The sequence below is a fragment of the Oncorhynchus mykiss genome, chromosome 8 (genome assembly GCF_057628025.1).
Source record: "Oncorhynchus mykiss isolate SJ-2025 chromosome 8, ASM5762802v1, whole genome shotgun sequence".
NCBI classification, from domain to species: domain Eukaryota; kingdom Metazoa; phylum Chordata; class Actinopteri; order Salmoniformes; family Salmonidae; genus Oncorhynchus; species Oncorhynchus mykiss.
The window spans coordinates 65142512-65261161 of record NC_143029.1 but is presented as its reverse complement, the minus strand read 5'-3'; the positions used below and the strand labels follow the sequence as shown (position 1 = coordinate 65261161).

The 118650-nt window shown below is 43.5% G+C and overlaps 1 protein-coding gene and 1 pseudogene across 2 annotated transcripts; both read right to left on the bottom strand.

Moving 5' to 3' along the window:
- Positions 1-6877: 6877 nt before the first annotated feature.
- Positions 6878-36333, bottom strand: ptch2 (patched 2). The gene is made up of 20 exons (XM_021613249.3): positions 35633-36333; positions 33571-33763; positions 24340-24529; positions 24170-24239; positions 23942-24033; positions 20735-20930; positions 20491-20612; positions 19125-19272; positions 17987-18118; positions 17606-17854; positions 17215-17340; positions 15593-16475; positions 14523-14665; positions 14140-14320; positions 13747-14027; positions 12408-12545; positions 11995-12137; positions 8430-8799; positions 7771-8296; positions 6878-7566 (listed from the first exon to the last, which is right to left on the bottom strand). The coding sequence occupies exons 1-20, from the start codon at positions 35777-35779 to the stop codon at positions 7532-7534; spliced, it is 4365 nt and encodes a 1454-aa protein (XP_021468924.1). The 5' UTR covers positions 35780-36333; the 3' UTR covers positions 6878-7531.
- Positions 36334-43807: 7474 nt separating this feature from the next.
- Positions 43808-95464, bottom strand: LOC110530316 (translation initiation factor eIF2B subunit gamma-like; annotated as a pseudogene). The gene is made up of 11 exons (XR_016482558.1): positions 95315-95464; positions 87245-87402; positions 82399-82558; positions 82151-82262; positions 68779-68868; positions 66560-66693; positions 66229-66443; positions 65924-65986; positions 64295-64443; positions 61110-61213; positions 43808-43952 (listed from the first exon to the last, which is right to left on the bottom strand). The product of XR_016482558.1 is annotated as a translation initiation factor eIF2B subunit gamma-like (transcript).
- Between the last annotated feature and the right edge of the window lie 23186 nt (positions 95465-118650).

Here is a 118650-nt window from a genome sequence, read left to right as displayed (position 1 = left end):
AACTCTGGGACAGGCAGCATGCAATCTGGGCTGGAGCTGGGTGAACTGGGGTTGGGGCTAGGTAGGCTGGGCTCCTAGAAGAGCTCAACCTACTCCCCACCACTGATGGATTTAGGTGATGAAAGCCATTTGGTTAAGGATTTGTAGCCTCCTCTAGCATGGCGTACTCATCAACCTCCAAGTCAAACCATTACACTGTAGCTGAAAACAGTTAATTGTGCTTAGCACCTTAAGACCTAAAACAGTGTCAGCCTTTAGAAATTATGTTTACAGCTTCCAACATGATTTCCTATGCACTATAGTGCAGAGTTAAGTATAACAGTCATATAACGTGAACTAATCTAATAACTACAGTTGTAAGACTTGTAGCTTTGATGACCTTCAGTGCTCTACTCAGTATTAGAGTTAGAAGTGTAGGTCCCCACTTGAACAGTCTTTTTCCAGAGGCCTTTCCTGGAGCTGCTGTTATGCTTGAGCTGAGTTTCCCTCCTTTCTACATGTGGTAAGTAGTCCGTAGGGCCACTCTGTCTTTCTCAATTTCCCTATTGGTCCTCAGTCTCATTGAAGAGGGTGGTACGGTCAGCCCAATACATCATCAGGCACACTGCCTGCCCTCCAGGACATCTACAGCACCTGGTATCGCAGGAAGGCCAAGACGATCATCAAGGACCTCAGCCACCTGAGCCACTGTCTGTTCACCCCGCTGCCATCTAGAAGTAGGAGACTGTACAGGTGCATCAAAGATGGGACCGAGAGACCTGATAAACAGATTCTGTCTCCAGGCCATCAGACAGTTAAATAGTCACCACTAGCCGCCCAGTACCCTGCCCTGAACCTTAATCACTGTTCTAGCCAGCTACCACCCAGTACCCTGCCCTGAACCTTAATCACTGTTCTAGCCAGCTACCACCCAGTACCCTGCCCTGAACCTTAATCACTGTTCTAGCCAGCTACCACCCAGTACCCTGCCCTGAACCTTAATCACTGTTCTAGCCAGCTACCACCCAGTACTCTGCCCTGAACCTTAATCACTGTTCTAGCCAGCTACCACCCAGTACTCTGCCCTGAACCTTAATCACTGTTCTAGCCAGCTACCACCCAGTACTCTGCCCTGAACCTTAATCACTGTTCTAGCCAGCTACCACCCAGTACTCTGCCCTGAACCTTAATCACTGTTCTAGCCAGCTACCACCCAGTACTCTGCCCTGAACCTTAATCACTGTTCTAGCCAGCTACCACCCAGTACTCTGCCCTGAACCTTAATCACTGTTCTAGCCAACTACCACCCAGTACTCTGCCCTGAACCTTAATCACTGTTCTAGCCAGCTACCACCCAGTACTCTGCCCTGCACATTGGAGACTGCTTTGCTCTATATACATAGTCATTGAACACTTCATTTTAATAATGTTTACATACTGTTTTCTAGTCAAAGCACATCCTATATATGGTAACTACTGCTGTACACACCTTTTCTATTCATATACTGACCATACTATCTATACACACCATTTTATGCATTATACAGTACATATATACTCCAGACGCTGACATTGCTCGTTCTGATGTTTATTAATTTCTTTCTTTTCGCTTTTTGGATTGTGTGCTATTGTTTTGTATTGCTGGGTATTATTACTGCACTATTGCAGCTAGAAACACAAGCATTTCACTCCACGTGCGATAACATCTGCAAATCTGTGTATGCAACCAATAAACTTTGATTTGATACTCCACCCTGTGTCGGTCTTCAGTGTAGAGCTGAGAGCAGACAGACTTCTGGTTTGGAATAGAACAGAACAGGCCAAAGCTCTGGCCTGAAACCAAAATGGCACCCGATTCCCTATTTAGTGCACTACTTTCGACCAGTGCCCATAGGAGTCTGGTCAAAAGTGGTGCACTATACAGGGAATAGGGTGGCATTTGGGATGCATTCCTCAAAATGATTAGTCAAGGTAGTTTTTAGACTATAGAAATCATCGTTAGGATAAAGATATAACATATGCTGTTTTGGCTAATAACACATCCTATTCTATTCGCTTGGGATTCAGAACAGAGAAAGAGAGGTATGTTAGCCTAGGGAGAACATAAAAAGGAACATAAATAGCTAGTGCAGAAACATATCAGTGTGCTGTTAGCATTGGTTTCAAGCATCTTTTTTTATGGACAGAACTGAGATGTTTGCGCAGAGCGAGGGACATATGGTGCAGCTCCCACAGCTATACGCCATGTTGAGCCGGCCACGTTAAATGCCTGCCAGTCTGCACTATTCATTAGCTTTTACTGCCACTTGCATGTGTTTAATTATAATCTTCTGCTTCTCTCCCTCTCCAGATCACTGTACAATGCTATGCCACCTTATGATTATTCATTCCAATTTAGAATTTAGAACCCAGTCTTATGTTATTTCACAGTCACACTGAGATGTGGTGTGTAATTTGTAAAAGAGTAGCCAGCAGGGATTCGCTAGTCTGTCATCCCAAAACGCAGCCCCAGCCATGGAAACACAATGCAATCAACCCCGATGTGGCTGGCATTCAAATTGTTATTGTTTTAACCAAACAAACCACTTCTAAACACTAGGTTTGCATTACGAGCTCATATTTAGGCCCTTCTGTAAACATGGCGGGCCAGAATGAATCAATTAAAAGGGCATTACGTTGGTTCCTGTTTATTTAAAACATGTTTACACTGCAGGGGCCGGCCTGGAAATTCATATTGTTCCTCCAGTCAGAGAGAATGTATAAATTGCAAACACATTTGTTAGCTTGACGTACATTTTGTAAATATTGATCTCTGCGTGATGGAGTGTAGTCAGATGACTGATTAGAAGAAACAAAATGGAGGAACATTCTATAGGAGCAACATTCCATAGGTGCCTGCCTGCACAAACACAATGCAAATTGCATCAAGTTTTATATTGTGCTAATTTGCCACTACTATTAAGTTAGTAATAAAATGTGTGGCATACTCTATTGAAGATAGTGATTGCCAGTGAATACTATAGCATTAGTAATTTGAGTTGTACCTCTTTAAAGCAATGTTATTCACTCTGTTAAAAATGTTTCACAATGCTTTAGGGGTATTAATCCAATTGAAGACTTCCCAGAAGGAATGAGATTTGGGAGATGTGTTTCAACTAGTACATTTTTTCCTTTTTTCATTGGTCATTCTATTCATCCTAACTTTTTCCACTGTTGCTGCAAATTTGCAAACACAGAACCCCCTCACACACTCAAGCAAGTATTCCAGTGCATATAGACACACACACACACACACACACACACACTTCTTACTAATCAGCCCTATTGAATTCTAACAACAATGGCCGCTCATCCTCAGGCCACCCAAGATGCACAAGCAGATCATGTTAGCTCTTTTGTTCCCCGTATGTTTTTTCTCCTCAGCCAATTCTGTACAGAGACTGGTTGGTCCTGATTTTTGCCTTCAAGATCTAGTTATCTGTTGTTAAAGATGTCAGCTGTTATCTCACCCACATATTGCTGGCTATTTAAGGGGGATAAGGTCTTTCAGCTAGTGCCAGCTGCTGTCCCCTGCCTCCACACTTCCCCACCTAATGGACACACATACGCACAGCTTCACTCCCCCTCTCCCCCCACACACACACACACACACATGCTTCTCCCCCACGCTATCCTTCCCTTCCACCCCCTTTTCAAACTTCAACACTAATCTGTCTTGATAAAGTTCATAGAAGCGGGAGGGATAAAGAGAGAGAACTGTTCACAGAATAGAGCTCCCCCATGATTTTGCTGCTGCCCAAAGTGCCACTCAGTCTGATTCTTGGCTTCAGTGCCTATGCAGTCAGAGCTGTGCCAGGCAGGGAGCAGGCATGAATGAGCAGTGCCATATCATCTCCCACCATCAGCCTGATGCTTACTGTTGAAACCATACATTACGTCACGGAGGTCCACAGGAAGAAGCAGTTAAAACTATGTCAGGACCAAACTCTGTGGGCTGTGAAACGTGTCCCTTAGACCTCCAGTGCCATCACCCCCCCCCCCAAAAAACGTGGCTTTCTAGTTGTTTGGAAAAACATATCTAAATTAACTTGACTGAACCAATGCCATCGAAAACTGGACGTTTTGCTTTTATCCCCTAGTATGGAGTGTTACAGCTTCCTTCTAAATGCATCCAGCCATGCATATTGTAAGCATTGTCTCAATTAAACTACATTTGTGAGGGTGAGAGAGAGTGAATCTTGGGTTGGCGACAGAAGAGCCCTGTAGGTTTCAGACTGTCTGGACACTGTTTGGAGGAGAATTGTAAACCACAATTTGAGGTTAACCAGATGGTGCGGTGCAGTCGCACAGTCCTAAGCACTCCACGGAGTTCAGCAAACACTACGCTGACCAATAGAGGTCAGAAAGCAACATCTTCTCCCACTTCATGGTCGCCAGCACCTCTGTGCAGCTGTAAATAGTGACGGCTACTTTTTCAACTACTTTTTTACATAGAAATTATTATGGGAAATAGAAAGTAGACAATAAACTCTCTTTGAATAACCACTTTCACATTGATTCCTCTATCTGAAATGATGACTGTAACGTATTGGTAATACATGTGCTTTTACGTAGACGTTGTAAGAATTTTGGACTTTTCTCTGGAGTAAAATAGTGCTTATTGTATGCTTCATTTTGACTAAATCCTAGCATTTTGAAGCTCCTTTCACAGTATAATATGTTGAGGAAGGTAATGCACGGTGTACTTAATACTGAAGGAGCCTTCCTCTCACCCACCTTCCCTCTCCCAAGGCTCTAGGGGCACGACAGTAACTTCAGAAGTCCCAGACATATCAGATTCAGACAAGCCCAAGGTAGCTGACAACTGAGATGTTGTGGGAAGTACAGGAATTTACAGCATAGAGCTTTCATCTACACAGGTGGGCCTGTGGGAGACAGTGGTGTTGAAGTCGTAACAATGAAGCAGGAAGTCTAAGAATTGTAAGATGACCTAGGGAGGCATTAAGTTGTTGACTTTGCTAATAGAAGCTAACAGAAAAACCATAACAGACTAAGTTGACTGAGAAAAGACACATTGAAACAGACATGATTTTTTTTCATTTGAATTTATTTTGTTAGTTAAATTCGTATAGAAGGTGAGGGAAAATAATGGTCACACAAGGGTTTTCTTGAGCATAGTTTTCGGAAGTCACAGTGTTTTAGACATCGACAAAAAGAGTACAACTTCAAATCATTAAATGAAGAAGGAAAGGTAAGGAAACGTAACATGGTGGACAGTGTCTGCCACACCTCTCCTTCATTTTCCAAGTGTACCCTTCTCTCCAAAAAACAAAAACAAAACAGGGTCTGTCTGAAACCCCCCCTACTCATTGTGTACAACTCCCTCCCACTCCCCCCACCCCCCCTCCCCCGCTCTCCCACCCCTCACAAAAATAATAGCAACCAAACAAACAAAAACAACAAAAAACAAATCTGTAACAATAGATATAATTATATATAATATATATTTACTCTTTAAAAATAGAACTTCAGTCTAGTGACTAACATCTGTACAAACTACAAAAATAAAATTTTATATAAATAATTTATATGGCATGACACACATTTGAACGAACCCCCACCCTCCCACTCATATAACTTACACACTCAGGTATTTCTGTATTGAAGCAGTGAATGAATGTAGGTTGTTCTCTTATTATTTTGTTGTTTACTTCCAGAATGCACAGTAGCTACTTTATTTTTCTTTCATAACTCTATGTACCAAAGAAACCCAAGCTGCCACCTAAATCTATTACATTTCCCTGCATTTAAATTGGCAGTGATGTGACCAATACTGAACGACTGAACTTTGTCCATAATACAAACGTACAAATTAAACAAAAACTAAATCACAGAAATGCTGGCTTGCATGTGAGCTACAACGACGTGAGAGAGCGAGAGAGAGAGAGAGAGAGAGAGAGAGAGAGAGAGAGAGAGAGAGAGAGAGAGAGAGAGAGAGAGAGAGAGACAGTAAGTGGTTCTTGGAGTAGTTCTCTGCACAAAATGCACTACCTAGTCAACAATTGCACAGGGTTGAAATAATGTCTACCACAAACCTAAAGCAGCCAAAACATTTAAGAGAAAACAAAAACCTCCCTTTGCATTTGATATAAATTCCCTTTCAGAATAAAATTGGGTAAACAACCAGCATTAGTCAAATATTACCCCTTAGACCCCAGTTGAGTTGGAGGACGAGGGGGGGGATGACAAAGTTAGCCTTACCCAATGTACAGCTTAGATAACCCCAGGAAAGAAAAAAAACTCTTCTCATAGCTCCTTCAAGTAATAAAACATGTAGACTGCAAAATAACAACGAGACAACGATCATAATGCAACATGCCAGTGAGCTGGGACACAATGAACGACGCTCAAGAAACTTCAACCCAAAGTGACACCAAGTCAAGTTGCTGACTGCATACAGACATACAGAGCTACAGGTGATTGAAATGGACCAATACATGGTAATATATTAATTTACTGTCTGAACACGGGCTTTATTCTGGATGAGCAGCCTGTGTATTATGGAAGAAACCAAAGGAGAATATGCTATTGTTTTGCTAATAGTATTTGCATCATATCACACCAGTAAATGAAAACACGTCTTGTACATATCAGGGGATTCTTAACATGAAAAAAAAGGTATGAAATTATGCTCTCAAACAAACAGGACAAATATCATATTTACATCCAACTTTGAATATATATACTGTGCTTATGAATTCCAAGAGGGTAGGTGTTGTGAAGGCACAATGGTTGTTATTGGTAGAAGAGGAAGAAAAGATTTACTGAGCTTGTTTGTATTTGTACAGTGCAATCAATGACCAACAATGGATCATCTGAATAGATCATAGCTAGTGTGTGTGTGTGTGTGTGTGTGTGTGTGTGTGTGTGTGTGTGTGTGTGTGTGTGTGTGTGTGTGTGTGTGTGTGTGTGTGTGTGTGTGTGTGTGTGTGTGTGTGTGTGTGTGTGTGTGTGTGTGTGTGTGTGTGTGTGTGTTACGGAGCTTAATCAATAAGGCACCCTCCACTCTCAGTGTAAGAACATCTAGAATATCTCAAGTTAATTCTCAACTTAGATCGGGGGGAGGGGGGTACTGCAAATTATTTCAATTTTTTTTAAGTGTAGCAGCAAAAAAACAAACACTGGCCTTGTATTTTCAACAACCTAATATCTTAATAACCCCTGACTCTGAACTGTTTTACATATAGCATCTTCTAAATCTATACAAAGGGAGGACCCCCCCCCCCCCCAATCATCTTATATATCTGACTCTACACAAGAGAATAGCCAAGTTATACAGTACTCTTTTAAATAGTTGTTTCCCTCTTTTTAGTATTAAAATATATACTCATATATTTATATATTCTTAAAACAAGACCTTTTTTTAATATCTTTACAAATAAATCCTCTTGTCTGTGTGAGGTCTATGTACAGATCAAAGAGAACGGGCTGGGTATCGGAGGCAGCCAGAGAAGGATTCCAGACATAGGGGCAGGGTGGGGTAGCAGGGTGTCTAGCAATCTTTGGCTGCCTGGATCCATGGGCCACCTGGAACACAAGAGCAAGGAAGAAAGAAAACTGTGAGAACCATTGTTGAACACCAGTCATAGCTGCACACACAGACATATTCACAGACAGCCTATGTACAGAATGTTAATGTGAAAATATTCTAATATAGTCTAATGTTGATCTACCATAAAATGAAAAGTCAAAGTCTGTAAAAGTGTGTTTAAGTTTCAGTGTTAGACTCACCTTGTGCCTGGTTTGCCTGATAGTGGTTCTGTACAGATTCCAGGTCTTGAAGCTCCAAGGATTCACGCTTGGAAGATTGGGGAGCTTTCCCACAAGATTGTGAAGTCCTCTTAGTGTCCTCAAAACAGTCTGATTCACTGTCCTCGTAGCCCTCATGCATGTAACCCTGGTAGGCCCCCGGTACGCTGGGGTGCACCGCCACAGTCACCGAGGCCGTGGCCGTAACCATGGTAGTAACAGAACTACTGGGCACGGTACCGCCATTATAGGCCGGCATCTTAGTCCTGTTCTGATGAGGCCCTTTATGTGTCTGAGACCTGGGACCACAGTGATTAGTCCTCCCAGGACCTTGGGTCCTGTCACTGGGTAAATGTTGCCTCCTGGGTCCCTGGTCAGAATTGTAATCATATTTGTTATCCCACTGCTTGAGTTGAGAGCTGACCGAGTTAACCGCATTCGGAGAAGATTCATTTAAGAGTTCTTTCTGAGCAGTTACAGATTGGTTCCCTTGGAACGGTTTCACCACCTGGAAGAGCAGAACAATAACAGACATGATTACAATCATGATATTCATTGTTAATAATAATGTACTGCACATCATACTGTATTTGGGCTGTATTATGTATGAAGTAGCAACTAATACTGGGGTGCTTTCATACCGTGAGCTTGGGGAAGCTGGGGTTCTTGCTGGCCTCCAGCAGTATGTGGGAGGTAGGAGGGGTGATGTAAGGACTGCGGTCACCGTACTTGTACTCCTCCCCTATCCCTGACGTGGTAGTCGTCTCAGAGTAGCACTCTGACTCGGAGGACTCTGAGAAGGCCTGTTGTCGCGGGCTGAGTGGGCCGTGTCCCGCGTAGTAGCCGTGGTGGGTCATGGGAGGGGAGAGGGGCTCCGGCGACAGGCAGCTGCCGTTGTCGGACGGGGTGACCTCCGGGGGTGGGCCCATGAGGGAGAGCAGCACGGGTAGCAGCACCAGTCCATTCAGGATCCCCAGCACGGTCAGGATAGCCAGCACCGCAAAGAAGTACCTGGAACACAACCAACACAGAGAGAACATTTAGTCACCAAGGCTCCTTCTGAATGGGAATAAGCGGAGCCACCAGCACTCAGCCACATTAGTAAACAGGCGACACAAGGACACAGTGGAAGGGAGGACACTGCAGAGCTGGGGGGGTAGAATCAGACCACCCTCTCTCAAGCCCTATGTTTGGCCCCATTTCCTTCTCTTTCCCTCCCTTCCCCTGCATTTCCTCTCTCCCTCTGTCCGTCCCTCTCTACTACTGGCAACTTGACAAGTTGGAAGAAAATTCCTGGGCTCCATCTTCTCCGCCTGGGAGCCCTCATCTATCACCACAGCACTGCCACTTCCTGAAAATATGTGTTTACATTAGCCAGCAGATCCTACACGTCAGAAACGCCAGGGCCCTCCCTCCCCTCCCTGTCTCACTGCTGGCTGGGGAGAAGAAGTGTCCCTCTTCTGGCCTCCGAGCCGCTGCTGCCGCTAATGTAATTTTCCCTTCAACAACTTAATATCTGAAGTCAATGAGCTCCAATTTCACCGTGGCGAGGGCAAGGCACCTCTGTGTTTATACTGGGCTGGCCAGTGGAGCCTGCCTGCTCTTCCTGCCTGCTCTTCCTGCCTGCCTATGTCAGCCACATCACCTCACACCTCACAGACACTACATGAGAGAGATAAACAAAGGCCTGTTGGGTGGATGAGTCTCACTCAGCGCTACTACTACTACTACTATCGTGTTTTATATTGAACACTACTACTGTTGGTCAGTGTGTGGAGTGGGCCACAATTGGTAGTAGAGATACATGTAGTGTATATACAGTCAGTGTCCCTTCGTGGTGAGAACAGAGAGGGAACTGTATGCTCTGTCTAGTATCTGAAGGGAACCGGAGTGGATGGGAAGCTGCTCTGGAAGAAAATGTGTGTTTGTGTGTTAAGGGCAGGGGGTAAATCAGACTCTCAACATGCTCCAACAAAAACATCCTTTGATGCTCGTAGTACTGTTAAGAGCCTTCTCTTTGTCTCTCTTGGAGTTGTATGGAGTTGTTGTGGTTCCTAGCTCTGCCCTAAATGATTGCGTGGTGAAGGGTGCTCTGTAATGGGCCACAGAGCTGTGAGGTTGCCTGGCTCTCTGTGAGCCTCTCTGTGCTCTGAGGAAGGGTTGCGGTTGCCACAAGAAAGAGTGTATGAGAAAATTAGAGAGGACTCCACTTAAACGCTAACAGAAAACAGAGGGCTCGGCTCTTTTAACTGCGGTCCAGACTTAAGTAAGAAAAATAGAGTGGATCATGAAAAACAAGAACAAGGATAATAGCATTCTGGAACTTTCATTCATCCCCACCTGAATCTACCCCTCCGGCTTTGTTGGTGTCACACCTCAGAAGGGAAGGTCACTTTTAAGTTCTCAGCAACCTCATGTGCACCTTCCCTTGTGCCTTCCCATTTACTCTTCCACTCTCCCTGTGTCTGTCTCTGCAACAAGGCCAATGGAGTCCGCTCCGTTTTACTCTGGGAAGTCAACTTAACTTGCTATGACAAAATACTTCACCAAACATTTCAGTTCAGTCTTCTCAGCCATGACCGTGCCTCACTTCAAAAAGAGGCCCAAATGTGACTGGTCACTTCTTATGCCCTTGAAAGTAGTTTGAAATGAAGACACACATGCCATAAGGAAGAGCAGAAAAGCAGATGAAACAGGAACCACCATCAGTGTTCACCTCTAGTTACCGTTCAACTCGTTAGATACAGCCACTCACTATGACTATCCTGCGTCCGTGAAAAGTCAAGGGAAAAAGGCACGTGTTTATTTTACAATGTCAACATTCCGAAAGTGGAGCTTGATTTATTTAAGGGTTAAAAAAGAGACCCTTAACTATCCACGTTCCCTCCAAAGAAGACAGTGTTAGGAATTCTGTTGTTTATAGAAACTGTAATCTTTTCCATTTGGAGTCAGGGGTTGGAAGGGGTGGCTTCTTTGGATAGGGGCAGCTGAGCTTGCTGGCCTATTTATTCAGCGTACCACCGCCAGGAGATGTTTACAACAACGTATTTATGCTACTCCCCAGTGAGAGGGACGGCTCTGCTCTGCTACATCTAAACAGGACCTCCTAGTGTGAATGCCCTCCTCTTGCTGCCTGCTAGCCCACCGCCACAATGCACACAGTTAGCTCTCCAACCAACCTCCCAAGCTCCACCACTCTCCTAGAACCACTTACCCTCCTCCTCCTAACAACTCTCTATTCCCACCCTGTTGTTCTTGTCCTTCCTCCTCTCCTCTTTTTTTTCCTTCTCTCCCTTCTTGGTGGAAAAATGATCCTTTCCAGTTCCTCCATGTCGCTTGACAAAAACAGAATGGGAATGCTTGGAGCGTTTCTGCCAAAAAGCCACCCTGAACGTATTTATATTTTCAATGTGCTGCCCTGCTTTCTCAGTAAGCAATTTTTATGTCATGGGCCTGTTTGAGGCTGCTCTCAAGGCTGTGGTTTGGTTCCAGCTGAGGCCAGATTCAGCTGAAAAACATTGCTATTTGCTTTTTTCCACTGAAGCATTTTAGCAGTGAAAAAGAACCCTCCAACAGAAGCCAGAAGCCTTGGTTGGGGGTGAGGGTGGTGGTGGGGGGGTGGTTGGAGGTGGTGGTGGTGACTACTGGTAGGGGTACCACTGACCAGCTCAAACCCAGACTTTTTTTATTGTGGTGCCCTATTTGGGCAGAAATGTTTTCAGCCGGATGATTGGAAAGTTTACAGATTCCTTATGAGAATGGTATGTGTGTGTGTTTGCGCTCATGTTTGTGTGTGTGTGTGTGTCTGTGCTCATATGTGTGGTGTGTGCGAGTCACCACCCCTCAGTGGGTAGTAGAACATGTCCATGTTTATGAGCAGCTGTTCCACACCCTTGATGTTTTCTCCATTTGTTGTTCCTGTGAGGGTGGGGCCACTAGGCCGCTGGGCGGTGAGCGAGGCCTGCAGGCAGCAGCACGAAGGACTGACAGACAGTGCCAGGTGGGGGGGAGCGCATTCCCACCTGCATGCACTGCTGTGGCCCACCACCCACCCTGGCTCCCTCCCCCAGAGGGAAACAGACAACTGTCTCCATGCATCCGCCCCCTTCAGTAGCATAAACACAACACTAGCACTTCCTCCGTAAGGCGACATATGGAGTACTGGAGGGAATCTGCCCAGGAGGAATTGGAGCCTTTCACACTCACCTCAGGATGAAGTCAAACTCGGAGCCAGCCAGCATTAGGACCCCCAGCAAAGTAGAGATGGCCCCGTCAATCACAGGGGCAAACATGTGCTCCAGGGCCACCGCAGAACGCCTGTTCCTATTCCCTACGGCCGTCAGAAAGGCCTGGGGACAAGAGAGAGGACAGAGGCAGAGGGTTAGGGTCAGGCTGTCCAGAACAGACTCATGGGGAAAAAGTAGTGGCTCGTGGCGACATCATCATTCCATCCATGGTAGTAGTGTATCTCTATTTCTTATCTTCATTGACTTTCTCCTAGTTTGTCCATAGAGTGAGGGAGGAAAAGTCCGTACCAAAATCAAATCAAATCAAATCAATGTTTATTGGTCACATACACACATTTGCAGATGTTATCACAGGTGCAGCGAAATGCTTACCAGTGCGATATGGACGGTGAATTCGACGCCGATGCCTACAGAGGCGATAAGGATGACCACTGGGATGGCACTGAGTTTGATGCCGATCAGGCCCATGATACCGAAGAGCTCCACCGTCATCATGGCCAGGATGAAGACCTGAGGAGAGGAACACGGGTTGGTTAGACACTGCCTCAAACTCTGGAGTCACAATGAAACACATCCATTAAAGAGTAGGTATAATTGTTAGAGATCATTTTCACAGCATGTCTTGCACCCACAACCTGATTCACAACCTGATTCTATTAGGTAAGAGTTAAGTCTTACACAACAGAATATTTGACCCGACATTTGGGAGGATCTCACTGTCATCTGCATGACATCGAATTACACTCAGGCCCTAGTCCCACTCTCCCTAGCCCTCTTCCTCACCCTCCCGGGCTGCTCCCTCTCGGGGTTATATTCCCCTATTTTTTAACAAGATAGAGAGAAAGGACTTTGAATTCTTAGCCTCGTGAACCTTTGATGTTGGTAGGGGTCCCAATTTGGTCACGGTTAAATTGGAAATGATAAAACTCTGTTTTATTGCACGGCCACATATAAGCAGTGAAACTATAGAGGCTCCAGCTTAAAGAGAGACAATGTGACTGTGCACATGTAGGCCTGAAAGGACCTTTCCCCCCTCCTTCCCTCCCTCCCTCCCCCTCTCTCTCTCTCTCTCTCTCTCTCTCTCTCTCTCTCTCTCTCTCTCTCTCCTCTCTCAATCTCTCTGAAGATTGTGCAGTCTGTCTTCCAGTAGGACTGACTACTTAAATAGAGAAGTTAAATTCATTCCAATTCCAACTGAAACTTGTGCCACACTGACTGAATTGTGCCACTACAGCCCCAATGGTCGGTCACGAGAGTCACCCTTCAGTGCGGTCTGACCAGGCGGGCGGCCCAGGGACCCTCCCCTCACCACCAGGCTTTGTGAAATGTTTCCCAGCCGCTGAGTTGACAGGCCGTCTCCCTCCCAGGCCTGATGGATGGGTTTAGCAGGCCAAGGTCGCGACTGGGCAGATCCGTCCTGTCCCCAATTTTTGACAAAGGGAGCTGGAGGTAAAGTCTTCAGGAGAGCTCCTTTGCATTTCCTTTTCTAAACCCAGCCAGAACAGATTAGAATGACAAAGGCCTGGGGGGTGTGAGCAGCACCCTCTGGCCAACACGCCAAGGGCCCTCCCCAGAGATGGGGCCTCAGCTCCCTCTGTGGCAGGGTTATTGAGCTGTGCTGAGGGAGGGAGGCCTGGGAGGAGGAGGAGTAGGAGGAGAAAGAGGAGAAGGAGAAAGAGAAGGAGAGGGGGGCTGAGCTGAGGGGACTTACAATGATGCCAGCGGTCCAGGGGTTGAGCAGGAGGATGGCACAGACCAGGAAGGTGCAGGCTAGCACCACGCTGACCGCCAGAAGGAACCAGTGTCGCAGGCCGATGTACTGCTCCCAGAACAGGAAGGGGTACCCGTTGGGGTAGTTGAGCACGCCTTTACGGGTGAACTCCTCGCAGATGGTGCGCACACTCTCAATACCCTCAATGAAGTCGGATGCCTGCCTCAGGCCGTTCAGGTAGAAGGGGAACTGGGCAAACTCCAGGGGCTCTGCGGCAGGGACTGCAATACACCACGAGAGGTTAGACCATATGACCTTGGCTCATGGTAGAAACTTCATTAAAAATGGTGCATTTCCATGTGAATTTAAAGAGAGGCCAAGTGGGAGACTTACTGCGCAGGTTCTCTCCGGTGGTATCGTACTTGTCGTGGATCCACTCACGGGGGTGAGGGTAGAAGTTACCCTGAGAGGCAGCATAGCCCAGGGGGTCGTTGCTCACCCACACAGTCAGGTAGATATAGAAGACGTCTGGGTGAATTAGACCGTCCTCATCCACCAGACGACGCGAAGTCAGCTTTTAGACATTTAGAGAGGGACTGGGGTTAGCATTCTCAGTAGCCTGACTGGGACTATACCATCAAATATATTCAAGCTACATTTAAACTTTACTTAACCAGGAAGTCCCATTGAGGTCAGAAGACCTTTTTCCTAAGGGAGACCTGGGGAACAGAGTTCTATCGAAGGCAGTAGGAGCATGGTACTGTGACAATACACACCTGGTTGTAGTTGAAGGGGTCCTTCTTGGAGCCGGTCTGGATGAGCAGCTTGTAGGCCAGAACACCGTCCTCAGTGCCATTACGGTAGTTATCCCAGGTGATCCTGCCTGCCTCCCAGTCTGCATCGAAGGCAGCCTGCAGTCCTAGAGGGGAGAGAACACAGGAGAGCACAGAGTTAGACCGATCTGATCCACCACCACATTCTCATGTTTATTATATTATACAGCTGACAGGGCCACAACATAGGCTGAGATGTTTGGAGCACTATGCCAGGAGTTATACTTTAGAGTAGTGAAAACACGATGGTACGTTTAGAATGAGTCATCTAAGTAAAATAAGACGTTTTACAGAGTGTTCTGAACATTAACCTCCTACAAAACCACACACAAACACATCCAAAAACACGCATCTCTGTTCCTAATATGTCTGTGGGCTGAATAAACTAACCAGCAAAGCCTTTCGTGTTTTCTAAATGACAAAGTCTGGCGGCAGTTAAAAAACAGTTTCGACAGCCTTTCTCTAATTACAGGGAGAACCTGACTAGAAAGGAAATAGCATGGAGGGAGGAGTGGAGAGAGAGAGAGAGGCTTTTATGTCACTCCAGTTCTCAATCGATTGAAGAGTTCTGTTTCTCATGTTTTGGATAGCCGAGCCTGGTTACCCGCGGCCCAGCCTCGATTCGCCTCATAGCTTAATACTTCCTCATGACTAGTCTAGGACCTCCAATATATTTTAGCCAGAGGGAAGAGGCCAAAAGGTGAGGGACATAACCTCTGGCCTTTCTTCTACATCATCTAGCCTCCAGCCCTGCTGGATGGGGGTGAACTTTCACCGCCGCAGGCTTTCTCTCACCTCCTATTCACCCCCCAACCTCCACCCTCGTCCTTACACTGAAGGTAAACATCAAAAACCAACCTCTCCCTCTAAAGACCCTGACATCACTAAAACGCTATACCGCCAGGGGAAGAATCCACAAACAGAGCTCCTTTTCAAACACACTGACTGACTAGGCCTAATAACAGAATCACTATGAAATAAAACAAGATCTCCTTTAGGCAACCTGTATTTACCTCTTAGCCAGTCCTGAAAATAGTGCAGCCACATCCGGGGTAGCTGCTGGTCGCTGTCCCTCACCACGTACTTGACCGAGGTGAAAGAGTTGTGCAGCTGGATGAGGAGACGCTGGGAGCGGGCGTAGTCAAAGCCGTCCATGGTCACCAGGTACATGTTGTAGAAAGAGAAGTACTTGAACTGGGCGTTGATGAAGTCGTACTCCTTGGTGTCGCGGGGCACAATGTCGGTCAGGTAGAGTCCGTCATGAACCATGGTGGTTCCGTACAAGCTGAGCCCCAGCAGAGTCACGAAGAGGACCACGACCACCACCTTGCTCTCTGGCTTTAGGAGGAGAGGAGCGTACTTGTCCCGGGCAAAGCTTGACAGGTTCCAGCGAAAGAAGGGGAGAGGAACACACTCCCTGGCCTCCTTGGACTCGTCCATCTGGGCCAGGAGGTCCCGGGTGGAGCTGGAGGGGGTGAAGAGCTGGGAGCCGTAGGGGTCGGTGGGGGAAGGGGGAGCGGGGGAGGTGGCCACCACCACAGATGGAGGGCTGGTGGAGATCTGGGAGGTGGGGGGCAGGATGGTGACTATGTGCTGGCCCGCAGCATCACACTGGGTGAAGGCCTGGACGGTGGTGGTGATCTGGGTGCTAGTGGTGATGGTGGAGCCTGTGTAGGTCGTTGTAGTCTGGGCGCCAGGCGCGTGGCTATGGGTGGTGTTGTCGTTGGCATCGGAGAACTCCTGGGGTTGGATCTGGATGACCCGGGAGGAGCAGGGGCTGTAGAAACAACACAGGATGTCCAGACGTTTGACCTCCCGACGGTGCAGGTCCAAACTCAGGATGGCCGGGAAGATAAGAAGCACCATGGCGAAGTTGAACACCACAATAATGGCCGCCTAGGGAGAGAGATAGAAAGAGAGGGGGAAGGAGGGGGAGAAATAAAGGAGAGAGAGAAATACTGTTTAGGAGAGGGGCCAACCCTGTTCATGACATCGCTCCACGCCGCCACCCGACTCCACAGCTGCCGCTTGAGCTCCACAAAAAAAGGGCTTTACATTCAAGCTCCCTTGCTGTTTTAGTGCCTCGGATTCAGTCCCAGAAAGAAAAAAAAGTGCTCCCTAAATCACCAGCGAAAATAGTCAACAAGCCAGGGAACTGAGGTAAAGGAAAAGGCTGCTGCTGCTCTCTCTGCGAGTCTGTGCAGGACCCCTCCTACCTCCCTACTCTACCGCCCTGGGGGTGACATTATAGTCGGTATGGTTTCAAGGAACCAAGGACCACCCAGGGGGAGGCGGGAAGATCACAGAGCTAGAGGCTGACGGCCCAGTGATATACTGATCCACTCCTCCTCTGATTATTTCCCTACCCTCCCCACATGAGAGAGGGGGGGGGGGGGGGGGCTGTCCTGGCACTGTAGGTGCAGTGAGCAATAAAAAGAGGAAGAGAAAAGAACAAAGATCCCCCTCTGAATAAATGTCACTTCTGAAAAGTTTTTCTTTCTCTTTGTGGCAGAGGCCTGCGGCCCACTTTTCTTGGTGTGTGTGTGTTTCCCTTGGTGTGTGTGCCTGGCACTACTGGTTCCATGGCAGAGCTAGGCAGTGTAAACACAGTGGGGCATACAGCACAGTCTAGTACCTGCAGAGAGAAGGCGCGCAGTGCTGGGATGGGGACCAGGGCTGCCATGAAGAAGGCGATCATGTTGTTGATGGAGGTGAGCGCCACGCTGGTGCCAGTCCTCCTCAGGCAGTCCCCTGTTCTCTCCTGCAGGGACAAAACACAGCCAACAGTTCATACCAGACAAGCCAGAGAATATAAGTAACTGTTGTTGTTCTAACTAACATAACTAAGCATGCATCACAGAATGCACCCTATTCCCTATATACCGCACTACATTTGACCAGAGCCCTGGCTGGTCAAAAGTAGTACACTATATAGTGAATAGGGTGTCTCTCTTTTGGGACAAGATTACAGTGGGTCAACAGGTGATTGAACTAGGGGGCATGGGGAGGGGAGGTATCTAGCTTACCTTAAAGGGGATGTTGATGCCAGTCTCAGTGAAGGAGTGGGCCAGAAGGAACATGTCATCCACACCGATCCCCAGAGCCAGGAAGGGAAGAACCTGTGTGGTGGCAGCGTTAAAGGACAGGCCCAGCAGAGAGCACAGCCCCAGGCCAGCTGCCACAGACAGAGCCACCAGGAGCACACCAGCCAGCCCCACGGCCCCCTGGGACTTGGCACAGTCCCAACGGAGCATGGTCACACAGGCATAGGCCAGCTAGATTAAGACGAGAGAGAAGAGAGAGGTTGAGAGTTTGAACTTTGAACTCAGCACAGGCAAACAGGAATCAGTATAGAACTATTGACATCTATGATGAACCTACAGTAGCGAGAGTAGGTTACTACTTACCATGAGCAGGTAGCCTCCAGCCACCCGAATGACACTGACATCAGAGAAGGACTTCATGATGTCGTTGAGGGTGGTGGTGGAGAAGGCGTGGATCTCTGAAGTGGAGTTTTGGGGGATACTGCCATGAGCCACCTGGAGGGAAAATAAAATAACTTTCTTTAAATACAGGTTAGGGGTCAAAAAGAGAATGTACAGTTTATTTTTTATTTTAATTACGTACACCAGTAGTAGTGACCTAGTTTGGGTTGTGGCTCGTGAGGTCATGTCAGTTAACACTTAAATTCCTCTTGATATTCTTCTCCCATACAAACAATGTATTCTTCAAAGATGACTTCATATTTTAAATCAACAACACGCAAACAAGATATGGCTGAGCCCCTATGAAGCTTGACAACAGGAATAATGACCACAGATGCCAGAGAGCAAAGGTCAGGGGGATCAAATGAGATCACATGGTCTCTCAAGCTACTCCATCAGCAACATGAATGGCCGACAACCTTAGGGGAACCCAACACCCTGCACTTTGTTTTTACAGTGACCATCCCCCTCTCCTCATCTCCCAATCTCTCTCTCTCCTTTCCTTCTCTCTCTCCTCTCCCTCTTTCTCTCTTCCTCTCTCCCCTCTCCTTTCCCTCTCTCACCCTCCTCTCCCTCTCTCCTCTCCCTCTTTCTTCCTCTTCTGCGAGCTGGTATTGCTGGAGGCATGACCCCCCAGCCATTCAGTCAGCATGCTGGGTGTCAGCTATCACAAAAACAGCTTGTTCCTATAACTGGGAGTCTGTCAGTGGCCTCCTCGGAGGACTCCGTTTACTAGGCAGCTGAGGATTGATGGAATTCAGGCAGACGTTGCAGTCCCTGGGCCAAAGCCCCTCCTCTATGCATGTGGCAGGTAAACTGGATGACTCATACTTAAAAGGGTAGGGGAAAAACAAGCCAACCCGAGGCCAACTTTAAGGACGCACTATGATTTGCTCTCTGATTTCTTATTTGCCGGTATATTACTCAAATGGGTCGAGACAGGTTGGTGAAAGGTGCAGGTGGCAGAGGCGGGGGAGCTAGGGGCCAGAAACATAGGCTATGTCCCAAATTGAACAGGTATAGTGCGCTACTTAGTGCACTACTTTTGACCCACACATACCTCCACGAACTTCCTCTGCCAGGACTCCAGGATGGCGGTGGCCTTGTCCTCGTTCCAGTTGATGTCATGGATCTCATAGTCGTCCTTAAAGTGTTCGTAGAGCTGCTTGGGGCTCATCAGGAGAAACATGGTCTGGAGTGCCTCCGCACTGCAGGAGACAGAGAGAGAGACACAGTCAGACGCCTGCGGCCAAGTGAGCTCAAGCCACACACAGGAGTCATGTTCCCCCCATTCAAGACCCCCCCAAATACTACAGAGGAACCTTAGGAGTCCTCTTGTCAAGAGACTCCTGTCTTGGCTGTCATAGATATTACATACTCTGATCTGTGGCATATCAACCAAAAGGTGGTTGTATACAGTGTAAGTGGGTGGAGAAGTCAGCTGTTGGCTAGTGTTCTCAGGCTCTAACTCCTGAACGGGGGAAAGCAGGTGTCCTGCTGCCTTTCCACAGCGAGCACAGATGGCCCTGAAGGCGACTTGGCACCGATGTGGGAGTTCTGGGGTAAAAATGTGATTGAGATTACCGTAAATCAAATCATGGAATAAAGTCTGTGGCTTTAAAGGACTGTATCACTTCCCTCCAGATTTGCCAGGGTCGTGATCCGGGCAGTGGCCCAACACTGTCACTCCATTCATACTTGTGCTGTGGTTTTAAATTCAATTGAAATGAAAGAAAGTATTCAGAATACTCAAAAGAGCCCAGGAATCATGTCTCACACATATGGCAGTATCTCAAGATGTTTTACAAATCCTTGTAATGTGTACACCCCTGTATTGTAAATTATTGTTGGTGTCCCCTTTTCCTTTCTCTGACTTAAAAGGACAGGCTACCTTTCTCCCACTCTCCTCCACAACAAATCTGTCCTTAGTTTATGTGGCTGTCCATCATGTTTAATTGGTCTGTCCTACGCAGGGGTCAGAGGAGGAAACTGATCCTGCTTCATGTGAGGCATTCCTCGGATGTGTGAGGTTATTAGGAGTCAGAGGCATTCCTCAGATGTGTGAGGTTATTAGGAGTCAGAGGCATTCCTCAGATGTGTGAGGTTATTAGGAGTCAGAGGCATTCCTCAGATGTGTGAGGTTATTAGGAGTCAGAATCATTCCTCAGATGTGTGAGGTTATTAGGAGTCAGAGGCATTCCTCAGATGTGTGAGGTTATTAGGAGTCAGAAGCATTCCTCAGATGTGTGAGGTTATTAGGAGTCAGAGGCATTCCTCAGATGTGTGAGGTTATTATGAGTCAGAGGCATTCCTCAGATGTGTGAGGTTATTAGGAGTCAGAAGCATTCCTCAGTGCTAGCTAGGCCCTCACTACCCTCGCCCTCAATCTCCCCCTGTCCCCGGTGTACACCCCCTCCCGCTCTCACCTTTGCAAAGCATTCTGGGTGTCCTTGACCCGACCGCCCAGGATCAGCTCCTCCTGCCAGTGCATGAACTTTTTGGAGAAGCCGTGGCAACCGCCTTGGAGCTGCCCAGAAATGTCAGGACTCTGTGGAGGGAGGGAGACAGACAGGCAGAGCTAACAGTTAGCTTATTTAACAACCAGGCACATCGGACTCACAAGAATACCCTCCTCTTTAAAAGGAGGGGGGTGGGGTGGAACCAGCCTACCTCTCTCAGGTCCTTGTTGGGTGCGCTGAGGGGGCAGTCGGAGTCATTGGGGTCCAGGCAGGGGCGGTTCATGTAGGCGTGGCCCACCTGGGCCTTGTCCAGCATCTCCCTGAAGCCCTCCAGACTGGTGAACTGGCTGAGCTCCTCCATCAGCTTCAGAGGGTCCAGGTTCATCCACTGGATGTCCGGCATCCCCCTGTAGAGGAACACAACAACATACAGGCTCAGTGGGAGTCGCAGGGCACAGTAGAGCGATGCCATGGCTATAGCAATCACTTTATATACAGTCCTGTTAAGTCCAGTTCAGCTGTGCTCTTTCTGCAGCACGTTCTGCCCCTCCCTTTTTCTTTCCTTTCCTCCTCCAGCTGCACCCATGCCACCGTACGTACCTACACCTCCCCATCTCCCTTCCTGTATGCTACTGGCTGGTTCTGATCTTGCCCCGCCTCTGCTGGGCTCTCCCTGGTGACGAGGAGCTGCAGATACTGCGTTTATAAAGTAGCGTTTATTATCCTGTTACACGGGGGCCACAATGCGGAGGGAAAAACACGGCGGCAGGCTGCTCGCGCCTATTTCTTAACTTTGTGCATCGAGTCATAACAATTACCTCTGCCTCTAAACATCTTGATAAGGCTGCAGTGGAGCAGTGAGAGGGCTGGCTGGTGGGTAGCTGAGCAGGGAGTCTGTCTGTGTGCTCTCTCTGTTGGGTTGATTGCCTGCCTGCATCTCACGCTGGTTAGTGGTGTGATGTTCACAGAGCCTTTCAAAATGCCTAATCCTAAGGCTTTTCGCTGCTGCTGCCTCTGGGTCCTCCTCCATGCTACATTTATAATTTTCTCCAAAGAGCAGGCAATTATGTGGCCTGAGGGATAACTCTTTGGTGTCAGTTGACAGCTTTTGCTGTACCAAGTAAACTTAGTACAGTGCGCTAACTCAGTGGCTCCCACCAGTACAAAGAGAGTACTTGCCAAGAGGAAGCATCCTCTGCTTTACAGGATTGCCCTTGCAACATCTGTATTCTACCACATTACCCATAATACACCACACAACCAGAAATGGCCTCGGCTCCATAAGGTCGTAATGTCTCCCGGCTCGTAATGTTTTTTACTTTTCCCTCCTTCCTGTGTTAAAATTGTACCATTTATATATATATATATAACCCCCTTGGTCAATTGAATTATTTTATTTTTAATTTACATTCTCACACCTCCAAAAAAAATCCAATAATCAAACTATCAACAACAAAAAATATACAAGAAACAAGAACTCAGACCATTACAAGTCATAAAATAATGCTGTACCAATCATATAAAAAGGCCATTTACATTTGAGGCCATTTACTTTAGTTGGTAGAGAGAGAAAGGAATCCCCAAAGTGTCCTAACTCTGGGCCCAACCTCACTCCAATGATTCATGAAGAGAGTGGCTTCAAATAAAGCTGCTACTCTCCCATTCCCACATACCAAGCGCCTTTGCTCCTGCTTGCAAAGAGAGGCTCCTTTATCTGCTATTTTTTGCTCGAGTGAACCGGCCTAGGCCCTTTTGTTTTTCCATAGATTGCTGCTCTTTGTTCTCTCAAGTTTTTTTCTCTCTCCCTCTCCCTCTCTCCCTCTTTTTGCATTAAAAAACTCGGCTGAACTGAAGCGGAAGCTAGAGGGGACATTAGCCTCAGTGGCCAGGCCACCCCCAGCTCTCTTCAGCGCAGCAAAAATAAATGGCAAATAAATAACAACACAGACATTTTTTAAGAAAATATTTCAACACTGTGATTTAGGGGAATACTTGTGGATCTGTGATCATCAAAGGCCCTTCCCCTCTCTCTCCTCTCACACTACATGAGCAAAAGTAAATACAACCCATATTTATGTTTATTTAATTTCCCTTTTGTACTTCAACTATGTGCACATTTTTACAATACCGTACATTGCCATAATGTACTGTATGTCTCTATTCTTGTGAGTGTAATGTTCACTGTTCATTTCTATTTAACATCTATTTCACTTGCTTGGCAATGCCAATAAAGCCCTTAGAATTGAATTGAGAGAGAGAGAGAGACAGAGAGAGAGAGCTCCCTGCCAGGTGAATGGAGAAAACACTGTTTGTTGTTCAATGTGCACGCCTGTGGCTGCAAAAAACTATTTTCAAAACCCTTAAACTGAACTATTGGTTTTACCTGAATTTATAATCAATATATTTGATATGCGGAAAGTGAAAACAATTGGAGTTATTGAAATATCAATTTAGAGTGTGATACTTATCTTTTAGGATTTTTTCCCCCGCAAGGAATATGATAAAAAGCATCTTAAAATAACCAAACTCCACTGTTCATTTCTTGTACGCTCTTTGGGGACCAAGCATAATGCCCATTTTATTTGTTGGACAACTTACAGCTCAGAGCCCGGGCGATTACCATGAGAATGCACAGTGTTACCCATTGCTGACAAAGCTGAGCCCCCCTCCAGGGCCCCCTCACTGATGGACACTCACTCGTAAACTGAAAGAATGCTTACCATTGTCTGACCCAAAGGTTCCCCTCCCCCCCTTTACCAACCCACCCAGTAGCAGCCATCTCCTCCCTCCATCTCTCCCTCCCTCCCTCTCCCTGTCCCCTTTCCATGAGGGCCTTCCCCTGCTCGGCTGGGGGACTGTGTGTGTGTGTGTGTGTGTGTGTGTGTGTGTGTGTGTGTGTGTGTGTGTGTGTGTGTGTGTGTGTGTGTGTGTGTGTGTGTGTGTGTGTGCGTGTGCGTGCGTGTGTGTGAGCGTGTGTGTGTGTGTGTGTGTTAGACCACTCAGAGCTACGACGACAGGAGAAGCATAGGTGACAACTGAAGTAGGCCTCTTCCTAACAACAGGGCTAACCGGCTCTTTAGTCACAGCTTGATGTTAGGTTATTACTGCCACCATTGTAGGTTATTACTGCTGCCACTGTATTGGATCCAAACTAAAGCCTCTTGTTAAGAAGAGTGTGTGAGAACCAGGAGGTCAATTGAGATTTTGTAGCCAAGCCACATTCCCTGGCCCCTGCCAAACCCAACGTATAAATAAGGTGAAAGGGGCCAAGCTAGCTGGACAGGGGCCCTAACGTAACTCTAATACTGGGATTCAAGATAGCTGATTTTTGAAAACACTAAAAAAACATTCTGTATTTCCAAGTAATATGGAAGAAAATAATTTGCACCATTTGAAGGACAAATATTCTGGAACTTACGGTAAGTATGCTGACCCCCCCTGGAGCTTTGCACCTTCCCAGAAACAGTCCAGTGGGGTAACAATCATACAGGGGAACAGCTTGTCAATCATCTGCAAAACATGGATACAGTCATCAGTTATTATCCCCTATCAAAAGTACATAAAACAGATCCATAACCAAAACCATGCATGGTGATTGCAATGGACAGAAAATAACAGGGAGGGATATTTCATTTTTTCAACTTACCCTTTCAATCATGACATTTTCTATGATAGGGACTCCAGATTTGTAGCATATTTTATTAAGATCCCATGATCTGAGGAGAGAAGACATGCAGAACATCAGATATGTGACCACAGACAACCCCCTTTTATTTAGTTGTAGGGTAATCCCCAGTGACCCATGGGTCTACTTACTTTCCAAACAGAGACACTTGGACCTTGCTGGCCGAGAGCGCTGCCTCCAGGTGAAGCAGCAAAGCATCCTGGGTTAGAATGTTAGTTCCTTCCTGTTTGGGGGTTTGTATGAGCATCTGCGACGTGAACACAGACTCCTCTCCTTGCTTCTCCTTGGTGTAGCGCAGCTCCCGACTCACTCGGCTACCGGCTAGAAGGGAGAAGAAGAAGAGAAATGGAGAGGGGGGGGATTGGGTTAAAGACTCATCTCATCTCCCACATATATAAGAGCTATTGGGTTATTTCTCTTCGTTGCGCTGCGATTTGACAAGACAACTGACCCTCATTACCACTGCAGAGGAAGCATGATGCAAGCTAAAACGTCAATCAACAGAGCGAATGAAGCACAGAAAGGTCCACAGAGTGTACAGTTCTGGGGGCTTTGGGGATAGATATGAAGCTTTTTAAGATTCACAGTTTAATTTAATTGCAGCCTCGGTAGTGGGAAAAAAAGCCACTAATTAGGCTGCTTTTCTAAGTTTCATATTTCTGTCCAACCCTCCTCCGACTCCCCAAGACTTGGATTCTAAATAGCTGTGTAGTTCAAACCAGAGTCCTTGGCACAGGTCCAAAGGATACAGAGACCCACAGCAGAGAGGGGGGGGGGGGGGGGGGGGGCGAGATATACAGGGAGAGAAATCTGCTGGATATGACTATGCACAGCTCATATTATAATCACACTAGTGCAACAAGCATTGCAGACACGCGAACACACACACATGTTCCGAGTTGGATCCCTGTATTGAAACAACTGTGGCGTGAGTATAGTGAGTGTGGTACACATATGCACTGCACATACACATGAACACAGATCGGCCAACGCCCTTGCCCGTGTTGGTTTTGAAGGCACTTCAGACACAAGACGTCTAGCCAAGAGAAATTGGTCAAAGCTTCTCATTGGCTCCCTCTGTGAAACAGATGTGTCCTGTTAGGGAATTCCTCCTCACTGTGCCCTGGTGCCCAAACACCAAACCCCATCACTAACAACACGGCACGGAATGGCAGCACCACCATCCCTAGTTTCACAGTCTATTTCACCTGGGACCTGATCATGTAAGAAACTGACAACGGTCAAAAACACAGCCTCTAGCCTACTCAGACTGTTTCAGTACAAAACGAAGGCACAACATACCATCAATTTTTTTACAGCAGACTTTCCCCATACCAGAACTAACCCATCAGAGAAGGAGAGGGAGATTCTAGTAGAGAGAGAGAGAGATAAGGGTGGTAGCAGGGTTGGATGGGAGAGAACAACGAGGCAGAAATGCTGTTGATCTGGTATGCAGAGCCGGGATGAAAGCATCAAAGCCCTGAGAGGAAACTCTGGAGTCCAGCCCCGTAATTACCAGAGGCTGCCCTGAAAAGAGTGAGCAGGGTATCTGCGGCAATGCCAAGGGCACATGAAACGCACCGCTCTGGATCAGAGTGGGCCCGTCTGCCCCTCCGTGTTCCACTACATGACAATCCTGCAGAGGCTGGCTCTCACTGTAGCCACCTCGCCTCTCAGCTTCTCTCCCTGGCTTTCTCTCTTCCACTCTTTCCCTCTGTCTCCCCTCTCCCTCTCTTCCTGGCACCACCTTACCCAATCCAGACGCAGCTCCTCTAATTGAGGGAGAAGAAAAAAACGATCCTCTCCCCGGCTCTCGAAGTGTAAGATTAGATTATAACTGGGTTGGAAAATCTTTCTGGGCTTTCTTCTAGCCTTCATAGTTGGCTTTGTGAATTCACAGAATCAAACCACGCTTAAAAACAGACACTTTTGTTTCACTTGAGACATTCTGCCCATATTTAATACATTGGGGGAATCTACAGGAACTGATTTTCAATCTTTGGGCCTGTAATTACAGGGCTCCTGAAGTAAATTATAGCTATTTGTGTCTTGTTCCGCCCATCTGGACCACCCAACTAGAGCCCCGGCCTCGCCACTCAGTCACTGTTCTGCTCCGAGAGAGAGAGAGCTCAGCCACTCACCAGATGGAGGCTGCTCCGCTCTGCTCCTATCCGCTCGGCCTGCAACCAACAGCCCTTAAAGAGACAGTCGCCCAAATACTTCTCACCAAGCAGCCAGAAAAGTTTGAGGAAAGTGTATGGAATTTGGGGCCTGTGATTCTCTGAATATTTGACATTAAAAGTGGAGCGAAATCACATGTGAAGCATTAGGCCCAAATCATTTTTCATGAGGAGACTGTCAAAACGTAACACGTAGTTATCCTTCAACAATCCCATATTGGACGGGGAAATCAGATAACTGTAAATAATATCATAACATGGTAGAAGAGATCAGGGAGCTCATACTTCTTCACAAAGCCACTCAGGGTGCTGCGCTCCAAACAAAGCACCTCCATTTGTTCTCCCTCTCTTCCATTTTTCACATCAACCCCCGGAGGTGACATCCCCATACAGCCCAATTATCCACAATTATGGTCCATCTCATCTTCTAAGCATATGCAGGGACACGATCCATCAATCAACCCTTTTTATAGCGTAGGCATTTTGGAGTGAGGACTAGCCATTCCTATGCTAAAGCTAATCTCCATCCAGATGGGGTTCTCACTGCTTCTCAGTGGGACTAGGCTGGGGCTGGCCAGAGAGACAGACAGGCAAGGGTAGCAGGTATGAGGGAGAAGGCCTCCCGTCCAAAGCCCGGACACAGGGCCAGGCAGGCCTATCAGGCTTGTGTGGATGTGTGTGTATGTGCGAGTGCTAGTTCCCCTCTCAGTGGGCAGTATAGAAAGTGGCATGTAATTAACCAAGGAGAAGGAGCCCCCTGCTCCTTGGTGTCAGACCACTGTTGGACCCTGTCAGCTCTAATCTCCCTCATGTCCAGCCCACCACCACCCAACCTAGCCCAGCCCCACAGACCTCAGGAGACCACAGGAGACACCAGTACGTTGGGCCAGTAACCGAAAGGTTGCTGGATCGAATCCCCAAGCTGACGAGGTAAAAATCTGTCGTTCTGCCCCTGAGCAAGGCATTTAACCCACTGTTCCCCGGGCGCCAAAGACGTGGATGAAGGCAGCCCCCCGCACCTCTCTGATTCAGAGGGGTTGGGTTAAATGCGGAAGACACATTTCAGTTGAATGCATTCAGTTGTACAACTGACTAGGTATCCCCCTTTCCTTCCCTTACCATACTGCAGTGGTTTCCAACCTGTCATCCAAAATGAATAACAGGTGGAGGTATTAATGGTATTATAAGCAATTTAACATTACTTTTCATAACACTGAATGTTTAGAATAATAATAGGCCTTTAATTTGTTACATTCACTGCTAAAATGGACTAAATTTTACCATCAAGATATTTTATGTTAAAATAAAACCTCAGACTCCGTGATTGGTGGTCGTCAAGAGCTTCTGTCTGTGTATGGGATCCGTTGCCATACTGTACTGTATCAATGTATTTCCTCTCCATGTCTGCCTGTATGCTATGTTGTCTGCCTACACTGGTGCACAGGTTTAGTGATTGTAAACGTTTGCCATCAAACTCAAACAGTATCTTCCAAAAGTGTTGGTCACAGGCAGCACAATGTATCCAATCAAATGTGGAAGAAGTCCCACACAAGTAGCCGAGCTATTTCTCCAGCTTGGCTCAGAGGATGTTAGGCGCCGTCACTAAAACACAACTGTTTGAAACAATTAACAAATAGGATTGAACCAGCAGCAACACCATTCACATGTTAGCTCTAGGTCCAAATCCACTCTCCATTAGCAGAGACCACCTTCAAAGTGTTGTGGGCCAGATTAGCTGGATTATGTAGCCACTGAAAGGATCCATGCTGCTTTGGAGGAAGTCCCACAAGGAAGAGACATGCTTTACCATGCTTTACCTGTAACGTAGCACAGATTATAGTACACAAAATGTACAAACTCAAATGCACACATAGCCTCGCCACTCACCCACTCCCTCACTTATACATTCACACAGAAAGTAGACTTTGCTGGACCGGTTCTGCTTAGGAACTGTCAGTCCCTCATCTTGCCCATTCCCTGCACTTCGTTATCCATTTAACATGGTTTTAAAAAGCATGCAGTATAAAACCAGAGGGATAGATTTGGCCCTGACTGGCACAGCGAAACAAGTCTTCATTGAAATCGAGCTTCAGTTCTACTGCCATTTTTTCAATAGGCCATCCTTTACCAAGTGCTGCAGCACCTCCCCATCCCAGTCCAATGTGTTACTTAGCAGATGGAGAAGCTCCTTATACAGAGAAAATCCAGGCAGGGCAGAAGAGATTGAATACAGGCTTTTGTCACTCCTCTCCTGAATTTCTTTCAGATGTTTCCCAACAAACAGGAAAAAATAAAGAGGGAACTTTCACAACAAAAGCAAATGGACCAAGACTTTTTCCCAGCAAATAAAACAATGCAGGCGTGGGGGGCTTGGCTTTCTACCTTACCTATAGAAATACAGTGTGTCTGTGCGTCCGTGTTTGAGGGGGAGAGTGTGTGAATTGGACAGGGTGGGAAAAGGACAATTTGAGGTATTCCTACAAAAAAAAGTGAGAGGATGACAAATGAAGTTCAATTTGAGAGGGAAAACTGTAAAAATGCCATCAAAAGTAAAAGGCAAAAATAATCTGCTTCAGTTACAATCTATTCAGATCTTGATACTTCTGTCAGGATTGACATACATTTCCACTGGTGTTGGCAGTTAGGCACTTGCTATTTCCATATGTATAGCCTTGCCTGTACTAATTATGCTAATCATCCCTAGTGTTGGCTGCTGTGAAAAATAGTCACATTAGGCACTCCACTGGCTGCTAATGCAGCTTAATGTGTGGTTGAAACATACATTCATCCAATGGTGAAAGGCAAAAATTTTCCACATTGCTGGTCTCATTCAGCCTAGAAATGAATTTATTGAGCCCAAGCACCATTTATTTCCCCCCAAATACCAAGAAAATGTTTTTCTCCCTTCGTCTTTTTCCAGAGGGGGCCAATGGTGTAAGAGGAAAACAGACAAACTCTACCCCAAAACGGTGACTGGTGTAACTTCATTTACAGTGGGACCAAGGATAACAATCTCTTTTGGCATGATATAAAAAGTGTCAAAGTGCAATAAACACACAGAGTGTAAAGGAGATGTGTGAGACAGTGCTTTCTATAACAGAGATAGTCCTTCAGCACTCCCCAAAAATGGGCCCAGTGTCTACAGTGACGTTCAAGCAACATCAAATACAGGACACTAAACAGGTATATGGTTACATACACTGCTGTAAATGTGATGCACTGCTGTAAATGTAAAAAAGACAAGTACCATAAAATCTCATCTCTATTATATACCTTGGAATACTAAACACCACACAACATGGGAAAGCCTACACCGCTATACGAGTCACTGCTTTAACACTGTAAATATCCAAAAAGGATATTAGCACGGTGTATTAATGCAGTACACAGTGGGCGGTTAAGGGCGACTTCAGTAATGGAGGGATCTGGTGAAGTTTAGTATTCAGCTCATGTGTTTGCTCCTTGAGGAGAGGACTGAGGCTGGAGGACTGCAGATTGGTGGGAGGTGGTGGGGGGGATGAATGGAAGGAGGGAGAGGGTGGGGGGTGAAATAAACATTTTCAACTGACCCAGGTTGACTCTGGCCTTGTTTGTTCTTTCTACTGGTGAGGTCTGAGGCTCAGCAGTTGGAGTTTATTTATCTAGCTGGGGCACTGTGGCGTTCCATTCACCTACAATAATGCCTCATAGAGCTTTCTTTCTCTTTTAGCAGGCCCTGAACTGGAAGACTGTATTTTCTGATGAATTATAGCATTTACCTTGCATTTTTGTTTAGATAACTGTTCCAAACATTGAAACGTCCACATGTTCCCCTCCGAAAGGCCTGGCTTGTGCTGCTAGGGCTCTGGAAGGTACCTACTGCTCGCCATGTGGAGTAGCTCATTCATGCTGTGTATATGTTCTTTTCCCCCATTCTACACAGTCTCTTTCTAAAACATATGGCGGCCTGGCACGTTGCAATATTTGCACAGCTTGTCTGTGTGTACATGTCTGTCAAGATCACCAAAACTGTGTCGAGAAAGATGGGTTTAGTTAATGTGGGCTAGCCTACAAGTGCATACTTGTAAACCTTTATTTCCCCATCTAAATGCACTATTCAAAACTGCGTGGTGCTCTTTGGTGGTATTAATTCTACCCACTACCAAATATCAAACCTTTTGGGAAATCTACATGACTGTTGCAATAGTAATAACGCTAGCTAAGCTTATATTACTTCCAGAAAAAACAACTCCCTACCCAGCAAATATACATTTTCTTCTTCGTCCTGCTTGAATTGGTGAAAGAAATGTGTCCTGAGAAAGAGGCCACACTGTTGTTTTTAGGGAATGGGGAAATGTTAAAGTGTATACCCCTAAAACCTTCGCCCCTAATGCTCCCCCACCCCCATCCTCATCTGCCTGCACTTCACCTCTTTATTACCCCCCTTTCTTCCTCGAGACAATGCACTCTAGGTCACATTCTCCCCCTGGTCCCACCCATGACTGCCAGGCCATTTTCCTGTGTTATTTCTTGCTCTGCATTGCTTCTGCAGTAGAAAACTTCATCAAATAAACGTCCAAAAGAAAACAACATGACTGACAAAAAAATGTCCTTAGCTGAATTTAGTGTGTTTTATCATTCTGCACTCTGCCTGTATTAGCCAACCAGTCTAATGAGTCTACCCACCTAGAGACGGAACAGTTGAACTAGTATCGGTTATAACTACATACAGTATGAACACCTTTCACAACAGGTACCTTGTTTTTAACTACTACACCTTCTCCCATATGTTTCTGACTGGCACCAACTACTGGTTTAACTACCACCAATATCCTATCAACATTCAGAACAGACAAAGCTACAGAGTACAGGAGGGTTTGCATCAGGTTGAGAAAACAAATATTCTCCAAAACATTATTTTCCACAGTCCTATGGCCCAAGTGTTAGCACAATATCCTTGGCTAGGGTAGGGCAAACTAGGCTAGGGTGGGATGGGGTAAGCTAGGTAGAGCAGGGTATAGGGTAGTCTAGGGTAAGGTAGGGTAACGCTAGGGTAGGCGAGAGGAAACAATTAAAAAGAGCCTGGTGGTCTGACATCACACACAGCAGGTCATCTACCCTAGCTAGGTGGCAAACATGACATTTGGGTGGGGGTGGGAGACAGATATGGCCTGGGGATATATGATGGGAAGCATATGCTCCCAGGCACTCCCAGCTGGCCGAGTGTGAGCCCAGGAGGCCTCATATCAGCACCCTCATCCTTCATATGTGGTCAGAATACACCTCCGCATGTGTTGACAAGAAGACCACATAGACTTACGTTCTCTGTTGAGAAAATACTAAGCCTGCAACACCTGTTATTTTGAAAGTTTGAGGCCCAACTGTAAGCTGTTGATTTATAAAGTAGCTTTAAACATGCCTGTCTTCAAAATAAAAATATACTGCTCTGACTGCTACTAATAAAAAATGATGCTGCCTGGACACTCATCTCATCTTTTCTTAGAGAGCAATACAATTCTCTGTCCTATTAAGAAATATATCTCTTTGTGAAAGAGTTTGTGTGCATGTGTATGTGTTTGAGAGTGAGTGAGAGGGAGAGAGAGCGATGTGTGCATGTGTTTCTCTGTGTGTGTGTGTTTGTGTGTGTGCGTGTGTGAGAACCAACCTCTCCTTGTTACCAAACCACTTACTCTCCATTGAGCTCTGAGCAGCTTTGTCAATGGGCTATTGGGGAAACAACGCAGGCAGAAACTTTAGAAACATGGCCACTGCCTCTTAAAGGAACAGCATTCCTTTTCAGCATTTGGGTATTTCACTCTCAGAATGACTCCATGATTAGGCACAACAAACCCTATCTAACAACTTCCTTTCAGAAGACCAACAGTTAGCTTCTTTAATGTGTATGAAATACACACCAGTACATGAACAAAATACTATGATTGTGACAAATTACACTGCAATAATTTCATATCTTGTTTGTGAGTCAGACTCCACTTAACTACAATCTGACAAGTGAATGAGTCAAATCTGAAAATCTTTGGCTTCACCAATTTTACCAAAACTCAAACACAGTGTCAGACCACAAGCATTTAATTGACAACATCTAAGCCCTTACCAGCCAACGTTTTGGGAATGAATAAAGGGAGTGTTTATACGCTCTTAGAAAAAAGGGTGCTATCTAGAACCCAAAAGGGTTCCTCTGCTGTCTCCATAAGAGAACCCTTTGAAGAACCCCTTTTGGTTCCAGGTTGAACCCATTAGGTTCTAGGTAGAAACCTTTTGAGTTCCATGTAGAACCCTATCCACAAAGAGTTCTACCTGGAACCAAAAAGGGTTATCCTATGGGGTCAGCCGCAGAACCTTTTTTTTCTAAGAGTATCCTACAACTGTTGTGACTCTTTTTAGAGTGTGCAAAACAGGTGGGTAAACTTCAGCTGTATTCACTTATTTTTTGTAGGAAAGGGGGTGCCTTTATTGTTGAATGGAATCCAAGAATAGTTAAGGACCACACAGAGAGCTAGGGGGGAGGGTCAGCACCTCAAAGATGGCTAACGATTCACACAGCCCATCTGCTCTTGGGATCAGGAGTGCGGCAAAAGCCTAGAGGGCTTAAAAGGAATTTGGCAGTGTGAAAACCAAATAAAGCTGCCCGAATATGCACCGATAACCCAGCCTGCACACAGAAAGGACGGCAAATAAAACATGGAACATGGAACCACCATGGCAAACAATACAAGGCTGATGAGAAGAACAAGAGAAGGCTTGCGTGTGCAAGGAACAACACGAGCTCCTTGTATGCAATAAAGTTGGAATTTCTTGAACTACTCTCCATTCCCATTGTAAAGCAGCTTTGCCATCAGCAAACAACACACACAAAGGTGCAGAGGTTAGAATACATTAAAATAACTTTCAATACAAAAATGACTAAGTTATGGTCAAATTCAAGAAAAAACTACAAATTCATAGTATCCACCACCCAATCACGAATAACAACTAAAGAGCAGCACCCCCAAAAAAACTAGAGCAAAAATACTGACGCAACAAGTCAGTCAGACAGCACCCACACAGTTTATTGTGCCCCCCTCCAGTAGCCTGGATGGAAAAATGTCTACAACAAGTTAATTTGGGCAAAAGAATACCCCTCTCTCTCCCCTTTCCAGACAACACCTCAAACCATACCCCGAAACTGAACGCCTGACTCACCTTCCACCCATAGTTGCTCAATGTCCGTCTCAATGGCAGCAACCCGCAAACCCACAGACAAGGCACCGAACACAAGCAGTCCAATGAAAAGGACTTTTCCACAATGTCGCTGGATGTGACAGCCCAAAGAAAAGAGAAGAGCCTGGAACCTCGCCCGAATCCACAACGGGGCTTTCTGACCCACAGCCGTCCCCTAAAGAGACAGGAGGAGAGAGAAAACATTTTCATTACACATTAATAACAACATATTGCTATACATGGACTGCATGGATATGGCATAGACAAGTACAACCATTCACTAACTGCTCCCGAGTGACGCAGTGGTCTAAGGCACTGCATCTCAGTGCTTGAGGCTTCACTACAGACACCCTGGTTCGAATCCAGGTTGTATCACAACCGGACGTGATTGGGAGTCCCATAGGGCGGAGCACAATTGGCCCAGCGTCGTCCGGGTTTGGCCGGTGTAGGCCGTTATTGTAAATAAGAATTTGTTCTCAACTGACTTGCCTTGTTAAATAAAGGTTACATAAAAATTCTATAAAAGTAAGATAAACTATCAATACAGTGGTATTTCAAGTATTACTAAGAATGACCTACTAGGGCAGAGAATACTAATAAAATAGATAACCTGAGTATGATTGTGATAGCGTGGCATACTTAAGGGCATGTTCAACATTACCGTATCTCCTGTACTAGATAGATACGTGAGTGATATGTCTTCATGTCAGGTGTCCTGTAAGCAAATCATATATATGTGAATTGGATCACCTGAAGTGATGTCATATATAGATACCACGAGAATATCCGAATATAACCAGTCAGAAGATACCCTAATTTGATGGTAGGTAATTGAGGGCCCAACACCAAAGAGGGTAAAGCAATGACCAACCAGTCTTTGGTTTAGGCCCTCACAGTTGGCACAAGCCAGGTGAGTCTAACCACTCATCACCAGAGGCACGGGGGTTTGCTATGGAGTCAAAACACAAGACTTCACAGTTATGGTTACATGGGTTCAGATTTAACAACAACAAAACGGCATACTTGTCAAATGAGATATAAAGTCACCTATGCTGTTCTGGTGTAGCCTATTACACACACATATATAATACACTAATAACAACTAGGATGAAATAAGTATCTATGGTCTACTGGGGGCTATATATTTGACAACACTTTTGTGCATTTGGACTAGGACTAACATTTTTCCTATATTTAATGTTTAAATGCTCAGCCAGCTACCCTAACAACCTCCTGGGAAAAACTATGAAACCTAATGCTGTTGGGCACTAATGCCTAGTTTTAAGTGGAAGTTGAAAGATACAAGATTGCACATATTTGAGTCAGGAGTTATGTAGCCTACTATACTTTCTTTAATAAGCTACACAGCTTCTAAAAGGCTATGCAGGGATTTGACAATAAGCCGTTCCTATATCAAAAAGCCCTACTCCTATCATTTAAGATTCAAACACTGGCTGAAGACCGTCTACTATACCCATTCAAACTTTACAAACAACGTCACCGGTCTAGTACAGACACACTGGACAGATGTTTTGGTTTCACTTGGGAGTTTTGACACATATCCAACCGTTCATGCGGTCCAGTGATGCTTTGTCAGATAAAACTTAATCAGTGAACTCCTCTAAAATCCACCGCATTTTCAAACCAACTAGCCTTAAACAAACTAGCCTACAACGGGGACCCCGAGTCTAACTTCTTACTAATAGAGTTGAACAGATCCCACACACGTAGAAATAACTATTATGGGTTGTATTGCTTCTAAAAATTAACGGAGAAAGTTATTTTCATTCAGAGTGGGATCTGGATCGAAGGTTAAAATATGTGCGTGCCAGTGATTCGTAAATGTTACAATGTAACATCGAAATATTATGTGAAAACGGCAGCATATCACTTTGTACCACATTTGGACATAAAACTCCCTAAAATATTCCTCGTTTCGAGTGGTAGTAACACTCGTTTCTTCAGAAGTACCAAAACATAGCACGTATTCACAGAGATGATGAATGAAACAGCAAAGTATATTCCATTGAAAGCATTTTGTCACCTTAGAAATCTGTTTTAATGCGAAAGCAGCGTGGCAGTAACTGGGTCTCCGGAGAAGATCTGAGTTTACTCGCGGCGGAGAACGTGTATAACTTGGGGGTAAATCTCCAAAAACACCGGCCCCTGGGACTCTGGGATCCGAGGCCATAGTCCAAACAAGAAAAACAAAGCACAGAGCGAAGCGAGAGAGAAACAGTGCGAGTTCAGCAAAAGCGACAATAATCCAAGATAGAATACTAGCGCATCCACCCGGTAGAAATTAGGAGAATATATACTAGTCTTTCCTTGAGCCAAAGTCTTGCAACTCCATCCCAACATTATGTGCCCAAATCCGTATAGATCCTTGAGTCTTCATCCGTCCTGATAGCTTATAAAACAACTTTTCGAAGTAAAGTCTGGAGCAGATATTTAAGTCTGCCTCTGTTCCCGTAGCAGTGACATTTGGAGAAGCTAGCCCCTCTGCAAATCGTGAAAAGGGTGGTTTGGTGGAAAAGTGATCTGGTTCTCATTGGCCAAGGAAGAGGCAAATTACTTAGCAAACATCTCCTATTATTAGCTGCTAAGCAACAGCTCACCAAAGTGGAGAGAGAGGGAGACCACCCAAGCAGCCCTTCAAATCGAGGGGAGGGGGGAGAACGAAGGGGCGTCAGAGAGAGGAACTCTTTCAATAAACTCAGCACACTGTTGCCGGCTCTGCTCTGCACATTCCCAATTGCCTTAGCTCTGTTATACGAAGCAATCACACATGCCATATATTGATACAACAGACACAGTTTTATATTTAATCCAGTCTGACATAAACAAAATTCTAAATTAATCCAGAGTGGTTTCTCACACAAATAAAAGGGGAAAAAAAAGACTGAATAGGCGAAATTGTGTACTAAACTAGCTTTATTCATTGGCAAGAATTTCAGAAACAAACTCAGTATTATAAACTGTACTACAATCAAGGTTACGTTAAGTAGCTAAACATTCACACTTTCAAAGTTAATTCATTTGCTTGACTTTGCTCATTGATTGGACTAATGTATACCAATCTCACTATTTCACAAAACAACGTAATCCCTTCATTGCTGTATCATCTGTGTAGTTGTCTTGTATATTTATACTTAATTGCTAAGGACTTACTGACACATGTTTAATTCCACTGTGCTGTGCAGTTTGCCAAACAGCTGTGATGAGTGTGTGTGGTGTGGGTCTTTAACATTGACAGCTGTAGACCTACCAACCCTGGATTAATTAAGGCATTAAACCAGGTAGTTATTTGTTTCCTTTCTGTCACAGTCCATTGTCAAGTACTTTATTCTAACATTGTTTACCCGAGTCTCAAGGCAATATCGTTTATTATAGAGTGAACAATGGACATGTATACACCAGCTTGGTGCAGGCCTACACAAAAACAATAAACAGTATAGCTTAGTGAATCAAATACATATTGGTGCTCTACTGTATTGGTTTAATACAAGTCAGTAGGGAGTGGAAAAAAATCCATTCCCTTGTTTTCATAACCACTTTATTACATTTTTTTTTAAATAACGACAAATGAATATGGTATCAAGCTTGGACAACAAACTGCTAAATGAAAGAAACTTGCTACTTGCATTCTGGATGTGCAACAGCAATAGTTGCCACTTTATGAAACCATTAAAGAGACTACAGCTCTATAACACTTTCATTTGGAACATTGTCCAGACTGAGAAGACAATGGCTTCACATTAAAATAGATTAGCACACACCTACATGACTGAGATATACGCTGACTTTTAGTCCACTCATCATTTGCCCGACTTACACAAACATTTCAGTTTGTGGATAACATGTAGCTAGAACACTTTCAACCCAGCCCTTCAAGATGACAATTGGGACTGCGAATTTGATTTAGATTCACTTTTTTCAAATGTTTGATATTTGAGAAGCATATATGTACAATAGCAACAATATAATTTACCTACGTGCCTAGTCTAGAATACTCTGTGAGAGTGGACAGAGATGTGTGGGAAAGGACACACTAAGCCCAATATTAATTTCATATCATGGTGGCAGGCAGGGGTGGTACTAATGATCAGCTAGTTTCTCAATTTGTTGAATTGGATGAGGGGAAAAGGCAGCTGGAAATTGGAGCTAATGTGGAATGTGAGGAATTGCCCTGTGTGGCCCCTTGAAGCCTAACAAACTGAGGGAGGTCTGGTCCAAGGTCTAAAGGCCTTGGATAAATAAACCCCAGAGATGACCATGCGCTGTCCAGATATCTGCCATCACAAGGCCTCCCAACATAAACCGCTCTCTCTGGCCCATGGCCATGCCTGCATAGCCCTGGTTCTGTATGTGCAATTGCAAAGTACAGAACCACTGTCACACTCACGCATCACATGACAGCTGAGCTGTGCTGCAGTCGACCATGTGTTTATTTATCGTAAACCTAGGCGTGCTTGCATTTCTTTTTCATATGGCCCAGTGGAGACAGGCACACATTTTACTAGGTTAGAGTTCACATGAACTAACAGGGTTAAATCATTTGCAGTTGAAGTTAGCACATACAAGGTGGGAAACAATTTTGAGAAATAGTATATGCAGAGAAGTTCAAGTTTAAAAACCTAAGAAGAGCTGATTTTCTGGACACAGATTAAGCCTAGTCCTGGACTAAAAAGCAAGCTCAATGGAAATTCTCCCTGAAAATAGGTTTTTATTCCAGGATTAGGATTAAAGACATGCTCCGGAATTTTGGCGACTACATTTAAAAAAAAAAAAAAAAAAAACTACCACTTTGGGCTGGATATGTTAATGTGTAGTTCATACATGCATAATCTATGAGCAGAGTTACTATTTTACCTTAATTTGACATGATCCCTAGTTTGAAAATGACGTTTTTTCTGGAAGCTGTGCTGTGCCATTTTTCCTACATTTCCCCCCAAGTGGGCCAGCCCCCAATATGAGTTCTAGACAATGAGTTTCAGCCCCTCGCCATTTGAGTGACAGCTAGCAAGATGCACCAACAACAGTGAGAGAGAGAGAGAGAGAGAGAGAGAGAGAGAGAGAGAGAGAGAGAGAGAGAGAGAGAGAGAGAGAGAGAACAATGACGTGGTGCACATATCTGCACATATGTGACGTACTATGCAATTTTCGGGGACCACTTTTGGCTCATGAGCACTACTTATAGAACTGCTGGCTAAAAAGTATACGGAGAAGTACCGGAGAATGTCTTTAATCTGTGTATGGGAAATTGGCCCCCAATGAAGATTCTCCATTGAGTTATCTTTTTAGTCCAGGACTAGGCTTAATCTGTGTCCGTGAAACCACCCCATAAGAGTATAAATTGACACGTTGTGCCTTTTTGGTACATAATTTGAAAGTCAACAAAATAAGTAACTTTAAAGCTCTATAGATACATTATTTTACATTTTCTTAACACTAGTGCAACTAATTGTAACTTCCGTTGGCTGATGGGCTATGTGTAAATCTATTGCTGCTACTGTATGTGTGAGTACAGGACTTTGGTAGCCAAAGTAATTACAATGTTGCCCGTGGTATAAGGATAACTTATTTTCCTTCACGCATTAGATAGATTACACAAATTGTCCACGTTAAAACAATATTTATCTAAACAGAACCCATAATCTATTACAATCACTATTAACTAAATGGATTTCTGGCTTGATTAAATCAAAAAACATATGACAATCATGTATTTGAATCAACAAGTTATAAGAGTATAACAGTAATAACAGTAGTATATACAGTAGTATATTTACACACAGTAATAAGCACACAACACAAATATACATGTGTTCAATCCATTGAGGGACCTATTTACTCTTAAATCACCTTATTTTAAGTGATGTTTACTTCTACCATTGGCCTACTGTTTGGAGCAACAAAAAGACAAACTAAACCAATATTCCGTGAGTGCAGGTTTAATGAATGTTTACAAAAGGCTTTCTTAAATATTCGTAAGCCAAAAAGTGCATTGTAACAGAATGACGTGTACAGATCAGTATTGTAAGGGTTCTGTCAGTCTATAAAAGAAGAGACCTGCCACACAGCCAGAGATAAGATTCATTATGATAATGTATTTCTTTCCCCCTTTGTCATTGTAGTGAATGGTTTCTTTAAAGAAAAAAAACAACACTTTTCTGTCCATCTTTGTTTGTGTTTCTCTAACAAAGGTATTGTCAGACTTTAGCATGTGGCAACTAAGGCAGAATCAGACTATGATTGTTTATGGGGCTCTCATCAACTTATCACTTATGAATCTGAGGACCATTATGTGACTATATTGTGAGATGGGTTGAACTGCAAGGAAAAAGCAAGGAGAACAGACTATAGATCAAATGCTTTGACATGTGTTGTCAGTGCACTGTGACATATCTTTGTATCATGATCCATTGAAACATAAATCAAAGAAAGTTTTATTGGCCGCGTACATATTTTGCAGATGTTATCGCAGACAAAATGCTTGTGTTTCTAGCTCCAACAGTGCAGTAATACCTAACAATACACACAAATCCCCAACATTTTAAGAAAATAATGAAGAAATATCAAGACAACCAATGTCAAGAGTCTGGAATATAAATATATATGTATACGAGGGTGTGTATAGACATTATGAACAGCATAGGAATAAAAAAGGTATGTACAGCAGTAGTTATATAGTATGAGCCTTGGTATTTGGTATTTGATTAGGATCCCCATTAGCTGTTGCAAAAGCAGCTACTCTTTCTGGGGTCCACGCAAAAGATGAAACATAATACAGAATGACATTATACGGAATATCAATAGACAAGAACAGCTCAAGGACTACATACATTTAGTACAATAGAAAATAGTATACAGTGAGTGTATAAAATATTAAGAACAGCTGATATTTTCCATGACAGACTGACTAGGTGAATCCAGGTGAAAGCTATGATCCCTTATTGATGTCACTTGTTAAATCCACTTCAATCATTGTGGCTGAAGGTGAGGAGACAGGTTAAAGAAGGATTTTTAAGCCTTGAGACATGGATTGTGTATGTGTGCCATTCAGAGGGTGAATGGGCAAGAAAAAAGATTTGAGTACCTTTGAACGGGGTATGGTAGTAGGTGCCAGGCGCACCGGTTTGTGACAAGAACTGCAACACTGCTGGGTTTTTCATGCTCAAAAGTGTCCTGTGTGTATCAAGAATGGTCCACCACCCAAAGGACATCCAACGAACTTGACACAACTGTGGGAAGCATTGGAGTCAACATGGGCAACTAATGGACTAATTGAGGCTGTTTTGAGGGCAACTCAATATTAGGAAAGTGTTCTTAATGTTTTGTACACTCAGTGTATGAAGTGGGTAAAACAGTATGTTAACATTAAAGTGACCAGTGTTGAATGACTGTACATAGGGCAGCAGTCTCTAAGGTACAGGTTTGAGTACTGGGTGGTAGCTGGCTCCTAACACTGACAAAAGTTCAGGGCTGGTACATTCAAGCAAAGAACATATATCATATATCACCAGACAGTAACAGTTAAGTAACTCAGAAGACCTTTGCATCCATAAAAGAAAACAACATATCACACCGGGGAATGCATTTGATCTGGTAGCATTAAATTAAAATAGTCATTTACAAAAACAGAGAATGATCCAGACTAGCTGTCTGTCTGACTCAATTGAAGACATTAGCTGGTGACAAAAGCTGTGCACTGTGGTGTTGATAATGATCAAACCTACTGCCTTGTTTAGTAGCTCGTTGAAAGCCACGGTGGTGTACTACTGAGATATCTGAGTAGGTGTGCCTCACATGTTCCAATAGTTTATTATCCCCTAGATGAATCTCTTACTTCCTCCACACAAAGCCTTTGTAAAAGTAGCATATGCAAGTGTTCTTTCTGATGAGTTGCTTAAAGATACTGTGTGTGTGTGTGTGTGTCTGTGCGTTGGCGGTGGGCGTGGGGCTGGAGGGAGGCGTGGGGGACGCAGCAGTGTCTTAAATGATAGTGCAGCAAAAAGGGAGGAAATTGGTTTGTGCCTCAAGAACACAGAAGACAAACAGAGGAAGTGTTCTGTTGATGTGTAGGGGTCAGCCACAAACACGCAGGTTTTTGCCACTTGGGTGGCCTAACCAGTCTCTCACCCTCCAACACGCTCAGCCCTCCAGCCCCAAAACCACCCACCTACCTTGCACCCACCCTCAAAGTCCCAAACTCCACCCCACCACACACTCCTCCCTTTGAGCAGAGCGGGTGACGGCCTCTTTTGCTCAAGGCTCTGAAACTTCTCTCCCCTAGCTGCCATTTGGTTTAATTGTATTTTATTAGGATCCTCATTAGCCAATGCCAATGGCGACAGTTACTCATATCAAAAAATACGCAGTATGCAGCTTTCAGTTACACGTCAATATATACACACAAAAAGTAGGTCACATGGGGGAGAGGCATTGGGCCATGAGGTGTTGCCTCACGTTGTTTTTTTAACCAGGTTTGCTGTTCATTTGCGCTTTATGAGTTGGAAGGCAGTTCCATGCAATCAGTGGTCAGTGTGACCACCACCCAGTAGGCCAGGGCAGGGTACTGCTCCACCAGAGCAGGCGGTAGGTGCGTCTCCAATGTACTACTAAATAGGGAATAGGGTTCCATGTGGGATACATCCTCTTGGACCAGCTCCTGGGCAGTATTTATATCACTGTCTATATCATGTATTCATGATTTATGCCACCATGGGCTTCGCAAGTACCACTGCACTTACACTACTTACAGTAACTGCCAAAGGCACATTGAACCACTGCCTGCCTGTTAACATTAGCATCTTCATTTGGATGAGAGAGCCTGCCAACATTCACACTATGCAGCTGAGCTGACACAGAGGTATGAAGAGGTGTGGAGAGAGGGAATCAACAAAAAACAATTACAGCTGTAGATCTAGTAAACATATAACATGGACATTTGATTATCACTTCAAAAAAGTCCCCCAATTCTGTTGAACGACCACTCTGATCAATTTCAACCTTTATAGTCTGTCCATGGTGGTAGGGCCTGTTATATCATAGTAACAAATAGCCCTATGGAGACTAACTCAGCCTGGGCCTGCAGACTAACCCAGATCTACCTAGAGACAGCTGATATATGATATGTTGGATGACATCTGATCCCGAACCCTGGAAAACACAAGCATCTGTCACATTTAGCCCAGAGGGGTGGGGACTGACGCTGAACACAGCGCTGGATAGCCCCTAACCAAACCAGCACAGCCACAGGGACTCAGAGTAGGCTGCTGTATAAATATACAAACCTGGCTTTCCAAAACAACCCATGCCAGATCTCATAAACTTGACTTGATGCTCAGGTCAGAGGCTGCTCAAAGGGTTAAAGTTTAAAGCAGGAAGAAAAATAATCCAAATCAAAATGTTTTGTGATAATTATATTGTTTGCATGGCACTTTTGATCTTTATCTTATGAATAACCATTTATTTATTTATGCCTTTAAATGGCCACAAAACAGGGGTCTTTAAGATTGTGGTTGGCAGTTTCGATTAGAACAGAAATAAAGTTTACAATAACTTTTATTTCGGGACTTGAATCCATTTTCTGGATGTCAAAATGAAAAAGCAACAGTGAGTTAAAAGTTAAGTAATTATTCTAGCGTCACCAACGACTAAATCAAAAGAGGAAAGATGAGAAAAGACAAGAGACATAACTACTCTCCCAATGACACTAAATGACTTCTATTGGTCACAGACACACTATAAAGCAGGCCACTAAATCACACGATGTAGACAGAGCCTCTTCCTGGAGATCTGTCGTTCGTCAATAAGGAACTTCAGACCTGTAATTTAAGAAATGAGCTGGCAAAGGAATGCAATAAATCTTTGACAGCAAAGAGTAAGAAGAAAAATTAAAAACAAAGAGAGCAACTCTTATGTTTCTATCAGTTTGTGAAAGTGGGAGGGATTGTGTGTTACTTGATGAGATCTCATTGGGTGGTCCGGCCCACCATTTTTGTGTACAAATAAACTTAACCCCCATTGTGCTTCTCTGGTCCTCTGCTGCACCACACAGCACGAACACAAAGACTCCTAGGCTGAATAGTTGTGTGGAGGAATGTATGTATAGATGAGAACACACTGACTGAACAAACACCCAACAAAACTTTATAGAATCACCCAGAAACAACAGACAAGATTCACACAAAGAACGCCACTGAAACTGAGCCTAGGGATAAACAAAGTTGCTTTTATTTAGACAATGGGCCATCACTGTGGACCAGCAATGTGTAGGACTGGTCGTTCGGTCAGTCTCCCCCTGGTCTAGATCTCCATCAGCTGGTCAGTTCCAACAATCACCTCGTTAGTCCTTTCCGCTACAGAGTGAGAAGAAAGCACTCACAATTAGACATTTGAGATAGAAGATTATGACCCCTTGTCCTTCTGTAGAACCTGGTATTTAGCAGGTGTAGCATTAGACTAGTTAATTGGTTGGCTGATCGTGCTCTAGAGACTCCTTGTGGCAGGCTGGGCGCCTGCAGGCTGACTTCGGTCATTAGTTGAACAGTGTTCCTCCACATTGGTGCAGTTGGCTTCCGGGTTAAGCGGGTGGGTGTTAAGGAGCGCGGTTTGGCGGTTTATGTTTCGGGGAACGCATGACTCGACCTTCGCCTCTCCCGAAGCCCGTTGAGGAGTTGCAGCGAGGAGACAAGAAGTTGGGTGACAAGAAGTTGGAAGAAAAAGGCGGTACCAGAAAAAAAAGAATAATAGAAATATAAGAATAGCCTTCCTGCTTAAATGAAATATCATTTAACTGATGGCACCCAAATTGGCAATTTTAATTTATAGGATTTACAGTGGGGCAAAAAAGTATTTAGTCAGCCACCAATTGTGCAAGTTCTCCTACTTAAAAAGATGAGAGAGGCCTGTAATTTTCATCATAGGTACACTTCAACTATGACAGACAAAATGAAACAAATAAATCCAGAAAATCACATTGTAGGATTTTTAATGAATTTATTTGCAAATTATGGTGGAAAATAAGTATTTGGTCAATAACAAAAGTTTATCTCAATACTTTGTTATATACCCTTTGTTGGCAATGACAGAGGTCAAACGTTTTTTGTAAGTCTTCATAAGGTTTTCACACACTGTTGCTGGTATTTTGGCCCATTCCTCCATGCAGATCTCCTCCAGAGCAGTGATGTTTTGGGGCTGTTGCTGGGCAACACGGACTTTCAACTCCCTCCAAAGATTTTCTATGGGGTTGAGATCTGGAGACTGGCTAGGCCACTTCAGGACCTTAAAATGCTTCTTACCAAGCCACTCCTTCGTTACCCGGGCGGTGTGTTTCGGATCATTGTCATGCTGAAAGACCCAGCCACAGTCCGGGCTCGGGCTGGGCCACTCAAGGACATTCAGTGACTTGTCCCGAAGCCACTTCTGCGTTGTCTTGGCTGCGTGCTTAGGGTCTTTGTTCTGATGGAAGGTGAACCCACATCCCAGTCTGAGGTCCTGAGTGCTCTGGAGCAGGTTTTCATAAACAATTTCTTTGTACTCTGTTTATTTCCCTTGATCCTGACTAGTCTCTCAGTCCCTGCCGCTGAAAAACATCCCCACAGCATAATGCTGCCACCACCATGCTTCACCGTAGGGATGGTGTCAGATTTCCGCCAGATGTGACACTTGGCATTCAGGCAAAATATTTCAATCTTGGTTTCATCAGACCAGAGAACCCTATATCTCATGGTCTGAGAGTCTTTATGTCCCTTTTTGCAAACTCCAAGCAGGCTGTCATGTGCCTTTTACTGAGGAATGGCTTCCGACTGGCCACTCTACCATAAAGGCCTGATTAGTGGAGTGCTGCAGAGATGGATTCTCCCAGAGGAACCATGGAGCTTTGTCAGAGTGACCATCTGGTTCTTGGTCACCCCCCTGATCAAGGCCCTTCTCCCCTGATTGCTCAGTGTGGCCAGCTCTAGTAAGAGTCTTGGTGGTTCCAAATTTCTTCTATTTAAGAACGATGGAGGCCACTGTGTTCTTGGGGACCATCAATGCTGCAGACATTTTTTGGTACCCTTCCCCAGATCTGTGCCTCAATACAATCCTGTCTCGGAGCTCTATGGACAATTCCTTCGAGCTCACGGCTTGGGGTTTGCTCTGATGTGCACTGTCAACTGTGGGACCTTATATAGACAGGTTTGTGCCTTACCAAATCATGTCCAATCAATTGAATTTACCACAGGTGGACTCCAATCAAGATATAAAAACATATCAAGGATGATCAATGGAAACAGGATGCACCTGAGCTCAATCTTGAGTCTCATTGCAAAGGCTCTGAATACTTATGTGAAAAAGGTATCGGTTTTACATTTTTTATGCATTTGCAAAAATTTCAAAAAACGTTTTGCTTTGTCATTATGGGGTATTTTGTGTAGATTAATGAGGAAAAAAATATTGAATATATTTTAGAATAAGGCTGTAATGTAACAAAATGTGGAAAAAGTCAAGGGGTCTGAATACATTCCAAATGCACTGTATTTTAGAATTTTTACACTTCATATCCAGGTTATCCTAAAGTATCTAAAAATGGATTGTGTAACTCATTGTTACACAGTGCCTTCAGAAAGTATTCATAACCCTTGACTTAATCCACATGTTTTTTACATTACAGCTTGAATTCAAGATGGATTAATTAGATTTTATTTCTCACCCATCTACACACAATATTCCATAATGACAAAGTGAAAGTGTTTTTAGAAATGTTCGCAAATGTATTGAAAATGAAATACAGAAATACACTGCTCCAAAAAATAAAGGGAACACTTAAACAACACAACGTAACTCCAAGTCAATCACACTTCTGTGAAATCAAACTGTCCACTTAGGAAGCAACACTGATTGACAAAACATTTCACATGCTGTTGTGCAAATGAAATAGACAACAGGTGGAAATTATAGGCATTTAGCAAGACACCCCCAATAAAGGAGTGGTTCTGCAGGTGGGGATCACAGACCACTTCTCAGTTCCTATGCTTCCTGGCTGATGTTTTGGTCACTTTTGAATGCTGGCGGTGCTTTCGCTCTAGTGGTAGCATGAGCCGGAGTCTACAACCCACACAAGTGGCTCAGGTAGTGCAGCTCATCCAGGATGGCACATCAATGCGAGATGTGGCAAGAAGGTTTGCTGTGTCTGTCAGCGTAGTGTCCAGAGCATGGAGGCGCTACCAGGAGACAGGCCAGTACATCAGGAGACGTGGAGGAGGCCGTAGGAGGGCAACAACCCAGCAGCAGGACCGCTACCTCCGCCTTTGTGCAAGGAGGAGCAGGAGGAGCACTGCCAGAGCCCTGCAAAATGACCTCCAGCAGCCCACAAATGTGCATGTGTCTGCTCAAAAGATCAGAAACAGACTCCATGAGGGTGGTATGAGGGGCGGAGTCCACAGGCGGGGGTTGTGCTTACAGCGCAACACCGTGCAGGACGTTTGGCATTTGCCAGAGAACACCAAGATTGGCAAATTCGCCCCTGGCGCCCTGTGCTCCTCACAGATGAAAGCAGGTTCACACTGAGCACATGTGACAGACGTGACAGTCTGGAGACACCGTGGAGAACGTTCTGCTGCCTGCAACATCCTCCAGCATGACCGGTTTGGCGGTGGGTCAGTCATGGTGTGGGGTGGCATTTCTTTGGGGGGCCGCACAGCCCTCCATGTGCTCGCCAGAGGTAGCCTGACTGCCATTAGGTACTGAGATGAGATCCTCAGACCCCTTGTGAGACCATATGCTGGTGTGGTTGGCTCTGGGTTCCTCCTAATGCAAGACAATGCTAGACTTCATGTGGCTGGAGTGTGTCAGCAGTTCCTGCAAGAGGAAGGCATTGATGCTATGGACTGGCCTGCCCGTTCCCCAGACTTGAATCCAATTGAGCACATCTGGGTCCTCATGTCTCGCTCCATCCACCAACACCACGTTGCACCACAGACTGTCCAGGACTTGGCGGATGCTTTAGTCCAGGTCTGGCAGGACATCCCTCAGGAGACCATCTGCCACCTCATCAGGAGCATGCCCAGGCGTTGTAGGGAGGTCATACAGGCACGTGGAGACCACACACACTTCTGAGCCTCATTTTGACTTGTTTTAAGGACATTACATCAAAGTTGGATCAGCCTGTAGTGTGGTTTTCCACTTTAATTTTGAGTGTGACTCCAAATCCAGACCTCCATGGGTTGATAAATTTGATTTCCATTGATCATTTCTGTGTGATTTTGTTGTCAGCACATTCAACTATGTAAAGAAAAAAAGTATTTAATAAGAATATTTCATTCATTCAGTTCTAGGATGTGTTATTTTAGTGTTCCCTTTATTTTTTTGAGCAGTGTATATACATTACCAGTCAAAAGGTTGGATACACCTACTCATTCCAGGGTTTTTCTAAATTTGTACTATTTTCTACATTGTAGAATAGTAGTGAAGACATCAACACAATAAAATAGCACATATATATGGGATCATGTAGTAACCAAAAAAGTGTTAAACAAATCAAAATATATTTTATACTTGAGATTCTTCAAAGTAACCACCCTTTGCCTTGACAGCTTTGCACACTCTTGGCATTCTCTCAACCAGCTTTATATAGTGGTCAGAGCCTGGTAATGTCAAAATCAAATGAAATGAAATCACATTTTATTGGTCACACACATTTAAAATGATATGATTTCATTTGATTTGATTTTGACATTACCAGACTCTGACCACTATATAAAGCTAGTTGAGAGAATGCCAAGAGTGTTATTGCTGGTGCAGCGAAATGCTTGTTTTTCTAACTCCAACAATGCAGTAGTATGTAACAATTCACAACAATACACACAAACCTAAAAGTAAAAGAATGAAGTAAAGAAATATATAAATATTAGGACAAGCAATGTCTGAGTGGCATTCAGTAAATTACAGTAGAGTACAGTATATACATATGAAATGAGTAAAACACTATGTAAACATGATTAAAGTAACTAGTGTTCCATTTAAAGTGGCCAGTCATTCCATGTCTATGTACATAGTCAGCAGCCTCTAAGGTGCAGTGTTGAGTAATCGAGTTGTAGCTGGCTAGTGATGGCCATTTAACAGTTGGATGGCCTTGAGATAGAAGCTGTTTTTCAGTCTCTCGGTCCCAGCTTTGATGCACCTGTACTGACCTCGCCTTCTGGATGATAGCGGGGTGAACAGGCCGTGGATCGGGTGGTTGATGTCCTTGATGATCTTTTTGGCCTTCCTGTGACATCAGGTGCTGTAGGTGTCCTGGAGGGCAGGCAGTGTGCTCCCGGTGATGCGTTGGGCACACCACACCACCCTCTGGGAGAGCCTTGCGGTTGCGGGCGGTGCAGTTGCCGTACCAGGCGGTGATACAGCCCGACAGGATGCTCTCAATTGTACATCTGTAAAAGTTCATGAGGGTCTTAGCGGCCAAGCCAATTTTTTTCAGCTTCCTAAGGTTGAAGAGGCGCTGTCGCACCTTCCTCAATACACTGTGTGGGTGGACCATTTCAGATTGTCAGTGATGTGTACGCCGAGGAACGAGAGCCCACAGTCCTTGGGAGCAGACCGTGTCGGTGGCACTGTGTTATCCTCAAAGCGGGCGAATAACGTGTTTAGCTTGTCCGGGTGCAAGACGTTCATGTCCGCGACGTGGCTGGGTTTCCCTTTGTAATAGATGATTGTCTGTAGACGCTGCCACATACGTCTCGTGTCTGAGTTGGTGAACTGCGACTCCACTTTGTCTCTGTACTGACGTTTTGCCTGTTTGATTGCCTTACGGAGGGAATAATTACACTGTTTGTATTCAACCATATTTATCAGTCACCTTGCCATGGTTAAATGCTGTGCATTGCGCTTTCAGTTTTGCACGAATGCTGCCATCTAATAGTCACATTGGGAACAACATCCCCTATACACTTCCTGATGAACTCAGTCACCGTGTCCGTGTACACATCAATGTTATTCTCAAAGGCTACCTGGAACATATCCCAATCCGCATGATCAAAATAATCTTGAAGCATGGATTCTGATTGGTCAGACCAGCGTTGAATAGACCTTAGCACAGGTACTTCCTGTTTCAGTTTCTGCCTATAGGAAGGGAGGAGCAGAATGGAGTCATTATCTGATTTGCCAAAGGGAGGGCGGGGAGGGCCTTGTAGCCATCTAAGAAGGGAGAGTAACAATGGTCAAGAGCTTTTGTAGCACGCGTACTACAAGCAATGTGTCGATAAAATTTCGGTAGCTACAATTCTCTTTGGAGGTTGACATTTGATTGTGAGATATTCTATGTCGGGTGAACAAAAGGACTTAATTTCCTCTATGTTATTACAATCACACCATGAGTAGTTAATCATGAAACATACACCACCGCATTTCTTCTTCCTGGAAAGTTTTTTATTCCTGTCTGTGCAATGTACTGAGAACCTAGCTGGCTGTATGGACGAGAACAGTATATCCAGAAAGAGCTACGATTCAGTGAAAAAGACTATGTTACAGTCCCTGATGTCTCTCTGAAAGGAGATCCTCACAATGAGCTCGTCTGGGTGGTGTACACGCCCCCTGAGTACGACTACAATATCTCTTCTCTGCCGGTGGAGTCTTGGAGCAGCCTCTGGGATAAGTTCAATTGCACTGGAGGGTACGAACAAAGAATACAATTCGGGAAAGTCTTATTTCTGGTCAGAAATGCTGGTGAGTTACTGCCGCTCTGATATCCAAAAGTTATTTCCGTCTGTATGTAATAACACAAAAAACGTTCTGGGCTAACAATGTAAGAAATAACACACAAATAAACGAAATACTGCAAAGTTGCTTAGGAGCTAGAAGCAGAGCTGCCATATCTGTCGGCGCCATCTTCGAGGAAATAGGATGGGACATGAACCTAACAATTACTAATTCAATAATTCAAATAAAACATTTTCTGAACAGGGAAAGAAAGTCATCACCAAAGTAACTGAGAATACAATACATGGGATGAAGAAACAATAAGCTCCATACTATATTAAGAACTGATACTGTATACTTGATGTTGGGGTGGGATTGGCGTGTGGTGTGGTCCTGTGGATGGCTTTTTACCATTTCTTTGGATTAGTCATCTCTAATTCATTGTTACTAACAAGTTCGGTCCAAATCAGATGTTAGGTACTATATTTATTGAATATTATAGGAATCTTATGAATTAAAAATGGGCCATTTGGGTGCAATCAATTAGCTTAATTTCTCAGAAAACAAATATTTCAACAAAATAATGTTGCAGGAATGTTAATCTTATCCGTTTCTAACAGAAACGATTTCAAAACAATCTGAGATGAAGGGTGTCAAAATCCTATTTCTTGTGCTTTTTGAGGTGGAATGACCCTTTTGTAAAACAAGTGTTTGATAGACTGAAGTCATGTTCTGGTCTTTGAAGTGCGTTTTCAAGCGGAAATTAAATGTCATAAGGTAGTTAACATGCTCAACTCAGACAAAAAGTGTATATCTTCACGATGTGCCAAATCTACACTTCAATATGGCAGATGGACTAGGATTTTAGGACAAAAACAAGGTGAAAACAGATAATTCCTTGCTTCAAATAAGGGTGAAGCCTAACAGCCTTTTGAAACACAAACACAAGGCGAGCCTGCTATCCATCCAGACAAAGACAACTAATCCAAACTAAACTGTGGGGAAAGTGATTCATGATCCATATAAAGACATATTTTAGTGTGAAGGATTCCAAAAGGCTCTGTTTTTACATTCAGAGTTTGAAGGAAAGAGAAATAGAGCATGGAACACTAGGAGAGGAGTATATTTCCAAGAGACAGTGAGGGAGAGGGCTAGGTGGAGGAGAGAAGAGCGTGTCTGTGTCCCAGAAGCCTGGAGAACAGTCTGGTTTCTTTATGAAGGAGCAGCAACACCTGCAGTCCCACCACCACCAGATTGCCTGCCTGTCTGCGCAGTCAGCAGACGTAAGTCTGTCTGTGGCTGCCTGACAGGGTGGTCTCTCTCTACAGAAGACAGACACTTCCATCTAACTGCTTCGTGAGTGGAGGCGTAATGCTTTTACCAGCCACGCTCTTCATTTATCCTGTGATGAGAGAGGCAAACCACCTGATACGGATGGTGCTCAGAGGCATACTGAGCCCCTTGAGGAGCAATTGCTTCAGGTGATTTATACACTGCTCAAAAAAATAAAGGGAACACTTAAACAACACAGTGTAACTCCAAGTCAATCACACTTCTGTGAAATCAAACTGTCCACTTTGGAAGCAACACTGATTGACAATACATTTCACAAGGTGGAAATTATAGGCATTTAGCAAGACACCCCCAATAAAGGAGTGATTCTGCAGGTGGGGACCACAGACAACTTCTCAGTTCTTATGCTTCCTGGCTGATGTTTTGGTCACTTTTGAATGCTGGCAGTGCTTTCACTCTAGTGGTAGCATAAAGACGGAGTCTACAACCCACACAAGTGGCTCAGGTAGTGCAGCTCATCCAGGATGGCACATCAACGCGAGATGTGGCAAGAAGGTTTGCTGTGTCTGTCAGCGTAGTGTCCAGAGCATGGAGGCGCTACCAGGAGACAGGCCAGTACATCAGGAGACGTGGAGGAGGCCGTAGGAGGGCAACAATCCAGCAGCAGGACCGCTACCTCTGCCTTTGTGCAAGGAGGAGCAGGAGGAGCACTGCCAGAGCCCTGCAAAATGACATGCATGTGTCTGCTCAAACGGTCAGAAACAGACTCCATGAGGGTGGTATGAGGGCCTGACGTCCACAGGTGGGGGTTGTGCTTACAGCCCAACACCGTGCAGGACGTTTGGCATTTGCCAGAGAACACCAAGATTGGCAAATTCGCCACTGGCGCCCTGTGCTCTTCACAGATGAAAGCAGGTTCACACTGAGCACATGTGACAGACGTGACAGTCTGAAGACGTTCTGGAGAACGTTCTGCTGCCTGCAACATCCAGCATGACCGGTTTGGTGGTTGGTCAGTCATGGTGTGGGGTGGCATTTCTTTGGGGGGCCGCACAGCCCTCCATGTGCTCGCCAGAGGTAGCCTGACTGCCATTAGGTACTGAGATGAGATCCTCAGACCCCTTGTGAGACCATATGCTGGTGTGGTTGGCCCTGAGTTCCTCCTAATGCAAGACAATGCTAGACCTCATGTGGCTGGAGTGTGTCAGCAGTTCCTGCAAGAGGAAGGCATTGATGCTATGGACCGCCCGTTCCCCAGACCTGAATCCAATTGAGCACATCTGGGACATCATGTCTCGCTCCATCCACCAACGCCACGTTGCACCACAGACTGTCCAGGAGTTGGCAGATGCTTTAGTCCAGGTCTGGGAGGAGATCCCTCAGGAGACCATCCGCCACCTCATCAGGAGCATGCCCAGGCATTGTAGGGAGGTCATACAGGCACGTGGAGGCCACACACACTTCTGAGCCTCATTTTGACTTGTTTTAAGGACATTACATCAAAGTTGGATCAGCCTGTAGTGTGGGTTTCCACTTTAATTTTGAGTGTGACTCCAAATCCAGACCTCCATGGGTTGATAAATTTGATTTCCATTGATCATTTTTGTGTGATTTTGTTGTCAGCACATTCAACTATGTAAAGAAAAAAGTATTTAATAAGAATATTTCATTAATTCAGATCTAGGATGTGTTATTTTAGTGTTCCCTTTATTTTTTGAGCAGTGTATATAAAGCAACTGCTCTTTGCTTCATTTGGATAGCATTTCTGTATAAGAGAACCACTGTTCTCAGGTTGTATGTAATATGTACAGTACCAGTCAAACGTTTGGACACACCTACTCATTCAAGGGTTTTTCTATATTTTTACTATTTTCTACATTGTAGAATAATAATGAAAACATCAAAACTATGAAATAACACATGGAATTATGAAGTAAGCAAAAAAGTGTTAAACAAATCAAAATATATTTTCGATTCTTCAAAGTAGCCACCCTTTGCCTTGATGACAGCTTTGCACACTCTTGGCATTCTCTCAACCAGCTTTACCCGGAATGCTTTTCCAACAGTCTTGAAGGAGTTCCCACAAATGCTGAGCACTTGTTGGCTGCTTTTCCTTAACACCGCGGTCCAACGCATCCCAAACCATCTCAATTGGGTTGAGGTCAGGTGATTGTGGAGGCCAGGTCATATGATGCAGCACTCCATCACTCTCCTTCTTGGTCAAATAGCTCTTACACAGCCTGGAGGTGTGTTGGGTCATTGTCCTGTTGAAAAACAAATTATAGTGGGACTAAGAGTAATCCAGATGGAATGGCGTATTGCTGCAGAATGCTGTGGTAACAATGCTGGTTAAGTGTGCCTTGAACTATAAATAATTCACTGACAGTGTCAACAGCAAAGCACCCCCACACCATCACACCTCCTCCTCCATGCGTCACGGTGGGAACCACACATGCGGAGATCATCCGTTCACCTACTCTGCGTCTCACTAAGACACAGTGGTTGGAACCAAAAATCTCAAATTTGGACTCATCAGACCAAAGTACAGATTTCCACAGTCTAATATCGTGTATCTTGGCCCAAGCAAATCTCTTCTTATTATTTGTGTCCTTTAGTAGTGGTTTCTTTGCAGCAATTCGACCATGAAGGCCTGATTTACGCAGTCTACTCTGAACAGTTGATGTTGAGATGTGTCTGTTACTTGAACTCTGATGCATTTATTTGGGCTGCAATTTCTGAGGCTGATAACTCTAATGAACTTATCCTCTGCAGCCGAGGTAACTCTGGTTTTCCTTTCCTGTGGCGGTCCTCATGAGAGCCAGTTTCATCATAGTGGTTGGTTTTTGCAACTGCACTTGAAGAAACTTTCAAAGCTCTTGAAATTTTCCGTATTGACCTTCATGTCTTAAAGTAATGATAGACTGTCGTTTCTCTTTGCTTATTTGAGCTGTTCTTGCCATAATATGGACTTGGTCTTTTACCCGATAGGGCAACCTTCTGTATACCAACCCTACCCTGTCACAACACAACTGATTGGCTCAAACACATTAAGGAAAGAAATTCCACAAATTCACTATTAACAAGGCACACATATTAATTGAAATGCATTCCAGGTGGCTACTTTGAAGAATCTGAAATATAAAATATATTTTGATATGTTTAACACTTTTTTGGTTATTACATGATTCCATATGTGTTATTTCATAGTTTTGATGTCTTCACAATTATAAAAAAAATGTAGAAAACAGTAAAAATTAAGAAAAACCCTGGAAATGAGTAGTGGTATCCAACATTTTCACGGGTACTGTAGATGTCATAACCAGCCATAAAATAATGCAATAGATGTCACAACAGGTCTAAATATGTGTCATGACAGTGTTATGACCATATTATAAACAGGATATAAAGTATGTCAGCTGTTATGACATATGACGCTGGGTGTCAAGTAAAGTGTTACCAGAAAAAGTAGACAGCCAGGACATGTTTTTGCATTAGCACTATTTTGGTGGCCTCGGGTACATTCAAATGCCATGATTCTATCCAAAATACACAGTGAAATTATTGAATACTTTATCGACTTCACCACCCAGATTGGAAAAATGTGTTGTTATATTGTGTAGAAAGTCATGACTTTACAATTTATACTGAACAAAAACATAAACGTAAAATGTTGGTCACGTGTTTAATTAGCTGAAATAAAAGATCCCAGACATTTTCCATACACATTATTTTTTTATTTCTCTCAAATTTTGGGCACAAATTTGTTTTTAGTGGGCATTTCTCCTTTGCCAAGAAAATCCATCCACCTGACAGGTGTGGCATATCAAGAAGCTGATTAAACAGCATGATCATTACACAGGTTCACCTTGTGCTGGGGACAATAAAAGGTGCAGTTTTGTCAAACAACACAATGCCACAGATGTCTCATGTTTGAAGGGAGTGTGCAATTGGCATGCTGACTACAGAAATGCCCACCAAAGCTGTTGAATTTTTATTTCTCTACCAACGTTGTTCTAGAGAATTTGGCAATATGTCCAACCGGCCTCACAACCGCAGACCACGTGTAACCACGCCAGCCCAGGACCTCCACATCTGGCTTCTTCACCTGCGGGATCGTCTGAGACCAGCCACACGGACAGCTGATGTAACTGAGGAGTATTTCTGTCTGTAATAAAGCCCTTTTGTGGGTGAAAACTCATTCTGATTGTCTGGGCCTGGCTCCCTATGCCCTCCCAGGCTCACCTATGGGTGCACCCCTGCCCAGTCATGTGAAAACCATAGATTAGGGCCTAGTTTATTTATTTAAATTGACTGATTTATGTATTTTATAAAAAAATAAATGTTTTATTTATTTTATTAAAACAGAAAAAATAAGTAAATAGCCCACATATTCCCAGGTTTCTGTTTTTCCCAGTTATGTCAGGTTTCCACTCTCAAAATTACACAAAAACCACACTAGATGTTCTAAGTGCACAACAATGTTTAAACCACATCAGGTCACCACTTTTGAGGTCTGGGAAAAAGCTGAGAATGTAGATTTTTTTTTACCCTTTAATTCAATTGAGCACGAAGCAAGAGGCTGTGTTTAGCAGTGTTATTGTAGCACACATGAGTTTGCAAACCAAATACCCACTGGATTGATAATAATAATCATTATATCATTCTGCCAGTTAAGCATAGGATACTTTTTTGGGCTAACATTTAAGTCAAATCAAATTGAAGGTTTTTGGGAAAGCCTTTCTATCTACCAGAGACTGTTTTCATTAGCTAACGGCTACACAAATTGGTAGACACCGCACAGACAGACAAGGGGCATTCTCGTTGCCTCTTCAGAAAGTTGTGGGAACACACAAATCACTGATGCTTTCTGTTCATGTCTTATGGTAAACCGTGGAAAATTAATACATTTTCAAAACATTTAGTTGATTTAGTTGAACATGATTTGGAAATGCACACACCTGTCTATATAAGGTCCCAACCACGAGGACGAAGGAATTGTCCGTACAACTCAGAGACAGGATTGTGACGAGGCACAGATCTGTGGAAGGGTACCAAAATATTTATGCAGCATTGAAGGTCCACAAGGACACAGTGGCTTCCTTCATTCTTAAATGGAAGAAGTTTGGAACCACCAAGACGCAGTCTAAAGCTGGCCACCCGGCCAAACTGAGCAATCAGGGGAATGGGGCCTTGGTCAGAGAGGTGACCAAGAACCCGATGGTCACTCTGACAGAGCTCCAGAGTTCCTCTGTGGAGATCGGATAATCTTTCAGAAGGACAACCATCTCTGCAGCACTCCACCAATCAGGCCTTTATGGTAAATTGGCCACTCCTCAGTAAAAGGCACATGACAGCCTAAAGACATGGCACCTAAAGACTCTCAGACCATGAGAAACAAGATTATCTGGTCTAATGAAACCAAGACTGAACTCTTTGGCCTGAATGCAAAAAGTCACACCTACGATGAAGCATGGCCATGGCAGCATCATACTGTGGGGATGTTTCTCAGCGGCAAGGACTGAGAGATCCTTGATGAAAACCTGCTCCAGAGCGCTCAGGACCTCAGACTGGGGTGAAGGTTCACCTTCCAACAGGACAAGAACCCTAACCACACAGCCAAGACAATGAAGTCGCTGAATGTCCTAGAGTGGCCAAGCCCGAGCCCGGACTTGAACCTGATCGAAAATCTCTGGAGAGACCTGAAAATAGCTGTGCAGCAACATTCCCCATCTAACCTGACAGAGCTTGAAAGGATTTGCAGAGAAGAAATGGGAGAAACTACCCAAATACAGGTGTGCTAGGCGTGTAGCGTCATACCCAAGAAGACTCAAGGCTGTAATCACTGCCAAAGGTGCTTCAACAAAGTACTGAATAAAGATTCTGAATATTAATGGAAATGTGATACTCAGTTTTTATAAATGTCATTATGGGGGACTGTGTGTAAACTGATGAGTAAAAAAAATATTTACTAAATTTTTGAACACGGCTGTCACATAACAAAATGTGAAAAAAGGCAAGGGGTCTGCATACTTTCCGAGTGGACTGTATGCATGAATACTGACATATAAACAAAGCAAATAAAGAAACGTCCCTTTTTCAGGACTCTGTCTTTCAAAGATAATTCGTAAAAACCCAAATAACTTCACAGATCTTCATTGTAAAGGGTTTAAACACTGTTTCCCATGCTTGTTCAATGAACTAGAAACGATTAATGAACATGCACCTGTGGCACGGTCGTTAAGACACCAACAGCTTACAGACGGTAGGCAATTAAGGTCACAGTTATGAAAACGTAGGACACTAAAGAGGCCTCTCTACTGACTTTGAAAAACACCAAAAGAAAGATGCCCAGGGTCCCTGCTCATCTGCGTGAACGCACCTTAGGCATGCTGCAAGGAGGCATGAGGACTGCAGATGTGGCCACGGCAATAAATTGCAATGTCGTACTGTGAGAAGACTAAGACCGCGCTACAGGGAGACAGGACGGACAGCTAATCGTCCTCGCAGTGGCAGATCACGTGTAACATCACCTGCACAGGATCGGTACATCCGAACATCACACCTGCGGGACAAGTACAGGATGGCTACAACAACTGCCCCAGTTAGACCAGCAACGCACAATCTCTCCATCAGTGCTCAGACTGTCCGCAATAGGCTGAGAGAGGCTGGACTGAGGGCTTGTAGGCCTGTTGTAAGGCAGGTCCTCACCAGACATCACCGGCAACAACGTCGCCTATGGGCACAAACCCACCGAGAAAGGACTGGCAAAAAGTGCTCTTCACTGACGAGTTACGGTTTTGTCTCACCAGGGGTGATGGTCGGATTTGCATTTATCGTCGAAACAATGAGCGTTACAACGAAGCCTGTACTCTGGAGCGGGATCGACTTAGAGGTGAAGGGTCCGCCATGGTCTGGGGAGGTGTGTCACAGCATCATCAGACTGAGCTTGTTGTCATTGCAAGCAATCTCAACGCTGTGCGTTACAGGGAAGACATCCTCCTTCCTCATGTGGTACACTTCCTGCAGGCTCATCCTGACATGCCCCTCCAGCATGACAATGCCACCAGCCATACTGCTCATTCTGTGCGTGATTTCCTGCAAGACAGGAATGTCAGTGTTCTGCCATGGCCAGCAAAGAGCCCGGATCTCAATCCATTTGAGCACGTCTGGGACCTGTTGGATCAGAGGGTGAGGGCTAGGGCCATTCCCCCCAGAAATGCCCGGGAACTTGCCTTGGTGGAAGAGTGGGCTAACATCTCACAGCAAGAACTGGCAAATCTGGTGCAGTCCATGAGGAGGAGATGCACTGCAGTACTTAATGCAGCTGGTGGCCCCACCAGATACTGACTGTTACTTTTGATTTTTACCCCCCCTTTGTTCAGGGACACATTATTCCATTTATGTTAGTCACATGTCTGTGGAACTTGTTCAGTTTATGTCTCAGTCGTTGAATCTTGTTATGTTCACACAAATATTTACACATGTTAAGTTTGCTGAAAATAAATGCATTTGTCAGTGAGAGGACGTTTCTTTTTTTGCTGAGTTTACATGTATGCACACAGTACCAGTCAAAAGGTTGGACACACCTACTCATTCAAGGGTTTTTCTATATTTTTACTATTTTCTACATTGTAGAATAACAGTGAAGACATCAAAACTAAACTAACACATATGGGACATTGTAGTAACCAAAAAAGAGTTAAACAAATCAAAATATATTTTATGTTTGAGATTCTTCAAAGTATCCACCCTTTGCCTTGATGACAGCTTGGCACACTCTTGGCATTCTCTCAACAACCTTCACGAGGTAGTCACCTTTTGACTGGTACTGTATATGAAGGCTGTTGTTACAGATATTGCCATAGCACAAGCAAGACGCAGTCTCTACACATTGCATTGGAGCAAAACTCTGCCTTCTGTGTGATGTAATCTTTATAGTTATGCTGGCATATAGTCAGAGTTGCTGAAAAAATAACTACAATAGCTAATGTTTGCACTTTAAATCCCTATTGACTGCCTGTCTGCGTCTTGCTTGTTGATATGCTGTGTACATATAACTTATAACATATCACTTAACCTAAATAGCGGCATGGAGGCTAACTCCCCTCCTGAAAAAAGAACATGAAATCGCTAGACTGCCTGTTGTGTCGTGCTTATGTCTGCTTTGATTACTGCTACAACAGACAAAGAACTACGTTTGTTCGAAGAAGCAGCAACGGAGTCACAGAGAGAATGAGCACTGAGCAGTAGCTGAAAGGATTCTGATGGGAAAGCGCGCAGAGGATCCCAAACATGCGCAGAAAACTTCCAGGTTCAGAAAATCCGGAATCACAGCCAGTCCGTAGAAAAAAAGGATGTTACTTTTTAATTCATTAAGATTAATAACATTCAAATTGAATGGGAAATTGGAGCTTTGATATGATGAAATCAAAGGGCATTTGAGTGTAGAACTTAAAGACAGCGGTTGTTGTTATCCTCCAGGCTATTTAGAGACATTTATTGCAGTTATTATAAGTAATGCTTTTATAATGATAGGTTACATTAACCTCTGCTCTGTTACAGACTCGGTTAGCCTTTTTTGGTGGATATCTTTGAATTGTGCTCTTTCTGTGCTTTAAACTTAAAAGGAGTTGTGTGGGGGGTTTGTGCTGGGCTGTGTTGAGCTGGGCTGTGGGGCTGAATGTGTGGGAAGTACAAGGGTCTAGCTTGTAATTTGGGTTTTCTGGGAGCCGCTCCATAAGTCAGTGCTTTCCAGGTTACGGCAGGCTAATCAGGTCCAGTCGCACTCTGATAACTGGGCCGGGCTGAGAACTTGGAACATGGATGGGGAGGGACGGAAGGGGGTTGGTTGGGAGGGGGGTAAATGTTGCAGTATTTGGTGCAGGGGGCCGTGGTGTAGCAACACCCTGTTGTTCAGTCAATTAGGCAGAGCAGGCCCTGGACATTTTAGGGGCGCCTCTGGCAGTGTCATTGATGGAGAGGTTAGAGAACAGGCCAGGACCACCCGGAATTCAACAGCCCCCAGACCCCTCCTCCCCCACACCACCCCCCAATCCCAAAAACACACACTGACTAAATCACAGGAACACAAACACACACACACAACCCCCCTCCCCCCCAGCTCCATCTAGGGAGTATGAACAAGGGGATTAGGAATATAAAACAAGTAAAAGCTCAATTATACACAGAGGGTTCAGTTTTAATGCCATCTAAGAAAGCATAGAATAAAACGCATCAGTCACATAAAACACTGACCCACACAAGTTCACACATGCTACTTTGGCTAGTAACGTGTTATTTCCTGCTTCTTAGGGTTGCAAAACTCAGGTACCTTTCCCCAAATTCTTCAGAAATCCCAGTTGGGAAGTTTCCCAGATTTCCTACGTATTCTCTATGTCCTTATTCCAGGAATCTTACAAACAGTATTTCTGGAAAACCTAGGAATTTTGGGATACTGGAATTTTGCAACCCTACTGTTGCCGGATAAAGTGGAGGTGAGTGGGACTTGAGTGTGTGATGGCAAGGTGAGGCAGTAGTATGCTCACCCTCTGGCTCTATGCGCTGGGCACTCCCTACCAGGCAATATTTGATGTCTGCACCTCGGCTGATCACAGCGTTACTGCAGATCACACTGCCCTGGATGTTACACCTGTAGAACAAACACACAGCACCATCAACCATACTTCCCCTTGAGAACTAGTACACTATCACACTGTGCAGATTGTGGGTACCTGCGAAGACATCCCAGAGTTGATTGCTGGCCATTGGACACTTGCTCTCTGACCTAATGCAAAGTTAAAATCCTGGTCTTGTGTACCTTATTTGAACATCTACTCGACCAGGCTTCATTTTCAAGGAGGACGTTTTCTGGATGCAATATTTGAGAAGATGCTTTCAACTGCACAGGCTTTCATTAATCCACGCGCACACACACACTCTTTCATGGGATCACTTTGGCACCATAAAACTTTATAACTTTATGTGCACAGTTTGATGTTTACTTAACATGCCTGGGCCAAGCCAGCTTTTTTTTCTTGATGCATGAAGACCATATTTACAATGAAATTTCTCTTTCATGTCTTCAGCTAATTGCACAGCAGAGGGAGGGCCTTGTCCTTTCCTGCCTCTAACCCCTCCCTTAAAGGAAACATGACCCCTTAGAGTTTTCAGCTGTCTTGTTTTATTTTCCTCAAGAAACTAGATTAGCATACATATTAAAGAAAAACACCAGCCTCTACCTTGTGTGTGCAAATTGATACACTATCATCGACATTTAGAATATTAGGTATTCGATATCGTCAGGTTTATTTTTTATTTTGTTGAGGGCAGGGGGTGACAAAACATTATAGACAGGTGTTCATCAAGGCTGAGACCAAGCACACGCCCCATGTCGAAATAAAAAACCCATTCTGGATCCTATGTTATAATTATTATGGGTACTGAGCTCAGTCTAAATAGTGGGTTTCAGACATTAGGCTTATGTGATGTCTAGGTAGGCAGTATACTCATTCATTTGAGTGGGGTAGCAATTCTCTATGGTAAGTAGACCGTGATCTTTCAAATTCCTCATTAACTGTTAATATCATGTTTTAAACATCTTAATTGTTCCTTCATTACCTTGATTGTGTCTATTCTACATTTAAACTGAGATGTTAAATGTTTAACTAAAGTTTGGTATGATTTTATTTGATCAATAATAGAGAAAATCCTGAATTAATCAATGAATCTCAATTCAGGATTGAATCTCATCTTCCTTTGTGTAACTGTCATAGTGAAACTCCAGACCCTGGTTGACAGGCAAAGGCATGCTAACAATCAGAATATCAACAGATGGAAAGTCTGTGAGGTGTTGGTGCTGTGTTGGGTTGGGGTTAGTTTAAGATAGCAGGGGAACCGACAACCCTGCCCGGGGATGGTTGATGTTCTGCACCACCTGGGTTGGCAGTCCAGACTAAGGCCACCATAAAGTCTCCTCTGGAGGATAGAAACAGAGTGAGCTCTGTGGGGCAGGCTGGGGAGCAACATGTATGTCTCTCCCTCCTAGAGAGACTGACGAGCTTGGCCCTGCAGCCACTAACACAGGCAGGTCTGTATTGGCTGCTGCTGCTGCACTGGGGCTATTCAGGTGGTGGTGGAAGGGTTGGAGGGAGAGGAAGGGGGGTGAGCAGGGAGGGAGGGAACCGGGTGGGGGGTTCATGGCAATGGGAGATTACAAGGATTGGAGTTTTAAACTGAGAGACCACCAAAGAAGCCCAACTGAAACACCACTAATTACTGACACTGTGCTCCTCCTCGCTGTGACCCCCCCACCCCCACACCTCAACCACCCACATCCTCTGCCTGCTTCCCCGCGACCTCGACCGCAGCCCCCCCAAATAGCCTCTGCTTTGTAAACAAGCACTCCTACATGCAAACAAAGGGGCCAAAAAATGCAAGTGCCTTCTTTAACATGCCAGGGATTTGCTAATCCCCTCGTACATTTTTTTTATGTTGCGAAATAATTGCCATTTCTTTATTTTCCTATTTTCTCTCTTTCTTTCTTTCTCTTTATGCGTGCACTAACTCGGACATGAGGGTACCCCCGCTGGCTCAGGCCTCCCTGTCTTTAAGAGAGACTGTGCTAAAGCCCAACTCTGCCAGATAAAGCTCTTCCCCAGGATTTGAGGATGTCTGAATTTAAAATAACAGGGTCCTTTTCTACTTCTCAGTGGCCTCTCTCCTGCGATTCATGTCATGCTTGCAGTTTTCAATCACCAGCCAGGACATCCTTTCAACCAGCCAGCACGAGTGAAAATACTTTAATTAAAAATGTCTCCCAATGCTAGACTGAAAAAAAAAAAAAAAAAAAAAAAAAAAACGATTCATAGTAGGTTTACATGGTAAGCAATCCACCCACAATTAATAGTTGAATATGACACTTTAAAAAAGGTAGAAAACTGAGGTAAAAGTTTTTATTTTATTTTTTTAAATCCACTTGTGAGTTATATGAAGGAAGTGAAATACGTTGTTGCTGAGAATCTAGTTACAGCATAGTTTAACCATGTATATTAATCACCTATGTGTTTATGTATGCCATTGTAAGCGTGCTCTGGTTCACTGCACACCAATGGACATTGTCAACATAGTGTTCTCTGTTTCCCCCACATATCACATAAAACAAGCCTCAGGCAGTCAGTCCCCTCCTCGCACTGCAGCCCACCCAAACACAAACACGGTTGCTTTACTCTCCTTGTGGGAACCAAACAACTGATTCCCATTCCAAATCCTATTTTCCCTAACCCTAACATTTAACCTAACCTAACCCAACCCCAAACCCTAACTCCTAATTCTAATCCTAAACCTAAAAAAGCATTTTGCTTGTGGGGACCGGTGAAATGTTCCCACTTGTGCAAATGTTCCTTGTTTTACTATCCCTGTGAGGACTTCTGGTCCCCACAAGATAGTAAAACCAAAAGACACACATACTCCGGAGTCATCCATACACTCTGGCCTCTAAAACCTAATGGTTCAACTTTGTGGTTTAAAACTATACTGGGCATAATTGGAGAAGGGAGTTTACTACCCGGTCTTTTCCAAATGGAAATAACAGTGTGTGTGTTACACTGCTTTCTCTCTACCATAAAGTGTCATCTGTGACTACCTGGTAAAATGTCCTGGGATCACAGATTCTGAAGTCTAAGGACACAGTGGTAGAAATAGTCCAGACCTGTATACAGGAGGCTCTACTCACCCCTCCTCGATGGTGACTCCGTGCATGATGATGGAGTTGGTTACTTTGACCTTCTCTCTGACGGTGGTGGACGCGCCGATCATTGATCTCTTGATGGATGCCTTGTCTGAGATTTGACAGGATGCTCCTATTATGCTGTCAGCACCAATCTGGCAGACAATAACCAGATGTGGTAGAACGAAGTCAGGAAAAAGAGATCATAAGCCGAAAAGACCACACCAGAATGTACACTTCCCTCTGTTCCCTTCATACACTACTATATTAGTCAAATTTCCAGTGTAAAAATCAAACTCTTACACACACACACATACACACACACACACACACACCAAAAAAAGAAACGTCCCTTTTTCAGGACTCTGTCTTTCAAAGATAATTCGTAAAAATCCAAATAATCTAGATCTTCATTGTAAAGGGTTTAAACACTGTTTCCCATGCTTGTTCATGGGAAAGAACCATAAGCAATTAATGAAAATGCACCTGTGGAACGGTCGTTAAGACACTAACAGCTTACAGACGGTAGGCAATTAAGGTCACAATTAAGAAAACTTAGGACACTAAAGAGGCCTTTCTATTGACTCTGAAAAACACAGGGTCCCTGCTCATCTGCGTGAATGTGCTTAAGGCATGCTGCAAGGAGGCATGAAGACTGCAGATGTGGCCAGGGCAATACATTGCAATGCCCGTACTGTGAGAAGCCTAAGACAGCGCTATAGGGAGACAGAACGGACAGCTGACCGTCCTCGCAGTGGCAGACCATGTGTAACAACACCTGCACAGGATCGGTAAATCCAAACATCACACCTGCGGGACAGGTACAGGATGGCAACAGCAACTGCCCGAGTTACACCAGGAACGCACAATCTCTCCATCAGTGCTCAGACTGTCCGCAATAGGCTGAGAGAGGCTGGACTGAGGGCTTGTAGACCTGTTGTAAGGCAGGTCCTCACCAGACATCACCGGCAACATCGTCGCCTATGGGCACAAACCCACAGTCGCTGGACCAGACAGGACTGGCAAAAAGTGCTCTTCACTGATGAGTTGCGGTTTTGTCTCACCAGGGGTGATGGTCGGATTCGTGTTTATCGTCGAAGGAATGAGCGTTACACCGAGATCTGTACTCTGGAGCGGGATTTATTTGGAGGTGGAGGGTCCGTCATGGTCTGGGGCGGTGTGTAACAGCATCAGCAGACTGAGCTTGTTGTTGCAGGCAATCTCAACACTGTGCGTTACAGGGAAGACATCCTCCTTCCTCATGTGGCACACTTCCTGCAGGCTCATCCTGACATGACCCTCCAGCATGACAATGGTCCTACATCTGTAAGAGGTGTAGTTGCCAAATGTCCCCAACTGTTGAACAGGACAAGAGGAGCTGAGGGCCTCTGCTAGTGGCCTCCTCTGCCTCTTATGCTCCTTAATCCCCTATGACACACACTTAAAGCATCTTCCCTCATAGACAACTAACAAGAATAGCATCTGACTAACCAAAGCACACTCACTCTAATGGCATCCTCAATCACAACGCTCATTCTACTACAACCTGCTAATGACTCAGATGCAGTCCGAAAATACACATCGTACCAGACATCTAAGAGAACCACCCATCTAGCTACTAGGCTAGCTACACACCAGACAGCGCACAGATATCGCTGCTGATGGATGGACTGCAGGCTCATCAAACAGCTTCGGGGCCTGGAACACAAGACAATAAGGTATACATGTTCATAGAAGAGGATAAAACAATAATGCCAGTAATGTACAGGGAGCATGGTCCTCACCAGATAAAAGGTAATGTTAATCACATCTAAAAGTTGTAAGCTAGGGTTACTAACAGAGCAGGCTATTAGTTTGATGTGGCAGGTAAAGAAAGCAGTGTACGAGAAGAGCATGCTAGCCATGAAGCAGTCAGAAACAGATGAATACATGTTCAGTACATCTAGTTTCACTCTCTCACTTAGCAGGCGATTGGCTTCGATGTAGGCCGCTAGCGTGTTGACGCGGTAACACATGCCCTCGTCCATGATGTGCACGTAGCAGCGCAGGAGTCCTCCGTGGTAGGCCTCAGTCATGTCCCCACGATGGTCATTCCAACAGGACCTCTCCCGGGTTAGCTGCAGCAGCACCTCATCCCTGGACCAGATCTGAATCTCTACACACACAGACAGCAGATACACACAGTTGAGTGTGTATGTGTGTGTGTGCATGAGGTGAGTTACAACCTAGCTATGGAAACTCTCTTCAAATGTTCAAGTATGGTTTCATTACCTACGTTTGCATTGCCATCCTTTTTCTTAAGCTTTTGATCAGCTTCATCGTTGACATTCGGAGAGGTCATGGATTTAGAGAACTGTTTGCGGACGAGATACGGGACTAACTCTCCCCGAATCGAAGAGACAGATCTTTGAGAGAAAAATACAATACTTACTCAGTTGTTGAAATTCACTGAAAGTAAAAAATACATTTTACTCTCATGAAGTCTAACATTTGACCCCCAACTCTTTTGAAAAGTAATAGCATAGAATCAGGACAACATTTGACCGTGGCAATTGACCTGCATGCGGACCCCTGTTCTACTCATAATATTTATATTTTGATTCAGGTATTTCCTCATGACCAATCAAAACGATAGAAGTAGGAAGTAGGGAGAGGGGGGTGAGAAGGGGGGAAATGCCTTTGAGTGTACATAGCTAATGTCCATGCACTGAACGCTTTCACAAGTTCTAGGCCCATCTCTGCTCATGAGGGTTACCGCTAACCAGAAAACAAAGAAATAACCACGATCATTTCACAGTGTACACGTTCATGGGTTTCCTAACAGGTTAAAAAAGATTAGGCTGAATCATGGTTTCAAACTACCATGTAAGCCCGGTAGGCAATTTAACTTTCTCCTCCTTCTCCGCTCTCCTGCACTCCACTCAATGTCCCTCTCCATCTCTCACTCTCTTTTTAGTTTCTTTTAAGGGAGATTAGAATTTCCATCTGAATGCAGAGAAAGAAACAACAGTTACTCTGTCCATTTTTCTCCTTGAGCGCTCCACAGCAGAGCAGCTTCAAGAGGGAGAGATAGAGAAAGAGATGGAGAGAGAGAGAGAGGTAGAGAGAGAGAGGGGGAGGGAGGGAGAAAAAGGGGAGAACATGGAAAAAAAGGGGGACAAAAAGAAAGTCCACCTACTTTGATGCGGGAGAGAAAGAAATAAGCGGTTAGTGCTTTTGAGGTCTCCCGAGTCTGGGTGGCAGATAACATTAAATTATATTTATATCAGGATGACTGGTGAATTCAAATGTTAAAGCAATGGGAAGCAGCAGGAACAAGCGTCTGCAATGCAGAGTATTTATGCAAACTACCAGTAGAAAATTCCTATTTGGAGGGAAAGTGGGCCGAGTGAGTGAGTCAATGCACTCCCCAATTAATGCCACCTGCACTTATTTTCAACACCACTTAAAGGAGCTGTTGGGTCTCCTCACAATGCCAGTTTAACAAGCACAAAAGGGACGGGGGGACTAACTGGGGTACTGGACTGGGGGGTGGGTGGAGGAAGAGGTTGTGCTGCTGCTTTTTGGTCTTGCTGGAGTTGGCGGGAGGGGGGGGGGGGGGCAGTTTGGTGGGGGCTAGCAATTACTAGACCCATTTCTCATTCAAGCCCTGTTCTGTCCCCCTCCCAGTTCTGAAGTATCCCCTGCCTAGGATGTATGGGCAGGAGAATGTGAGTAGATGAATGCAACACCACTAGAAATATAGGCTACATCAATAGGATGTACATTTATCAAATTGGGACACACTTCAACTAAGTGGTCTAAGCATCTAACAGTGCCTTCAATTGATTGGCCTTGATTTTAAGGATCCAGTACATCTTTTAAATTGTGGACCATTTGATCTGGTGGTGACCACAGAGATCCATTAAATGACTTCAATATGTTGGAAGATACATGTCAGTCTATGGTGGTGGTCCTATTATATACGGTAACCCAGAAAAGTACAGTGGGCAATAAACAGACTTTCTGATTGGCCCAAAGTGATTGCAGTTTAATAGAAAACCAGAAGTATGAGGAAGTGAGATGATCAACACAGTTGTGATTGAGGTGTACCTCTGACACTAACGCACAAGGGGGCTAAAAGCCTAATAAACTGCTGAAGTGGCACATTGTAAAACAAATTAACACCTGACAAGAATACCTACCAGCCTCAAAGCCTTTCTATAGTCACAGCCTGTTCTCAAATTCAACACGCATGAACCTTGGCAAAAAAGGTGCTATTCAATATTTCACCTGTGTATAGCAATGCACTGTATTCACATTTATGTGGATGGTTATCGGTAGCTTTACAAACTAATTTGATATACATTAAACATAAAACACGAGCACATTTGTGAGAAAATGACATGCACAAAGGCTACATCCCAATGGTACCCTATTCCCTACACAGTGCACTACTTTACAGGGAATAGGGAGCCATTCAGGAAGCAAGCAAAGTAAAATGGCCTCACTTGTTATCAGCCAGGAAGTCAACCACAGACTTCTTCAGGCAGTACAGGTGGGCGTCCACAAGGCCAGTTTTGATGTGCATAATTGGATGTCTGAATGAAAGAGAGAGAGACAGACGGAGGGGGTAAATCAAATCACATGTTAACTAAAAAGCCAGTGAAAACGGGGATGTTTTAGATTGCATTACCTCTATCACTGTGTCGTAACATAGTAGTTGTTATAGAAACATTGTACTAACATGTCTTATCACATACTCTAGCAATTGGTTTGGAGTTGAGAGCGATTTTTGCTATCACCCAAGAGGGCTAAGGATTATTCCCTATTTCACTTCTGTAAGTCAACTGTTAGAGTAATAACAGTGTTACGACACAGGTTTAAGGGGAACTGTAACTGACTGCTGAGAACACAGGTGGTGCCAGTACCACAGTTAATGTCACTGTTCATGGCACAACACACTATAAAGTATCCTGTAGCAGACACTGAGGCACCAAGCCTCTTTCTTTACATGAGCAAAACCACTTTTTGTTTTTCTTCTCCAGATGTTTTTTTAATTAGATGACAAAGAGTAAAAATAACTACAGTCTTTAATTTAGCTTTTCATTCTACCTCCTTAATTACTCTGTTGAAAGCAGTATGTGACAGAACAGAACATCTGTTATGATTAAAAAAAAAGAGGTGATATAACAGTCCTGCATCTGTGTATTGTCCCCTGCCAGCCTCTGTCCACAGGCCCCCTGCCCCAGAAACATGGCTGTCATGGCAACCGTGTCCAGTTTGAACTGCAGTGAGTGCTGCGTTAACTTGTCAGATGCCAACACCAGCGGACCCCCCAATTGTTTTACAGCCTGCAATGCTCTGGGTATAGATCCTCTGTGTTCAGGCAGGGCAGGCTGCTATAGAGCCCAGGGCTAAAATGGCAACCTATTTCCTTGATAGTGCACTACAAGTAGTGCACTACAATAGGCAATAGGGTGCCATTTGGGACATAGCCCAAAGGCGGCTGCCTGCCCTGGAGGCTAGTCTAATTCATCTGAGAGCAGCAGCAGCCAGGCTGTCTGAGTGATGTGGGAAGTCTCTGAGTTGCAGCTGAAGGCAAACCAAAGGTTGCTGCACCAGGCAGGAAGAAAGAGATGGGAAAAACTCACAGGATCAGAGATTGTGGTGGTATCGTGTAGAAACGCTTTAATTGAGAATAATTGCTGTTTGGGTTTTATTTTTGAAGTCCTCGGGTAAAATGATCATGATAATATAACGTTCTATACTTGCCGAATGGTGGTTAGTTACAGAATTAAATCTAAGCCTACAGTCGACATTGCCTACAGAAGCCAACATCAATTCTCTAAGACAGTGATGTCAGTTAGCAAAGCTAGCACAGTAGATATGACCATGGTGAAAGCAGAACTCATCCTGTGAGAAGGCCTCTGTAAGCACTGCTCACATAAAGTGGCCAGGAGACCCGACTCCATAAACAGTTCCTTGGACAGAACCAAGGCCATGGATCATAAAAGGCCATATCCATACACTCACTAGTCTATATTCTATATGACCTCTGGATCAGAGCACCAGGTGAAACAAATGAAACCTCCACCTAACACCCACCATGATCAGAGTGGTGAAGCACCACCATAACAAACCGGCTATCCAACCTGCCTGGTGGTGTCACATTCAACTGAGCCCCCCATACCCCCCCGTCTCCCTTTAATGTGACATTTATGAAGCGAAACCATAAGAAAACCATCTCATCTCCGGGGCGTTATGTGAGAGCCTCCCCTCTCCGCCTTTTCTTGGGTGAAGAATGCAATTTGAAACATTGAGAATAAGTCAGGAGGTCTGTTTGGCGATGCAGATTTCAGAACCAGATGCTGGGCCGTATAAATCACGTTGTGAGGGGGAGGAGGGTAAACAGGCAAGAGGTAAATTATGACAACTTTGAGCCATTCCATTAACCAGCTCACAGAGGGGCCATGTGTGGAATCCACCAACAAGAGGCTGAAAACAGAGACAGGAATATTCTAGCACATCACACCACCCACATGTGGTCCCAATGTGGTCCTCCGGTCCACACACAGACCAGAGCAAACAGGTTGTCATATCCTGTGTGTGTGTGAACTGTACGCCAAATGCAGATGGAAGTAAATGAGATTTATAGGAACACCCAGCATCTGACATCCTTGTTTGGCACCTGTGGGGCCGGGCAGGCAGGGAGGGAGGCCAAGCAGGAGAGATACCCAGGGATCAGTGTACGGTGGATGGGGGTCAGGTGTGGTGTGGCGAGGATGGGAGTGGTTGGGGTGAGGGTCGACAAGTGCCCTTTATGGAGCAGGACACCATGGTTAAACACAAGCAGGAGCGGCTACAGGCCTAGTCTGTCCGTCCAATGGGACGGCCTACATGCTGATGGAAGGATCCCCATTTGGGTGATCATTTTGGTAGAAATACAATACACATCGTTTGGCCATAAGCCACTGCATTTCCCAGACACAAGTCTAATGTGTGATTCCTGGTAGTCTAGGGGGCCTGGCTGATGAGTGAAACAGAACATTGTTGCAAAACTCCTCAGGCTATGGTGATTCACTCCCAAGCGTTATGACTGACTACTAAAAACCTCAGCATGTAGTAGGATCTACCTCCTAAATGAGCACATTCCACATGGCAGCAGTGCTGTGAGGTAATAGTACTTGTGCTTCTCTCTGAGGGGACACTGCTAACTGCTGTTCTGGACCTAGTCTGTGTCAACACCACTGCAAGGCCCAGACAAATTTGCTCACGCATCCAGCTACATTTCGCTTTACTATAAAGACCTTGGCTCTTTGTCCTCTCTCATGTCTGAGCACAGAAGGTAAATACAAACGGCCCCAAAATGTCCAGACTTGGGTAGTTAGCTAGGAAAATGTGCAGTTAAATGTATAGATTCCCTGCCATCGGACAATACATTGACGCTATTTAAAGAGAGGAATGTTTGAGGAGTGTGCTTCATGGCACACAGGGGACAAGACACATACTGTATTACTAGTTTTGCAATGGTACTACATTCTTCAAATATATTTAGTGTTGCGGGAACCAGGTACTGTAGACCTCAAGTGATTGACCAAATCCATGGTTTCATCCGGAAAGAGAATTAAACTATTTTAGCGTAGCTTAATCATGACGGGCCTAGGTGCCCCCCAAAAATTAAGGGCCCCTGTCACCACCCATATTTTCCTTAAAATGTTAATAATTTTGTTGGTAAGGCTGTGTGTTAATATTACTAAGCATTGTAACAGCAGAGCAGAAGCTAATCTACGGGCACATTTGAAGCTGTTACCAAAGAAGCCGCAATATAGCCAATACATTCAGCACCATGGACGGTGGTCAGAAATGAACCCGTAGAAGTCGATCAGCACCAAGGAAAGCACAAAGTGGTCAAAAACACCCGATTTTATCTGTAAATAATAGGCAATAGTCAATATTATAAAACCTCATCATGAAGATAAATCTCTTGACCCAGTACATGCTCGCTGAGGTTTTACACGGTGGCAAAACTGACATACCGCTATTTCAAATGATCTGCCTCCCGCACAGGCCTATAGCAAAAACACCAGCAAATCAAATCAAAAGGAGCATTCAAACAGATTGCTTAAATGGCAGCATGCCTTTTAACAGTGTATGATACGTATGTGCGTATTGCTATTGTTCTTATAGCCTAGGTAAACGTATAGGCTATAATGACAATGAAATGGCTCAGCGGCCGTGCACCAGAACATGGTTTCAAAAAACAGATTGCTTGTCAATCTACGACTACGCTCAATGTAAATTAATCTCAATAAAGCCTGATTTATATAGGCTGTCTGGGTAGCCTGCCCTGTAAAAATCTAAGCTTACTCACTCATTTGATTGGTATTCGACAGGCCTTGCGCTCTGCAAAGTCGTTGACTATGGCATTAAAATCCATGGTCCTGGCCCTGGTGTTTTCAAATGGACAGAATGGCCAACTCACTCAGTCTTTCTTGCCACATGCTGCTCCTCAGGTATGATTGAATTATTTTCAGTTTGGAAAAGGAGTGCTTGGCACTGGCTACCGTTTTACAGGCAGAGTCATAAAAAGGAGCGTCGCTGTAACTACTTCCCCAAATGTAGCAGTGACTGAATTGTAATCCACAATGAGCGTCTTGGCCTGGTCTCTCATTGTAGTGTGCTTTGCAATTTCCTTCTTAAAACAGGCCATCAAAGAGATTAATTAGCCATGTAAGCTTGCTGATACACCTTTGCTGTAATGTTCAGCCAACCGCCTGGCGGTCTAGTGTTGGCCAGGGTAGTGGGATGGATGGAGTCAAACAGACTCGATGTTGCCCACAGACTTTTAAATCTGTTTGACAGCTGGTGGATAACGATGTCAAGGTTTGCATTAAAGACTTTGACTCTAAAACTACTCTCCCCATCACAGTCGTTCATCCTCGCATAGCTCATCAAAATGACGCCTCACCTTCCTTCTCCGAGTGTCTTCAAATGCGTTCTGATCTCCCCATTTGTCGGCAAGGGTCTTTGCAGTGACTATGGCCTTCGGAAAATCCTGTCGGAATCCGGACAGGACCTCTATCATGTCCTTGAGTAGGCTAACCGCTCTGTGCAGGTCTGCGTCTTTGGCCTGTAGCATTTTGGAGATGACGTTCACATTTTCTAAAACCTTAGTCTGCAGAACGACTAAATGCGGCATCCTCCCTCTCGTCCTTCTTAGCACTTAAAACTTCTTATGGCTTGGGGGCAGTATTTCGACGTCTGGATGAGAAGCGTGCCCAAAGTAAACTGCCTGTTACTCAGGCCCAGATGTGAGGATATGCATATAATTGGTAGATTTGGAAAGAAAACACTCTAATGTCTGTGTGTATAACAGAACTGATATGGCATGCGAAAACCTGAGGAAAATCCATCCAGGAAGTGGGATTTTTTTGATGTGGGTATTTTCAATGTAATGCCTATAGGGTTAGGACCCAGATTGCAGTTCCTATGGCTTCCACTAGATGTCAACAGTCTTTAGAAATTGTTTCAGGCTTGTTTTCTGAAAAATGAAGAAGAATGAGACCTTTCTGTCAGTGGACTGAGGAAGAATGCAGAGCTGGTTTGCGCGCATGACAGAGTGTGCACCCTTCGTTGTTTTTCCTTTCTATAGAATACGCTATTGTCCGGTTGAAATTGTATCGATTATTTAGACAATTGACCTGAGGATTAATTATAAAAATCGTTTGACATGTTTCCACGAACTTTACCGGTACTATTAGGATGTATTCGTCTACATGTTTTGACTGCCTTTGAGCCAGTGGATTACTTAACAAAAAGTGCAAACAAAAAAGAGGTTTTGGGATATAAACAGGGACTTTATTGAACATAACAAACATCTATTGTGTAGCTGGGACTCTTGTGACTACAACCATATGAAGATCTTCAAAGGTAAGTGATTCATTTTATTGCTATTTCTGACTTATAATTCCTTTACTTGGTTGTAAAATGTTTGTATGCTTTTGTAAGCGGGGCGCTGTCCTCAGATAATCGCATGGTATGCTTTTGCCGCAAAGCATTTTTGAAATCTGACAAAGCGGCTGGATTAACAAGAAGTTCATCTTTAAGATGTATAACACTTGTATTTTTTATGAATGTTTATTATGACTATTTCTGTATTTTGAATTTGGCGAACTGCAATTTCACCAGATGTTGTCGAGGTGGGTCGCTAGCGAGATATCTGTATCTCAGGGCGGCAAGGGACTCATATCTAGATGACCAGCGGGTGGGACACAATTGTTTTAGAGTTACATTTTCTTTTTCTGGTTCAAAATCAAATATACCACTCAACTCTTCTTTACGCTATGCCAGAAGGTGTATAACCGTATCATAAAACTGTTTAATCTCTGGCACATTTTTGAGTCGTTGAGAGCCAGGTTAAGATTATGTGCATTGCGCAGCGCACAAACGGCAAGCGGCTCTTTTTCGGATATTCTGGCCTGCACACCCGAATAGACCCCGCTCTTGTTAGCAGCTCCATCATACCCCTGTCCACGACATTTTGAAATATCCAGCCCATTATCCTCTATGCTGCCCAGGATTTTATGTTGAAGCTCAGCTGCTGATGTGTCAGCAGTGTCCAGAAATCCCAAAAACGACTCATGGTCAGATCTGTGGCGACATTATTTGCATCCCTTATCACTTTCACATAGCAATAAACTTGGCCTAACTGGTCAACTTTGGATACATCCGGTGTTGCGTTCATAATAATAGAAAAAAGAAAACAAGTGAGGCTTCCTGCACCCCTCCCTGAATGTCACACTTCCCACGCTCCAACACCTGTCGGCAGAGATTTGCTGCGTTACGCACGCCTCTCTCCATTTCTGCGTCAATAGTGCCATTGAGCTTCCATTGCTCATATACCAAACAGGCACCCATGTGAATCTGAGATGTCTCCTGACATGCCATTTTGGATGTTAGATGGCGCCAATCTCTCACCCCATTCACCCACGCATCAGAGAAGGGGCACTCCGTTCTCAGAAAAGCCAGCAAGGCTCACAATATGCGCAATCTAACTTGGCCGAATAACATAGCCATGTATGTGGTAATTTGATTCCAGCCTTGGTTGTAGTGGTGTAATACGACACGGAAAAAGACCGCCTTTTGTCATCTCTTGGGAATGGGCCAGTAGGCTTACATGAGCCTAATGCAATAACGTGCCGTTTAACTTTTGCATCCACATTTGTTGCATAATGCCCCATCAGTTGAATAGGTAAAAAGGTTGTCTGTCCCACTTCCACCTGTTTCCTCAGCCGCCACGATTCTAGTGTCGCCCTGCTCCTCTTCCTCCCCGCCCGGCCCGGGGATAGCTTGTCCGGCCTGGCTTGTGCTCAGGGTCATATCCGATGATACCTGACAGCCTGTATCCTCTGTCAAAGTTGCTTCTGTGGCACAATGGAACAGCTTGGCCTTGGCTCACTTGACCCGCTAAAAGCTGCTGCGATGATAATCCTACATCCTCTTCTGTCCTGCTACATTGCTTGTGCTAGCAATGGCTGCACATTAACTGCACTTGAAAAAATAATCTACAGTGCCTTGCGAAAGTATTCGGCCCCCTTGAACTTTGCGACCTTTTGCCACATTTCAGGCTTCAAACATAAAGATATAAAACTGTATTTTTTTGTGAAGAATCAACAACAAGTGGGACACAATCATGAAGTGGAACGACATTTATTGGATATTTCAAACTTTTTTAACAAATCAAAAACTGAAAAATTGGGCGTGCAAAATTATTATACTCAAATTCTGATACTGTACCTCCTTTGCTTTCTCATTTTTGGCCTTCCTCTTTTGGACTCCACTTTTGTGTTGATAAATTGCTGATTTTTAAATCCGTAATCTTCTATTCTCGACTTTCTTTTTTTAGTCCGTTATCTCTTGATAGCTAGCTCAACTGTTGCTTAAAACGATGACAGAAACAACAACGCTTTGGAGAGTATTTGCACAATGAATCCCAGAATGCATTTAATTACCTTAAGATGGTATTGAAACTATCGAATAATATGATTTATTTCGCAAATTAATTGTATTTATTGTCATCAATACACTAAAATATCATGCTGACTTATGTAGTGGCAAAAACCATTTTGTTGGTGAAACCATTAGTGGGTTCATTTATCATACCCTAGGTTAAAGACAGATCTTCTCGTCAAATTCTAGACGTGATGGACCGGCGACACCAATTAATACTTGGGCATGGTGGGGCGGTATTCAAATTACATAGGGGGCCCGCAGCTCCGGGCCCATGTACGTCGCGGGTCCTGGTGTAACCGCACCGGCTGAAGCTACGCCACTGTATGGTAGTACATACTGTATGAAGACTATGACTTCACCTCAGCTGAGTTTACAGTGGAAAGTGGAGCAACATTGTATGCGAGAGGAATCTGCAGGAGCCTTCACACTGTCAAATCAATTCAGGGGCCAACTCATATCACATGTGTAGAAGGTTTTCAGCTTCCATTTCAGCTCACATGTGGAAATGGGTAGTGATAGGTGTCACCACTCAGACAACTAGCATGGGAAAAACGTGGTGGTAATCTAGGACAGGGGTCAAGAACATGCAGTTTGAGGACTGCAAAAAAAAAACAAATACTGGTAAGATAACTGAAGAGATCGTTATATTTAAGGGCTGGATACTAACTTAAGATCCTAACACAAGACCAGCGTTTGTAACTTGCCCATTCGCATAACTCATGCATTGATATCAAAGGTCCCAGGTTAGCAGTACCACAGGACAGGACAGCAGCCCAGCATTCCCATTCCATATGTCACCCGGCCCATGTCTGTATAAATACAACGGCAGACAAGTAAAGACTCTGGAGACAGCTTAGACAAACAGCTTTCAGACGTCTAACACCGTGTTCAAACTTCCTACTCTCAGGAAAAAGAGGGTTAATGGGGGAAACGGAGTCAAAACAGACTTTTGACATCTTAGGCTGAAATAAGCGACAGTGTCGATACTTGGGTTAGCTTAATAAGAGTTAGGCTAGCCGGCAGCTTTGAGATATCATAAAGCTCACTACACCTCAGTCTCTCAATAAGTGGTCTAGTGCTCATTGACAACTTCTCTTTTAAAGCTCAACTTGGGTAGGTTTCAAATGTTTAGAAAATGCTAATAAAATTGTAGTCCTATACAAGATTTTTGAAGTTGTGCATGTTTGTGCCTGTTTATGTGTGGATACAATTTACGTCTTGGGTAGGCCTTGATGTTCAAATGTTTCCAATATACACAAGTATTTCAGCATGTAACATCCTGGTGTGTGTCTATACATGTGTGTGTTTTTATTTACTAGAGCTGGGCGATATGGACAATAATCATATTTGGACGAAATGGCCTGAATTGGTGTGATAATGATAAATAGAACGATACGTTTATAACAACGTGCACAACAGTTTTCATTTCATTAACCTTTAAACTACTAATTTGATGGTTGTAGCCATCAATTGTCCCAATAAAGGTCCAATGTGCCGTTTTTTTATCTCATTATCAAATAATTGTTGGGTAACAATTAAGTACCTTACTTTCTAGGAGTGGTTTGAGTGGGGAAGGGAAAACTAACTTATTAGCAGAGAGGTTTGGAACTCTTTCTTACTGGTCTATTAACTAATTTACCGTCTGGTGATGCAGACCAAAAAACTCCATCCCACCAAAACAGGCTGAGATTTCAGGTGGTCTTTTCAAACAGCTCTTACACTAAAAAGGGCATGAAAATCATGTTCACAATTTCACACTATTATTCCAACTAGTGTGGAAATACAGTGCATTTGGAAAGTATTCAGACCCGTTGACTTTTTTCCACATTTTGTTACATTATAGCCTCATTCTAAAATGGATACTCTTTTTTTTACCTCATTAAATCAACACACAATACCAGACAATGACAAAGCGAAAACAGGTTTTTATGAATTAACAAATGTATTACAAAATTAAAACAGAAATACCTTATGTAAATAAGTATTCAGACCATTTGCTTTGAGACTCGAAATTGAGCTCAGGTGCATCCTGTTTCCATTAATCATCTTGAGATGTTTCTACAACATGATTGAAGTCCACCTGTGGTAAATTAAATTGATTGGACATAATTTGGAAAGGCACACACCTATCTATATAAAGGCCACACAGTTGACAAACAGTGAGGTGGAAGGAATTGTCCGTAGAGCTCCGAGACAGGATTGTGTCGAGGCACAGATCTGTGGAAGGGTACCAAAACATTTCTGCAGCATTGAAGTTCCCCAAGATCCCAGTGGCCTCCATTCTTAAATGGAAGACGTATGGAACCACAAAGACGCAGTCTAAAGCTGGCCGCCCGGCCAAACTGAGCAATCCTGGGAGAAGGGCCTTGGTCAGGGAGGTGACCAAGAACCCGATGGTCACTCTGACAGAGCTCCAGAGTTCCTCTGTGGAGATGGGAGAACTATCCAGAATGACAACCATCTCTGCAGCACTCCACCAATCAGGACTTTATGGTAGAGTGGCCAGACGGAAGCCACTCCTCAGTAAAAGGCACATGACAGCACGCTTGGAGTTTGCCAAAAGGCACCTGAAGACTCTCAGACCATGAGAAACAAGATTCTCTGGTCTGATGAAACCGACATCGAACTCTTTGGCCTGAATGCCAAGCATCGCATCTGGAAGAAACCTGGCACCATCCCTACAATGATGCATGGTGGTGGCAGCATCATGCTGTAAAGATGTTTTTCAGTGGCAGGGACTGGGAGATTAGTCAGGATCGAGGGAAAGATGAATGAAGCAAAGTACGAGAGATCCTTGATGAAAACCTGCTCCAGAGCGCTCAGGACCTCAGACTGGCGGCGAAGGTTCACCTTCCAACAGGAAAACAACCCTATGCTTCGGGACAAGTCTCTGAATGTCCTTGAGTGGCCCAGCCAGAGCCCAGACTTGAATCCAATTGAACATCTCTGGAAAGACCTGAAAATAGCTTTGCAGCGACGCTCCCCATCCAACCTGACAGCGCTTGAGAGGATCTGCAGAGAAGAATGGGGAAAAACTCCCCAAATACAGGTGTACAAAGTTTGTAGTATCATACCTAAGAAGACTCGAGGCTGTAATCGCTGCCAAAGTGGTTCAACAAAGTACTGAGTAAAGGGTCTGAATACTTATGTAAATGTGATATTTCCGGGTTTTTTTGTACATTTGCAAACATTCCTAAAAAACAGTTTTTACTTTGTCATTATGGGGTATTGTGTATAGATTGATGAGGGGAAATAAACAATTGAATACATGTTATAATAAGGCTGTAACATAACAAAATGTGGAAATAGACAAGGGGTCTAAATACTTCCGAAAGCATTGTATATATAAATCACAGGAAAATCACCTTTTTGACTGCACAGCACAATCACCCATATTAGCAAACTTATTTCACTTCAAACTTGACATTTCTCTAGAATAGGTTACTTATCATAATGAACAATATCAGAAAAGGAATTATAATTGATTGAAATGGTCGGTGTCGATCATTTTTGGTTTATCGTCCCAGCTCTAGTATGTACATACATGCTTGCGTGTGTGTGTGTGTGTGTGTGTGTGTGTGTGTGTGTGTGTGTGTGTGTGTATCTCCACATTAGTGTGTGTGTGTGTGGCTGATTTCCTTTTGCAGGGAAGCGTGCTTGCAGCTGCTGCGGCCCCTCTCTTATTGGGCAGGATTTACAGTGGCTCTGGCTCCCTGAAGTATTTACGAGCTCCCAACAGACCAGCTCCCACAGCCCAGCCAAGAGCCCAGGACCTGAGTCCACAGCCCAATACCAGAACCCCAAGCACAGACCATAACCCAGAGCCAGACCTACACCCCAGAACCAAAGCCTAAGACCAGAGTCCATATTTACAGTGTCTCAGAGTAGGAGTGCTGATCTAGGACCAGGGACCATATCTTTAGTGTCAGAGTAGGAGTACTGATCTAGGATCAGGGGTCGCATCTATAGTATCAGAGTAGAAGTGCCCATCTAGAGGGCCTCCCGGGTGGCGCAGTGGTTAAGGGCGCTGTACTGCAGCGCCAGCTGTGCCACTAGAGACTCTGGGTTCGCGCCCGGGCTCTGTCGTAACCGGCCGCGACCGGGAGGTCCGTGAGGCGACAAACAATTGGCCTAGCGTCGTCCGGGTTAGGGAGGGTTAGGCCGGTAGGGATATCCTTGTCGCGCACCAGCGACTCCTGTGGCGGGCCAGGCGCAGTGCGCGCTAACCAAGGTTGCCAGGTGCACGGTGTTTCCTCCGACACATTGGTGCGGCTGGCTTCCGGATGCGCGCTGTGTTAAGAAGTTGTGTATCGGAGGACGCATGACTTTCAACCTTCGTCTCTCCCGAGTCCATACAGGAGTTGTAGCGATGAGACAAGATAGTAGCTACTAAACAATTAGAGACCAACGAAAGGGGTAAAATTTATTTTAAAAAGAAAATAAAAAAAAGAAGTGCCCATCTAGGATCTATAGTATAGTGTCAGAGTAGGAGTGCTGATCTAGGAAGTCCCCACCTGTCCACGTAAACTTATTACGATCTAGAAGGTAACAGTGATCCTATATCACTACTCTGAGATGCTGTGTGAATCCGGGGCCAGGGCCGCAGTCCAGGACCTGGTAGGGTGCTGACAGCTTTCACAGCCTTCCTATTGCAGCCCAGACATCATACACACATGCCACACTGGGGACGCAACATAATGCTAAAAAGTGGTTCATGATACGTTTTGCGCACACTAGTTCGCACCAGTATTTGATGATTATTGAGATAAGCAATTTATATATAAAAAAAAAAAGAATGACTATGGTGTTCCATCAGCTCTAAACAGCCTAATCCCAAGATGTATTTCATGGTGGGCAGTATATCTACAAGTATTTTACATCAATATGTCATTTTATCCATCTGGCCAGGTATACATGTAGGATTTAGGCTACACCTTTGGCATTTGAACAAACATTAATTCTGCTTGAAATCTTTTAAGACTTAGGGTGGTGATGGAATAAGACCTTAACTAGAAGGCTTAGGAACAGCCAAATGCAAGCAAGCACACACACACACACCTCAACGCTAAAGCCTCTTGAAAAAACACATCTAAATGGATGTTGGAAAAAGAGAGAGAACAAGTGAAAGAAAAGAAAAAGGGCCACAGCATGCGCTCAGCTGGAACAGGGGGTCTGCCGTGGAAAAACAGCAGAACACAGCCAAAGCAGGAGCAAATCCCTGTATAGCTGGAGTAATTGGCAAGTCTCATGACAGTCAAGACTGGGGAGTGCTGTGTTTTTATTAGCAATCCCACACAAATGAAGGGTCAGAGCTGAGCAAGTTTGCATTGTTCCTTCCAACACTCCTCCACTCCCACGCCTTAGCTTGTGCTCCACACACACACACACACACACACACACACACACACACACACACACACACACACACACACACACACACACACACACACACACACACACACACACACACACACACACAACCTGGTGGCTTGAAGGATTGGGAGAAAAATAGCAAGCTAGCAGTCAGAACAGGAGTAGCTATAAAGTATGTATCCCTGAATTGCTAAACCAGAGAGGTGTTAGTTGTTGTGCTTCCCAGTTCCAGGTCGCATTATTTAAAAACGTTCTGAAACGTCATTCATCGTGTGAAAAGTACTTGATTCAACACAGCAACAGCAAGATTTGAATGAAAATCCTACAAGGCATCCAAAACACATCTCATTAGACTAAATAAATCACCTGGTAGATAATGAGCAGTATCAGAGCCATACGCGATATAGCCTATGGAGTCTACATTATGGCTCTGAGCAATGCATTTGAGTAATAACCAATGTTAACCATTGGTTGTGCTGCTCAAGTAATACTCACTTTCTCATGATGGACTTCCTGATGACTAGACCTTTGTCCAGGTCGGCCTCGTTGGCCATAAAGAGGAGCCTCTTCCACGTTCCGTCAAATGAACAGTTATCCGAGGAATAGCCTTATTTGGGGAAATGCAACTTCAAAAGTAATCCATAAAACTGCCAGATTATATGACGAGGTAGTGCGGTGTGTCACTTTTTTGTGCAGACCTGGTGTAATACTGGCAGTTGTGTAATTTTGTGAATCTTGTGTACCCGTTTTTTTCTTGCCCTTCTGTCCGGGGACAGTCTCCGTGAACTCGTGGGCTTTGCTCATCAGCATTGAGAGGGTGGCATTGTGAGCCCGGAACAGGTCAACCACCTCGTGGAGAGCAGCGTCCGTTATCAGGTCACAGCTCACCACCAAGATGTCCGTCTGGAGGGAGACATGGAGGAGGACCACAGAGATTCATAAGCATTGTGTTAATAAATCAAATGCATAGCTGGAGCGCTGAGCTGGATGTCATTTATTTATAATATATTTTTACAAAATTACGGTATTGAAAATCATACCGCCGGTATTTTGAAATATACCGTTTAATCGCCCAAGCCTAAACAACACTAATGTTAAGACAGTTAGTGGCTTGAGAAGAGGAGGATGGGTTTTCACTCAAGACAGTCAGGCCCCACTAAACATTTGTATTGGATCACAGATACAACAGAGAACTCAGAACACATAGCAGTTCATGACTTGGATAGGAGAATATGACAGCTGGCACTAGTCAAAAGGGCATACAAGTTACAATTAATGTATCTCTAAAAGGAAAGAAAGACAGTGATGACCTAGGACAATATCCTCTTAAACTTTTTCTACAGCATGCCCAGGACCCTTTTACATCAGAGTCTGTGACAATATTCTGCCTAATAGGAGGAACACCCTTCAAATGAAATTGAAAATACATTTAGCTGTCCCTAGCCAATGCTCAACAAGTTATCACGCACTCCAGCCTTGAAATACACTTTATTCCCCCCAGCTTTATGTTATGCTCAAAACACCCGAGCTTCTTCGAGCTGTGACATCCATCTCAAACGACGTGCATATATGCATGAACATATGAGCCAACGATGCTCAAAAAGTCCTTAGTGCATGAAAAGTTTGGCCATGTTTTTCTTAACGACATTCACAATGAAAATGGGTTCAAAAGAGGGGTGGGCAAAGTGGAGAGAGAGTGGTGGAGGGAGAGAGAGAGGAGAGTGGAGAGAGATGGAGGGAGGGAGAGTGGAGAGAGAGAAAGAGAGAGCGAGAAGGAGCGTTAAAGGAGGGTGAACCTCCTTGATAAACATTGTGCTCTCCTAACTCCCAGGCAGCCTAGCGTAGTGTAGCAAGGGGCACAGGGGAATCCAGCGATAAATCTTGCACTGCATTTGCCATTGTTTCTGTTTGAGATGTCTGGTTCCCATCTGCTCTGGCCATCTTGGGCCTGTGGATAAATAAACAGGGAAGGCAAGTGAGGAGTGAGGCCTGTTAAAGCATGCCTAGCTCTATAAAGGCTGTATGCCTCATTGGGGAGGCCTGGGGAGAGGCCCTGCCGTGACGTTCTGCACACGGGGCACGCAGCTCAGCAGTCAGGCTCTGTGAGGCTCTGCTCTGCTCCACAGTCCACAGCACACATGGTCAACAGATAACAACCAGGACAGAGCCAGGGGCCCCAATCCCACTGTCTGTCTCTGTGCTACTGGAGAGAGACGACCGGAGCATCTTCTCCTATTGTTAATCCCAACATTAAGGTTTTCAGACCGGTTTTAATTGTTAGAACAGACATGTGTGGGGGTGAGGGTTTGGTTTCAACATATATTGTCAAGAAAGACTTTGAAGCACTGTAAATCTTTTAAATCGTGACAAAGTAACGTTTGCTTGAAATATATCCTGTTGAGTGTCTCTTTGAGGCATAAATTAGATTACCACCATGAAAATAGATAGGCTACACTTTCTATATTCAGGTCAGGTCACATAACTACATATGCATCTAATACATCTGGCTGTACAATGTTGTATACTGTCAACAGCTGGGATAAACCCCATTAGGTGAAGTCACAATATCTGAGTAAACTGATTTGCTAGACAGCTCCAAATGGTTAAACACACAGCACTCATTTCTATTTCTGAATCCCAAGTTAACCAACCACTAAAAGTGGCAAAAAGCCCTTTGTTACTGCCGGTCAATAGGGAGCTGTCTGTCTGTCGCCCCACACGCTGTCCGGTCGGGCGGTCGGATGGTGGGTCGGAGGCGGACTGAGGGTTGTCAGACAGTCAGTAGGCATCTCTGTGGCTGTCCCAAATGGCACCCTATTCCCTATATAGTGCACTACGTTTGACCTGAGCACTATGGGCCCTAGTCAACAGTGGTGTGCTAGATAGTGAGTAGGGTGCCATTTGGGATGTAAATTGTGACACTGGAATGGTGTCAGCTGGAGGATTATCTGACAGGGTTTGTGGCCTTTCAGCAGGCCTGATCTCTGGTGGTTAGGTCAGGGCCACCCACACTGCCTGCCTCCCCTGGCTGGTTCTGCCTGGCTGCCCCAAGGCCCTGTTCCCCCTCCCAGGCTCCCTCCACTCTCAGCCAGGTGAGACCACCCTGCACGCAGCACTGTAGAGAGGAGAGAGGGTGTGCTCTCTCTATCTATCTATCTGTCAGGAGTGCCTGCCCGCTCGATTCCTGCTGTCTCTACACAGTCCATAGACGGACACAAATGGCACGCACAAACACACACATAGAGCACATACACGGAGCACGCACACGCAACACGCACGCATGCTCATTGAGCGGACTAATCAATCAGCCAGACACCTCTGGTTTCATGAAGCTAAGTCTCTGCTGAGCACTCTCAACTTGGCATTTACAGTTGAGACATTCCAGTGACAACTGATCTCGATTTAACAGTTTAGGTTATGTGTGCATGAATAATAATGCGGAGAGACGCCTTTTTCAATATGCATTTTGTCCCGTAGTTAAGGCTAATAATATCCCACAATAGTTACAATTGCATTACAATACAATTACTTTCTAATCATTCTTATTCATACCTCATCACCAACACTTGCCCAAAAATGAAATATCAGAAAAATATAGACTGGTTTAAAGTTGTTTTAGCCTTATTCAAGAATAGCCTATTTTATTGTATGCACTTATGACAGAGGGGGGAGCTCTACCAAAAGCGCTGTGTGTGTGTGTGTGTGTGTGTGTGTGTGTGTGTGTGTGTGTGTGTGTATATATGAGGGAATAGCAAGAACTCCTGACCTCCCGCTCTCATTCAACCATGTCTCCTGTGTCCCCACTCACATGAGAAGCCTGCTCTGTGTCATACATACTGCCCAAATCACAGACGTCAATGTGGCTTAATGCTTAATCACTGAACACAAAGTCCTCGTACTCTAATCTTTTTCTCAATATGTGACTTTAGGCAAACGGAATTTACACTATTTAGTCAGATACACCCATCATTCCCCAGGTGCAGTGTGTTCGTGTTGATGGGATGGTCTGGGAGGGGAGAGACAACAGAGTGATTCCTATGCGGGGATTTGGAGCCCCATTGCCGGGTTTCCTCTCTCATCACCTCAGGGTCAGTTTGTGTGCTGGGGGACTGTGCAATTCAATGCCTTTAATCTACGTGACTGTGCTGGATTAGGTAGAAAAGCATGTGGAGGCACTGAGGGAGGGAGCATGCTGGAGCCAGCCCCCTTCTCTCCCTGGAGGCCAGCTGAGCCCGCTTGGTTCTGTTTGCCCCCAGACAGTCAATGGATACGTCTGTGTTTTTGTAATGTGGCTTTACTGTAAGTTTAATGCAAACAGAGTCTGAATAGGGGCTCATGAGTCTGAACTTGTCTTAATACTTTCTACAGTTACAATACAACATCTCTGGTTTACTTACTCCTTACTAGAATAAATCAATGTGCATAAAACCATAACAAAAAAACATTGAATATGATCTCATTTGGACAACAACAAAATGACAAAATATAGAAAGATAGGCCATCCAGTCAACAGTCCACATCCCTCCCCTCTGTACCCCAGCGATCCCAGACCCCTCAACATGTCTCCTTGTCCTGGCTCCAGAATGCTACAGACCAGGGTGGGTTTCAGTGATCCGCTCCGTGCGTTGGACAGCACCGGGCTGCTTCTGACATCATCTGTTTGAAGAGCAGCAAGGGGAGGGGGAGAGAGGGGAACGGCTATAGGAAGGGAGTGGGGGAGGCAGGTTTGCAGCAGGTGAAATGAGGCCCTTCGCTTAGCCGGGACCAGGAACGCACGGGTCAGTGGTCACCCAGCGGCACACAGGATCTCTTGCTTTAATAGCCTCGCTGTCCTCAGTCTTTCCATACCGTGTCCAAGTGAAACATGGGGCGCCTGTCTTCTATAGGCTCATTCTGGGGCTAGTAGTACCCTCGCTCCCTCACTGGCTGAACCACCTTCACCAGCTACAGCCCTACACACACTGACACACTCTGAGAACATTTGTCCAGGCATTTTCTCCCATTTTCTCATTCTTTCAAATGATCAGCCATTATCAGCTGACTCTGTGCCCCCCAAATACCAAAGCAATTAATCATTGATTCCACCTTATCAACAAGGTGCTCTACTATGAGACCATGTTGTCTTGGACATACAGTACACTCATGTGGTCTGCATTGATAGGCCTGTACAGTATATTGATAGATATATAACATTCAAAATAACATTAAGCACATTAAAATATCCAGTTCACAATAGGGAGGATACATTAAACAGTATTTACTGCTGAAAATCAAATCTCAACCTGAAATCAGTTTATTCAACTCCACATTATTTTTGGGGAAAATCTCCCATTGACTTCATTGGATGATTTACGTCAACTTCCTAGTAATACACCCACAACTAAAGGTTAGGATTTAACCCCCAGGAGCTCCCACATTAGATCCAGTCAATGCATGGGCAGAGAGAGCAGCCAATCTGGCTATGAGGTCAACTGTCTGTGTATGTGTCAAAAATGGCATGGCCCTTGTCAAAAGGAGTGCACTACATAGGGAATAGGGTGCCATTTGAGATGCACTTTATGAGATCAACTGTCTGAGTCTGTGACCCACCTTGATTTTCTGTTGAATGTGTCTGAGGGCGTCTGCGGTGCCCATGTCAGCATCCTCCTGGAAACACACTATGTCTAACTTCATCTTCACATCCAGCTTCGTCTTGGGGTCTGTGCTGATCATCTTCTGCACCTCTTTGGTTGTGATCACAATTACCTCTATAGAGGACCAACAAAGATGTTTAGGAATACTAAACCCAGTCACTCATACAGTGGGTCTGTGAGAGCCAGAAATCTTGCTTGTTTGTAGGTGACCAAATACTTATTTTCCACCATAATTTGCAAATAAAATCATTACAAATCCTACAATGTGATTTTCTGGATTTTATTTTTTAATTTTGTCTGTCATAGTTGAAGTGTACCTATGATGAAAATTACATCATACATCTATCATACATCATTACATCTCATCTTTTTAAGTGGGAGAACTTGCAGAATTGGTGGCTGACTAAATACTTTTTGCCCCGCTGTTTGGGACAGATGGCAGAATATATTACTTGAATATGTGCATAAAAGAAAATCATTCAAAACACTTCAAACGTAATACTTGCTTCTTTACACATCGAAAACAGGGTTGTCTTGACTGCAGAAATGTTCCTTCCAAAGTAGTTTGCTTACTGTTGCTGTATTTAGCCTTGTAAAAGCTAATTGCAGGGCTCTGCTAGTTGGCTGCTCACAGTAAATACTGCCACACATGAAGTTACTATAGGGACTGGGAGGGCTCTGACTTTCAGGTGGGATAGTATGCATTTTCGTGCTACATACCCAAATCAACTACAGTGCCTTCAGAAAGTATTCACACCACTTGACTTTTTCCACATTGTGTTGTGTTACAGCCTGAATTTAAAATGTATTAAAATAAAAACAATTGTCACTGACTTACACACAATAACCCATCTCTTAGGAAAAAAAATGTTTAAAAGAAAAGCTGAAATGTCTTGAGTCAATTAGTATTCAACCCGTTTGTTATGGCAAGCGTAAATAAGTTCAGGAGCAAAAATGTGCTTAACAAGTCACAAACAGTTAGAGTTTAATGGCTGTGATAGAAGACTGATGGATCAACAACATTGTAGTTACTCCAGAATAGTAACCTAATTGACAGAGTGAAAAGAAGGAAACCTGTACAGAATAAAAATGTCCCTAAACATGCATTGTGTTTGCCACAAGGCACTAAAGTAATACAGCAAAACTTGTTGCAAAGCAATTCATTTTATGTCCTGAATATAAAAAAAGTGTTGTTTCGGGCTAATCCAATACAACACATTACGGAGTACCCCAATCCATATTTTCAAGCATAGTGGTGGCTGCTTCATGTTATGGTTATGCTTGTAATTGTTAAGGGCTGGGGAGTTTTTCAGGACAAAAAAAGGAAAAGGAATAGAGCTAAGCACAGGCAAAATCCTAGAGGAAAACCTGGATCAATCTGCTTTCCGCCAGACACTGGAAGACAAATTCACCTTTCAGCATGACCTAACCTAAAATGCCAAATCTACACTTGAGGTGCTTACCAAGACAGTGAATGTTCCTGGGTGGCCGAGTTACAGTTTTTTTTATACTTAAATCTACTTGAAAAAGCAATGGAAAGACATGAAAATGATTGTCTAGCAGTGATCAAAAACTAATTTGACAGCGCTTGAAGAATATCTTAAAGAATAGAGGGTAAATGTTGCACAATCCAGGTGTGGAACGCTCTTAGAGACTTAACGAGAAAGACTCTGTAATCGTTGCTAAAGGTGCTTCTAAAAACTATTGACTCAGGGGTGTGAATAATTACTGTTGTTGTCGGAAGTTTACATACACCTTAGCCAAATACATTTAAACTCCGTTTTTCACAATTCCTGACATTCCATCCTAGTAATAATTCCATGTCATAGGTCAGTTAGGAACACCACTTTATTTTAAGAATGTGAAATCAGAATAATAACAGAGAGAATGATTTATTTCAGCTTTTATTTATTTCCTCACATTCCCAGTGGGTCAGAAGTTTACGTTCTCTCAATTAGTATTTGTTAGCATTGCCTTTAAATTGTTTAACTTGGGTCAAACATTTCTGGTAGCCTTCCACAATAAGTTGGATGAATTTTGGCCTATTCCTCCGGACAGAGCTGGTGTAACTGAGTTATGTTTGTAGGCCTCCTTGCTCACACACGAGTTTTCAGTTCTGCTCACAATTTTTCGATGGGTTTGAGGTCAGGGCGTTGTGACGGCCACTCCAATATCTTGACTTTGTTGTCCTTAAGCCATTTTGCCACAACTTTGGAAGTACACGTCGGGTCATTGTCCATTTGGAAGACCCATTTGCAACCAAGCTTTAACTTCTCGACTGATGTCTTGAGATGTTGTTTCAATATAGTCACAATTTTCCTGCCTCATGATGCCATCTATTTTGTGAAGTGCATCAGTCCCTCTTGCAGCAAAGCAACCCCACATGATGCTGTCACCCCCGTGCTTCACGGTTGGGATGGTGTACTTCGGCTTTCAAGCCTCCCCCTTTTTCCTCCAAACATAACGATGGTCAATATTGCCAAACAGTTATATTTTTGTTTCATCAGACCAGAGGACATTTCTCCAAAAAGTACTTTCTTTGTCCCCATGTGCAGTTGCAAACTGTAGTCTGGCTATTTCTATGGCAGTTTTGGAGCAGTGGCTTCTTCCCTGCTGAACGGCCTTTGAGGTTATGTCGATATAAGTCTCATTTTACTGTTGATATAGATACTTTTGTACCCGTTTCCTCCAGCATCTTCACAAGGTAATTTGCTGTTGTTCTGGTATTGATTTGCACTTTTCGCACCAAAGTACATTCTCTAGGAGACAGAACGCGTCTCTTTCCTGAGCGGTATGACGGCTGCGTGGTCCCATGGTGTTTATACTTGCGTACTGTTGTTTGTACAGATGAACGTGGTACCTTCAGGCGTTTGGAAATTGCTCCCAAGGATGAACCAGACTTGTGGAGTAGAGGTCAACCGATTATAATTTTTTAACGCCGATTCCGATTTTTTAATTTTTTTTATTTGTAATAATGACAATTACAACAACACTGAATGAACACTTATTTTAACTTAATATAATACATCAATAAAATCAATTTAGCCTCAAATAAATAATGAAACATGTTCAATTTGGTTTCAATAATGCAAAAACAAAGTGTTGGAGAAGAAAGTAAAAGTGCAATATGTGCCATGTAAAAAAGCTAACGTTTAAGTTCCTTGCTCAGAACATGAGAACATATGAAAGCTGGTGGTTCCTTTTAACATGAGTCTTCAATATTCCCAGGTAAGAAGTTTTAGGTTGTAGTTATTATAGGAATTATAGGACTATTTCCCTCTATACCATTTGTATTTCATCAACCTTTGACTATTGAATGTTCTTATAGGCACTTTAGTATTGCCAGTGTAACCGTATAGCTTCCGTCCCTCTCCTCGCTCCTACCTGGGCTCAAAACAGGAACACATCGACAACAGCCACCCTCAAAGCAGCGTTACTCATGCAGAGCAAGGGGAACAACCACTCCAAGTCTCAGAGCGAGTGACATTTGAAATGCTATTAGCGCGCACCACGCTAACTAGCTAGCCATTTCACATCGGTTACACCAGCCTAATCTCGGGAGTTGATAGGCTTGAAGTCATAAACAGCTGCTGGCAAACGCACAAAAGTGCTGTTTGAGTGAATGCTTACGAGCCTGCTGGTGCCTACCATCGCTTAGTCAGACTGCTCTATCAAATCATAGACATAGTTATAACATGATAACACACAGAAATACGAGCCTTAGGTCATTAATATGGTCGAATCCAGAAACTATCATCTCGAAAACAAGATGTTTATTCTTTCAGTGAAATACGGAACCGTTCCGTATTTTATCTAATGGGTGGCACCCATTAGTCTAAATATTCCTGTTACACTGCACAGCCTTCAATGTTATGTCATAATTACGTAAAATTCTGGCAAATTAGGCGGCCCAAACTGTTGCATATACACTGACTCTGCGTGCAATGAACGCAAAAGAAGTGACGCAATTTCACCTGGTTAATATTGCCTGCTAACCTGGATTTCTTTTAGCTAAATATGCAGGTTTAAAAATATATACTTCTGTGTATTGATTTTAAGAAAGGCATTGACTTTTATGGTTAGGTACACATTGGAGCAACGACACGCACCGCATCGATTATATGCAACGCAGGACACGCTAGATAAACTAGTAATATCATCAACCATGTGTGGTTAACTAGTGATTATAATTGATTGTTTTTTATAAGATAAGTTTAATGCTAGCTAGCAACTTACCTTGGCTTACTGCATTCATGTAACAGGCAGGCTCCTCGTGGAATGCAATGAGAGGCAGGTGGTTAGAGCGTTGGACTAGTTAACTGTAAGGTTGCAAGATTGAATCCCCCGAGCTGACAAGGTAGAAATCTGTCGTTCTGCACCTGAACGAGGCAGTTAACCCACCGTTCCTAGGCCGTCATTGAAAATAAGAATGTGTTCTTAACTGACTAGCCAAGTTAAATAAAGATTAAATAAAGGTGTACAGTGTTTATTTATTTATTTGTTAAATTAATCGGCCAAATCGGTGTCCAAACATACCGATTTCCAATTGTTAAGAAAACTTGAAATCGGCCCTAATTAATCGGTTAATCGGTCGACCTCTATTGTGGAGGTCTACATTTTTTTTCCTGAGGTCTTGGCTGATTTCTTTGGATTTTCCCATGACACTGAGTTTGAAAGTTGTCCTTAAAATACATCCACAGGACACACTTCCAATTGACTCAAATTGTGTCAATTAGCCTATCAGAAGCTTCTACAGACATGACACCATTTTCTGGAATTTTCCAAACCGTTTAAAAGGCACAGTCAACTTAGTGTATGTAAACTTCCGACTTCTAACTGTATGTAAATGAGATATCTGTATTTCATTTTCAATAAATTAAAATGTTTTTACAGTCATTATGGGGTATCTTGTGTAGAATGGTGAAAAAAAGGCTGTAACACAACAAAATGTGGAATAAGTCAATGGGTATGAATAGTTTTTGAAGGCACTGTAAACCCAATCACCAACCCTTTTTAATGTGTCCCATCTCCAATCGTAAATATAATATAAACTCCTGTATAACCTGCAACACTACACATGTAGTTTATTTGCTAATGTTTGCCTGCAAAGACAAATGTTACATTGGCGCTGTGATGTCACCTGTCCTGTTTCCAGACATGTTATGGAAGCGGGCCATATCACTGATGACTTGCAGTGTATTGGTATAGAAAAGATTTGGGCTAGAGGTGACAATATTGAAAGAAATAGGTGTATTACATAGCCCAATGTTTTTCCAATGCGTTATTATAAAAAGTTTTTTTAGATGCATTATTGTCATGTGAGTGCACCTGTCAGTCGTTACCCTTAACGAGCCCACAGTAAAGAAGCACACCTTCAGAGGAGACGCTAATGACACTGACGAAGGTTTAGGCCGAAACGTTTGTATATCTACCAACCGCTGAATGAAATAAATACTAAAGATAAACCTTGAGTGTGGAACAGCTACACAATTTTGGAATAGTATGTTAACCTTCACTACAGTATCTCCATTTGAAAACCCCATATCGCCTACTTCTATGCACTAATTAGAGAACCTGAACTTTTTTTATGTTGAAATTCCCCTAATGTGTATGATAAAACCTTGCTTTAACAGGCAATCCCGCTATAGGGGCAATTCCATGGTTAAGGAAGAATCAGATTTTTTACTTAAAATGTATGCCAAACAAAGTTTAACAAACCATACAATTCTATGCACAAGGCCTACTTTGACAATTTACACTGAACATTTTACTAACACATTTACTGAAAGAACTGTGCAGATGCAGATGTAAAACCTCTCTCAGTTTTATATGAACAAATTTCCCCAAAATTCTTAAATATCTGCTCCGAATTAAGATTCAAGATGTCTGTAGAAAGAATGGTGTCAGCTATGGCATGACACATTGAGTTTGAAAACTATTTTGGTTATTGAATTATATCAGGTAACAGAATTGTGGTAAAGGAATTTCTTCATAGTTCCCTGATCTATACTACACAGAAATACATAATTATGGATATGAATGTCATTCTCTTCATGGTGATGTATCCTAAATAGGTACACACAAGGTAGAAATATACAATATTCTCCTTTGCATATTTGGGTATTATTTGCACAGGAGAGCTCAGTAGAGTACAACACAGAACAGTACAGTGTACTCAACTCTAGTGTGCTCTACTGTGTACTGTACTCGACTGATATCAATAAAAACTACTTACTAAACTTACTTCTGTGAAATGTCATTATCCTACCTCCTCATGAGGAAGAGAAATTAGAAAATATCTGAATGATGTGGGTTTTTGGTAATGAAATTTCAAAGCACAAGGCAATGTTTTTTAAACATACAGAAGGCAGAAAAAATGATCCTAAACTAAACATAAAAGTGTTGATATTAGTTGGCAGGGGTCTTACCTTCTAAGACTTTTTATGGTAGATGTTTTCTATATATTTTCTATATTTTGACAATAAATCAAAGCCTTTGCTTATTCCAAATTTTTAGGATGGAAAATGGTTGAAAATGTACATATAATTTAATTTCTCAAAAATATAGACTCTTAGCTTTCATCTGACACCCAATTTGACATGCTCCTGTGAACTTCACGTTGGTGCTCATGGCTCCTTTTACATGGAAATTACCTTAGGCTACTTCAACACTAAGGATAATGAGGAACTCAACAAGAAATAATAGTTTTAAATCCCCAAAATCCACTCACTCCTAACCAGACACACCACACCTTCCACAAGACTGACACTCCAGTGGAGGGCCCTCATGTGCATTTTACTGAAGCAAAGAGGTGGCCAAGAACAGCTTTCCCAGACCACAGTGGTGGCTATTACAACTAGGCCGTGAGGAGTCCAAAATCAAGCCCTGGCCCACATGATTGGAGGAGAAAAATGTGCTCTCTATAACAATCTTAGTCATTTATCCCCCAATAATTACCTCTGACTTATCATTACCCAAATGCAGCCTGACTGTCTGAGCTACATAGAGGCCTGGCAGCAAACTGACTCCACTGCCGGGACCTATAAACACTGTAAATAGGTCTACCCATGCATTCGCTTTGTCTTAACTGCAAGTTTCTTAGCTAGACTCATGTATTCCAAAAAACATGTTAGCTAGGCTATAGGCCAACTCATTATATTCTGAAACAAATACTAAGAAACACACATAGGAGTAGGAGGCCAAGGTGTTGTAAAAGTGGTATACATCCTTTTAGAAATAATGGCTTTGCCACTGACAGCACTAGAGCAGTACTTTTTTATTCATAGTCCCTAAGTGACCTTTATTGCGCCATTGGTTCATGCATCAACAAATATGGGAGGGATCATCAACTAGATTTAGCAGCAGGACGATTTGTATTGAGCGGGTGGTCGGGGGGCCGGAACATAATTACAAATAATTTGTAGACAGCAAAATGACAGCAAGAAGCCCAGTTATAATATTTGACTAAAACAATCCTTTCAAACCTTGCTCACATTTGTATACAATCACGTGTCTCTATTATGCATTGGAATACTTGGGAAGAGATTTCCAAAATTAAAATCTGTTTTTTCTTGCTCAGAAAACTTAGGGGTTCAAATAAAACCACATGCGGGCCAAATTCAGCCCCGGGCCGCCAGTTGGGGAATGTTATTGGGTCACACTGCATTCCCATGCTGGGCTGCTCTGTCATGTGGGATGAGGTGAGGTGGCACTGGCGGTGTTACCCATACAGTCTTAAATAACATGGAGAAGTGGTATCTGTTGCATTCAAGTCACACAGAAATGTGAATATCTTTTACATTGTTGAAGTATTTAGCTCCTTTGTGTTACCTTGAAAGTGTCATTGCAGCCTGTAAGAGGTACACACACACACACCTCTTATTCTGAAAACAGGAAGCATCTACCAGAGGGAGTCCACTTGGTAGTTGTAGTATCCAACACCATGATTCTGGGATTTGAACATGAAAAAAAGTAATACACCAAAGTGGGTTTGATTGGATCGAGCCATAAATGTTGAGAATATTACCTTCAAACCCCACTCTCTCCAGCAGGTTGAGGGGGTACCAGATGAGGGGCTTGTTCCCTACAGGTAGCAGAGGTTTGCGGGTGCTGTAGGTCAGGTCCATCATACGAGAACCACCACCAGCAGCCATCAATATACCGCCTGCAGCTCCATCTTCTGTTATACATACACACACCAGCGGTCCAATTTATATGACCACATCAACATGATTGTGCTTGCTCTCTTGCTGACGTCATACAGTAAGTAAGTTCCTACATTATCCCAAAAACGCGACCCACACAAACATGTTCAGTTAGCTAATGTTAGCTACCTTACTAGCCAACAATTCAATCGCTAACAAACGGATTAAGTACTTGCAAGCAGTAATACCAATTGTCAGGTTGACTCCCAGTAGTAGATAAAGCAAATCACGTGACCTACCTTTTGGAGAACGTCAACAGGTTTATTCAGCAGCAATATACTTGTCCCCAATATGACAGCGCTGTGCTGTCACAAGTGTTCGCTAACAAGCGAACCAATAGTTCGCTATCCTGCAATGTTCCACAGTCTCAACCGAGATCAACAATTTCATGAGCTTATTATATATAATATGTGCAGACCTTCACCAATACGTGGTAATAACTTTTTGTGAAACAATAAAATAGTATTAGATACAGTTCGATAAATTGACTAGCACCATGCTAACTTGTATGATGACACTTCCTACCGTTGATGAAATCGGTCCGGGAGAAAACTATATCTAAAAACGGATATTTTTGTTCCTACAGTCATTGGTCAGAATGAAACAGTTCAGGATTTACACAGTCAACAAAAACAACAAAATCCATATCATAACCATCATCATCAAAAAATCGGTCAGGGAGAAAACTAGATCTAAAATCGGATATTTTGTTCATACAGACATTGGTCAGAATGAAACATATCAGGATTTAAACATTCAACAAAACCAACACTATCAGTATCATCATCAATATGTTTGTTGTTTATTTTTTTGTGAGAATTAAATAACTTTTGGCTTTTTCATGTCTGCTGTTTTGCATGTTATCCTTATCACATATTTTTTATTTAAGCTATCACCATGTTAATTTGCTATTTGGTTGACATGCTCATTTGAACACGTTGGCGTTTAAAAATGCTTTCATGATGTTTATTATAATGATTTTATCATAAAATAATGTAGGAAAGGGAAGCTGAAAATGTACTTTGTGTGTCTTTACAGGAAGATTCCTAAGGACTCACACCAGCAATTTCCAGGCTGGGCTGAGGCCCCCACCAGTGCAGATTACCAGCCACCCAGCTCCTCCAGACAGAGCCCAAACCCCAATTCTCAGACCTCCGATGTAACAGCAAATTTAACTCTGGGAATGTGGCGTGGCTTTGTTTTCTCTGGACTGGAGATGAGCTTCATTGGTAGCTGCCTGTAGTGGAAGCATTGAAATAACAAGACAAGCTATCGCAGTTCACTCTGAAGAGAGGGAAGGGAAAGAGGAAAACTGTGTAAATGTTCACTGACACAGCTATGAGAATGCATTTTAAACTCCTTCTGGTCACCTTGACATAGTGCTGCTTAGTCACACGAATGTTTACTGTGGTGAAAAACAGCAGTTAGACCACCAGGATAATCATGTGTTAATGATGGAATCGACGTTTGTCAACTGGCAGGGAGTGTAGTATTTTACCTCCTCAATACAAAGGTACATAACTGGTCCACTGACACTTTGCCAATGAAATCCCACTTAATGATCACAAATATCACAAAATGAATTTGAAATCACCGCATGGTAGCCTATCAGAAAGAAAAGGGGAAGGTTAAAGGGATAGTCATCCAAGTTACAAAATTACATATTGGTTTCCTTTACCTGTAAACAGTTTATGGAGAAGATATGACAAGAATACATTATTTGTTTTTGTTTACCTGGCCACTATTTAAAATGGCAACGTTTGAGAATGTGTGGCACAAATCCAATGCAAGTCAATGGTACCTACAATATATAAGCATTTTCATGCTTCATGTCTAAATCATCTGACCTAAAGGATCGAAAAACAGATTGTGTAACTCAATTAAGTTATTTATAGATGATTTGGACATGACGCGTGAAAATGCTTATATTGGTACCATTGACTTCCATTGGATTTGTGCCACAAATGTTAGCATTTGAGTTAGCATTTGAAACAGTGGTCAGGTAAACAAAACCAAAGCATGTATTCCTGTCATACCTTGTCCATAGACTGCCTACAGGGTGTGGAACCCAACATGTAACTTTGGGTGAACTTTCACTTTCAACTTGTTTCATCCAAAACTTTCAAGTATGATTGAAAAAATAGAGAAGAGCCATGCATAACATCCAAGTACAATGTTTGTATTTGCCCTGATGATCCTGTCACTCACAATGGTTGATTGATGTAGAATATGGCAGCATGTATTCATCTGAGATGGAATAAAAGCCATGGACCAAAGATCTTCATTATTCAAATCTGGCTCACATGACATGCTTCTACTACAAATGGTTTCTTTACATTATCCTGGTCATCACCATCAACCCCTTTACAAGGTGTTTTCTACATGCAGATGGCATTACTCTTGTCACGAAAAGGGGTTCTGGCTAAAACTAAGGCTATCATAAAAGTCAACCCAAAGCACCGACACTGTGAGATTATCCCTTTTTCTTTTTTTACAACATTCGCATGACATTCCACATTGCTGGCCCCAAAACGTGAAGAGGCAACTGTGAGGTCCAATTGAAATCGCATAATAATATAAGTAGCAGAAAATGTGCTCTTAGTAGTGTGGCACAAAGTACAGACCAAGGCAGCGTCTTAAAAGGGTAAACAAACGTTTATAAGAGTTATTATGAGACCATACTATTTTCTGCCTTTGCTATACCTCCGAAACAAATGTCAGTGCTTTGAAAATATCAGATGTATTTTTTATATTATTAATATCCAGTAGTAACCCTGGCCAGAGGGCAATGATTCTTATACATTTAGGCTAATGATTTAATATCTAATTTCCAATTGTTTGATCTACTATGTTAGAATGTGCAACTTAAGAGGGAGTATTAGAACTAACGTTGTGGTTTTTACCGATCAAATTCAAACTCTGCACAGACTCAACACATCATTGTATTTTCAGAAAGAAAGAAAAAACCTAGCCGCTATTTGATAGATGCGAAACCATGGAAATGCAGGTGCAAAACTTCATAACTTCATAACCCATTGCAAATCCACTGAGCCCTAGATCATGACAATCAAAGCTTGACCATTTTGGCAATCAAAGGCATTGATGTAAAGAAGTATTTTAGGGCCATAACAAGAATAAAGAGATAGAGCAAAAGCCCTGCCTGATCCATAAGGCTGCCGTGATTTCCTCAGATTTCCTATTCCTGGCTTTAGCAGCTCTTGTAAATCATTCTTGATTCCCTTAAACAAGCCAGTTGGATTAGGTTGGTTTAGATCATAAACATTCACCGGACAGACCACCCAGGGAGTTTGTCTCGGGCAACCTCCGCCTCCCTCTGAGTTGCAGTGCAGTTGAAGCACAACATGTTCAGTGTGGTTTGTGTTTGCGCCACTTCCAGGGCCAGCATCGGGGCCCCAGCTGCCATGGAAACAAAAACAGGCCCATTCACGGTCATCCACCGATGACATAGATAAACATACTCTCTGAGCCTGTCTGTACGTCCACACTTTTCACATTTTATTCTCCTACAGGCAGCAGCAAAAGGACATGTGTCGTTCACAGGATTCCCCGAAATGATAGCATAGCACAAAGCGTGAGATTCTTGTTTGGACAAGCTGAGCAGTATGAAAACACTCCTTTTATCTTCTGCCCGAAAGATTAAGGATTATGGGAAAAGTAGTGACAAGTAGGTTAACTATATAACTATTTCACTCTTGAGAAAAAGGAGGGTGTATTTCGGGGGTGCGCCAAATAAAAACGTGATTCACATTTAAAAAATATTTAAATATAGTATTATTTTTTTATTAAAAAAATTCCAACGGGTTATACATTTGGGTGAGTTTTTTTTCTCTCGCCTCAGTAGCCTTGTTTCACTGCCAAAAATAAAATTAAACCATCTAGTGTTCAGCGAAATAACTACACAATTACAAATACAGGTAGCCTAGTCAAATAATTAACATCCCAATCACATTAACCGTTACTCTCTCACGGGAAACCTTTGCTTTTGCACAGACATTTAGAAACTAAACATGCAAATTGAAGAATAAGCCACGGGAGTTTTTTGAGCGAGAATAAAGACGACTTTCGAGTAGTAAGACGTATAAAAGCAACAGATACCATTCATAACAAGGGGCTAGAAGAGTCTTATATGGTGAGCTACCGAGTGGCTAGGACAGGCAAGCCCCATACTATTGTGGAGGACTTCATTCTTCCTGCTGTGGTAGATGTGGCTGGGACAATGCTGGGGGAAAAGGCCAAAAAAACTACACAGACAATGGCTTCATCAAACAGCACTGTTTCATGACGCATCAGTGACATGGCAGGAGATGTTTTGAAACAATTACTGTTTCGCATACAAGCCAGTGAATTCTATGCGTTACAGCTGGATGAGTCAACAGACGTGGCGGGCCTGGCACAGCTCCTGGTATATGTCCGTTACTCCACTTGAGTACACTTCAGCATCCACCGGGAGGCTCTTGCTGCCAAGGGAATGCCTGACAGCTTGAAATACGTTTTGGACACTACAGTGAAAATGGTTAACTTTGTTAAAGCAAGGCCCCTGAACTCTTGTGTATTTTCTGCATTATGCAATGATATGGGCAGCGACCATGTGATGCTTTTACAACATACGGAAGTGACACTTTTTTTAAATTGAGAGAACGTATTGACACGTTTTTTTTATTGAGAGACTAGCTTAATGCTTTCTTCACTGACCATCATTTTCACTTGACCGCTTGCATGATGACGAGTTTCTCACACGACTGGCCTATCTGGGAGATGTTTTTTCTCGCCTGAATGATCTGAATCTAGGATTACAGGGACTCTCCGCAACTATATTCAATGTGCGGTACAAAATTTAGGCTATGATTAAGAAGTTGGAGCTCTTCTCTGTCTGCAGTAACAAGGACAACACACAGGTCTTTCCATCATTGTATGAGTTTTTGTGTGCAAATTAACTCAAACTATATCAAATGTGATATAGCGAAGCACCTGAGGGAGCTAGGTGAGCAATTACGCAGGTACTTTCCCGAAACGGATGACAGAAACAACTGTATTCATTATCCCTTTCATGCCCTGCCTCCAGTCCACTTATCTGAACAAGAGAGCCTCATTGAGATTGCAACAAGCGATTCTGTGAAAATTGAATTTTAACAGAAGTCACTGCCAGATTTCTGGATTGGGCTGCGCTCAGAGTTTCTTGCCTCTGTTAAGACACTGATGCCCTTGCCAACCACGGACCTATGTGAGAGTGGATTCTCGGCCCTCACTAGCATGAAAACTAAATTCGGGCACAGACCTGGGGTGTGTGGAAAATTATTTAAGACTGAGACTCTCTCCAATACAACCCAACATTGCAGAGGAATGTGCATCCTTTCAAGCACACCCTTCTCATTAACCTGTGGTGAGTTATTCACAATTTCTGATGAACAAATAAGGTTTTATATGTAAGATGGCTAAACAAAGAGCAAAATTATTGATTATTATTATGTCATTATTTGTGCCCTGGTCTTAGTCACTTCCCACAAGCCAGGTTGGGACAAAAACTCACACTAATTCTTATGTTTAATAAATGTATCATATAGTGTGTGTGTGGCAGTCTTACAATGATGGCAAAAAACAACACTCGAGAGTGCGCTGACCTTGGTGCTAGAAGGGGTACGCAGCTGGAGGTTGAATGTTTCAAGGTGTACGGGACTATAAAAAGTTTGGGAACCACAGGTTTAGCTGATCCTTTTAGCAGTTGATGTGTATCATATTTTCTAGAGTTTGGTAATTATAATTACTGTCATTTCAATGATCTGCTTCATAAAAAATTCCTCTTGGATACATTCTTTTCACATTTACGTTTGTAAAGCACCTTTTACTCCAACATGAAAAGGTCCAAAACACGGGTTCCAGACACAGGAAATATCTAGACTGCATGGTTTTGATGAGCCAAAGCAGTAAACAGTGGGCAACTCCCTGTCGGAAGGGCCTGGCATGTCTGTGCGCAGTGCTATGCCTGGTGAGTGGATGTGTCAAGTCTTTGACTGTTTTACATGTCTGGCACTGTTCATATTTCTAGTGCTTGTAACGAAGCTTGTAGTTCGGCTAGCTTGATATAAAACAGAGCAGAGAGAAGAAGAGATAGGAGTTTACTCCACCTTATGTAGCGCCTGGATTTACAGTAAAAGTCCCACCCAAACATGGATGAGGGTGAGCCGGGAAAAGGGATGGTATGTTGTGGGTTTTATAATTGTTTAAAAACATGAAGGTTGTTCCTTGGTCGTTCCAACAGAAATTCCCCTCCTCTGGCACCAATTGTGGTTTATAAAGCAAAATCTAAAGTATGTCACTAAAACATAAGCACATCATCACGCTTTATAGTTTATCCTCTAGGGGTATGATTGTGTGTGCGTCTGTGCTCAATGTGTATGTGCGTGTGTGTTTATGAGTACTAGCAAGTGGACATTCATCTGTGTGCGTGTCTGGTGCTGGCCGGGTGGGTGACTGCCCTTACTCTGCTGGGGCCTGTTTTAGGGGGGGAGCCCAGTGAGGCAAAGCCACAAGAGTGCAAACAGCACGCTGCCCTGCCTCTCTGATCTCTGTGTGTGTCTCCTCTCCTCTGTCTTTGTCCGCCCAGCAGGGCTCTGTCTATCTGTGAGGTCCTTTAACCACCATTCTCTCCCCTCAGCCTCCCAACACTGCAGGCAGCCACAACTCCACTGGGTGTCCCCATGCACACACAGCCCCAGAGGCCAAGCCAGAGGCAACCTCCAAGGGGTAGAATCCACACGGACTCACTCATGACTGTTGCTGACTGTCCTCCTGTTACACAGCATATGTTCCATCGCTCTTTTGGCTTGCGTCCCAAATGGCACCCTATTCCCTATTTAGTGCACTACTTTCGACCAGGGCCCATCGGGGCTCTGATCAAAATATAGGGAATAAGGTGCCACTTGGGAGGTATCCTTAGAACAGACCAAACTTCCCATGGTGGGATCCCAGGCTGTGTCTGTATTAAACCCTGTGATGACATGATGGATGTTTTGTTTATGTCAGGCCTGGCTGGAGCCTCTACTCTCAATAATCACATGGCATGTCACTGTTTGGATTGTCACATCTGGCTGGGGACATTTAGTTTTTTTGTTTACGTGACACAATTTCCCATTCCCCAAGCACCGCTGGTGTGCTGACTGACAGACAAGGCATTGGGGAGTGGGGTCCATATTGGCGTCCTAATTGGCACCCTATTCTCTATATAGTGCAGTACTTGGGCAGTGGTGAAAAGTAGTGTGCTATACAGTACATTTGGAAAGTATTCAGACCCCTTCCCTTTTCCACATTTTGTTACGGTATAGACTTATTCTAAAATGGATTAAATTAATGTGTTTCCTCATCAATCTACACACAATACCCCATGATTACAAAGCGAAGACAGGTTTTAATACATTTTTACACATTTATTTAAAATAAAAAACACAAATACCTTATTTACATAAGTAACCAGACCCTTTGCTATGATACTCGAAATTGAGCTCAGGTGCATCCTGTTTCCATCGTAGAGCTCTGGGGAAGGGTACCAAAAACATTCTACAGCATTGAAAGTCCCCAAGAACACAGTGGCCTCCATCATCCTTCAATGGTAGAAGTTTAGAACTACCAAGACTCTTCCTAAAGCTGTCCGACTGGCCAAACTGAGCAATCGGAGGAGAAGGGCCTTGGTCAGGTAGGTGACCAAGAACCAGAGGGCATCTCTGACAGAGCTCCAGAATTCCTCTGTGGAGATGGGAGAACCTTCCAGAAGGACAACCAACTCTGCAGCACTCCACCAATCAGGCCTTGATGGTAGAGTGGCCAGATGGAATACACTCCTCAGTAAAAAGCACATGACAGCCCACTTGGAGTTTGCCAAAAGGCACCTAAGGACTCTCAGACCATGAGAAACAAGATTATCTGATCTGATGACAAGATTGAATTCTTTGGCCTGAATTCCATGCATCACATCTGGAGGAAACCTGGCACCATTCCTATGGTGAAGCATGGTGGTGGCAGCATAATGTTTTTCAGCGGCAGGGACAGCTGGGGGACTAGTCAGGATTGAGGGAAAGATGAATGGAGCAAAGTACAGAGAGATCCTTGATGAAAATCTGTTCCAGAGTGCTCAGGACCTCAGACTGGGGGCGAAGGTTCATCTTCCAACAAGATAACGACCCTTAGCACACAGCCAAGACCACGCAGAACCCGATCAAACATCTCTGGAGAGACCTGAAACTAGCTGTGCAGCAACGCTCCATATCCAACCTGACAGAGCTTGAGAGGATCTGCAGAGAAGAGTGGGAGAAACTCCCCAAATACAGGTGTGCCAAGCTTGTAGCGTCATACCCAAGAAGACTCGAGGCTGTAATCGCTGCCAAAGGTGCTTGAACAAAGTGCTGAATACAGGGTCTGAATACTTATGTAAATGTTATATTTTTATATTACAATAAGGCTGTAATGTAACAAAATGTGGAAAAGGTCTAATTTGTCTGAATACTTTCACGAATGCACTGCTATGGAAGAAGGTGCCATTTGGGATGGGCCTGATGTCCTTTCTTCTGCCGGTCTGGGTCTGGGTCTGGGTCTGGGTGCCTCTGCTCTGTGGTCTGGCATGGGGCCTTGATCTGTCCAGAAACAGTCACATCCTCTTACAGATGAAGGGAAGCAGTACATCTAGGCCTCGGGCTAAAGTGGAGGATATCCAAGTCTGGAACCAGGTCCAGTAACATGCTGTGATTTATTTGTGATTTCCCTTGACTGATGTTGAAATGTTTTCTTGGACACAACGAAGAGTGTATAGCCGTGGAGATGTACAACACCATAACGATTATGTGTTAATCTAAAGTTGTGTTCATGGCTTGATATGTTTATCGAAAAAGATTATGCTCAAGATCATGCTGATTATGATATCCATCTCAATTTTGAGAGAAGCAATAGTAGATTGAGTGGTAGTATATTACAGTGAGCCCTGTGATTTGAGTGAATGAAAAATTGCAGCCAAACACTTAAATTATACTGAGTTAGACAATACTACCTGAATAATTCCCAGGCTAAGAGGGAGGTATTCTGCCCCTTCCCCCTCCCCTGAAGACAAGACAAGACTCAGATATCCAGCTGTCTTAATCACAGATTTAGTGAGAACATTACTCAATGGGCTTTGGGCTAATTTGGCCAGGCATTGTAATTCGGCAGAAAATTCAGCTGTTCCCTAAAGTGTCTGCCAGGATTGCAGTGGAGTCGGAAGTGGCACTATGGCTTTGGCTTAGCTCTGTGTGAGGTCCTCCTCCACCTTCACAGGGTGAGCAGTCTGCTGGCAGAACAAACATGGGTGGGACTACACCATATACAACCACGCTTAAATCACACACTCTAATTCTATTAAACAGAGGAAGGAGGCCAACAGAGCATGGGCTGAGTCATGCATCTCTCTCTCTCTCTCTTTCTCTCTTGCTCTCTCACTCTCTCAACCTATCTCATTCATTCCTGTCTTCCATTTAGACAAAGACAATTATCCCTTAATGAAAAAAGACTTAGAGTAATGTCTTAACCATTGTTTTGGAGGATATCTAGTTTAAGAAAATTGGTATTATGTTAAGCAGTGCAGTAACTCAAATCATCAGGATTTCTGGGTTACAAGACAAGAGACAAAAATGGCTGCAAATGGTGGAGGTGTTGTGTTCCCCAGAAATTCCTTACAGTTACAGTTTTGTAATTGATTTGGTACAAAACTCCAAACAGCTCATCAAAAAGGCAGTTCTTTTAAAACTCTAAGCACATTTTCAATTGACTAACAACCCAAAATCAAACAGTCACTTTTTTCACCAAACGTAATAATTTTTTTTAACCTAGAAGTACATGTTCCACATTGCAATACATGTTCATATAAAGTAATTGCCTTTCACAATGCAATGCATACATACCTTTTGATATGATTCCCTTTACTTTTGTTAAAATACCTTTTACTATTATTGTTATGGCTGGGGGCAGTATTGAGTAGCTTGGATGAATAAGGTGCCCAGAGTAAACTGTCTGCTAATCAGGCCCAGTTGCTAATATATGCATATTAGTAGAAGATTTGGATAGAAAACAGTCTGAAGTTTCTAAAACTGTTTGAACAATGTCTGTGCGTCTTTCAGAACTCATATGGCAGGCAAAAACCTGAGAAAAAATCCAACCAGGAAGTGGGAAATCTGAGGTTGGTAGTTTTTCAACTCATTGCCTATCGAATATACAGTGTCTATGGGGTCATATTGCATTTCTTAAGGCTTCCACTAATGTCAACAGTCTTTAGAACCTTGTTTGATGCTTCTACTGTGAAGGAGGGGGGAATGGGAGCTGAATGAGTCAGCGGTCTGCCAGAGTGGCATGAGCTGACCACACACGTTCACATGAGAGTTAGTTTGCATTCCATTGCAATTCTACAGACAAAGGAATTCTCCGGTTGGAACATTATTGAAGATTTATGTCAAAAACATCCTAAATGTTGATTCTATACTTCGTTTGACATGTTTCTACGGACTGTAATGGAACTTTTTGACTTTTCGTCTGGCCTGCGCGTCATGAATTTGGATTACTGGGCTAAACGCGTGAACAAAAAGGAGGTATTTGGACATAAATGATGGATATTATCGAACAAATCAAACATTTATTGTGGAACTGGGATTCCTGGGAGTGCATTTTGATGAAGATTATCAAAGGTAAGTAAATATTTATAATGTTATTTCTGACTTCTGTTGACTCCACAACATGGCGGATATCTGTATGGCTTGATTTGAGCGCTGTACTAGGATTATTGCATGGTGTGCTTTTTCGGTAAAGCTTTTTTGAAATCTGACACAGCGGTTGCATTAAGGAGAAGTGTATCTATAAGTCAATGCATAATAGTTGTATATTTTATCAATGTTTATTATGAGTATTTCTGTAAATTGATGTGGCTCTCTGCAAAATCACCAGATGTTTTGGAACTACTAAACATAACGTGCCAATGTAAACTCTGAACTTTATCGAACAAAACATACATGTATTATGTAACATGAAGTCCTATGAGTGTCATCTGATGAAGATCATCAAAGGGTAGTGATTAATTTTATCTTTATTTCTGCTTTTTGTGACTCCTCTCTTTGGCTGGAAAAATGGCTGTGTTTTTCTGTGACTAGGTGCCGATCTAACATAATCGTTTGGTGTGCTTTCGTCGTAAAGCCTTTTTGAAATCGGACACTGTGGTGGGATTAACAAGTTTATCTTTAAAATGGTGTAAAATACTTCTATGTTTGAGGAATTTTAATTATGAGATTTCTGTTGTTTTGAATTTGGCGTCCTGCACTTTCACTGGCTGTTGTCATATCGATCCCGTTAGCGAGATTCAAGCCATAAGAATATTTTAATACAACCGCTCTTAATTGATGATCAATTAACCATTTGGTAAACCTGTAGATTTGACATGAAAACTGGTTTGTCTACTACAGACAGAACTACATAATGAAAATGTATGTCTGTAAAGTAGAAACATAAAAAGTATTATAACGTTTCTTGCACCGTTTTGGTGCAGTTTACACGTGGACAATTTTCACAACTCTTAGTACAAAACTCGAAACAGATCATCAAAAAGATCATCACACTGCTTTATAAAAATGTACGTAACTGACACTTTTATCTAAAGTGAGAGGAGTCCACACGTTTTGACACCAGATGGAAACGAACCCACATCTCTGGTGTTGCGAGTGCCATGCTTCTATGAACTGAGCACATACAGGACCACTATAATACATACAGTTGAAGTCGGAAGTTTACATGCACTCAGGTTGGAGTCATTAAAACTTGTTTTTCAACCACTCTACAAATTTCTTGGTTTTGGCAAGTCGGTTAGGACATCTACTTTGTGCATGACACAAGTCATTTTTCCAACAATTGTTTACAGACAGATTATTTCACTTATAATTCACTGTATCACATTTCCAGTGGGTCAGAAGTTAACATACACTAAGTTGAATGTGCCTTTAAACAGCTTGGAAAATTCCAGAAAATGATGTAATGGCTTTAGAAGCTTCTGATAGGCTAATTGACATAATTTGAGTCAATTGGAGGTGTACCTGTGGATTTATTTCAAGGCCTACCTTCAAACTAGAGCCTCTTTGCTTGACATTTTGGGAAAATCCAAAGAAATCAGCCAAGACCTCGAAAGAAAAATGTAGACCTCCACAAGTCTGGTTCATCCTTGGGAGCAATTTCCAAATGCCTGAAGGTACCACGTTCATCTGTACAAACAATAGTACGCAAGTATAAACGCTATGGGACCACGCAGCCATCATACCGCTCAGGAAGGAGACGCGTTCTGTCTCCTAGAGAATGTATTTTGATGTGAAAAGTGCAAATACGTTCCAGAACAGCAGCAAAGGACCTTGTGAAGATGATGGTGGAAACGGGTACAAAGTATATATCCACAGTAAAAACGAGTCCAATATCGACATTACCTGAAAGGCCGCTCAGCAAGGAAGAAGCCGCTGCTCCAAAACTAACATAAAAAAGCCAGACTACGGTTTGCAATTGCACATCGGGACAAAGATCGTACCTTTTGGAGAAATGTCCTCTGATCTGATGAAACAAAAATAGAACTGTTTGGCCATATTGACCATCATTATGTTTGAAGGAAAAATTAGGCTTGCAAGCCGGAGAACACCATCCCAACCGTGAAGCACGGGGGTGGCAGCAACATGTTGTGGGGTTGCTTTGGTGCAGGAGGGACTGGTGCACTTCACAAAATAGTAGGCATCATGAGGGAAAATTATGTGAATATGTTGAAGCAACATAACCCTCAAGACATCAGTCAGGAAGTTAAAGCTTGGTCGCAAATGGCAAAATGGCTTAAGGACAACAAAGTCAAGGTATTAGAGTGGCCATCACAAAGCCCTGACCTCAATCTTATTGAACATTTGTGGGCATAACTGAAAAAGTGTGTGCGAGCAAGGAGGCCTACAAACCTGTCTCGGTTACACCAGCTCTGTCAGGAGTAATGGGCCAGAATTCACCCAACTTATTGTGGGAAGCTTGTGGAAGACTACCCGAAACGTTTGACCCAAGTTAAACAATTTAAAGGCAATCCTACCAAATGTTAATTGAGTGTATGTAAACTTCTGAGCCACTAGGAATGTGATGAAAGAAATAAAAGCTAAAATAAATCATTCTCTCAACTATTATTCTGACATTTCACATTCTTAAAATAAAGTGGTGATCCTAACTGACCTAAGACAGGGACTTTTTTACTAGGATTACATGTCATGAATGGTGAAAAACTGAATTTAAATTTATTTGGCTAAGGTGTATATAAACTTCAGACTTCAACTGTATGTACAATTCAATACTGTAAAATACAATACATGAATACAATACAGGTGGAAGATGTGTGGTTGCCTTTCCCGTGAGTGTACCACCCTCCTTCAAGCCATGGATGAGGCATCAATCCAGACCTACTGTGTGTCAGGCTTGGATTCACCATGCCAAAAGGATGTTCCCTAGGTCCATGAACAATGAGGATATTTACTGCTTATGGCAAATGCTCAAGACATGCTTGATTCAAACTAGTGTCTACTAAACATTGTTTCTTTCATTTCATTACATTGTGAAAGATGCCTTCAATGATCCCACCTTTGATCACACATGGGATACTTGCAGACTTGTTTACATGTTGCTGTGCTTTTTGTCCGTTTTGTTGCCAACCTTACTTTGCTACCTGACAACTTTACGGTTTTTACTTTTTAATTACCGTTTATATTTTTGGTTTTTCCCTCACTCAACTTTTTTTCATTAAACCTTTTCACTCCGGGCGCTTTATCTGGACGTGGATCGTCAGGACCTCCAACAGCCGAAGATAAGTAGTAACATTAACATGATGCCTTCTAATTGCATTCGCTGTACTCATAATATACAGGAGAACGATCGCCTTACGGCAAAGATAGCTGTGTTGCAAGCCCAGCTTCAGACGCAATCGTTAGGCAAGGGTAATTTCAGTGTAGGAAAGAAGGAAAAAGCATCTGTGCCACCAGTAAGTACAGATAGTAACGTTAGTAAAAATCCCCTTGCATGGTCCCTGCAGCCGGACAACTTTCTCATGGTTTCTGGAGGGATATGCTGTAGGAATGCTCAACCAGTGTCGTTCGTGCAGCGAGTCGGAGTCTGAGGCCAAGCCTTCTCTTGTCTCTACTCCTCCCGTTACGGGGTCTGAGACGCCGAAGCTTCCCATCATTAGCTCTGACAAATTGAAAACCCTAGTCATTGGCGACTCCATTACCCGCCATATTAGACTTAAAACGAATCATCCAGCGATCATACACTGTTTACCAGTGCTACCGACGTTAAGGCTAATCTGAAGATGGTGCTGGCTAAAGTTAAAATTGGCGAGTGTAGAGAGTATAGAGATATTGTTATCCACGTCGGCACCAACGATGTTAGCATGAAACAGTCAGAGGTCACCAAGTGCAACATAGCTTCAGAGTGTAAATCAGTTAGAAAGATGTGTCGGCATCGAGTAATTGTCTCTGGCCCCCTCCCAGTTAGGGGTAGTGATGAGCTCTACAGCAGAGTCTCACAACTCAATCGCTAGTTGAAAACTGTTTTCTGCCCCTCCCAAAAGATAGAATTTGTAGATAATTGGCCCTCTCTCTGGGACTCATCCACAAACAGGACCAAGCCTGGCCTGCTGAGGAGTGACGGACTCCATCCTAGCTGGAGGGGTGCTCATCTTATCTACCAACATAGACAGGGCTCTAACTCCTCTAGCTCCACAATGAAATAGGGTGCAGGCCAGGCAGCAGGCTGTTAGCCAGCCTGCCAGCTTAGTGGAGTCTGCCACTAGCACAGTCAGTGTAGTCAGCTCAGCTATCCCCACTGAGACTGTGTCTGTGCCTCGACCTGGGTTGGGCAAAACTAAACATGACGGTGTCCGGCTTAGCAATCTCACTAGGATAAAGACCTCCTCCATTCCTGTCATTATTGAAAGAGATCTTGATACCTCACATCTCAAAATGGGGCTACTTAATGTTAGATCCCTTACTTCAAAGGCAATTATAGTCAATGAACTAATCACTGATCATAATCTTGATGTGATTGGCCTGACTGAAACATGGCTTAAGCCTGATGAATTTGCTGTGTTAAATGAGGCCTCACCTCCTGGTTACACTAGTGACCATATCCCCCGTGCATCCTGCAAAGGTGGAGGTGTTGCTAACATTTACGATAGCAAATTTCAATTTACAACAAAAAAAATGACGTTTTCGTCTTTTGAGCTTCTAGTCATTAAATTTATGCAGCCTACTCAATCACTTTTTATAGCTACTGTTTACAGGCCTCATGGGCCATATACATCGTTCCCCATTGAGTTCCCTGAATTCCTATCGGACCTTGTAGTCATAGCAGATAATATTCAAATTTTTGGTGATTTAAATATTCACAAAGAAAAGTCCACAGACCCACTCCAAGAGGCTTTCGGAGACATCCTCGACTCAGTGGGTTTTGTTCAACATGTCTCTGGACCTACTCACTGTCACAGTCATACTGTGGACCTAGTTTTGTCCCATGGAATAAATGTTGTGGATCTTAATGTTTTTCCTCATAATCCTGGACTATCGGACCACCATTTTATTACTTTTGCAATTGCAACAAATAATCTGTTCAGACCCCAACCAAGGAGCATCAAAAGTCGTGCTATAAATTCACAGACAACACAAAGATTCCTTGTTGCCTTTCCAGACTCCCTCTGCCTACCCAAGGACGTCAGAGGACAAAAACCAGTTGACCACCTAACTGAGGAACTCCAATCTGGAAGTCTTCCGACTAGCTTGGAAAGACAGTACCGTGCAGTATCGAAGAGCCGTTTCTGCTGCTCGACCATCCTATTTTTCCAACTTAATTGAGGAAAATAAGAACAATCCAAAATTTATTTTTGATATTTTCACAAACCTAACTAAAAAGCAGCATTCCCCAATTGAGGATGGCTTTCACTTCAGCAGTAATAAATTCATGAACTTCTTTGAAAAAATATCATGATTATTAGAAAGCAAATTACGGACTCCTCTTTAAATCTGCATATTCCTTCAAAGCTCAGTTGTTCTAAGTCTGCACAACTCTGCCAGGACCTAGGATCAAGAGAGACACTCAAGTGTTTTAGTACTATATCTCTTGACACAATGATGAAAATAATCATGGCCTCTAAACCTTCAAGCTGCATACTGGACCCTATTCCAACTAAACTACTGAAAGAGCTGCTTCCTGTGCTTGGCCCTCCTATGTTGAACATAATAAACGTCTCTCTATCCACCGGATGTTTACCAAACTCACTAAAAGTGGCAGTAATAAAGCCGCTCTTGAAAAGCCAAACCATGACACAGAAAATATAAAAAACTATCGGCCTATATCGAATCTTCCATTCCTCTCAAAAATGTTAGAAAAGGCTGTTGCGCCTTCCTGAAGACAAACAATGTACACGAAATGCTTCAGTCTGGTTTTAGACCCCACCATAGCACTGAGACTGCACTTGTGAAGGTGGTAAATTACCTTTTAATGGCATCAGACCGAGGCTCTGCATCTGTCCTCGTGCTCCTAGACCTTAGTGCTGCTTTTGATACCATCGATCACTACATTCTTTTGGAGAGATTGCAAACCCAAATTGGTCTACACGGACAAGTCCTGGCCTGGTCTAGATCTTATCTGTCGGGAAGATGTCTCTGTGAATGGTTTGTCCTCTGACAAATCAACTGTAAATTCCGTTTTAGGAACACTATTGTTTTCACTATATATTTTACCTCTTGGGGATGTCAATCGAAAACATAATGTTAACTTTCACTGCTATGCGGATGACACACAGCTGTACATTTCAATGAAACATTGTGAAGCCCCAAAATTGCCCTCACTAGAAGCCTGTGTTTCAGACATAAGGAAGTGGATGGCTGCAAACTTTCTACTTTTAAACTCGGACAAAACAGAGATGCTTCTTCTAGGTCCCAAGAAACAAAGAGATCTTCTGTTGAATCTGTCAATTAATCTTAAAGGTTGTGCAGTCGTCTCAAATAAAACTGTGAAGGACCTCGGTGTTACTCTGGACCCTGATCTCTCTTTTGACGAACATATCAAGACTGTTTCAAGGACAGCTTTATTCCATCTACGTAACATTGCAAAAATCAGAAACTTTCTGTCCAAAAATGATGCAGAAAAATTAATCCATGCTTTTGTTACTTCTAGGATAAACTACTGCAATGCTCTACTTTCCGGCTACCCGGATAAAGCACTAAATAAACTTCAGTTAGTGTTAAATACGGCTGCTAGAATCCTGACTAGAACCCAAAAATGTGATCATATTACGGGCTAGCCTCCCTACACTGGCTTCCTGTCAAGGCAAGGGCTGATTTCAAGGTTTTACTGCTAACCTACAAAGCATTACATGGGCTTGCTCCTACCCATCTCTCTGATTTGGTCCTGCCGTACATACCTACACGTACGCTACGGTCACAAGACGCAGGCCTCCTAATTGTCCCTAGAATTTCTAAGCAAACAGCTAGAACAGCTTTCTCCTATAGAGCTCAATTTTTATGGAATGGTCTGCCTACCCAGGTGAGAGACGCAAACTCGGTCTCAACCTTTAAGTCTTTACTGAAGACTCATCTCTTCAGTGGGTCACATGATTGAGTGTAGTCTGGCCCAGGAGTGTGAAGGTGAACGGAAAGGCTCTGGAGCAACGAACCACCTGGCCGGTTCCCCTCTGCCTCGCCGGTTCCCCTCTTTCCACTGGGATTCTCTGCATCTAACCCTATTACAGCGGCTGAGTCACTGGCTTACTGGTGCTCTTTCATGCCGTCCCTAGGAGGGGTGCGTCACTTGAGTGGGTTGAGTCACTGATGTGATCTTCCTGTCTGGGTTGGCGCCCCCCCTTGGGTTGTGCCGTGGCGGAGATCTTTGTGGGCTATACTCAACCTTGTCTCAGTTGGTGGTTGAAGATATCCCTCTAGTGGTGTGGGGGCTGTGCTTTGGCAAAGTGGGTGGGGTATCATCGGATGGGGCCACAGTGTCTCCTGACCCCTCCTGTCTCAGCCTCCAGTATTTATGCTGCAGTAGTTTATGTGTCGGGGGGATAGGGTCAGTTTGTTATATCTGGAGTACTTCTCCTGTCTTATCCGGTGTCCTGTGTGAATTTAAGTATGCTTTCTCTAATTCTCTCTTTCTCTCTTTCTTTCTCTCTCTCGGAGGACCTGAGCCCTAGGACCATGCCTCAGGACTACCTGGCATGATAACTCCTTGCTGTCCCCAGTCCACCTGGCCGTGCTGCTGCTCCAGTTTCAACTGTTCTGCCTGCGGCTATGGAATCCTGACCTGTTCACCGGACGTGCTACCTGTCCCAGACCTATTATTTGACCATGCTGGTCATTTATAAACATTTGAACATCTTGGCCATGTTCTGTTATAATCTCCACCCGGCACAGCCAGAAGAGGACTGGCCACCCCTCATAGCCAAGTTCCTCTCTAGGTTTCCTCCTAGGTTATGGCCTTTCTAGGGAGTTTTTCCTAGCCAACATACTTCAACACCTGCATTGCTTGCTGTTTGGGGTTTTAGGCTGGGTTTCTGTACAGCACTTTGAGATATCAGCTGATGTACGAAGGGCTATATAAATACATTTGATTTTATTTTATTTGATGGAATAGAAATGATGGAAATGTGATGTTCAGTCAATTTTAATGGGTAGTGCAAGAGTGAAAATGTGAAAACAGTGTAATGTACTCTAATGTACAGTACTGTAGCATGCTACGTTCAAAGGGCAATGTTGAAATATGCATCTTACATGTAATGCTGTTGGATTAACTGATTGTTAAATAACTAAATTGAAAATATATAATTATGTCGTGTATTGGTGATTAAACCAATGCAGTCATTATATTTCACAGCAAACTTAGATTTTGTCTCAATGGTTGTGTGGTGAAAGAAAAGTTTTGAATGTAAGACTGGCTGTGTAACAAGTGTTACCAGTTTGGAGTTTTGTACTGAGTTTAGAAAATTCACCACATACTTGTGAAAATAGTACCAAAATGATATAAAATACTGCAACAGTGAATGTAGTTCACGTTACCCCCTCTTCACCTTTCAACAAATCCAGACTTTGGACAACACATCCAAAATATGTATTAGTTTATCCTTTACTATAGTGTACATGTAGTTACACTTTCCTTTAAGACATGTTATTTTAAGTTGAAATAAATGTTTTTAGCATTCCAAACATTTTGAGCGAGACAGTATGTGTGGTCCTGTTAGCACCTAATGTAGGGTAATGTAGGCAAGGTGTGTGTGTGTGTGTGTGTGTGCGTGGTGCGTGCGTGTGTGCATATCTGTGTGTGTGTGTGTGTGTGTGTGTGTGTGTGTGTGTGTGTGTGTGTGTGTGTGTGTGTGGGTGCGTATGTGCATATCTGTGTGTGTGTTTCGTGCGATGTGGCTACCTCTGCAGGAACACCCATGGCTAGCCTCGGCCTACATGTCAAATTGTTGAGATGGAGCAACAACTCCCTTCTGAGATACAAACAAACAGAGCTCCACCCCGGCTGTTTGAATGTTGAATGCACAGCTGCAGATCTAGACTTTATCCCAAATGGTATCTTATTCCCTGTATAGTGCACTACTTTTGACCTGGGCCCTAGTCAAAAGTAGTGCACTGCATAGGAAATACGGTGCCATTTGGGAAGCAGTCCTGCACCAGGACTTGCCGGAGGCTGAGACTACTAGGGTCACAGCCCTGATTACTTTTGGCTCACGTCTCACAAGATACTTTCAAACACATTATGTTATTGTCATTAGGCAATTCTATATTAGGTCGTAGATGTTGTATTTACCTCACCTGAAAAATGAAATGGACATCTAACATATGATTGAACATGTTGAAGATTGCATTTAATAACCATGCAAAATTAGAAGTCAAACATTGTTTCTTCAACATGGTTATAGGTTTTCACTATATGAAACGGTCTCACAAGCATTGTAAATGCATTCTCTACTAAGTTATACTGCAACATGTTTCATCATTTGCACATTTCCCCATAGGACTGTAACTCCAAGCACCATAAAATGTGTGGAAACAATTGTGTGTATCCAGAGGCCCATATAAAGGTAAACAAAAACACAACCCCACCGGGCTTTCACCAATTGTTTATTTGTCTACTCATTTTTCTATTATTATTTGTATTATTATTATTATTGCTATTGTTATTATTATGTGTTTCTCTCTGCATTGTTGGGAAGCATTTCACTGTCAGTCTACACCTGTTGTTTAAGAAGCATGTGACAAATAACGTTTGATTTGATTTATTACCTCTGATTTGATAATTGGATTTGACTCTCTGCAACAGCTCTCCCTTGTGGTAAATCTGGAGAATTGCTGGATTCATATTTCATCTCGGCCGGCGAAACAGGGCTGTTATGGTCAGGTTACGGTACCGTTTAAACCCCACAAGATCAGACGCGGATGATGAAGAAGGGATGAGAATTCCTGCCTGCTGTGGCTGGTAGCAGCTTCCGGTGGCTCTGGGAAATCAGTTGAACGTGAATAAATCACCCTTAACAAACCCCCCTTAAACACCATACTGAGCCCAGGCTAGAAAACCTGCCATATGTTTTGTTTCTCCACTCTGTGTATGTGTGTGTGTGTGTGTGTGTGTGTGTGTGTGCAGCTGGATCCATCTTTCTCTCCAATCCCCTGGAACAATATTCCCCCTCCTGCGCAAAAGTATTTCACAGAAAACAGAGAGACGGTGGTCTAATAGTAACAGTAGGCCTCATGGAGACTGACTTACACCCCCCACTTCCCCCACCTTCTCTTCTCTCACAGAAAAGTATACCTCCTCGGCCAGATGTCCTGGTCTCATCCTACAGTGAAGGTAAGTTCACACAGCAGGGATAAATAACACACATTTGACTGCAGTGAAGACAGTTTTAGTAGGTTTCATAAGACCCTGGTCATCCAGCTAGTTCCCACAGTGCCGTATTTAAAGACGCTTGTTGGGAGGTAACGACACTTGTATACAGTACCCTAACACACAGACAACTTAATATACAGTACCCTAACACACAGACTATTTCATATACAGTACCCTAACACACAGACAACTTAATATACAGTACCCTAACACACATACTATTTCATATACAGTACCCTAACACACAGACAACTTAATATACAGTACCCTAACACACAGACTATTTCATATACAGTACCCTAACACACAGACAACTTAATATACAGTACCCTAACACACAGACTATTTCATATACAGTACCCTAACACACAGACAACTTAATATTCAGTACCCTAACACACAGACTATTTCATATACAGTACCCTAACACACAGACAACTTAATATACAGTACCCTAACACACATACTATTTCATATACTGTACCCTAACACACAGACAACTTAATATACAGTACCCTAACACACAGACTATTTCATATACAGTACCCTAACACACAGACAACTTAATATACAGTACCCTAACACACAGACTATTTCATATACAGTACCCTAACACACAGACAACTTAATATACAGTACCCTAACACACATACTATTTCATATACTGTACCCTAACACACAGACAACTTAATATACAGTACCCTAACACACAGACTATTTCATATACAGTACCCTAACACACAGACAACTTAATATACAGTACCCTAACACACAGACTATTTCATATACAGTACCCTAACACACAGACAACTTAATATACAGTACCCTAACACACAGACTATTTCATATACAGTACCCTAACACACAGACTATTTCATGTACAGTACCCGAACACACAGACTATTTCATATAGAGTACCCTAACACACAGACTGTTTGATATACAGTACCCTAACACACAGACGACTTAATATACAGTACCTTAACACACAGACTGTTTGGTATACAGTACCCTAACACACAGACGACTTAATATACAGTACCTTAACACACAGACTGTTTAATATACAGTACCCTAACAGACAGACTATTTCATATAGAGTACCCTAACACACAGACTGTTTGATATACAGTACCCTAACACACAGACTGTTTGATATACAGTACCCTAACACACAGACTGTTTGATATACAGTACCCTAATGTAACAGTACAAATTTAGACCGTCCCCTCGCCCATACCCGGGCGCGAACTAGGGACCTTCTGCACACATCAACAGTCACCCTCGAAGCATCGTTACCCATCGCGCCACAAAAGCCGCGGCCCTTGCAGAGTACCCTAACACACAGACGAGTACCCTAACACACAGACGACTTAATATACAATACCCTAACACACAGACTATTTCATATACAGTACCCGAACACACAGACTATTTCATATAGAGTACCCTAACACACAGACTGTTTGATATACAGTACCCTAACACACAGACGACTTAATATACAGTACCTTAACACACAGACTGTTTAATATACAGTACCCTAACAGACAGACTATTTCATATAGAGTACCCTAACACACAGACTGTTTGATATACAGTACCCTAACACACAGACTGTTTGATATACAGTACCCTAACACACAGACTGTTTGATATACAGTACCCTAATGTAACAGTATAATTTTAAACCGTCCCCTCGCCCATACCCGGGCGCGAACCAGGGACCTTCTGCACACATCAACAACTGACGCCTACGAAGCGTCGTTACCCATCGCTCCACAAAAGCCGCGGCCCTTGCAGAGCAAGGGGAACTACTACTTCAAGGTCTCAGAGCAAGTGACGTCACTGATTGAAACGCTATTTAGCGCCCACGCTAACTAAGCTAGCCGTTTCACATCTGTTACACTTGCGAAAGTATTCGGCCCCCTTGAACTTTGCGACCTTTTGCCACATTTCAGGCTTCAAACATAAAGATATAAAACTGTATTTTTTTGTGAAGAATCAACAACAAGTGGGACACAATCATGAAGTGGAACAACATTTATTGATAATTCAAACTTTTTTAACAAATCAAAAACTGAAAAATTGGGCGTGCAAAATTATTCAGCCCCTTTACTTTCAGTGCAGCAAACTCTCTCCAGAAGTTCAGTGAGGATCTCTGTATGATCCAATGTTGACCTAAATGACTAATGATGAT

What these genes read in the sequence shown, in the direction of transcription:
- ptch2 (XM_021613249.3), bottom strand. Translation starts at nt 35,779, where the DNA reads ATGGCCTCGGATCCCAGAGTCCCAGGGGCCGGTGTTTTTGGAGATTTA. An exon ending in GAGTTTGACTTCATCCTGAG is followed by an intron (nt 8,800 to 11,994) that starts GTGAGTGTGAAA and finishes GTTGTGTTCCAG; the next exon opens with GTACTTCTTTGCGGTGCTGG. An exon ending in TCAGGCAAACCAGGCACAAG is followed by an intron (nt 7,567 to 7,770) that starts GTGAGTCTAACA and finishes CTTGTGTTCCAG; the next exon opens with GTGGCCCATGGATCCAGGCA.